The sequence below is a fragment of the Corylus avellana genome, chromosome 10, assembly GCF_965113065.1.
Source record: "Corylus avellana chromosome 10, dhCorAvel1.hap1.2, whole genome shotgun sequence".
In the NCBI taxonomy this organism is placed as follows: domain Eukaryota; kingdom Viridiplantae; phylum Streptophyta; class Magnoliopsida; order Fagales; family Betulaceae; genus Corylus; species Corylus avellana.
The window spans coordinates 10,230,533-10,359,712 of NC_142499.1; the positions used below are offsets into that span (position 1 = coordinate 10,230,533).

The following is a 129,180-nucleotide window of genomic DNA, read 5'->3' on the forward strand; positions in this document are numbered from 1 at the left end:
TTCTTCATCCTAAAAAATTTGGTAATTCACATAATATATACATCACAAAAAAAATCTATAAAAATTCTTAAATATGTGCTTAAATTGATATATTAGAAATGTAACATATCGGCACTATATCAAAAAGACAAAAATACAAAAAAAAAAAAAAAAAAAAGTCTAGAAATGGACTTTACAGTATCTTAGAAGTATAAAATCATCGAGCACCAAATTGAAATCGAAAAATTCATTTCAATTTAGATGCCTATGGGTTTTTTTATTTCTGATTAACCAGACTCTATAGATATACATATAGATTTACTAACTTTTATTCAATTTTCTAGGCAACCAATGTCCAAACAAAAGATAATTAAACGAAAACAACAAAAAAATTACAAATAGAAAAGATAAATATCTGAAAATTAATAATCAGAAAGATCATATCAAAACCTAACTTGGCAGCTGCATCATCGAGTTTAATCGTTCCCACCGAATGCCCAGTGCACCGCACAACCTCAAGAAACTGATAAAATAAATCGAAAAATTCAAAATTAAGGCTAGGTAAAAGAAATAAACTAGAACAAAAATCTAACACAAAAACGTCTAAGAATCAGAGAGGAGGAGTTACTTTGCTTGGTGATGATGATGGTGGTGTCTGGACACGATATGGGACAAAAGATCCTCAACCCCACTTTGCTTGACAACCATATTGAAGACAAGAAGGTAGAAATTGTGTTGAGAAGTAATGGTAGTATTAGTAATATTGGGAGTGCCGTGTGGCCCGTGTCTTGGATAGGTAAAAAGATTTATTTATTTATTATTATTATTTTTTTGCAGTGGGAAAAAAAAATTTAAAAATCTGGCACCCCCAAAGAGTGCTGTGGCTTCCCAGTTTTCATAAATAAATACTAGACATAATTTATTAGAAATGTCACTTTACGACCCCAGAGACAATTAGGATTTTTTATGAGCTAAAGTATGAATAAAAGGTTAAATCTAATTCTAAATGGGACTAGTCCTAATTAACGCCTCACGTCAGTGAGTGCGTATGCTCTTTCCTCATCCAATACATGTCTATGTTTTACAATGGGGATAGGATTCAAAATAATAATCTCTTTGTAAGGAGACTCGTAAAATAATAATTAAGTACGGAGTGAAGATGGAAAGTTTAGAAAGTCATAAAGAGGACCACATCTTATTCAATTAAAAATCTCTTTGGAACCTTCTATTTTTCTAACTATTTTTTCCACTAAAATCTCATTCAAAAATTGAATTCTTTTCCAGTTTTATAATTTTCTATTGCCTTGAATTTGATTCAGGTCCTTGAATCAGACATTTCATATTTATTACAGTTGCTTTATCATAAATAAGTTTTTCAATTTAAAATTGATAAAATCCTACAACAATTTTACAATAAAAATTAAGTCAATTAATCATATTATCAATTGAAAATGAGATGTTTAAAAAAATAGCATATAAAAACTTAATTAGTAATTTTGCATCTAAAATAGTGTGAAAAATTATTTTTAAGTAAAAAAAAAAATGTAATATAAAATTTAAATAAACATTTAGTGAATTAATATTTAAATATCATAAAAAGCACCACTTAAATTTATTGCCTTAATCCTCAAAATATACCGAGCCAGCCTTGCATCGGAGTATTACCTTGGCGGAACCTCCAACAAGTCGTTCTTATTTATTTTTCAGTTAAATGCAATTTTAGTACCTGCGGTTAGGGTCAAAATCAAATAGACTCATCGGTTTCAAAAAGTGTCACAAGTGGTACCTATCATTAACTAAAAAACCCACTTGATACTTCTGTCAAGCTTCCGTCCATTTTTTTATTTTTATGGAAATCCACGTCACCTCACTTAAAATCATGACACGTGTCATTTGTACCACATATTATTACCAAATCAGAATATCCTATGACGTGGGTGTGTATCACATGTAGTACCTATGTTTTTTTTGTGACACGTGAGATAAAAAAATAATAAAAAAAAATTAACAAAACTAAATTTTACACAAACTGAAACAAAAAACAAGATTAAACCACCCAAATCGATTGAACCATAATTTTCAAGTTCTTCCCAAATCACACAAACAAAACTTTCTCCGCTTATCTAAACATCATCCTTCACCTTCAATGGCACAAACACTCTGAAAAAGAAGAGAAAATTGATGTCCATTGCTTTCACTGCTTATCTAAACATCATCCTTCACCTTCAATGGCCCAAACACAACGAAAAAGAAGATAAAATAGAATCAGAAAGGCCCATCGCAACACAAGCACCAACGAGCTCTTCATCTGCTTCACCTTCCGCCTCTCCTCCAAATCCATCCTTAGCCTAGGCCGCACTAGCAGAGAACCATCCCAACTCTCTCTCTCCACTCCTTCACCGCCACTTCCTATCTCCACTCACCCTCCCAAAGCCGTCCGATATCTCCTGAAACCTCCGCATCAAACCAAAGAACCAAAACCCCCATTCCCACCCCTCAAACCCTAACTCTACTATTCTCATTTCCTTCAACCAGCCTGCCATGATGTTATCCTCATCGGGACCCAAACCCCATGTTCTCACCCACTACAAAAATTTAAGGATTTTGTGGCCGTCTAAAACGTCACTAATAGGTTAATGACGTATTTGTAATGATGTTTTTAAAACGGCAAAAGAATAGTTGACTCGAAACGGGGGTAATGACGTGTTTAATGTTCACACATTACCAATTGGTGATGTGTGATAGTAGCACGACACATCCCAAAGGTGATGTGCTACTCACTACAAAAAAATATGAGTTTTTTGACGTGGCAAACAGTAACTTATGTTTGCCACGTCAAAAACTTTTGACGTGTCTAAGTAAGCACGTCAAAAAATTTTTTGTTGACGTGTCCTTTTCTACACGTCAAAAGTTTTTTGACGCGTGAAATTCACACGTCAAAAGTTTTTGACGTGTGGAATGGACACGTCAAAAACTTTTGACGTGTCAACTTGACACGTCAAAAGTTTTTGACGTGTAAATTTCACACGTCAAAAAACTTTTGACGTGTCAATTCCACACGTCAAAAAATTTTTTTAATAAAAAAAAAATTAACAATAATTTTGATATAAACAAATATGCATAAAAAATTGGCATAAAAAATTATTGTTAATTGGCATCAAAAACTTTTTAATGTTAATTGGCATAAAAAATTAATATTTATTGTCATTAGTATAAATTATAGTTTATTATCATTAGTATATATGTATGCATGCGTAAATTGATCAGTCTATTAATATTAATATGATAGCTACACATATTATTTTTCTATAAATATATAAAACATACTCGATGCATTTATTTTATAAGACCTGCAAAACTCATATGAACTCGACAAACACAATATATGCGGCCGGTTAGTTGATACATTTAATTATATATCTATACATCTAGAATATATGGGGGTTTTTTTTTTATTCTCTAATTAATTTTAATTGGAGAGAATAAATATATATATATATATATATATATATATATATATATATATGATAGAGTAAATACTATTTCAATAACATTTAAATAAATAAAATTTTATGAAAATAGTTTAAATAAGATAATATATATATATATATATATATATATATATATATATATATATTATATATAAGTTTTTGACATGCCATGTTTGGCACGTCAAAAACTTTTGACGTGTCATGCATGGCACGTCAAAAACTATTGACGTGTCAAGCATGACACGTCAAAACATTATATTAATTGTATATATATATATACGTGTATATATATATATATATATATATATATATATATATATATCAAAAATAATTTTAATTATGATATAAAAAAATATGTAATAAACAACACTTAATGTTAATTGGCATAGAAAATTAATTTTGATTGTATAGGAAAATTATATATAGTTTATCATATTAGTATAAATGAAGTTGGTATATATATATATATATATATATATATATATATGCTGCATGCTTAAATTGATCAGTCTATTGATATTAATATGATAGGTACCCACATTATTTTTCTAAAAATATATGGGTCATACTCGATACATTTATTTTATAAGACATGCAAACCTCATACGAACTCGACAAACACAACATATGCGGCCGGTTAGTTGATACATTTAATTATATATCTATACATCTAGAATATTAATTTGTTTATTTATTTATTATCTAATTAATTCTAATTGGAGAGAATGAATAATATGTTATATAAGATGAAAAAATTATATAATAAAAGAAATAAAACTTTAGTAGAAATAAGTTTTTATTATATAATTATAATTAAATTTATTAAAAATTAAAAAAACGGATATATGGGCTTGACGTGCCAAGTGGCACGTCAAAAAGCTCCTCGGGAAGGCGCGCATTTTTTCTGCAGCGCCTTCCCCTGCACGTCGCCCCTACCGCCTAGACGTTTTTCATCTTTTTTTCCTTTCTTCTTTTTTTTCCCTCCTGCCACGTCATCTCCTGCATCTTCTTCTCTCCCATTTCTTTCTCTCACAGCGCCCAAGTCCTCCGCCTGAAACCCTCAACACCCATTTTCGTTTTTCTCCTTCAACCCAGCCAACCTCAACGCGCCTCTGCAGCATTTGTCCCAGGCCATTTCTCGCTTTTTCACGTGGTTTTCTCCCCCTCGGTGGCTCTCTCTCTCTCGCCGGCGCACGTCACCGCCGTTACTCCCTCCGGCGACCACGACCTCGAGTTCGGAAGGCTCTCTCACGCTCTCACTCGTTCTCCTACTCGAAAATCAGGTATATATATATATATATATATATATATATGGGTTTATATACATATATATATATATATACACAGAAAATTATATATGGGTTTATATATGTGATTATATATGTGATTATATATTTCGTAATATCTATATATATATATATATATATATACATATACATAATCTGCAAATATATATATACCGATTATATATTTATAGATTAATTATATATATATTAATTAAATTATTTAATAGATAATTAATTAATTTATATAAAAAAAATGTAATTTACAATGTAAATTAATTTTATAGGTTAAGTAAGTAATTTATTTGTTTAAGATATATGTTTTGTAATATATTTGAATACTTTGACATGTTTGGTTTGTATATGGTGAGAATACTGTTTAATGTATTTGCATGCATGCATGTACAATTACGTACCTTGGTAGTTTGAAATTATAAGATGAAAAAATTTTTGCATTTGGATGTAGACCCATATTTTGTGTAGGTTTTGATTAACAACGACATATCTATTTCTATCGATTCGTATGTGAATGGTTTAGTAAACGAAAAAAAAGAAAACCAACATTTAACCTAACTAGCTATATGTAGTTTATTTAGGGTGCCCATATGTAATTTACTTAGGTTTTGCATATTAAGATTATGTAGATGTTATAATTAAAAGTCAATTTATGTGTTTGTTTATTAAGAGTGAAAGTAAAAAAATTGAAACGATGTAGTTAAAGAACCACAAAAAATAAAAGAACATCTAAGTAACTAATTTAGATTTATTTTATTCAGTTGGGGTCCCATTATTTAAAGCTATGGACAAGAGTTGGATGACAAAGTCTAGGGGTACAAGGGAATACAGAGATGGGTGTAGATCATTCGTGGACTTTGCAGTTAGGAACTGTACAATCCCTGATGGAAAAATTCACTGCCCCTGTAAGGTGTGTCGTAATAAGCAGCGCCACCCGCCGGATTTGGTATTTGACCATTTGACAGGGGGTAAGGGAATAATGATTGCATACAGAACCTGGTATTATCACGGGGAGAGGCCTGTCCGGGATCCTGTTGCAGTCTCTTCGTCGTCTACCATGAACACGGATCAGGGTTTAGGCGCAGCACAGGGTGAAAACATGCGGTCAATGTTGCGTGATTTATTCGGCATGCACGATGTAATGGAAGACAATTGTGAGCCTGAAGTTGCGGTGCAGAGGAATGAAGAAACTGTGAATGAAGAAGCCGACGACAGTGACATAGTAAAGTACAGTAACTTGCTTAAGAAGGCAGAGAAGCCACTTCATGATGGGACGAAACATAGCAAGCTTAGCGCTACTGTACATCTGTACAACTTAAAGTGTGTTGGCGGACTTAGTAACACAATATTTTCATCTTTTCTTGAGTTCATCAATCAGTTGTTGCCTCCTAGTGATGAAGCTTTGCCGGTTAATACATATGAGGCAAAAAAGTTTCTAAGGGACATGGGCCTCGGGTATGAGAAGATCCCGGCGTGTCCTAATAATTGTATGATATTTTGGAAGAACAATAAGGATTTGGATACATGTGCTGTTTGTGGAGTATCTAAGTGGAAGGATGACATTCAGTTGGATGAGGATGGGCAACCCATATCATCGAGTAAGAAACGGCCGGTGAAGGTGTTGCGGTGGTTTCCACTTATACCACGACTACAGAGATTGTTTATGTCAGAGCATACTGCTCCTTACATGAGGTGGCATGCAGAAGGCCGGACTAAGGACGGTGTATTGAGGCATCCTGCCGATGGTGAAGCGTGGAGGGCATTTGATAATTTGCATCCAGACTTCTCGGCGGACAGCAGGAACGTCAGGCTTGGTCTAACCTCGGATGGATTTAATCCATTCGGAAACATGAGCACATCCCACAGCACTTGGCCTGTAATGCTTGTACCGTACAACTTGCCTCCTTGGACGTGCATGAAACAAACTTCATTCATACTATCGCTGATAATCCCGGGCCCAAAGTCACCTGGAATGGATCTAGATGTCTACCTACAACCCTTAATTGAGGAGTTACAAGAATTGTGGACTGTAGGTGTACGCACATTTGACGTGTCCAAAAAAAAGAATTTTGTGCTACGAGCCCAGTTGATGTGGACAATTAATGACTTCCCGGCATACGCAGATTTGTCTGGGTGGCCTAACAGGGGTGAGAAGGCATGTCCCTGCTGTATGTACTCGACGAGGTCCAGGCGGTTAAAACACGGCAGAAAATTTTGTTATATGGGGCACAGGCGATACTTGCCTATTGATCATCCGTGGAGGAGAAATAGAATAACATTTGACGGCAAACAAGAATTTGAATGTGCCCCAGATGTGCCAAGTGGAGATGAAATTCTTAGACAATTGCAAGATATGGCATATGGAGATGAGAATGCCGGTAAGGCAAGGGCGGATAAGAAGAAAAAAGACAAGAAACGGAAGAAGAGTGGGGCGACAGAAAGAGAAGGCGATACTGCCAACGTATTGTGGAAGAAGAAAAGTGTTTTCTTTAGATTGCCGTATTGGAAAGATAATCTATTGCGGCACAATCTTGATGTCATGCACATTGAGAAAAATGTGATGGACAACATTCTTGGTACAATACTGGACATTCCGAAGAAAACAAAGGACAACATCCAAGCCCGCACAGACTTGCAAGAAATGGGGTTGAGACATACACTTCATCCGTACATAGGCGAGGATGGTAAAACATATATGCCCGCAGCTTGTCACACGATGTCTAAGGAAGAGAAAACTCAGTTTTTGAAAGTGCTTCGAAATGTAAGGGTGCCGGACGGATATGCCTCTAATATTTCTCGATGTGTACGACTTAGTGATTGTACGATATTCGGGTTGAAGAGCCATGATAGTCACGTAATTATGCAACAACTTCTCCCTATTGCATTGCGTGGATCATTGCCAGGAAACGTGGTAAGACCACTTGTCGGGATTTCTGCATTCTTCAGGGGCATATGTTCAACGTCATTGACACGAGATGATATGGACCGATTAGAGGGTGACATTTATATTACTTTGTGCCAGATGGAAAGGGTCTTTCCCCCAAGCTTTTTTACTGTGATGGTTCACTTGGTCGTGCATCTTGTCCGTGAATGCCGACTTGGTGGACCGGTACAATATAGGTGGATGTATCCGGCTGAGAGGTAAAATAGCTTTACTAATATTCATATTTATGAATTTTTATTTTATATGAAATCGTCACTAACTATAATGAATGAATTATGATCATATGTAGAAGCCTTGGGGTGTTCAAATCTAATGTCCGCAATAAAGCGGCTCCTGAGGGATGCATTGCGGAGGGCTACATAGCAACGGAGTTGGTTGCGTTCTGCTCAAGGTATCTAGACCACGCACCAACATTTCACAATAGGACTGTAAGAAACCCAGATGGTTCAAAGGGGGCGGGAACACGAGTTATCCTCGACCGTGTCACATTGACACAAATTCACCGATACATTATTTTTAACTCGGATGAGTTCCTTCAACTACGGACATAAGTCGTGTTAGTAGTGTATACAAGTTCAATATCACCTTGAACCCTTAGTTGTGAATTATAATATAATTGAAACGTTGTATTGTAGGGTGCACATGGATACACTTAGGCGTTCATGCAGTAGGGGGCGAACGACGGAGGATCAGTTTGAAACCCAACATCATGCGCTATTCTCCGATTGGTACCGTGACTACGTAAGACTACCGTGACGTTTAACTGTTACTGATCCATTATATTTAGTTATTGATTCATAACAACTAAAGAAACTTTCTTATGGTCAATTTTTACGTATGTGCTTACAGGTCGATCGATTGGACGATCGACAAAGGAAGGAATTAGGTCACAAACTGGTAATGCATTGTAGAGGGCCGAAGGCCACAGCGACTAGATATAACAGATATGTGATTAATGGAAAGCTGTTTCGTACTATTGCATGCGATGTTGGAAAAAGGACCCAGAATAGCGGGGTGTGCGTGCCAACAGTTGATGGTGAAACGTACTATGGGAAGTTGACGGAAATAATTGAGGTGGAGTACTTCGACAGGACTAGGTATGTTTTGTTCAAGTGCGATTGGGCGGATAACACGAGGGACAGGAGGTACAAAGTTGACGAGTATGGCATACTGCTTGTCAGCTTCAAAAACCTTGTCCACCGGGGCCAGGAAATTACTGATGAGCCGTATGTGCTAACGTCACAAGTTGACCAAGTCTTTTACGTCCAAGATGAAAGGGACCCTGATTGGGCTTGTGTTGTAAGAACTAAACCTAGGAACGTATACGACGTTGGACAAGGTGAAGGTTCTGATGATGAAAGTGTCAGCTACCACGAGTGTGAGCCGCTCCTATTGACCAGCGGTAATGAAGTGGATCCCCAGGATGACATTGACTACATTCGACAAGACTTAGATCCGTATGTGATTTAAAAAAATTTAAAACTTTAATAATATATATCGTTCACATTTATTTTGACGTATTTAATGTTATTTCTTTCTACATTGATTGGTTATATTGGTAACTTTTTTATCTATTATATACATAATTAATTGAGTATAATATTATGTGTTTTGCAGGTTGACATGAGTACGCGGGGGAAGGGTAGACGACGACGGTCCCCACAGATAGACGACCAGGGGTATAGACCATTACTCCCTGAGCATGGGGAAGGGTCTCAGCCGGTTCCATATGATCTTGGTACTCCATATCCCACCATGAGCGAGCTGGGTGTATGTGCACATGGTGAGGTAGAGATGATGTTTCCCCATGAGTTGAACACGGGTATACCATACAGTGAGCCATCGCAGCCAGATGATAGCGAGACACAATACTATGGGGAGCATGCGGATGATGGCTCAGGTGACTTGGAGGCCGAAGATCCTCCAGAAGTGTTGAGCGTTCGACAACTCCGGACAATAAGTAAGTATATATGTTTAAAAAACTCAGTTTGAATATGTATAAAATTTATGTAGTAATTCATTAAATTTGAAATAAATAAATTTTGCAATTATTAATGTGTTAGGTACCAGGGGAGACGGGAGCACCCAATTTCAGGTGGTGGACATCCCACCATCGAACAAGAAGTGGGAGGTCCCCCTTGGCCAAAAAATTGTCTGCGAGTACAATATAGCATGGCAGCCCGTAGGATTTAGCGGGATGAAATTCAGAAGGGAGGCCGGGAACGTCATAAGGGCAGGGACTTATGTTAAGCTCCGGGATGAATGGGAGCATGTACATCCTCGTGCAAAGGAAGATATATGGGACACCCTTATGGTATGGTTACATTTTTCCTCATATTTTAGCAGATGTATTTCAATATTTTAAACATTAAAGTGTGCAATTATACGCCTAATTTGTTTGATTTATATATGCAGACTCAGTTCTACATGCCGCCTGAGTACAATATTGAGGCGATTAAAAGGGACGCCTTCAAAGATATGGGCACAAAGCTGAAGAGTTGGAGACACTCTGTAAAAAAATCATTAAAAATTCAAGCGGGTGATACTCCAGACTCAGTGAAGGCGAGAATGGGTGAAGATGCCGTTAGGAGATACGACCCAGTGGACTTGAATGTCTTGTTGGCGAGATGGTGCGACCCGAAAAATCAGGTACGTCAGGAGTGTTTTCAGCAATTACGAGCTTCAAAACATTTTATGAATGACATATGTAGAAGTTAATTTTTAAAGAAAAATTAAGAAGACAAAATGAGCAATTGGCTAGTGGAATTAATTGTAGTTTCATTAATTCTAATTGGGTTAGGCCTGACATTTTAAGACTTATATACATGTAGGAGTATGCTGCCAAGATGAAAGAATTGCGAGCAAAAAACAGGGAGCCTCACTGCACTGGGTCGATGAGCTATGCTAGAGTGACACATCAAGAGGTACTTATATATATATATATATAATCGGTTGTTTTAAGTAAAAAACACGTCTTAATTTTTTTTTGTATGCAGACCATAGACGCGGGGGGCACTCCTCCAACTCGAGCGGAAAGTTACATCAAGACTCACACATACAAGGAAGGTGGCTATCCGAATGACGTGGTCAGAGAAAGATGTGTAAGTACTCAAGCATAGATATTTTGATAAATTATTTATGATTAGCGTTCCTTATACGAGATACTAACATATTTTTTAATGTACAGGAGAGGATGATGGAATTGGCGCCTACTGACCCGGCAAATACTGATACCGTGACAGAAGGGACGGTACGGTGGACACCTAATGACGCGTATGCTCAAGCGCATGAAAATAAGTCGGAGTATGCTGGTAGGGTCCGCCAGCTGGGCCCGAATGTGCTGCCGGTGCGGGGCAGCATACATTCATACTATACACCGTCCCAGACACGGTCTCAAAATTCTTGGAGCTCCTCGTTCTCACAGATGACAGATAGAATCAGAGAACTTGAAGATGAGTGGGCAGCACAAAAAAGTGCAATGGATGAGATGGCGAGGCAGATTGAAGTACAAAAAGCCCAGATAGCAGAGAAAGATGAAATGTTTGAGGCTCGTTTTCGCCAGCTTGAGGCAATGTTCGGGTCGACGTCTGGGTCTGCGCCCCCGAGAGGTAATTCTATGTTTTAATTTGTTTTCTAACAATTGTTCACTGTTAGAATAACTGTTACAAACCCCTAGTTACAGTGGTCAATTTTAAAACTTACGTATATTTGCATCATATTATAGAATAATTTTTAATTTTTGTATTGATTATTATTGGTTCACAATTCATTCGCAGGTAATGCAAATTAGGAGTTGGAGGATGATTGTGTTGAGTAGAGCGCCATAGGGCTGGTCATCACTTTTTGTTAAGTTCTACATACATATTATTGTTGCCATGTTTTGTATATAGTTAGATCTCACTATATGCTTGTTGAGACTAATTGAAACTAATTTCTAGTAGATACTCCAGAAATGTTTTATTGTATATTTGTTTTGCCTTGTGTTAGAACGTTTTTTTGATTTATATATATGTTTTGTTATGTGTTGTGTTGAAATGTAGTATGTGTGTTGAAATTTTGTTTGTTGGATATTGGATACATATTATTAATGAAGTTGTGTTGTGTTGGATATATATATTGGATATAGAATTTTGTTTAATGAAATTGTGTTGTCTTGGATATATATATTGGATATTGAATTTTGTTTAATGAAGTTGTGTTGTGTTGGATATATATATTGGAAATAGAACTTTGTTTAATTAAGTTGTGTTGTATATATATATATTGGAAATAGAATTTGGTTTAATGAAGTTGTGTTGGATATATATATTGGAAATTGAATTTTGTCCAATGAAGTTGTGTTGTGTCGGATATATATATTGGATATATAATCTTGGATATATTATCTTGTTTAATGAAGTTGTGTTGGATATATATTTACTTGGAAATTGATTATGGATTGGATTATGGATAGTAGATTATATATGTAGATGGATTGTGGATTATGGATTATGTAGGTGGATTGTATTATGAATGTGTATTATGTATTGGATTGTGGATTATGTAGGTGGATGTGTATTATGGATGTGTATTATAGATTGGATTGTAGATTATGTAGGTGGATTGTATTATGTATGTGGATTGGATTGGATTGGATTGTGAATTATGGATTGGATATTGAATTTTGTTTAATGAAGTTGTGTTGGATATATATATTGGATTTAGTTTAATGATATATATGTTGGATATATATTGGATGTTGGATATTGGATATATATTGGATGTTTGATATATATTGGTTGTTGGATATTGGATGTAGGATGTTGGATATTGGATATATATTGGTTGTTGGATGTTGGATATATTTGGATATTGGATATTGGATATTGAATATATTTGGGGATATATATTATTGTTGGATTATGGATTATAGATTATGTGTATTATGGATTATAGATTGGGGAATATCATGAATATTTGAAATATCAGGAAAATCAGGAATATTTGAATATCAGGCATTTTTGTATTATGAATTATTAAAAAAAAAAAAAAAAACATTTTTGACGTGTCAAACTGTTTGGCACGTCAAAAATCACACGTGCAATTTTTTGACGTGTCAAAATGACACGTCAAAAATGTTTCTGACGTGTCACAATGACACGTCAAAAAGATTTTTGACGTGTCATATTGACACGTCAAAAAGGTTTTTGACGTGCCATTTTTGACACGTCAAAAAGGTTTTTGACGTGTAAAAATTTTTTGACGTGTCACAATGACACATCAGAAAAAAATTTTTTGACGTGCCATTTTCGACACGTCAAATTTTTTTTGACGTGTCACTGTAGCCACGTCAAAAACCCCAGTTTTTTGACACCTACCCTTTTAACGGTCGACAAACGTCAAAAACAACGCGTCAAAAGAGGTTTTTGACGTGTCAATACCATTGACACGTCAAAAACCCCTAGTAAAAAACAAAATCAATTCTTGTAGTGTACTGTTCACATGTCACCAATTGGTAACGTGTGTACAGTAAAAAGGTCTTTAATTTTTTTTTTTTGGGAAAATATATATATTTTTTCATTTATTTATTAATTTATTTGTTCATTTTTTCTCTCCAGATCTTCAATCTTCTCCTCCTCCTCCTCCTTCTTCTTTTCTCACCCGCGCTTGGCAGTGTTGGTAGACATGTTTACCATGTAATTCGGTCCTTCTTAATTTTCTCTTTATTTGTTTCCTTTCACTTATTTTCTCTGCCGACAGCCTTATTTCTCCTTTCTTTTCTCTATTCACGCCAACATGCTCCCCTAGCTCTTTCCTTTTCTCTTCCTTTTCCCATGCTCATCTGCACGCCTCTCCTTCTTTTTATTATTTCTCTCTTGTCTTCTACTCGTCTCTCAATCAGTCGTGAGAGTTAGAGAAACTAGAGAGGCAGAGAGTGAGTGCGAGGGGGTGAGAGGGCGAGAGGGAGAAGAGCAGAACCAGAGAGAGGGAGGGAGACGGACTGAGCGTGAGAAATAGAGAGAGAGAGAGGGAGAATAAGAGAGAGATAGGCCTGAGAGTGAATAAAATTGTTATGCGAGAAAAAGGTACTATTTTTAAATTCAAAAATCAAAATTAGTGATGTGTGAACAGTGTTTATTGTCCACATGTCATTAAAAATGGATAAAAATTTTTTGAAATCTGAAATTAATGGCGTATAAACTGTGTTTACTGTTCACACGCCATTAATTAGTGATGTGTGAACAATAAATACCAAATGGTGATGTGGTATACTATTTAAACGACATCCCTCATTTTACTGTTCATACGTCACCGTTTAATGATTTCAAAAATACCCTATTGTTTACATGTTACTAATTTTTTTTTTTTTTTTTTTAGTGACCCCCTCAATCTGCAAGCTCAACTCCTGGACATTACCTACACGTCCATCGCCTCAATCTGCAAGCTCTAGGGCGTGTCATGCTGGCACAATAAGGAGAACCGCCTCATCAGCCTTGAGCTCCAGTCGATGCAACTCACCGATGAGCGTCATTAGTGATTTCACATGCCATTAATTAGTGACGTGTGAACAATAAATACCAAATGGTGATGCGGTACTATTTAAACGATAGCCCTCGTTTTACTGTTCACACGTCACCGTTTTACGATTTCAAAAATACCCTATTGTTTACATGTCACTATTGTTTTTTTTTTTTTTTTTTTTTTTGTAGTGACCCCCTCAATCTGCAAGCTCAAGTCCTAGACATTACCTACATGTCCATCACCTCAATCTGCAAGCTCTAGGTCGTGTCGTGCTGGAACGGTAAGGAGAACCTCCTCATCAGCCTTGAGCTCCAGTCGATGCAGCTCGCCAACGAACTTTTGGAGTCCGTTAAGTACTACCAAAGCCTCCAAGATCTAGATCTGTCCTGATCGATGATATAACTCCATCAGTCTGGTCAAAAAAGAAATTGATCAAACAATGTTTGTCCACTCAATCCATTTCATTTCTTTTTTTCTTTTCTCACAAAATTATGAAAGAAAGTATAGAAGCAAAGCAATCCTTTGTGTAATAATGGCCTTGGATATTTCTCGTACTATAATTCGTCTTCCGTCTTGCACTTCAAAAACACAAGTTGTTGAGACAAATCTGATGGATTAGGAAAGATAAATTTAGTGATTTAATCTTGTTTTTTGTTTCAGTTTGTGTAAAATTTAGTTTTGTTAATTTATTATTATTTTTTTATCCCACGTGTCACAAAAAACATAGGTACCATACATGATACACGGTCACATCATAGGACATTCTGATTTGGCAATAATATGTAGCACAAATGACGTGTGTCATGATTTTAAGTGAGGTAACATGTATTTCCGTTAAAAAAATGGACAAAACCTTGACAAAAGTACCAAATAGGGTTTTTAGTTAATGACAGATATTACTAGCGACACTTTTTTGAAACCGAGGAGTCTGTTTGATTTTGGCCCTAACCACATGTATAGAAATTGCATTTAACCCTTTATTTTTTGTTCCTTGGATTGTGATCTATAACAATTATTTACTCGAATGGTAGCAATTTGAGTAGATAATATGAGAAACTTCATATCACACTCAGCTACTCGGATTGATGACCGAGCAGCCTAATATTTAATTGAGATATGATAGAATCTAATAAAAACTCCATATTTTGCCTATAAAAATTCATATGGCAAGATGCTACATCATCTTCTTTTTGTTTTGTTTTTACCCTCCACTAAAAATATGATGTGGCATCTTGCCATTTGGACTTCTATGGGCAAAATGTAGAGTTTTTATTAGATTCTAGCATTTCTCTATTTAATTTGGCAGATAAAGTCTACATATAATCGTTAAACATTCATGCAAATATTTATTATTTTGATTTCTCAGAGTATTTAGAATGGACTTTCACTACAAAAAAATGAGCTTTTAGTGACGTGACAACTGTTCACTAGTTATTGCCACGTCACCATATTATGACGTGTTAGTTGCCGACACGTTAGTACAATTCTTAATAACGTGTCATTTTTCACATGTCACCATTTGGTAACGTGCTAAAACTGCCACGTTACCATAAGATGACGTGTTAAATTGACACAACACCTTTTGGTAATGTGTGCAATTGACACGTTATTAAAAAGTAACGTGTCATCTTGACACGTTACCATATTGTGACGTGTCAAGTTGACACGTTATAATTTTTTCACATGTCAGGTTGACACATGAAAATTTTTATAATGTGTCAATTTAACACGTTACCAAAATTGTTAAAAAATTTTTAAAAATTTAAAAATAAATTGTTTCAGAAATTTGATGATGAAAAAATTGTTTCAGTAAATAAATTTGAGAATGCATGCAGCTATTTTAGCTATTTACAAAGATCAAAAAAATTAAAATTTAAAAATAAACAGAAAAGTTTACAGTTTGAAACATTACAAAATTAATATTTTCAAATCACCACCTAATGAGAAGCATTTTTTAAAAAGCTAGATTTTAAATATCAAATCACGATTTTACTAAATGCTTAACTGCGTTTTCACTAAGCAAACCATATATGTTGATTAGCAAGGAATTAAGTATAAATATAGAGCATTGGCAATTTTAATTAGTCAATCCTACAAATAGATATGTAACTTAACTTGGGGGTTAATTAACTAATTAACTCTACTTGGTTATAACTTAACTTGAGAGTTAATTATAACTCTAAAATTGGTTCTAGGAAAAGCTAACAATTACTTAGATATGAAGTCAGCTTAACTATTAGGTTTTACTAAGTGCATCTTATTTTTAACAAATACGCGAAGTCAGGATTTTGGTTCACATATGAGGCAAGACTAAAATATAAAGTGTGAAAAAAATTACTAAAGTTTATATAAACTAATGAAATAAATAAACAATTCAATACTATCATACTTTATAATTATAAAGTATATATGATAGTTTTTTTCTTACTATATTGTCATATTTTAAGTTCTTTACCATTTATGTTTTGCACATTGAACAATGTATCATCAATTTAATTTGAACAATGCATGTTTAAAACTAATTTTCACTCATCTTATAAAATTTATAATGAGCTATAATAAGAAAATTTCTCTTGTATAATTTTCTTATTTTTTAAAAGTCAAATTTAATTTTTAAAAGTCAAATTTAGTCATTTTCTTTTCTATTTTTGGCAAAGAAAGGTCTGAGAAAAATTAAGCATTATATTATTTTTTATATTAAGCATTAATTTAAATATGCATTATATATATGTCAATTTTCACCTATATAATATAGTAACATGCCACTATGGCACATTATTATATTAGTAACGTGCCATGTTACAAAAGCAGTAATGTGTCTTATGTGGCACGTTACTACTCGGCCTCGGGAAGGTGCACATCCTCGGCCCTTCTTCTTCCTCTCCTTACTCTTTTTTTCCCACTCTTTCTCTTTTCTTCTCCCGCGCGCGCGCAGTACACTCCGGTGCTCTCCAATCGAAATTTTTCTCTCTTGTTCTCACATATCCACCTTCTTCTCTCACCTTCGGCGAACTCAGCTCCAATCTTGTAGCTGATCCGACGAGACCCAGCTCATTTCTTCTTCCTTAGCCAGCCACCGTCTTCTCTTTCCATCGACGAACTTAGCTCCGGCTGGCAACTCACAATCTCTCTATCTCAGGCCTCTCACACATTTTTCGGCCCTCTCCTGCCTCATCATCGATCAGGTATATATATATGTTAGTGTATATATTGATTGGGCTTCTCTGTAGTGTATATATGATCAAATTTTTTTGTTAGCTAATTAACTTATTAATTTATTTGAAATATATGATTTTTAGGGTTCCATGTTTGTATGATAGGTACGTACATAGGAATGTAGGATTGTTCAATATGAGCATGCATGAAAAATATTTATATTTAGATTTTTAGGTAATTAGTTTGAAATTAGCTAGATTTATTTTTTATTTTTTATTTTGTGTAGGTTTTACAAACCTATTATATAAATGATTAAAAAAATAATAAAAAAATAGAGAATGCAAAAAAAAAAAAAAAAACAAAAAAAACAAAAAAAAAACAAAAACAAAAACAAACCTAGCTAGCTAGCTAGATGAATTTTATTTAGGGTCCCCATATAAAGTTCAAATTATGTAACTGTATTTTTTTAAAAAATTGCCACAAAAATATAACTTAGATTTATTTTATTTAGGGTCCTCGTAACAAATTATGTTTTTCAATTTGTTTTTATATAATTTGGTTTAGGGTACAACGAACATAGATTTTTTTTATGTACGGTACTCATGACAAATGCTTTTAATTTTGTATTATAATGTGGTTTAAGGTTTGGAAATTTAGATTTCGTAAATTACATAAAATAGATGAGGATAATGAAAAAATGTCTTGAAAAAAAAAAAACAATTAACCTAGAGTTATTTTATTTAGGATCCTCGTAACAAAGACGATATAAAATAGGAAAATATAAAATGTAGATTATGTTTAGGGTTATAATAAACCTATAGGACACAAACAAAAAACAAATGACTAACCTATATTTATTTTATTTAGGGTCCGAATATATACATAACAAATGCATTTACAAAAACTGACCACAACATACATAGATTTAACTTATTTAGGGTCCTCGTACCAAATGCATTTAAGTTTTGGGCTTCAAGTTTGTGCTTGGGTTACTTGCAAATTTACTTTATGTAAATATTAAGAAAAAAAAAAAAGAATAACAAAAAAAGTAATGAACCTAGTTTTACTTATTCATTTTTAGAGTCCCCATGGGCCATATTAATGCATTTATGTTTAAGTTTAGGGTAATTCTTATATATTTATGTTTCTAATGTACGTAGTAACAATATGGACAAGAGTTGGATAAATAAGTCTATGAGTACGAAGGAATACAGAGATGGATGTAGATCGTTTGTGGACTTCCCAGTTTGGAACTGTAACACTCCAAACAAACTTATTATGTGCCCCTGTAAGATGTGTCGCTGTAACAGGAGATACCCCCCAGGTTTGGTATATAACCACTTGATAGGAGGGAAATGAATGTAGCCCCAATACAAAGACTGGATTTATCATGGCGAGAGGCTTGTTCGAGCTCCCGTTGAAGGCTCGAATTCAGCACGTCCGGCCACAGCTGCAGGTGCAAGCACTGAACAGGGTGGAAATATGCACACCATGTTGCATGATGCATTTGGCATGCATGAAGTCGGAGATGACAACATTGGGCCACAGGTTGAGGTGCATGGAGAGGAAGAACACATTGTGCATGACAAAGGCGATGGAGGTGAAGTACGAAAGTACGAGGAATTGCTTAAAAAGGCAAACAAACCGCTTCATGATAAGACCAAACATAGCAAGTTGAGTGCTACTGTACATCTGTACAATTTGAAGTGTGTGGGTGGAGTTAGTAACACAATATTCTCGTGTTTCCTAGAATTTATCAATTAGTTGCTGCCTACAGATGATAGAGCTTTGCCAGTTAATACATATGAGGCCAAACGGTTTCTAAGGGGCATGGGCCTCAGGTATGAGAAGATTCCGGCTTGTTGCAATGATTGTATGTTGTTCTAGAAGAGCAATAAGGACTTAGATTCATGTGTTAAATGTGAAAAATCTAAGTGGAACGATGAAATTCATTTGGACGAGGATGGCCACCCTATATCGTCGAGTAAGAGACGTCCGGTCAAAGTTTTGCAGTGGTTTCCCATCATACCACGACTAGAGAGGCTTTTTATGTCAGAGCATACTATGCCCTATATGAGGTGTCATGCAGAAGGCTGCACTAATGACGGCGTGTTGAGGCATCTAGTTGACAGCGAAGTATAGAAGCCATTCGACAATTTATATCCGGAGTTTTTAGCGGACAGTAGAAACGTAAGACTTGGCCTAACCTCAGATGGATTTAATCCTTTTGGGAACATGAGCACATCCCACAATACTTGGCCTGTAATGCTTGTACCGTACAACCTACTACCTTGAATGTGCATGAAACAAGCGTATTTCATATTATCCTTAATTATTCCAGGTCCAAGTTCACCTGGAATTGATATAAATGTCTACATGCAACCCTTAATTGAGGAATTGCAGCAACTATGGAATGTTGGGGTACGAACATTTAATGTCTTCCTGAAAAAGAATTTCATGCTCCGAGCGCAGCTAATGTGGACAATTAATGACTTCCTGGCATACATGGACTTGTCTAGGTGGCCTACAAGGGGTGAAAAGACATGCCCTTGCTGTATGCATTCAACAAGGTTTAGATGGTTAAAACACAGAAATAAATTTTGCTTTATGGGGCATAGCCGATACTTGCCCATGGATCATCCGTGGAGGCGGAATAAAAGGACATTTGACGGTAACCAAGAACTAGAATGTGCCCCCGATGTGTCAGACGGAGATGAAATCCTAAAACAGTTAGAAGGGATGGTATTTAGGAATGAGAGCGTCGGTAAGTCAGTTAACATTGATAATTCACATGCAAAGAGGAAGAGGATTGATAATGTATTGTGGAAGAAGAAAAGTATTTTCTTTCGGTTGCCGTACTGGAAGGATAATTTATTGCAGTACAACCTTGATGTCATGCACATAAAGAAAAATGTGATGGACAATATAATTGGCACAATACTCGACATTAAAGGGAAAACGAAGGACAACCTTCAAACCCGTAAAGACTTGCAAGAAATGGGTTTGAAACATACACTTCATCCTTTCACTGGTGATGATGGGAGAATCTATATGCCTTATGATTGCCACACGATGTCAAAGGAGGATAAAACTAGTTTTCTAAAAGTGCTTCGAAATATAAGGGTGCCAGACGGATATGCCTCGAACATTTCCCGATGTGTAAAACTTAAAGACCAAATGATATCGGGTTTGTAGAGTCATGAAAATCACGTATTGATGCAACAACTTCTCCCAATTGCATTGCTTGGATCATTGCCCGGTAACATGGTTAGACCTCTGGTTGAGATGTCTGCATTCTTCAGGGGCATATGTTCAACGGCGTTGACACAAAAGGATATAACTCGACTTGAGGCTGACATCTATATCACACTGTGCAAGATAGAACATATATTCCCCCCCAGTTTTTGCACCATCATGGTTCACGTTGTCATGCATCTTGTCCGTGAATGCCGACTCGGTGGACTGGTACAGTATAGGTGGATGTATTCAGCAGAGAGGTAAAATTTCGCGTAAAAAATTAAAATTAAAATTTTGTTGCCCTTTATTTGTTTAAAAACAATTATTAAATGTAATGATTGACTAGTTTTGATATATAGGAGCCTCTGGGGGTTCAAATCTACTATGCGCAATAAAGCGGCTCCTGAGGGCTGCATTTGCAGAGGGCTACATAGCAACCGAGTTGGTGACATTCTGTTCAATGTATTTGGAAAATGCACCGACATTTCACAATAGGCCGCAACGAAACCCAGATGGATCTAAAGGGGCGGCAACCCAAATCGTCCTCGACTGACTCACGTTGACACAGATTCACCATTACGTTATGTTTAACTCAGATGAGTTCCTCCAATTGTGGACGTAAGTATTGTGTAATCAAGATATGCATGTTCATAGCATGCAACACCGTTAGTTGTGAATTATAATTAATTGATTTTATTTTAAAATGTAGGATGCACAAGGATTCGATAAGGCAAACTGCAAACAGGGGGTGAACGACGGATGATTAGTTAGAAACCAAACATTTTGAACAATTTTGTGATTGGTACTGTGACTACGTAAGACTAATGTCATGCACACCTTGTAAATTTCAAAATATTTTCTCACCGCACTAATTACACTTCATCATTGTATATGACTCGTAGGTCGATTGTTCGGACGATTGACACAGGAAGGATATGGGTGACAAACTAGTAATTCATTGTAGAGGGCTGATGGTCTCAGCAGTTCAATATAACAGATATATGGTTAATGGCAAGTTCTTTCGCACTGTCGCACATGATGTGGGAAAGAGGTCTTAGAATAGTGGCATGTGCGTACCAACTGTTGATGGCGAAACATACTATGAGAAGGTAACTCAAATACTTGAGGTGGAGTATTACGATAGGACGAAGTACGTCATGTTCGAGTGTGATTGGGCGGACAACACAAGGGACAGGGGATACAAGGTGGACGAGTATAGCCTAACGCTTGTCAACTTCAAAAACCTTGTCCATAGGGGAGAGCTGATTAGTGATGAGCGGTATGTACTAGTTTCCCAAGTGGAACAAATTTTTTACGTCAAAGATGAAAGGAATCTAGATTGGGTTTGTGCTGTGAGGACTAAACCTAGAAACGTATACGACATTGGTCAAGGTCAAGTGCCTCATAATGATCATGCCAACTATCACGAGAGTGAGCCACTCATTTTAAACAATACGTTTGACCCAATACGTCTGACCCGGCTTCACACCAATCGAAGCGTATGTCATTCTATATGAATTAAATATTGTACATTGATTGGTTTGTTGTTATATGATTTACAAATTTAATTGTACTCGCAAGTGTACGAGTCGTGTGCAGTACAACTTATGCAAGTGCGAGGTTGATCCATAGGGAATTGTGTTTGTGAAATTTAATTCTTATCGAAACTAATCATATTTTAACCTAGTTCCGAAGTTTGTCGTGCATTTGAAATTGAAAACAAAAACTGAAATAAAATGAAATAATTAGAAGATAAAAAGGGCACTAAGGTTTTCAGAATCCACCTTACCAAATTAAAGCATACATTCTCATGTGTTTGTTCATACATCTGACAAACAATTAAAACCTATGCATGTTCTATTGCTCCTATTGAAAGATTCAATGAATCCATCCATTTTACAAGTAACAATGCATATCCAATTTAGTTCAAAAGATCCAATGTATCCATGCTTTGGACAAAAGACAATGAATATCTAAAGTAAATCAAAAGATGCAGAGTATCTGTCGGATGAAACACAATGAATATCTAACTTCGGCACAATCAAACACAATTTTGTCACATAATTGAATTGAAACGAACATACATTACATTAAGGTCGGAATTGTACAAACAAAACATAAAAACATAAAACTAATCAATGGTGAGGCTTCATCTTCAACCTTAGTTGAAGAATTAGCCTCTCATGACAAATGGAATCATATAGAAACTAATTAACTTCATTAAAAATCAAATACTTACAAAAGAATTGGAGTTCAAAGCTCCAAAAAACCAGAAAACACGAAAAACGACCAAGAACGGCACCCCTGTCGCGTCTCCGTACGTTTACAATGAAAAAATTGATAATTATAAGCTAATTTTAGGGTTTTAGCGCTACTAGGTTGGCCGAGTGCGCTCGATCGCACTCGGGCAACATGTTTTCTGCTGCGCAGGGCGCGAGTGCGCTCGATCGCACTAAACGTGCGATCGAGCGCACTTCCAATCGGAATTAGCCTACTCTCGTGAAACATGATTTTGTAGATCTTTGAGTTAGCTTTCCAATGACATCAAGATCGCCTCAATCCGAGGTATACAACTTTAGATATGACCTTTTTAGTGGGACTTGTTGAGTATAAATCATCGCTTGATTCCAATTTACTGCCAATGCTTCATGAAGTGTCTTAAGCCCCAGAATTAATGGAATGAGTTGTAAATATCACCTTAAAGCCGTATTTTCCTCTTAACGACCTGCAAATCACTAAAATACCAAAACTAACCAAAACATCATAAAATAATAAAGCTAAAGGCTTAGCAAATGCAAATTAAGGGGTCCAAATATGCAATATCTGGCAGTCATCATTATATATTTGTACATTGATTATTAATTTTTCTTCATATAAGCTGTGAATATTTCTTACACTATACACATAACTAATTAGGTGTGTGCAGTATTTCACAGATTGATATGAGTACTCGGGGGAAGACAAAAGGGCGGAGGACACAATCTTCTGGGTCAAGATCGCATCATGCCCTTACTGACAGTGAGTCGTAGGAAGCTGCTATGCTTCTGAGGTAGCAATCAGGGTATCGACCGATACTTCCATAGTATGTGGAAGGGCATACACATGCGAGAGACGATTATGTTTTCGACATTCCCTGCTCTTCGATTGATCTAGGCCCGGATTTCCCAGACCCATCCCCTCCGATAGGCCTTATCCAACTAGGGTATCGATATGAGCCTACTCCTCGCGACTTGGACGAATCTCCTCATATGCCATCCCTGGGACCCACATTGACACAAATTGGTATAGTACCGCAAGGCTATTTTGATCCGCCGCCAAACAGCTGTTTTGTAAATTTATTTAACTCGCAAGTGTACGAATCGATTGTAGTTTAATGGATTGCAAGTGCGAGGTCGAACCCACATATAATTGTATTCTTGAAAGAACAATTTAAATGTAAACTAATTTTACCCTAACCTAGTTTCAAAAGGGTTTTAATTTTGGTTTTAAAAAATTAAAAGACAAACATAAACTAATTAAAGTAAACTAAGAAATAAAAGACTAAGGTTTGGAAATTCACACTCATCGAATCATAACAACATACTTACATGTTTATCAATATTAATCTGAAGTTCTCACAATTAAAATCTTAGATATGTTTTACTATGCTTCAACAGTTAATCAAAACCATCCCATGTATCCATTCATTGCACAAATCACAAAAGGAATCCAATATCAATTAAATCATCAGATGTATCTGTAAATCACAAAAGATATCCAATCTTAATTGAAAAACCAAATGTATCCGTAGAACAAATCACAAGGGAAATCCAATTAATTTTGCATTAGCTTTTCAATGCCGCTTGAATCACTTCAATCCGATATTTGAGCGGAAAGTTATGGTCAAAATACTGAGATATGTACATAATCTGAATTTGAATCCGATTCGAAATCTTATCCAATCTGATCTTTTATCAAATTTAATCTGATTTAACCTTTTTCTTAGATTTGGTTAAACTTAACCACATCATCTAGGTCTTCTCAAAGTATGCTTTCTTCCAGACTTTGCATTTTTTCCTTTAAAGCTGTAGTTTTTCTTTAATGACCTACAAAATACTAAAAACACAAAACTAACATAAAATATTAAATAACGACACAGCTAAAGGATTAACTAATGTAAATAAAGGGGTCCAAATATGCAACATTTGGCACTTATCAAACACCCCCAAACTTTCATTTTGCTAGTCCCTTAGCAAAACAAAACAAAAAATAAAATGAAAACAAGAAACATAAATCCTCTTTCGTGGGAGAGACGATTGCATTTAGTATATGCAATAAGCCTTTTAAACGCCTAGGCATCCCTAGTGGATGAGTGAAGTCTCGTGAGGGCTTAACAGAAATGATACCTACAAACATTGTGCACTATGTTTTTAACAAGAAAGAAATTTCACACAAACCATGATTCTTATTCATGAAGAAGCTTAAAAAGACAAACACCATTATTACAATCAAAAGGAAATCCAGAATCAAATCACTCATAAATGGACAATTAAGACCTGATATGTTCTAAAATGTGCAAAGTGTAATTATCATATAATCATGAAGCTTTCAGCTTAAACTCAAGACAAGTTCCATAAAATTTGTAAAAATCTCTATCAAATGAAACAACCAAGGCAAGATATGCATTTTTTTTTTTGTTTTTTTTCTTCTTTTATTTTTCATTTTATTTTTTATTTTTTAAACAGGCTCTACAATGTCTAAATCCCTTAAGCTTTCTAATTGACCCATCTAACAAGTGTTTAGGCCAATGACTCCCAAGCTAGGTGGCTTTATGGCACTAGATGTAGAACATTCCTAAGTGCTTATTAACTTAAGTCAAAAAGGCTACGAAGTCAGATTAGCCATATCATAAATCAACACTGAACTTCACACCTTTTGACGTGAACACTCAATGCTTAATGAGGCAAGAGGTTCGGTTACTCAGCGGAAAAATCAACACAATCTTTCTTTTTCTTTTTTTATATCTTGCAAGCCAATGGCAATTCATCAATAGGTCATTCAACAAATCTCAAAGAGAACAAGCTTAAGCTCAAACATCATACCTCACAGAAAACATTCTAATGTGCCATAAAAATTTATCTCAAAACAAGTGAAATCTCTTTTACCCAAAAATAAGTCAAAGGACTCAGACTTCAAATGACATAATGATGTGTTCAACGCTTTAAGCAAGCTAATGAAATGTAAATCACAGTTACAGTTTAACTCAAACTTGACAACAACATAGCACAATTTTTTTTGTTCAAAAAAAAAAAAATTAAATGTAAAAAGACAAATAAAAATAAACAAAAAAGAACAAAAATAATCAGACAAAGTGTTTTTCCATACCCCCAAACTTGAATTACACATTGCCCTCAATGTGTAGTATAGAAATACATTACCAGAAGTAAGGAAATGTGAGTGTGAACAAGGCCAGGGCGTCCCCCAAACTTAAACACCAAAACACCTGTCAACAAAAACTAACAGCAATATTTTTTTTTCATAGAAACAAACATCAAAAGATTAATTGCTGTTAGAAACAAAAACAAATAAAAATAACATGTAATGACAAAGGAAAGAAAGAATTTGTGGAGTGAAGTGAAAAAATTAAACTGGAGGAGAAAAGTTTACAGCGCTTCCCCTTATCATGCGGATGTCCAACCAATCTCTTCCACTCCTCCTTCAAAACTTCATACCCCTCTAGAAGGATATTTCACCATCTTATGTAAAATTGCTTGCTTCGAAGGATCTTCTTCGGAAAGTGGTTCCTAGATTTGTGTGCTTGTGTGCACAAGTCCTTGAGTATCTTGACATAAGATGGCTCTTTGAGACATTCAGGAGATGAAGCTTTGGGCTCTTGATGTGTCTCAAGAGGGACAGTGATGCAGGCATGAGCTTCAGTATTCACTTCCATGTCACTGGGCAGATCAGGATTTGTTGGGGGCTCACTGTTCTCATGGTGCTCAACTTGCTCAGGGTGCTCAACTTGCTCTTCTTTCTCTTCCTCCTCTTTGTTATCCACAATTTCCTCACTCTCAAGTGTGATGGTGACTTGGGCATGCTCATAATAAGAATTTTCGAAATCATCCTCATCAATCATGTAGTGCCTGATAAGTGCTAAAATATTCATATTTTCAGCCCTTAACTTGCATGTTTTAATCCTTTGGTTTTGGTTAATTAGGTCATTTTAATTCATTTTTTTTGTTTTTCATACTTTTGTAGGCTTTTGGAAGAAAAGAAAGTAAATCTAGATGATTTGGGCTCAAAAGAGAGAAGATGAGAAAAATGGGAGCTCTTTGACACTGCGATCGATCACAGGGTACCTACAATTGAGCGTAGTACCCGAGAAGATCAAACACAAATCAGGCCAGGAGCGATCGATTGTATGACAGAAGAAGGATCGATCGCAGACCTGCGATGGAGCACACACGGGTTGCGATCGATCGCACCCGTGCGCATGAGACACATCAAGTGGCGGCCAGAATGTCTTTCTTTCCATATTAGGGTTTTCTAACTCCCAATTGTAATAGGTTTTGAAACCCTACGAAATCCCTAGGTTTACTACTTTGTCAAGGAGTTCTAAAGCCTATAAATAGACCCTTAAGCCTCTAGAATAGATATACTTGGTAAGGAGAAGAATATGAGCTCTTCAAGTTCGAGTCTCGGGTTTATTCTTTCCCTTTCTTTTCTTTTCTTTATGATGATGTTTAACATCAATTTTATGTGTAGCTAATCTAATTAGTAGGGCTTGATTGAAGTCCTAGTTAAGTTTAGTTAATATTTCAATATTGGCACCCTTGTAATGATCTTGTTCTGCTATTTAACTTGATTAATGCCTAATTGCATGAATTCCTCATATGTATGTGCCTGATCAACATATGCATGTTGTATGGACTAGTTAGTTAAATCAATTTGGATGGCTGAGTCCTGGGTTTAATAGAAGTCACAGAAGAATCCACACCGCGATTCTTGGGTTAATCAACATGGGGAACCAGGAGTATATGCCATGCCCTAGGCCTCATGTGTTTGTCGATTTCCATAGAATATATGCTTTCCTAAGGAACAACTTAGTATACATCATGCTAAATCCCTTAAAAAAGAAAAGAGTTAGAGTATACGCCATGCTTAACTCGTTGGTTAGGGAAATCTATAGCCTAAGGAGTATACGCCATGCCCTTAGGTTGACAAACATTAGATATGCATAACATGATCAAAGCATTGGCATATTGTTATATTAGCTAAATATAATTAGTGGTGGATATCAAAGCCCTACCTTTTATTATCATCACTTAGACAATCAATCTTTGTTTTACTTAAGGAATTTATTTTTAAACAAAAATTCAGCAATCCTCGTAGGAATGATCCTGTACTTGCACCATATACTACTATGTTGACCTTGTGCACTTGCAGATAAAATGTACAATTATTTACCTACTAATTTAGGTAGATATTTGCACAACGGTGCCTTTCAGCCATCAGCTGACTTTGAAGCTCTTCTTCTATCTTGGTCATGGCCTGCTTAAGTTCTTGTATGTCTCTGTTGTTAGCCATGTTGGTTCTTCATCTCCTGTACGGCTTGATTGGTGAAACCTTGTAGCTCTTGTATATCTTGGGAATTTCTCATGGTAGTATTCTTCATATCTTGTATGTTCTTATCCATTGATTGCATGAATACTTTCATCATGCCTTCCAGGGATGACTGTGGTGTAGGCTGTGGCACTTGAGTGGTAGACTGATAAACAGGAGGTTGAGCTTGATGATCGAATTGCGGATATTTTGAATGGTGCAATTCATCAAATTGGTGAGCATAAGTTCCTATAGCCTGAGCTGATCCTGAGAAATCCGATTGATTGCTCCAGTCCGGGTTATAACAATTGAAATTTGAATCAAACCTCGGGCTAGAGAAACTAGTATTCATTTGTTCATATGAAAAGTTAGATCTAGCTGCTCTGATTTGGTTTAATTTGTCCCATAAGTCGTTGAGCTCAGCTCGCAGATCTGGACAATTGTTTTCTTCATGATAAGGATTGAAACAATATGAACATGGTTTGTGTGGGTAAGAATTTTGAGGGTAGCTAGTAAGAGCTGGTGTCCTATAACTATGAGAGACATTAAAATCATTAAAATGAAAATTCATGCTTTCCCCTCACTTTTTAGCATGCAAATATCCCACATAAAACATTAACCATTTTGATTTTTTGCTTTTAAATCAAAAAAGGACTAACTAACTAAAAAAATAAAACTGAAATTTAAAAACTCACAAAAATGACCAAAATAAATTTTTGGCAAAAATCTATGGAACTGCTACAGTTGCTGCCTTTGCTGTAGGGTTTCGATCGATCGCACTAGCAGGTTTGTGCAGAAGGTGCTACGACAGAACTGTAAAACAAGCCAAAACAAAACAAAAAACAACAAGAAAAATATTTTTTTCTTGTTTTATTAGTAACACGAATAAAACAAAACAAACTGCAGAAAAATAAAATCCTAATTATAAATAGTAGAAGAATAAAACTAATTTAAACATAAATTAGTTTAAAAAATTGAACAATTCCCCGGCAACGGCGCCAAAAACTTATTGTGCAAATTTATTTAACTCGCAAGTGCACGAATATATTGTAGTTTAATGGATTGCAAGTGTGAAGTCGAATGTTATGGGCAGTAGCCGTTTACTAAAACGAGTGGGAAACGATGATGCGAAGGAGGAAGACTTGAAGGGCAAAGTTGACCTTGAAGAGCCATAAAGAAGACTTAGGAGTCTTATTAGATAAGAGATGTTTAACTATCTCCGTAGGTTTAGGATTCTTTGCTCATAAAGCAAGATTCCTAGTAGGATTAGGATTCTTTGCTCATAAAGCAAGATTCCCAGTAGGATTAATAAAGGATTTATAATCCTAGTACGTCTAGGAATTGGGTTTACCAATTCAAGTCTAATTTCTTATGTAATTGCTTATATAAACACATATATGCTCAATAAGAAGTAAGCAAATATTATTATTATTCAACTCTTGAGTTGATTGGGAGGCTGGGGTACCTCGAATTCCTAATTATCATTCATCATAGGTAAGTTCAGCAGTGCACACCCTGCTGCCTTCCCTATCCATAAACCCATTACACGTTCCCAAAACGCGTCTTGCACAATCTCAAATACAAGCCCATAACAATTTGGTATCAGAGCCAGGTTGCGACATGACGGACCCAAGAATAGATCGCATAGAGAAGGATATTAGTGTGTTCAGCGGCATGGAGGAGCGCCTCATTAAATGCATGGAGGAGATGGTGGTAGCGGCTCTGCACATGCAAAGTCAGAATTCCAATTCGGGAGAAGGGAGTTCTAAAAATAAAGGGCTTAAGACTTATGGAAGTCGTACAGAATCAGGGTTTGTCGCCCGAAAGCTTGCCAAATTGAATTTCCTGCAGTATGACGGATCGGATGACGCCACTAGTTGGATACGTAGAGCGGAACAATTTTTCGATCTCCAAAATACGTCGGAGGATGAAAAATTACCACTGGCAGCCTATCATCTTGAGGGTGAAGCTCAATTATGGTATCAACTATTTAAGAATATTGAGGAAGAACCAACCTGGAATGCTATGAAAGAAGGCTTACACGCTCGTTATGGGCCAACACAGTTTGAAGATTTCTTTGGTGATCTAACCAAGCTACGGCAAACGGGGACTGTTCTTGAGTACCAAGGGCAATATGAAAAACTTCTTAGTAGGGCTGGACGGTTGACAATATCCCAGCAGATTGGAGGATTTATCAGCGGGTTGTGTGACGACATTAGATCTGAGGTTCAAGCTTCATGTCCCAACACCTTAACAGTAGCAGTGGGGTTAGCTAGACTTTTTGAGGCACGTCAAAATTCTCATAGGAGGACCACGGGTTTTTCAGAAATAAGAAGACCCACAACATCTGTGCAACAACTGCCACCCTTACCCTCCACCAATCTCTCTCGGAATCGGTCGCCATTCATCAAAAGGCTCAACCCAGCCGAGCTCAAGGAGAGAAGACAAAGGGGACTTTGCTTCAACTGTGACGAGAAGTTTTCTCCCAGGCACCGCTGTAAAAGTTGTTCCTCATTGAAGGTGTGTATGAGGAAGAGGAGATAGGAAGACTTGAAGATGGAGAGCCAAACTATGGGGAGGAAGAAGACGTACCAGAGATCTCACTTCAAGCAATTGCTGGAATACTGAAACCCCAAACTATGACAATTAAAGGCGTCATCCAAAAAAACCGAATCATCATGCTAGTAGACTCGGGCAGCACTCATAATTTCTTGAGTGAGGACGTGGCAAGTCAATTGGGGTTGCATCCGGACAAGAATACTGGTTTTGAAGTTTTGGTGGCTAATGGAGAGAAATTGATAAGCCAAGGTAGGTGTAGCAACGTCCAAGTTTGGCTCAATGGCACCCCCTTTTTACTGAAATTTTATCTTCTATCATTGGGTGGGTATGATTCAGTTTTAGGCGCCCAATGGTTAAGGACCCTCGGCCCAATTCTTTGGGACTTCTCTAAACTTATGATGAGTTTCCAATGGATGGGTAGCGAGTTAACGCTTACAGGACTGGCCGCACCTACCAATCAGTTAATAGAAGGGTTTGCAATGACCAAACACATAAAGAAACGCCAAGGTGGAATACTTCTCCAGATATTTGCTATCGAACTGAGGGTAGAACAGAAACATGGAAAGGTGCAAGATCCAGATTTACAATAGATCCTCCACAGTTTTCAGGAGTTATTTGACGAGCCTCATGGATTGCCTCCTACACGCCCACATGACCACTGCATCCCACTAACCAAGGGAGGGGGCCCGGTAAATGTTCGTCCATATTGTTACCTACACTATCAGAAGAATGAAATTGAAAAAATAGTGATGGATTTGCTGAGTAGTGGGGTCATCAGGAAAGTTGACCTTGAAGAGCCATAAAGAAGACTTAGGATTCTTATTAGATAAGAGATGTTTAAATATCTCCGTAGGATTAGGATTCTTTGCTTATAAAGCAAGATTCCTAGTAGGATTAGGATTCTTTGCTCATAAACCAAGATTCCCAATAGGATTAATAAAGGATTTATAATCCTAGTACGTCTAGGAATTGGGTTTCCCAATTCAAGTCTAATTTCTTATGTAATTGCTTATATAAACACATATATGCTCAATAAGAAGTAAGCAAATATTATTATTATTCAACTCTTGAGTTGATTGGGAGGCTGGGGTACCTCGAATACCCTAATTATCATTCATCATAGGTAAGTTCAGTAGTGCACACCCTGCTGCCTTCCCTATCCATAAACCCATTACACGTTCCCAAACTTGTCTTGCACAATCTCAAATACAAGCCCATTACATCGAACCCATAAAGAATTGTATTCTTGAAAGAGCAATTTAAATCTAAACTATTTTTACCCTAATCTAGTTCCAAAAGAGTTTTAATTTGGGTTTTAAAAAATTAAAAGACAAACATAAACTAATTAAAATAAACTAAAAAATAAAAGACTAAGGTTTGAGAATTGAAACTCACCGAATCATAACAACATACTTTCATGTTTATCAATATTAATCTGAAGTTCTCACAATTAAAATCTTAGATATGTTTTACTATGCTTCAACAGTTAATCAAAACCATCCCATGTGTCCATTCATTGCACAAATCACAAAAGGAATCCAATATGAATTAAATTATCAGATGTATCCGTAAATCACAAAAGATATACAATCTTAATTGAAACACTAAATGTATCCGTAGAACAAATCACAAGGAAAATCCAATTATTTAGGCAAATAAAATCAAGCAATCAATTATGTGAAATTATCTTAAATCATCAAGTGTATCCTTGAATCACAAAAGATATCCAAGAATCACTCCACACATTGAAAATAAGTAAAACAATTGAAATATTAAACCGAATAAAATCAGATAAATAAAGACTTACATGAAAGTATTGATGTTCTTCATCGGTGAGGCTTCATTCCCAACTTTAGTTGGGAATTTAGCTCCACATAAAAATAAAACCTAAATCTAAAGAAAACCTAAACTAAAAAGAGAAAAACTGTAGAATTTTGCTATCTGGAATTGTGCATATTTTCTTGAATGCAAAGAAGTCTATTTATAGGCTTAAGGAAGTCCTAGAAGCCCTATTAATCCTAGATAATTAGGAGGTCTGTCTCTCAGTCAAAATAGAAGTCTGAAATCGGAATAGGATTTGTCCAGATTTGTGTCTCTTAATTGTGGAGTGATTTTGGCATAGTAACCTTCCAAACTGGGAAAATCCTATTTCACAACAAATTGTATTATTTTGCATTAGTTTTCCAATGCCTCTTGAAGCACTTCAATCCGATATTTGAGTGGAAAGTTATGGTCAAAATACTGAGACATGTACATAATCTAAATTTGAATCCGATCTGAAATCTTATCCAATCTGATCTTTTTTTCAATTTAATCTGATTTAACCTTTTTCTTGGATCTGGTTAAACTTAACCACATCATCTAGGTCTTTTCAAAGTGTGATTTCTTCCAAACTTTGCATTTTTTCCTTTAAACCTGTAGTTTTTCTTTAATGACCTACAAAACACTAAAAACACAAAACTAAAACAAAATATTAAATAACAACACAGCTAAAGAATTAACTAATGTAAATAAAGGGGTCCAAATATACAACATTTGGTACTTATCAACAGCAGCGCACGTGTACATGATAGTGAGACAGAGGGCACAGATGACTTGGAGGATGGGACAGGTGAGACGCACGATCAACAGCAAGATGACCCTGCTTGGCCAGTATTGGCTATCGACCAGGTTCGGACGATATGTATGTATGTATGCTATTCAAAACCATAAATATATACATATTTACACATGATGGTACATGTAGTTAGTACATAAATTCAAATAATATATGTTTCACCATTTGTGTGTTAATTAAACATCATTGCAGATAGGCAAGATAACTTTGAAGTGTTGACCGTAAATGACTCGTAGAAGTTGTGGGACATTCCCGATGGAAAAAGGATCGTCATGGAGTATAATGGTGCATGGCAGCCTATAGGACTAAGCGCGAGAAAATTTAGATAGATGATGGGCAAGACTGTCAAGAGCGGGTCCCTTATCAGGGTATCCGACGATTGGAAGGACGTACCAGAAAATACAAAGGAGAATTTATTTGAGTCATTGATGGTAAGTGTAGATTAGATGTTCTTAATTTATGATATGTAGCATTTGTATATTAAATTTTGTAAAACAACTAGTGCTTTAATACCCCAGTTTTTAACTGATGCAGAATCACTTCTACATCATGCCTGGGTGGGATATGACGGAAATAAAAAAAGGACGCGTTCAGAGACATGGGTGAGAAGCTGAAGCTTTTTAGGCATAAGTTAAGGAAAAAGCTAATGATTCAGAGCGGCGATACTCCTACGATAGTGGCGGCGAGGATGGGCTAGATAATTGCAAAGTACAACCCCGCAAACGTGGAAAAATTGTTGGTGAAATAGTGTGATCTCACTTATCAAGTAGGTTACTTCAAACTATTTGTGTTTCGTTAATTGTAATTGTTCGATGGCTTAACTATTAATAACGTCTATATGTTGTGTTTGTAGGAATATGCTCAGCACATGAGAGACATACGAGCACGGAGTCAAACACCACACTACCCTAACTTGAAGAGCTACGCAAGGGTGGCACATGAGGACGTACTACTCTAATTTACCATAACTATATGTATATGTCATATATTGCGAAGTATATATACGAACGTTTCATTGATGGTTTGAACTTAGAGCAGGTAATTACTTCGAGCAAGGCTCCTATGCAAGCGAGGGCTTACATCAAGACCCATAGAAAGAAAGATGGTAGCTGCCCAAATTCGGTGGTCGCAGAGAGAATTGTAAGTGCCTTACACCTTGTAATCAATTTTTGTTTATGTATTAACTTATTGAGTCTTAACAATTATATATATATATAACAATGATCATGTACATGCATGAATGGAGGAATTATTGGAAACTGACCTTGCGGAACTGGTAGATGGGCCCCTAGGGACGATTACGTGGACACCGAACGACGGTTATGCCCAGGCGCATGGCAATAAGCCTGAGTATGTGGGCCGTGTTCGAGGGGTCAGTAAGAATATTCTGCCTACACGCGGCACCATCCACTCATACTATACACCGTCCCAAGCACGGTCGCAGAACCTTGGCGGCTCGATGGACTCCCGTGCTGAACTTGAAAGAGCCATTGAAGTTGAGAGGGAGAATCACAAGGAGCAAATGGATGCAATGTTGGCGCAGTAGAGGGAGGAGATTACTGCGGCGGCGACCGCGCAGGTGACTCAGCAGATGACTTCTCAGATGGCATCGCAACTTACTACGCAGATGGCGGTGTATGAGGCCCGGTTTCATAGCCTTGAGGGCTTGAGACGTATGAGCTCCGAGCCGGAAGTAACCACAATCAAGACTCCGGAAGATGCGGAGTTCCCAGCCCGAGTGATTGTGAGATCGTTAGCGGATATATTTATATAAATAGTTGAATTACTATATTTAGATTGATACTGGATTGATAAATTGATAGATTATTTATATATAGATTATTGGATTTTAGATTTTGGATTAGTTGGATTATATAATGTAACTCGTATATCAGGTAGCGGCTCCTAAATTCTAGTATAACAATTGGAGAAAATGAGAAAAAAAAAAGTTTTTCCTGCCACAAATGGTGACGTGTCAATAATGACACGTTACCAAATGGTAACGTGTCGTTATTCACACGTTACCATATTTTTGTAACGTGTGAATCATGACACGATGGTGTTAACATGTTACTAAAGGTTAGTAACATGTCGATGGTAATGTGTTTGACTAGGGGTGTCAACCCGGTCCGGTTTCCCGGTTTTTGGCCAAAACCGGAACCGGAACCGGGGTACCCCGGTTCTTGGTTTTGGGAAACCGGAACCGGAACCGGGACCCCGGTTAACCGGGGTCCCGGTTCCCGGCCGGTTCCGGTTTTACCCGGTCCGGTACCCGGTTTTTGAAAATAATTAGTGTTTGGGGCTTATTTTAGGTATTGGGCCTAAAATAAGCCCATTATTTTTTTCATAAGTTAGCTCATTTAAAAAAGAAACTATTAATCTTTTTGTCTAAATTAAAGAGGCTTTATTGTGATTGTTTCAAATAATTAAAAAATAAACCTAAAAAAGCATAAAAATCCTAAATAATCAATGTTTTTGCCTATATGAGCCTTAAAAATAAAAATTCAAATTTTTTAAAATACCCTAAACATAATTTTAAATTAGATACATAAATAAAACATTAAAACAATAAAAAGTATTGTTTTATATATATACTGAGTATTGCGTAATACTAAGAGTAAAAGAATTAAAATATATATATATATATATATATATATATATATATATATATATATTTTAATACCCGGTTCCGGTTTTCCCGGTTTTGACCGGGTGCCAAAAACCGGGACCGGAACCGGGGTCCCGGTTTTTTTTTTTTTTGAAACCGGAACCGGAACCGGGTCCCGGTTTTCCGGTTTCCGGTTTCCCGGTTTCCCGGTTTTCCGGTCCCGGTTCCGGTTTCCCGGTTATTTTTGACACCCCTATGTTTGACGGATTAAAAAATTGGTTGTAACTAGAAATTTAGCAACGTGTCATAGTCTGACACGTTACCATATAGTAACGTGTCATTATCCATACTTTACCATTTGGTAACGTGTGAATAATTGACACGTTATAAATAATCTGGTAACGTGTCAGTTACTATATGGTAACGTGTCAGAATATGACACGTTACTAAATTTCAAGTAGTTACGATCAATTTTTTAACCCGTCAAACACATTACCATCGACACGTTACTAACCTTTAGTAACGTGTTAACACCATCGACACGTTACTAAGGGTCCGTGACCAAAAAAATATATTCTTTTAGTGTTTCTATATTTAGTTTTTTCCTAAAAATTTAACAAAAGTTATGAAAATACTCATTTAACAAGCACTCCTCTTTATTTTATATTTAATTATTGTCATACATGGTTTATACAATCAAAGAGCCAAAAAACTAAAGTTAAATAATTTTTAAAGTTATTTTTTCCTCTCCTCTCCCCTAATAGTTTAAAACTAATAAAACATAATATTTAATTAAAGTACATAAAGGTATAAAGAGTTTGATGTTGATTATTTTTAGAAGTAACTCTCTAAATTTTAATAAAATAATTTTTTCTCCTTACATTTAATTTAATTTAATTAATTAATTATTTTTTTTTTCAAGATCCCATCGTAAATCCTCTTATCTACTAGATTACTAGACTACTAAACATAGACACGTGATATCGCCAGTATGTTGTCTCTCATACGTGCAAAGCCTAATGCGAACACGTATTCGATGACGAAAGAGCAAAGGAGATAAAACTAGTAAGGAGATAATTGTTTCACGTGTGGATTACTTTCATAATAAATCTGCATGGTGGCCTCGTTCCCTCATTTCTCTCTTACTCATGCACTTTAATTTTTTTTTTTTTTTCTCTATATTCTTTAATTTACAAAGGCTAATCAATAATTACTAGTATACATAACTCGTATTTTCAAAATTTATTTTTATTAAGTTATTTGTATTTTTATGCTTAAAAGTTAGGATTAATACTATTCAAAATTAGATTTGACCCTTTATTTACGGCTTAACTAATGAGAAATTGATGTAGATCGGCACGTATGATTAGTTGCAAGTTTTTAGGCTTTATGTGGGAAGCCGTCCGGACAGATTATCTAATTCTTTAGGTACAACCTGTCTTCCCTAGGTATAGATTATCTAATTCTTTAATAGAATACATACAATCAAGAGAGTAAGTATAATCTATCTTTGGTTGGCACAGATCGTCTACCTAACCACTAAGATATGGTACGACCCGTCTTCCCTAGGTATGGCCTATCTACCCCTTTTGATTATATGTCAGTTAAAATCGTTTTATAATCATCATCCCCATAATATATCATAGAAAATAAGAATGATTTAAGTTCAATAAAAGTAAAAGACTTTTTAAGACAACATAAGAATTTCACAAATCTTAATTTTGGAATTTAAGAACAATTGCATTTAAACATTAAGAACAAGAACAGATTGTAGCAATTCTCATAATTATACAATCAACATGATTAAATTGAAAATCAATAAATTAAGATACAACCAAACCATTGTACTTGGATAAGGTTACATCAATACCCCACTAAAGGATTTAGCAGCTCATGACTCCGCTAAGCCTCAAAGAAATATTTGCTGAATTTTTGCTCTAGGCAGTGGTGTCTTTCTACAATGTTTAAAGGCCTATTAATAGGTATTTATAAAACCCTAAAAACCCTAGAAAAATCGTAAGTAAGTCTCCGAGTTCAACTAGGAACTAGGAGACTAAAATCCTAATCCAAGCTGTAGAAGGACTCTTGCCACATTTTGGAAACCGTGTGCGCTTGAGCCCAAGGGACCTACGCTCGAGCTTAGGCTGATATGCGCTCGAGCACTGGTGCACTCGAGCCTAGGTGCTAGGTCGCTTGAGTGTAGGTGTGCTTGAGCCCAAATGCTGTGTGCTCAATCCTAGGCCTTCAAGATGCTCCCAAAATGTGCATTTGTCCCAATTTTCAACTGAATTCTTGTATCTTTCATTTAAAAGTCTTGAAACACACCAAAAAAAAAAAAACAAAAAACAAAAAACAAAAAACAAAACAAAATCAAACAAATAACAACGCTAAGGAATTAACATATGAGAGTTAAGGGGCTTGAATGTGCAACATTCGACGCTTATCAGTTACGGATGAACTTAAAACTTGTTTTTTATACATAAAATCACTAATGATAGCTTATATCGATTTGCTCATTTAGTGTCAAAATCTCTATTTTATATTTTAGGGATTATAGGTAACTCGTACTTAGGTATGTAGTTGATGAAGAAGTGGAAGAAACTATTTACAGAAGAAAAGTACAAACTTGGGCATTCGAACAAAAGGAAGAGCAATCTAGAGCGCACACTACAAAGGTCATTACAAAAAGTGCCTCTTACTAGAAGAGTCTAGATGGTTAAGCAAACAGGCGCTCTTCGGTTCAAGGGTACTCGGACGGACCGAAGACATATCCAAACAGATGGAATTCTAGAAACATTCTAATGGCAAGGTCCAAACAGCACAACGAACAACGCATATCTAAAAGAGGCGAGTCTGGATATCACAAATCGTAGTCAAACGGGATAATCGATTAGGGTTAGGGAACCCTAGTTGTGTCTAGATGCTCACTTATCGTGTCTAGACGACCGCTGCAGGATAACAATTTTCTATATGAAGGATTGTTTTCTTTCAATTAATGTCATTTCTCACCCACACAAAATTTTAGAAAAAGATCAGGGCCAAGGGCTTGGTGTCTTACTACACAAGTCACTTGAGAATATACATTAAGAAAGTCTAGAGCACTTAAAGGGTTGAAGAAGCCAACACGCTGTTGTGATTACACAACAACAAGACAACACAAAGTCTATCAGTGGGGATCGATAAGGATTCACTTCAAGAAGATCGGTCAGCATGAGACTTGTTGGAGGTGAGACTTCGTGAACAACGGGTTATCCTATGAACAGTGTAGTAAAACATTACTAGGACTGAAAGTTTACTTACTAGAAGAGGTTTTTCTTTTGTCATTATGGCCTGGCATGAAGTATCTTTCAATTTTGCTCTTGCAATCTTCTCAAAGCCTGGAGGAATGCCAAGTTGGCACTACAAAAATATTGGGATTTTGTGACATGTCAATAGTATGGGTTTTTGAAAACATCACCAAAAGGTGACTTTTTTGGATAAAACGACACCCCTCTAAGGGGTGTCATTTTAATAGTGTTTACACATCAGCCCTATAGGGCGACATGTGCACAGTGTCACACGTCTCCCCCAGGGCGATGTTCACGGTCACCCCCCTTCACTCTCTTCCTCTTGATTTCAAATTTTGACAACCACCTATTCTTTGTTTTTGAATAATGAGTGGTCACACATCACCCCCCTTCTCTCTCCCTCTTAATTTCAAATTTTGACAATCACCCATTGTTTGTTTTTGAATAATGAGTGGTTGTCAACCTATCCCTTCCTTTTTAAATAATTGACCAACTTCTTTTTCTCCCTCCTGCTTTGTTTCCTTTTTCTTATTCAATAATATGATGTGATTACACTGAGCTCTGTTTTTATACTAGACTATCAAGCTAACTGATCAGAAACTAATCTAACTGATTTCATTACATGTGATGCACACGTGCATGAAGAATAACTAACCAGCTGCTATCTAATCATCTTCCTAAACTGTAAAACTAACTAAATAGATTAGTTTAATACAGTTTAATACTTTTCTTTTCTCTTTTAATTTAGTTGCCTGTTTTCTTCTACACTACCAACTCCACCCGCTCCCACTCACCACTCTTTCCTATTCTTTTTCCCTTTCTTCTTTTTCTCCTCCCTTTCTACACGACACTACCAATGGGTCATAGATGCATCTTCAACCTGGTCCAAGGGGGAAGAAAAAAATACCAAGCTATCTTGATTGAGAGGGAGAGAGCTTGGGAGAGCAAAAAATAAATGGGTATTTTTTCTTTTGAGTCTCCTGGTCCAGGTCAGACAGAGAGAGAGAGCAAGTTTATGTGCCGAAGAGAGAGAGAGATCGAGCGACTGTGCTGGCATCGTCTGTTGATGCCAGAACAGAAACCTTCACCGGTGCCAACAGAAGACACCTGTGAGGCTAGTGGACGGCGTCCTTGTTGATGATGAAGAAGAAGAAGAATGAGGAGAAGAAGAAGATCTGAGATTTTCTTCTTCTCCTCATTTGTCTTCTAGAGATTGATTTGATCAAGAAAAAAAAGAAAATATATATATATATATATATATATATATATATATATATATATATATATATATATATATATATATTTTCGGAAAAAACCAATATGTAAGACAAAAAAAAAAAAAAAAACTTCAATGATGTTTTCACTATGAACAGTAGCACGTCACTTTTTACAAGGTGATGTTCCACTATTCACACATCACTAATTGGTGACGTGTGAATAGTAAACACGTCATTACCCTTGTTTCTAGTCTACCAAACTGTTGCCATTTTAAAAACGCCACTAGAGGCACGTCACTAGCTAACCTATCAGTGACTTTTATTTTTTATTTTTTCCAAAAACGTCATTAATAGGCAGTCACAAAACCTACAAACTTTTGTAATATGGGTATTCAAAATCAATGAAAAGAAATCTTTTGAAGAAAATATATGGTCAAAAGTTTTGGTTGTAGGACTCAAAATTTGTAGAAAAATATCGTATTTTACACAATCAAAACTCATAACATTAATCTTCAAAACCACAAAAAGCATCGCTAAATATTAAACTTCGAAAGATTCGGCCAAACAATTCCAATGCAGAAATTTCAAACCTCAAAAAAAAAAAAAAAAAAAAAAAAAAAAAAAAATCTCACAACAGAGAAATAGAATAGTCATGATTAGTTGATTACATCCACCGAAGACACAAATGTTCAAACACTCCACAAACAATCAACAAATAAAATACTAAACACCACGGCATAGAAGTAGGATATAATATTTTAGGAGAAAAGTAATGATCGAACATAAAAGAGAATCAAAGATTCACAAAGATGTGGGCCACTTTAAATCTCCTAATAGGAGATGTGTTCTAATTCTCTATTCATTTTATTCACTCAAAATGCTTTTCATTGGGGGGAAAAAAGAAGAAGAAATGATTGTGTTAAAGAGTAAATCACACTACAAAAATATAATTTTTTTGTAACGGCCCATTAGTGACGTGTTAAGCCTGTTGACACGTTACTAACGGTTAGTAACGTGTCATTAGTAACGTGGCTGGCAGGTTGCAAAATTGGAAGTTACTAATGGGAATTTAGTAACGTGTCAATTTCTGACACGTCACCCTTTAGTAACGTGTCAGAAATTGACACGTTACTAAAGTTTAGTAACGTGTCAAACTTAACACGTTACTAAGCTTTAGTAACGTGTCAATTTCTGACACGTTACTAAAGTTTAAAAAATTAATTAAAAAAAATATATTTCAAATTTATTTCTGGATTTTTTTTTTTTCAAATAATATCATGGAATTCCAAACCCAGATTTCAAATAAAATCATATTCGAATTTGATTTTCAAAATTCCAAACCCAGATTTCAAATAACATCATATTCGAATCTAATTTTCAAAAATTCAAACCCAGCAAATAAAAATTTATTTGACAAAAAAAGAATTAATTGAACTTGGAATAGATCAATAGATTCAAACTCAGCAGCAAAAATTAATTTAAGCAAAAAATTTCAAAAGTTTTGAACTTAGAATCTAATTTTACTACTCACTCACTGTGTGGAGTTGGAAACCTACAACACCAAAAATCAGAAACCTACAACACCAAAGAACCAGAAAAATCAGTAGGTTTAAAAGTTAAGACAAATGACAAAAAAATCAATAAGAAAAATTACTCATTAAAGTATATAATGTCTGATCCCTAAGTGGATTCAACCTGAAAAATCAAACCAAACCAACCAAAAAATTCAGACCCAGAAAAATTTCAAACCCAACAGCAAAAGAAATTTCAAAATCCCAAACCCAGCAGCCAAAACAAATTTCAACATCCCAAACCCAGCAGAAAAAAAAAAAAAAAATGTTAGATCTTCGGAACAATTCTCTTTTTCATCTTCTTCTTATCTTCTCTTTTTTTCTCTTCTCCTTTTCTTTTTCTTCTTCCCATATGAGAGAAGAGAGAGCTGCCATGGGCGTGAGAGCAAAAGAGAGAAAAAGAGAAGAAAGAAGAAGCACGGCCAGGATGAAGAAAAAAGAGGGAACAAATAAAAAAAAAAATTGACAACTTTAGTAACGTGTCAAATTTGACACGTTACCATTTGGTAACGTGTTAGCTTTGACACGTCACTAAATGGTAACGTGTTAAATTTGACACGTTATCAATGGGAAATTTGAAAAAATAAATATAAAAAATTTGAAAACTTTAGTAACGTGTCAAATTTGACACGTTACCATTTGGTAACGTGTCAAAGCTGACACGTCACTAAATGGTAACGTGTCAACTTTGACACGTTACTAAAGTTGTCAATTTTTTTTTTTAATTTTCGGAACAATGACGTGTCAAATTTGACACGTTACCATTTTGTAACGTGTCAGCTTTGACACATCACCAAATGGTAACGTGTTAACTTTAACACGTTACCAAATACTTTGGTAACGTGTGAAAAAGTGCCACGTCACCAAATAGTGACGTGTGAAAAAATCCTGCACAATAGGCACGTTACTAATAACACATTTTTTTGTAGTGTCAGGATACAATTAATTTTAGTCCATTTGAGCTTATAATTGTTCATGCTTGATTTGGTTATACCTTATTTATGTTCATGCTCGAGCTCAAGCTTGTTTCTATAAAATCTTTGAATTTATGTTTGTTGCCCTGCTCGGATATGTTTGACTTTATCAGATTTTATCTTCTAACACTCCCCTGCAAACTGATGGTAGGAACTTCCCACTACAAAAAAAAACAGATTCTCCCGGCGTTTTCAATTCCAGCTTTTCTATAAAATGCCATCTAAAACATCATATGCCGGCGTGTTGTGCGGCCGCCGGTAATGGGCCAGCAATGGCGGCATTTTTAGATGAAACACCGTCTAATGGGCCAGCAATGGCGGCGTTTTTAAATGAAATGCCGTCATTGGGTCCGCGTTTGCCTAAAAAAGGCCGTCCATTTTGGGGTAAGGCATTTCTTTGGTAGAGTTTAATCTGAGGAGTTACACCTAACTAGCTAAGAGATGGAACTAGGGTGAGAAGAAAGGAAGGAGGAGATCAACGTTTGGTTTGCGAAAAGAGAAAAGCAGGAAGGAAGTGAAAATAGGTCTGCAGCTTATTCAATCAAGTTGGACAAACAGAGCTAATTGCATGGTAGGTGAAATCAGCTGGCAAGCATTATTGGTATAATGCTTAACAACTGGCACCTAATACCCCCTGGGGTTTAGGAACTTTATTTTTACCCCCCTAGGGTTTCATTTTTATTACAGCACCCCCCTGGGGTTTTGATAAAGGACCAACTTAGTCCATCCGTTAGTTGACCATTAAGACTGACACGTGGACCAATCAGATGTTGACACGTGACACTTATTTAAAATTTTTTTAATTAAAAAAACATGTATTTAATAAAAAAAAAAAAAAAAAAAAAAAAGAAAAGGAAAACTAGGGGGTGGCTTGGCCACCCCCTTGGGCTGAAAGGGGGAGGCCGAAACCTCCCCCAGTACCCACTGGGGGTGGCTCGGCCACCCCCATCCGGCCAGATGGGGGTGGCCTGGCCACCCCCATGGCCAAAGGGGGTGGCTCGGCCACCCCCAAATGGCCAAGAGCCACCCCCAATTTTTTTCCTTTTCTTTTTATATTTTTTTTAAATACATTTTTTTTAATTAGAAAAAAAATTAAATAGATGCCACGCGTCAACATCTGATTGATCCACGTGTCAGTCTTAACGGTCAACTAACGGATGGACTAAGTTGGTCCTTTTTCAAAACCGCAGGGGGGATCCTGTGATAAAAATGAAACCCCAGGGGGGTATAAATAAAGTTCCTAAACCCCAGGCTATTAGGTATTTAACCCTTATTTTATTTTTATTTTTTGTAAGTAGCTGCAGACTATGAAAAGGCAAGGCTTAAACTACCGCACACGACCTCATTTTGGTTTATAAAAAAAATAACCTTTTACATTAATTATTAAAATAATCAATAATGCTTAAATAAAAATATTAACAAACTAAAACTCGCCCACTATCTCTAACTCTCCCATCTCTGTCTCTCTCTTTCTCGCCCTCCCTCAATTTCTATCTCACTGAACTCTAACTCTCCCATCTCTCTCTCTCTTTCTCGCCCTCTCCCTCAATTTCTGTCTCATATCAACCCTCTCCCTCTACTCGATCTCTCCGTGTTTATGAAATCTGCTAAGGAGAGGGGGATTAAATAGAGAAATTGGGGAAAGGAGAAAAGGAATTAGACGGTGGTCGGAGGCCCTTGGGGGTGGTTCGGCCACCCCCAAAACCAAACTTTTTTTTTTTTTTTTTTTTTTTTACCCTTTTGGCCCTTGGGGTGGCCGGACCACCCCCAGGCCTGGCCAAAATGGGGTGGTCTGGCCACCCTATTTTGGCCCAGGGCCACCCTTTGATTTTGATTTTAATTTTCCTTTTCTTTGTTTTAATTTTTTAATATTTTTATTTTTTAATTATTAATTATTTTAATATTTAATGTAAAAAATTATTTTTTTATTGACCAAAACACTATCGTTTTGAATGGCACCTTAGCCTTGCCCACAATGAAAGGGCTTAAACATGGTCTTTTTATTTATTTATTTTTTTCATTATATATATATATATATATATATATATATATATATATATATATACTAATGTTATGGGAAAATGATGCGAGAAGAATATATTGCACAGTTGTGTTTCAATTTCATAAATTAATTAAAGGTCGTGATTTTTTCCTTAAATTTTGATCAATTATCATATATGATTTAAATAATTATATGACTAACCTATTATATTTGTAAGTTCCTACAATCCTACAGTTGCATGTGATTAACAATTTAATATAATATTAATTCTCAATTAAGAAAAAAGAAAAGAAGAATTCAAAAAAATAAAAATAAAAGATAGTGGGTTCAACTAATATCTATCTATGCAAATCAACGTTCTGAAAATTAAGTTCAACTAAACGATCTAAATATTCAAAAATCTCTACGATTTAATTAATTACATGACTAACATATTATATTTGTAAATTCCTACTGTTGTCATTAACAATTTAACATAATATTAATTCTCACTGAGAGAAAAGAAAAAAGAATTCAAAAAATAAAATCAAAGAGAGTGGGTTCAACTAATATTTATCTTCTGTTTTTTTTTTAAAAAAATTTGTAACTTTCATAAATTAAACATGAGACAGAGTAATTTTATTCCTCTCAATAATATCACAGATACAGTCCGGGGTTTCCCCCTTCCATTCCCTATCCGTGACAAATTTTGTTGCCCCCTTGGCTAAACCATGAGCAGCATTATTCGCATTTCAGTTTACAAAAGCACAACGCCACCTTGGGAATGTTTTTAGAGTTTGGCGAATATCCTCCACAATGTGTCTAATTCTGCTTCCATGGTTGACATCAGAGTTTATCGCCTCCACTACCTGCTTTGCGTCCCCTTCTAAAATAATAGCTCGTCCCCCTAAAGCTTGGCACCAGCGTACTGCATAAAGGGATGCCAAAGCTTCCCCAACTATCGGATCTAGATTGCCTGTACGTGTGAGACACTTGGCTGCTAAAACCGTTCCAGTATGGTCCTTTACTACCTTCTCCATCCCTGATCGACACTGAGCCTTGTCAATGGCAAAGTCCCAATTTATTTTCCACCAACCTAGGGGCGGTTGCATCCAAGGTACTTCCGGGGAGGGAATGTTGTTAGCCATGCGTATTTGAGCAGTAGCAGAGAGATGTGTAAACTCCTCTGTAAGGTTTTCCACTTCCAAGATGATTCTGTTTGGATGGGCAAAGTCGTCTTCATGGACAACACTATTTCGTTTAAGCCAAATCTTCCTTACTGTCCGTATGAAGGTGGAGAGAAGATCCTGCCCATATTTTCTCAATATCTCCTCCACCACTTGTAGCAACTCTGGACCATCATGAGCAAATTTCTGCAGAAACCTTTGACTCCCCCCCTACACGTCTCTCGCAGAAGGGCAGTCCCACAGGATATGGTATACAGTCTCTGCTTCGTTTTTACAGATAAGACACATGGGTCCTGAACGACCTTTCGCCAAAGGAGATTATCTCTTGTAGGAAGAAGATTGTGGCTTGCCCGCCACATGAAATTTTTTTCTGCATTGTCAGGGGAAGCTTCCACAATATTCTCCATAAAACATTGTCCCCCACCTCTCTTGAGCTCTCTAGTTGTTTGTTTGTATCCAACTCCTTGGCTAAATGATAGGCGCTCTTGACAGTGAAAGTCCCTGTGTTTGTGCACCTCCATATTTGAGTGTCTTGTTGTGTGGTTGCACTGATTGGTATGGAGTTAATGGCCAACATCTCTTCTTGTGTAAAGAGTTCCCGAAGCAAGCTTTGTTTCCACCAGCCAGTGCTTGAATAGATTAGTTCCCTTACCGTAGCACTAGGATTAAGTTTCTTGGGTGGAGATTGGATCGTGTATGTAGTTGGGTTCAGAATCCACCTATCCCCCCAAATTCTGACGTGATGCCCGTTGCCGATTCTCCAAATCAAACCTTCATGGAGCAGATCCTGAGCTCCAAAAATGCTACGCCAAGCGAAAGATGGTTTTGAACCCAGACTTGCCTCCAGAAAATTTGACCTTGGGTAGTACTTAGCTTTAATGATTTGGGCTGTCAAGCTGTCCGGAGATTGCAGCAATCTTCAACCTTGCTTTGCTAGTAATGCTTTATTAAAGCTTAGTAACTCACGAAAACCCATACCACCTCTTTGTTTCAACACTCCCATGCAGGCCCAACTCATCCAATAGATCCTATTTTCACAACCCTTTTGGCAAAAGGAATACACTCACGCTATATGTGGGAATAGCCTGAATAACCGTCTTCAGTAGCTGAGACAGGAGCTTCAGTTTCCAATTCTGTAGTCTTTTCCAAACTCGATCCTTAATACTTTGAAAAGTTTTGTTCTAGATTTGCCCACCAAGGCTGGGAGCCCTAAATACTTATCATACCTCTGAATGGCTGGGATCCCCGCCTCTTTAATTATCTATTTTTTGGCCTCATTTGGGGTATTCTGGCTGAAAAAAATTGAAGTCTTCTCTTTGTTCAATTTCTGCCCAGATGCTGCCTCATATAAACTCAAAATCACAATCATTCGATGCCAATGTTGTATCGATGCCCTACAAAATAGTAGGCTATCATCTGCAAAGAAAATGTGGTTAATTCTAGGGCCCTTTTTGGAAGTGGGAACTCCAGTTAAGACTCATCCTTGTTCTGCTTGGCGAAGGAGAGTACTCAGAGCTTCGGCACAAATTAGGATCAGATACAGTGATATTGGGTCTTCTTGACGAATACCCCGTGAGGGGCGTATTCGACCGGTCGGATTACCATTAACTACGACCGAATAGGTAACCGTGGTCACACACATCATAATGAGCTTGATCCATCTATCATCAAAACCAAGTGCCCACATTACTGCCTTAAGGAACCCCCATTCCACCCTGTCGGAAGCTTTGCTCATGTCAAGCTTAATAGTCATAAATCCACTCTGCCCCCACATTCTCGACTGCATTGTGTGTAATGTTTCATATGTAGCAAGTACATTGTCAGTAATCAAGCGCCCTGGGATAAATGCACTCTGATTCATGGAAATAATCTCAAGTAAAACTTTCTTCAGTCTGTTTGCTAGAACCTTTAAGATAATTTTATAAACCATATTACATAGACTTAGAGGCCGAAATTCAGTCACACAAGTAGGATTGGTGGTTTTCGGGATAAGAACAATATACGAGGAATTCAACTCTTTCTTAATAATACCATTATTCAAAGAAAATAAAACAGCTTGGCTGACCTGTTCACCAACAGTTGCTCAATGTTTTTGAAAAAAACAAGTCGAGAAACCATCTGGTCCTGGAGCTTTCTAGGGGGCCATCTGGTTCAAAGCCTGACTTACTTCATCCATTGTGAATTCCTTCAATAACTCCTTGTTCATAGCTAGAGTAATTTGCCTTTCCAAAGCTGTAAGACAATGTGAAGCGTCTCTAGGAACAGATGCACTAAAAAGCTTAGTGAAATAACGAACAAAAGCATCACCTATTGCTTCCGGCTCTTCCAAAGTCTGCCCCTCCTCATCAGTAATTTTATGAATAAAATCGTTCCGGCATCGTTGGTTCGCACTAGCATGAAAAAATTTGGTGTTGCGGTCCCCAAGCCTCACCCAATCTGCTTTTGCTCGTTGCCTCCAGTGGACATCTTCCTTCTCCAACAGGGTATGTAGGTCCTGCTTTAATGTTCGGATAAGGGGCATATCCGTTATTGCTGGCTGTTCTTGTAGGACCTTTATTTGGTGGGCCTTTTGTTGAATTAAGGAACCATTTTGTCTCTTTGTAACCTTCTGCCAACACATCAATTCTTTCCTGCTTCATTAAGCGTGGTTTCAGCCGATTAAACTACTTCTTGGGGACATTTATATAATCATTATATGAGAGTCTAAGATGGTATGAAACTTGACCGTATGGTCTTTTAAAATAAATAATTTAGATGATTAGATCAAAATTTAAGTGTCCGATCATTTAAGCAAAAAAAAAAAAAAATGATGATCATATCAAAATCTGACTGTCATTTTTTTTTTTTTTTAAAAAAAATATATAAATAAGACAGTCATATCAAAATATGATTGTCTCATCTTTAATATATATATATAACTAAGTTAACTAATATAATAATAATTTTTTTTTGACATGTCCGCACAAAAAAAGAGAGAAATTACTAATATAATTATATTAAAAATTCATCAAACAATATTATGTGACACTCTTAACTAACTTTCTATTTAGCTTTTAGTCAAAGTAATTAATATATATACAAAGTAGTCTTTTAATGATCAAACAACATGTTTTTTTTTTTTCGTCTTTTAATTAAGTTTTCTCAGCATGCTTTTAATTAGTATTATCAGCATGATATTTTTTTAATAAAATATATATACCCCAGCATTGTGAGAAAACACTACGAGAACAACTGAATAGCTTCATCATTTCAATATATATTAGTAAATTAGTTAAAGGGTCGTGATTTTCTCCTTAAATTTCGATGAATTAAATCATATATGATTTAATTAATTATATGACTAACATATTACATATGTAAGTTCCTATTGTCATTGGCAACTTAACATAATATTAATTATCACTGAAGAGAAAAGAAAAAAGAATTAAAAATTCCTAAATATGATAATATGATTAATTCCTAAGTATGATAGTACGATCTAACAATTATCATATATATAATAATATGATTAATTCTTAAGTATGATAATATGATCTAACGATTGTAATATAATAATATGATAATTTTGAGTCATAATGATCATAATTCCTAAATATGATAGTATGATCTAACAATTATCATATATATAATAATATGATTAATTAATATGATTAATTCATAAGTATGATAATATGAACTAACGATTGTCATATAATAATATGATAATTTTGAGTCATAATGATCATAATTCCTAAGTATGTGATGACATGATCTAAGTATTATCATATGATCTCTAACAATTCGTACAATCTTCGATTTTATATAACATGATCTAATTATTATATGATTAAGCATTAATATTATTCACTTTTATTATTTAATATTCATATTTAATGATTATTGTGATGTTATTAAATTGCACATATTTATTCAATTACCCTTGAAATATAAGGATTTTATTATTTAATATTCATATTTAATGATTATTGTGATGTTATTAAATTGCACATATTATTCAATTACCCTTGAAATATAAGGATATTTTTATAATAACAAAGGTTAAAATAGACATTTAACTAAAATTTTGGCACTCGCCGCCAAAATGGGTGAAAATTTAATTCACCCGCCCTTCTCAAAATTCCCCCAATTTTCGCAAATCCACCCTCTCATCTCCTTCATTCACAGCAACGGTTCTCTCCAGACTCCTATACCCTGCAAAGTGCAGACTATTTGTAGTTTTTGTACTGACTCTTTTTTCTTTTCTTGGGTGAAATCAATAGCATATCCCTCCTACCCTCTCTTCCGCTCTCTCTCTCTCTCTCTCTCTCTCTCTGCGAAATCTCTACCCTAGTTGCATAGGAAAAAGTGGGGAACCTTGCAATTGGAAAAAATATGGAAAAAGTGGGGGGTTTGATCCTTTCCTTTCATTTCTTTTATTTATTTATTTATTTTTTATTTTTTTTCTGAATTATTCCAGTCTTTTTTTATTCTGATTTATTGGTTTTGTACTGTAGGGTTGCCGAACCAACAGATTGTTGATTACACGAGGATCAAGTCTGTGATTGTCGGAGATGGTGGAACCAATAAGTTTGCTTTGATCTACTAGTTTTTTCCTTCAAGATATGTTTGGTTAAAATATGGGATACGGGACAAAAATATATATATTTTTTTTTCCTGTTGATACCCCTTTTTTTTCACTTTCATATTCTGGGCTGCATCTCTTGCCACCCAACGGCGCAGTGGAAATTTGAGAACCATTGCACTCTGGATTGATTGGAATTTAGAGATTGCTTAAAAGAGTGAATGCATTTGAATGTTTTGGAATTTTAGACTGCTTCGAAGATACATGTAAGGTTTATTCCTTTTTTTTTTTTTTTTTTTTTTTTGTTGCAGAAAATAGTATAAACTTACTAATATTACTGCCATCCTTCGTTTTACTTTTTCTTACTTGACATTCTGGTCTTTGAATTTCCAGTTTATAGGAGCAACAATGGGCTCATCAGAACTACAACTACAAACTGAAAATGGTCAAATTGGCATGCCAAATAGTGTCTGTTGTGTTGTTGTGGAATATCTTCCTGGGGGTGCTCTGAAATCTTACCTCATAAAAAGCCGGAGAAGGAAGCTAGCTTTTAAGCTCGTCATCCAGCTTGAGAGGGTACCCACCATCTGTATGTTGATTAGTGTTTGTAATCCTTTTGTTCTTCATAATCTTTGTGGTTCCATTTCAAAAATACGTATGACTTGGAATTTTTCTATCTACCTCTTGGAATGCTAATATGTACTTATATCTTTTAGGTTGAGTTACCTTCACTCGCAGAAGATTGTTCACAGAGATGTAAAGACAGAAGATGCTATTGGACAAGAAAACTACAGTAAAAATCTCCGATTTTTGGGTTGCTCGTGTTGAGGCTTCAAATCCTAATGACATGACTGGGGAGACAGGGGCACTTGGTTATATGGCTCCTTAAGTATAGTCTATTTATTCACAGGATACTTTTCTGACTAAGACTTCAAAACCATACATAAAAACTTCTCATCCTCCCTCTGGGATTTTTATTTGTTTATTTGTTCTTAGGGAACAAATAGAGATCTTGCCTCGAGGCTGGATCATAAATATCCATACATTAATATGTTAAGGTGGATGTTTCTTTTAGTGCCAAGTCACTAATGCTCCCATCTATGTCAGTTTAATCTAATACAAAGAGAGGCAGTTTTGGCTTCACATCGTCTTTGTTAAATAGGAGTTCTCCCGTTAGCACAATGGGGGTATTGAAGTACTGGTCCTAATGTTTCAGCTATTAAGAGTTTACTCCGAATTACCTTAATTCACTTTTTAAACAGAAGCATCATAGAATCATTGCCTCCAATCAAATCCCTTAAGAATCTGAATCTCCGTTATAACTCCATTGAAGGATCATTTCCAATCAAAGGTACATATGTTGATCTTTAGTATTACTTTATAGAAATTGCAAGCAGTTCCAGTCATATTTGAAATTTTCTATGTTTTGTTTTACGTAGAATTATTAGCTTTTGAAAACTTGGAGAAGTTGGATTTAAGTGGTAATGGGCTCAATGGCTCCCTGACAATCCAAGGTAATGAGAGAGAGAGACTTAAGTTTGAAATTTTCAATAACTTCATAACCACTTTACACACATCATTCAAATTTCTATTAAACTACTTATTTAGTTTATGACACAAGTCACAATTTTCTCCATCTGCATTCAATTCTCTGTTTTGTTTTTGTTTTTTTAAAATTTTTCCTGCTCAAAGAATTTAGGAAATGTTATATAGATTTCTTCCCCACGCAACATAATGGATAATTATACCATATTTTTTTAAAAAAAATATGTCACTCACCCTCAAGGCAATAAAACGCAAGCATATATATATATATATATATATATATATATATATATATATATATATATAATCTTAATTACCAAAAACAGAAAACCACGACATAGGTTATACACTTTGTGATCCAGAGAATATCAATTTCAATTCCAACTACAAGTGTAGGGTTGGGTTGATGTTTATTGAATCTCAATCAATCACTAATATTCAATACATAAATCCTAAATTGTTATTGGTACTGCAGTTAGTCTACAGTACTCGATAACAAATGCAAAATAGAAGCTGCCAAAGTAGCTCATAGAAGATAATTACAACAATTGCTTCATCCCATTCTGTTGATTTTTGACTTGAATCGCAATAATTGTTCTTGAATGTCCATCATGTTGGACATATGCGAAGAAAGTTGTGTGAAACATAAAATGCATCAATGTGTTTCCCTACATTATAATCAACATTGCATATGAGGCTATACTTACCATTTAATTAATCACTTACAGTTTCTTGTTGACTATAACACTAGAGTGGACAGATTTGCTTAAGCTATAAAACGCTATTTTTTTTTTTTTTCCTGAACACTGCAAATTGCATAGTTTTGTTTTTAATAGATTTATTACAGGTTTGGAAAGCTTGTCAAGATTGAAAAACCTAGAAACCTTAGTGAAAATTCTATTTACGACTCCAAACGACACCTATTCAAATGTCTAGGTGTTTCACAAAGATTATGTGGAATAAGATCTAACCTAACAGTTAATATTCAACCAAATACAGATATGTACTGAACATTCAAGAACACAGATATTTGGTTACGAAGAGGAAACCATTTAGAGAACTCTCTAAATGTAAAACCTTTCCGGGGCAGCCAAACCCAGGAAATCAATCCACTATAAGAAGAATAAGGAATACAAGAAGGATTACAAAACCTTTGCAATTGACACTTCCTTGCACATGACAAGCGACTCACTTGACTTCTACCTCAGTAGCCATTTCCAGAACATCTGACACGATTCTTCTATATGATTTCCTTTTACTGGAACTCCGATAGATTTCTCAACCGTAGATTTATCAAAGGAATAACTAAAACTCTAAGAGATTCAATTTAACGCTCACCACATGTGATCTCTCTTAGCATAGCCTCCGACGAATTCTCTGGGGTGAAAAATGCGTACCTCTCTCTTCTATAATGATGTATATATACCCCCGACAAAACCCTAGACCTAACCCACTTAAAATCACATTTTTGGGTCTAAAACTTACGGGGTGTCCGGACAGGTTAATGGGCTGTCCGGACAAGGCTTTGCGGAGCAGAAGCAGAGTTTCTGGAAATGCGGTCCGGACCCGGGGAAGGCCTGTTCGGATAGGGCATGCAATGGGTGAAACAGCATTCTGGAAATGCTGTCCAGTCTTGATCAACAGCTGCGATGAATGGGCGCTTGTGGTTTGATTGAGTTGAAATTTTGCAGGGACGTTCATGACACATGAATCTACATTATGAACGGTGGAGATTTGATTCTGAGCATTCTATATCAGTGTTTGAGCTCATAAACAGTAACCTTTGCATTTTGGAATTGAATTAAGCCAACACAAGAACTAACAAACTCCCCCTTTGGCAATTCAGTGACAAAACCAAAATGCCGAGCCAATCCCATCATCTCCTCATATTTACTCACCCTTTTTGTCACAGAATGACAAAAGGTTTTCATGTTCCCTGAAACACTTCACAAAATACATCAAGGCATATGTGGAACAAGAAGACATAAATAAAACTTATGAAAAAAATGACGTAGAATGCATGATCATAAAGAAATATCAGCAAAACTCTTACTCAATGTATGACTGAATTAACAACAAGAAACTGGAAATGCAAAACATGTTTCTCCCCCTCAAAAGTCAAATGAACACACATGATATACATATCAATGACTCATGTATTGCACAATGAATATCACAAACATGCTCTAAATATGCAAAATATACATGAGACTAGAAATGACAAGAAATTCATATTGCTTAACCCAAGCAAAAAAAAATGTTCCATTCAACCCATGCTTGTGTGGTGTGTGTGTAAGCCATCCAAAGAGAAAAATTTTCAACTTACAAAAATGAGAAAAAAGTTTCACCACCATGAGGTTTTGACAAGTATATCAAATCCAAAGTCAAACCTTATTATACTAGGGCCTAGCCACTCTCATCCTATACATTTCTCTTTGTAAAACATTTTGCACAAGTTTGACACAGTGAAATAAATTCCTTTTGGAATATGATCTTTTGATTTTATTTATTTCACTATTTTGTTTATTTTTCTCTTTAAGAAAGTGTCCTTAAACTTTTGGTGCTTATCACAAAAGAGAGAGCGTGAATTTTGAAGCCCTAGGTTCAACTAGCATATGGTCAATTTGAAAAATATGACTAGTCAAAAACCTCATATGGTTACCAAACAGACCTCACAAATAAAGTGAAACAAAACCTCAATTTAAGCTTAAATGTGCACAAGCGATAAAGCATAGGCAAAATGTATCGCATAAGCTCAGGCTTTAGGTAACCACAAAAACAAGTCCATTGATACAAATTTTCATCTCATGCATATTAAGAACATTCCAAGACGCAAGGAATTAAATCCATAAGAGCGACATGAGAAATTAATAGACTATCTAGGTGCATAAGACAAAAGAAAGAAAAGAAAAACAATCAAAGTAACATATTTTTGTCTTTTTGAAATTTTTCACAAAAGAAATGCACACAAACAAAAAAAAAAAAAATGCAAAACAAACTAAAATGCAATACAAAAAGAAAAAACAACATGCTTAAATTGAGATTACAACATGCAATACACGAATGTCTTTTAGCATTAAACTTTCATCACATCTTATAGGTCCGACTATAAAATAATGATTTGGTTTAATAATTACTTCTAAGTCTTCACACGACACTACACATTCATGAACACTTAATTAACAAGTAGACAAAAATTTTGGTGGTCCGCACACAACATCTCATCTATAAATCTTTCAAAGATCATAACATATGAATTAAAAGTCCTTTATGAATATACCTCATAACAAGAATCTCCAAACAAACATGTATACACTATTCACACAAAAAGTGTAAAAACAAAAAAAATTGCAATGCATAAACTAGAATGCAAAAAAAAAAAAAAAAAAAAAAAAAAAATTGCAAAACAAAGAAAAACAACATGCTCTACGATTTTCAAAAATAAGCAAAACAACAAATCCTAGACATGTTATTTACTCACCTAAATTTAGGTGAGATCACTACCACTCCCCCTCAATGGGTGAATGGTATCAACCTTCTTAATCTAAACTTTCTTCATATTGGGGACAAATGTGCAACTCTTGTCAAAATCATTTAACTAGGTGATAACACCCCTTAGCATGTTAAATAATTCCTCATGACTATTCCTAGAACGAAAATAATCTCTTTTTGACTCATGATTATTCAACTGAAAACAATTAGGGCGAATATGCCCAATCTTACCACGGTGATGACATGTAGGAATGAACCTTTGAGAATGTTGGTTCCTTGCAAGGTAAACAAAGTTGGAGTTGCTTCTAGGTAAAAAGTGCTTAACACGAGAGTACTTACCTTTCTTACTTCTTGAGGTCGTAGTAGTTGTTTTATTCTTCTTCTTTAAGACTTCTTTTCCTCTTCTTCTTGAGGAGTGAACAACAACTAGTTTATCTTTATCCAATGGCTCTTCCAAGTTTTCTGTTTCAACAAAAACTTTCTTGGAAGAAGAAGCAAGGTTAGAGGAAGGAGCAATAATCTTGTCAAAATCAATCTCAGGTTTATCACAAGTAGATTTTTGGGTATGCAAAATTTTGTCAAGATTATCATTAGAGAATTTTTCCAATAGAGTTTTGGACTCCTTTAATTCATTCTCTAATGACTCAACTTTATTAGCAAGATCATGATTTTCAGATTTCAATGTTTTACACACATCAAGAGAATCACTCAATTCACCAATTAGCTCATCTTTATCATGTTCAGCCTCTTTGAGTTTCTTTAGATTCTTGGAATTAATAACTTGTAGCTCAAAGAATTTCACAAACAACAAATTATAAGTCTCCTGAAGATCAATTTCGTTATCAAAATCATAATCAGAATAATACTGTTTATCAGAAGATATAATTGTTTCACAAAAAGTATTATCAACAGTTTCGAAACAATCAAGAGTTTGGAACATCTAGAAAGTATATAGGATCACACTCAGGAATTTAATCCTTTGACAGAGTGAACCCGCTCTGATACCAATTGAAAATTCTATATACGACTCCAAACGACACCTATTCAAATGTCTAGGTGTTTCACAAAGATTATGCGGAATAAGATCTAACAGTTAATATTCAACCAAATACAGATATGTACTAAACATTCAAGAACACATATATTTGGTTACGAAGAGGAAACCATTTAGAGAACTCTCTAAATGTAAAACCTCTCTGGGGTAGCCAAACTCGGGAAATCAATCCACTATAAGAAGAATAAGGAATACAAGAAGGATTACAAGACCTTTGCAATTGACACTTCCTTGCACACGACAAGTGACCCACTTGACTTCTACCGGAGTAGTCCTTTCCAGAACATCTGGCATAATTCTTCTATATGATTTCCTTTTACCGGAACTCCGATAGACTTCTCAACCATAGATTTATCAAAGGAATAACTAAAACTCTAAGAGATTCAATTTAACGCTCACCACATATGATATCTCTTAGCACAGCCTCCGACGAACTCTCTGGGGGTAAAAAATTCGTACTTCTCTCTCCTATAATGATGTATATATACCCCTGACAAAACCCTAGCCCTAACCCATTTAAAATCACGTTTTCGGGCCTAAAAGTTATCGAGTGCCCGGAAAGGTTAATGGGCTGTTCGGACAGGGCTTTGCAGAGCAGAAACAGAGTTTCTGGAAATGCGGTCCGGACCCAGGGAAGGCTTGTCCGGACAGGGCATGCAATGGGTAAAACAGTATTCTGGAAATGCTGTTCAGTCTTGATCAACAGCTCCGATCAATGGGCGTTTGTGGTTCGATTGAGCTGAAATTTTTTAGGGACGTTCATGACACATGAATCTACATTATTAACGGTGGAGATTGGATTCTGACCATTTTATATCAGTGTTTGATCCTATGAACAGTATCCTATGCATTTTGGAACTGAATTAAGCCAACACAAGAACTAACACTTAGATCTTCGACCCAACAGATTTGACAAAAGCATCATTGAGTCGTTGAGTGCACTCAAATCCCTTAAGAATTTGAATCATGCTTGGAATTATATAGGAGGATCATTTCCTGGCAAAGATATGTTGATCTTCCGTATTACTTTATAGACACTTCTGCTCATGTATGAAATTTTCTATGCTCTGTTTTATGCATAATTATCGACTTTTGTCTTTGTGATTTCAAGTTTTAATAAATAGCTACCTTAGTTTTTAAAAAGTGATTAAACAATACTACTTAAGATAAGCACAAAAGACAAATTAGTATCTGTGTTTAGAAAAGTTGGATGGATCCATTAATGTGCTACATCAGTACCAATAAGAATGTTACATTTGTCACTTTCAATTAAAAAAAAAGTATTAAAAACAATGAAACTACGAAAGCCACTAAGAATATCTTGTTCCATCGGCGAATCATATGCCGTCAAGCTAGCTTGGATCTAATATCTTCTTCCCCTCTTTCTCATAGTGCCCAGAAAAGACTTTGGATAGTACTCAAGCTAGCTTTCAAGGATTTTCCAATCTTCTTGAGAAGCTCTTGTAACTACTTGTGTAGTTTCTATGACACAACTCACAATTTGCTCCATACAGATTCAAAGGTTTTAGGAAATAGACTCACAAAAAAAAAAAAAAAAAAAAAAAAAAAAGGTTTTAGGAAATATTATGTAGATTTCTTCCCCACTCGAAATATTGCAAAATTTTTCGTTGTTTCAATCGATACATTAATTTATTTTAATCACTCACCCTCCAAGCAATAAAAAGCAAATACTTGGAATTTTCTTAACATAGAACTATTTTTAGACCTTTAGATCTTCAGATTTTCAATTTTGTCTCCAAATTCCAATAGTTATTTCCTCCCTCTCCCTCCCATAGCAAGCAAAAGACCTTCGAAAATCTGCATTTAATTTCAATAAAATAAAAACAACAGAAATTTTCAAAATTAATTAAAGACGAATGGTTTTGTGAGAAAACAAATTGAAGTCATTTATAATTAATTTAAGCTCCCAACGGTGAATAATGGTTATTAGGGGTAAATATAAAATTGGTTTATGTGGTTTGGTGTTTTGTCAATTAGATCTCTAAGTTTTAAACGGCGATTAATTAAACACTCATTGAGTAAGCAATAAAAATAAAAACACAAAAACAAAAACAAATAGGTAGAGCGGTTGACAAATCTCTCTCTCTCTTGTGTACAAATTGGGTTTCTATCTCTGGCTATATGTACACAATAAAAGTCAACATTACCAAATTTGTCTGACGTCAAACTAAATTATTGAAGCGTCGGATTTTCCATTTCCATAGGGATTTTTTCAAATGGCCCAATTCATCATTCGAACGTGTATCGAACATTGTTTCAGAGGGAGTCGTTTGCTACTTGAGAAAAACAAAAAGTACATATTAAATTGTTGGAAAAAATATAAAAAAGCTCATCGAACTAACAACCATTTTTTAAATAGCTACATGAAATCAAAAAAAAAAAAAAAAATAGCTACATGAAGCTTATAATGTGCTAAACTGGTATATCAAACTACTAAAATGTGTCAAAAATGCCACTATTTTATTATATTCTTATAATACACTTATTCTCTTAAAAACTTAAATAAAAATTGAAAAAATAAAAAAATTAATTAAAAAACGTTAGGGGTATATTTTCTTAGTTTTTTTTCCAGAAAATTAATTAATTTTTTTTTGTATATATATATATATATGCAGTTTACCTCCTGAAGTTTCAGGAGTTTTTCAATTTTAACCCAAAAGTTCAAAAATTGGCAATCTACCCCCTAAAGTTTCAAAAATTGGCAATTTAAACCCTCTGTTTAATTTTTCCGTCTAAATGAACGGAAATCTATGAAATTACATCATTACCTTCAGGCTTTCTTTAAAAAATTTCCGTCCAATTTAACGGAAAAATTAAACGGAAGGTTTAAATTACCAATTTTTGAACTTTGAAGTCAAAATTTAAAAACTCTTGAAATTTCAAGGGGTAAACTGCATTTTTCCATATATATATATATAGTGACAGGTATTACAATTTATTAGCATTGATGTGACATCTAGCCAAAATCAGCAAATACTTTAATGGAATTTGGGGTTTTTTTTGTTAAAAGAAAAAAATAGTTTAGTTTAGTTTTTCATTTTAGTTTTTAAGAGAATAACAGTATTATAGAAATATAATAATAATAATAAGAAAATAATAAATAAATAAAAAAATGGCATTTTTCATTACGAAGATTCTGTTGACCTCATTGGGGTTAAGCTAGACCTTGCTTTCGAAGCTTCAACGAAAAAAAAAATATCACCATCGCTTTGCTGTCTTCGGCAATTGGAGGGGTGGTGTTTTCTTTTGGTCTTTTGGTTTCTTCAGCAATTAGCATTGAGGTTTGACTTGAATAACAACAATTGTTCTTGAATGTCCATCATGTCCGAAATACGTACGCGAAGAAAATTGTGTGAAACATGAAATGCATCATTGTGTTTCCCTAAATTATAATCAACATTGCATTTGAGGCTATACTTACTATTTAATTAACCACTTACTGTTTCTTGCTAACTATAACACTAGAGTAGCCCAATTTGTTTAAGCTATAAAACGCTATTTTTCCTCTAAACACTGCATATTGCATATATATATATATATATATTTTTAATACATCTATTACAGGTTTGGAAAGCTTGTCAAAATTGGAGAACTTTGGGACCTTGGATCTTAGCTATAACAATTTTGACAAAAGCATCATTGAATCATTGAATGCAATCAAATCCCTTAAGAATTTGAATCTTGCTAGGAATAATATAAGGGGATCCTTTCCTGGCAAAGGTATGTTGATCTTCCATATTACTTTATAGACACTTCTACTCATGTTTGAAATTTTCTATGTTCTGTTTTATGCATAATTATCGACTTTTGAAAACTTGGAGAAGTTGGATTTAAGTGGGAATTATTTCTATGGCCCCCTAACACTCCAAGGTAATGAGCAGGACTAAGGGATAAATGTATTTTTTGTACTTGTGATTTCAAGTTTTAAGAAATAGCTACCTTAGTTTTAAAAAAATGATTAAACACTCATTGAAATAAGCACAAAAGATAAATTAGTATTTACATTTAGAAAAAAAAAAAAAAAATGTACGTATTAAATTGTTCCATTTTATATAAAAGTCAACTAGTTTACTCTCAAGATAAGCCATTATAAATTACTCTACAATTATAACTCTCATTTCAACTTTGAAGATAATTTTCTTAAGCATACTTCTTCAATAATAATCTTAACATTACTTATTTGTTACAAAGAGAATTATTAATCAAATAGGACTCTTAAATCATCTAATTACCTGAAAATGACGGACTCTATTAACTCACTGGAATTCTAACTCAACTAATAATCGAAATCAAACTCCGTATTAAACTCTAACACAACTCTTCCAAGACCAAAGAAGTTATGTTTACATCATTTGTTTCCCCTAAAAATTTCCTCGTTCGAACTAAACTACTAGACAAGAAAACCAATTAACAACAATAAATACAGGAAAAAAAAAAGGTACAATAACGGAGGAATTGTCAGATGCCATTTGAAGATTTCGGTGGCCTTTTTTCATCTTTAACAAAACTCCTTGTCCTTCTCGTTCGACCATTTTTTTTTTCTTCTTTTGGATTTTATGAGCCAAATAAAACAAGAAGAAGAACAAACTCTATTTTTTCTTTTGTTGTTCGTCTATGCTCTTTCACCATCAGCTCCTACTTTGAACAAATCAAGATTTTTCCTAATGCCTTCATGTATGTACCTGTCATGGTAAATGGGCTTACCAGTTCTCTTTGATTCTTGGTACTTACGGACCAAACGCCTTGCCTTCATCTTCATTTCCTAGAATTGCCTCTAACATGATCTTCTTGTGTTTGCATATCTCCTTGTGTTTTTCTTCTTTGCTTTCTTCCGCAACTAGAGGTTTCGTGGTTTCGTTTGATTTCTGAATGGCAGTGAGTGCTAAGTACCTGACTAATTAGGACTAGGACTAGACTCTTAATTCACGCTAATAATCGACTTCATGAACGCCTACCAGTCACGAGTAAAAAATATGGTCATCTAATTTCGAAGCTAAAATAAGTAGCAATTGAAATAGAATTTCTATTTATTATCTGTCGGTATGCCATCTTAAAGATTTTATTGACACTTTCTCTCTCTTCACTTGTGGTAGGTTTGTCTAATTTCAGTAGGCTGGAGATTTTAGACTTGGGTAGAAATTCTTTTAATGGAAGTATTTCTCCATATATCGGAGCACTTTCTTCATTAAAGGCTATATCATTAGTTGAGAATCAGCTCAATGGCACTTTACCTAAAGGTATGAATTAACTATAGAATCAAGTGTATATAATTTGTTAGTCTTACCTATGTAATTAATTATCGATCTACAATTGATTAAGAATGTGAGAAAAGGTGAAGGACCATGGTTGATTTAACTTAACAATTGACCATTCACTCTTTGTTATTTTACTTTTTATGTTTTTTTGTTTTTAAAAATCCCATATTTCAAACCTGATTTTTCTTGTTGATTCTTAATAATTAGGATTGAAATTTCTAATGTTATTCCTTTTGACAGAGTCGTGCGAATTGAAGAAACTTGAAGAGTTAGAACTTTATGATAATTTGCTTGAAGGAATCCTTCCAACATGCCTAAACAATATGACATCTCTTAGATTATTAGATATATCTACCAATCGATTCGTTGGAAACTTCTCTTCAAATCTGATAGCTAGCCTCACATCACTTGAGTACATTGATCTCAGGTATAATCATTTTGAGGATCTACTCCAATTCAACATATTTGCTAATCACTCTAAGCTTAAGGTGATTCCATTAGGGAGTGAAAGCTACAAGCTTGAGATAGAAACAGAAAAATCTGCGAGTAAGGAGTTCTCGTTTCAGTTAAAGGTCCTTGTACTATCTAACTGTAATTTGAACAAGCTCACAGGAAACATTCCCGAGTTTCTCTTTGACCAACGTGAATTGGAAATAATTGATTTGTCTCACAATAAGTTGAAAGGAAACTTCCCCATTTGGTTGCTTGAAAACAATACAGGACTACGATTTCTAAATCTTAGGAATAATTCTTTCACAGGTAAATTTTATTTGCCACCAGATTGCTGCCAGAGTATTTTTTGGATGGATGTCTCTCACTATTACATAGATGGGCAACTTCAAGAAAATATTGGAAAGATTACTCCACACATACAATATCTAAATCTTTCCCGAAATCAGTTTGAAGGTTATCTTCCGTCTTCAATTGGTGAGATGAGTGAATTGCAGAATTGGACTTGTCCTTTAATTATTTTTTGGGAGAGTTACCAATGGACTTGGTAGCCAATTGCACCTCCTTGGATTATTTGAATTTAGGCAATAAACGGTTTAATGGTGAAGTTTTCTCAAACCACTTCAAGCTGGAATCTTTGAATACTTTGAAATTAAACGACAATCAGTTTACAGGCACTCTATCAATCGTATCCTTGTACGGGACTTCCCCAATATCTTTGGATATTAGCAACAACAACATGTCAAGAACCATTCTTGGAGGGACAGGAAATATGACGCATTTGTCGACTCTAATCGGAAGAAAAAATTCTTTCCAAGGTCATATTCCTTGTGATATAGGTTTACTTGAATTTGTAGACCTTTCTTATAACTCACTTTCAGGATCGTTACCTTCTTGTTTGAATCTACAACATGTTGAGCACCTATTTTTGCAAGGAAACAAGCTTACAGGACCAATACCAAAAGCTGTTTTCAATTCATCGTCTCTTTTGACATTGGACCTTAGAGGTAACAGCTTTTTTGGCAGGATTCCAAATGAAATCAGTGCACTTTCTAACTTAAGAATCCTTTCGTTGGAGGGCAACAATTTCAAGGGTATAATTCCGAATCAGATGTGTTGGTTAAAAAATATAGGCATAATGGATCTTTCCATGAACTCTCTTTCTGGGACAATACCAAATTGCTTTCACAACATGTCCTTTGGAAAGATACTTGATTATCCTGTCTATAACAATCAATATCAAAGAGGACAAATCATCCCATTACATTCCACATTGCAAAGTCTCTTAGAATTAGAAGATTATACCAATAACATGGATATAGAACATAGTGAACAAGTTGAGGTTGATCTTATAACAAAATACAGGTCTGACTCCTACCGTGGTGCAATCCTTGATTTGATGTCAGGATTGGATTTATCATGCAATAAGCTAACAGGTAGAATCCCACCAGAACTAGGAGAGCTATCTTCAATTCATGCATTGAACTTGTCTTACAATCAATTGATAGGTTCTATTCCACAAACTTTCTCAAATTTGGCCCAATTGGAGAGTTTAGACCTTTCTCACAACAATTTGAGTGGAGAAGTTCCTTCAGCATTGATTGATCTGAACTTTATAGAAGTGTTCACTGTTGCTTACAACAACTTATCAGGTAAAGTTCCAGATATGAAAGCACAGTTTGGAACATTTGGGAGGAGTAGTTACGAAGGAAATCCATTTCTTTGCGGACAACCACTAGAGAGTTGTATCAGAGAAGATGAGTCACATCAATCACCAACAAAATCTTCAAATGCAAGTGAAGGGAAATGGTATGAAGTAGATCCTCAAGTCTTCGTTGCAAGCTTTATCGGATCTTATATTATTTCCTTCCTGGGGGTAGCTTGTCTTCTTTATATTCATCCTTATTGGCGACAACAATGCCTCAATTTAATTGAAGATTTTAAGTACCAGTGTTATTATCCTGTTTTTGATACCTTAAAAAGATTGTCAAACTGTCTAAAATCTTAGATATATTGAGATTCCGAGGACATCTTTGGTGGTAGTGATCATAGCCGTACATTTGATTATGAATAATGGTTATTGTGGTCTAATATAAGACAAGGTGTTCAATTGCACTTGCTTTCTTCTGTATTATAATTCTTGTCATTTGATGATGGATTTTGTTCTTGTAGCTAGAAATATTATTAGTAGTATGAATAGACTTAATTTTTCCATACATGTGATTTGTGGATACATTTTTAATAGGAAAATGATTTGTTATATTTGTAATTATAACTTGTAGCTGTACAAAAAGCATCAATTTGTCTAATCCTTTGCATTAGAAGAAACAAAATTGGTACTTGAACCCAAATTTGATACTCCAACTTGTGAGTCAACTCTTGATCGATCCAGTACAAATAAATGGATGCATTGATAATTTGGTGTTTTATATACATTAAGGGAGAGAGTCTTAGTTTAAGTAGAAGGACATATTAGCAATCCATAGACTAAAATACATAATCATTAACAGTTAAACATCTTATTTGTAATAGCATAATCATATATCCCATTTCTGATTGATCATATCCATTTTCCAAAGCTTTAACCAATCCTTATTGTGTATCTTTAGACATTATTCCCACTAATTTCTCTATATCAAATCTTGCTTGACAAAGTTGCAAGTACTATCCTAAAATTTTAAGAAGCAAAATTTTGATGGAAACAAAACATTACTCTGATACTTTCTGCAAAATTTGAATTTGTCAAAACAGTTAGAACTTTTTTTTTATAGAATTTATTGGTAATCAAGTTGATATTGAATTTAAGTTTGCACAAAGATATTTCACTTCTTATAATCTTAATAAAAAAAAATAGGCAAAAAAGTGAAGTCCAAAATATGGAAAAGAAATCTAAAAACTGTGAATTCAATGATATATATTGTCATGATAATACTGGCGTGGCAACAAGCTATAAAATTTTTCGCTTTTAATTGGGTTGGACAGGCTATAAAATTGTGCATTTAATGAGTAATGTTACACACTCATACTTTCTCATGCCCATTTTCACACTCCCTTAGATGGCTTTTCAAACCATCATTGAGTTAAATGTCAATACAAATCCCTCCCAAATCCAATGGTTGTTTTAAAAGCCGTCTATAAGGAACAACAACGCGTAAGAAAGTTCCCTCCGAAATCCCACAATAGAGTCCTTTCACTCTAAACAATGATGTTTTCTTAAAAGCCCTCCCAAATCCCATATTAGAGTCCTTTCACTCTAAACATTGATGTTTCGTTGAAGTATTTTTGGAGTCAGAACAAGATACCTCACAGTCATGCTCTGAGTTGAGCTGAGATAGGAGGTCTCCGGTGTGAGAATAGTATGCTTGCAAATCAAAGAAGGCATCAAAGGCCCCTAGGCCAGAGCCAAAGGCTCTCCAATACTTATGTTAGCACATTTATTTTAAGAGTGAGGAGGAGATAGGAAGGCCTGAGAGACGTTTTTTAATCTCAAAGAGGAAGAATGAGGAGCAGGGTGCTGGCAATGAAGTTTGTGCTGCTAATCAAATTAGAGTTAGCTCTTGAATTGTTCCTCCTCTAGGCAGCTTCCAGTTGGATACACAGTCCCATGGGGCATCCCGAAGCTAGCAAGACACGTGGGAAACCCCAGTGATTCTAAAAGAAAATGATTTGAGTATTTTCATATTGAAAAGCTAAACCCAAACTTTGATGACATTAATCAAATTGATTATAATATGGATGCATTGATAATTTGGTGTTTTAAAAGTATAAATCAGCATTATTATAATTTTATTCACTTCAATACATTCTGGTCTCCATAATTCACATAAATGTAGCCAACATTTAACATTCCATAACTCAAGACAAAAGGACATTGGAAAATAAAACAGGAATAATGGAACAGGATTGACACGAGTATATCAAAGAGAAAGATCAGCCAAGTCAAAAGTTCTGGAAACAGCTTTGCACCAAGCTTCCACCTTCTTGTTCCTTAACTCTTTGTTCAATGTTGAACGGAAAATTGTTACAGTTTTCAACTTTTCTTCAGAAGCAAATATCTCAACTTCTGTCCAGAAACCAACTGCTAATCCAGCAGCATAGGCTGCTCCAAGAGCGGTTGTTTCTATGTCAGCTAGTCTCACGACAGGGCTTCGCAACAAATCTGCCTACAAAACATTAATAAACAAAATCTACAATTATTGGACCACAAAAAAGAGCTCTCACTTTGAAGAAAAATATTAGATCACACAGAATAATAAAAAATAAAAAATAAAAGATAAAAAATAAAACTTCACAAGATTAATATAAGATCACTAACCATATCTAATAAAACAATAATTATTCAAATGAACATTGCAATATGAAAATATCCACTAAAATGTCTTTTCTCTTCTTCTCCCAGGAAAATTAGATTCAGTCGATGACTCAAAGCAACTCAAACTAGCATCATGTTGCAAGAAAAAAGGTTGTAAGAAAAAAGGTTGCAAATGATTTCCACAATTTGAGGAAAGCATGCAGCATAAATGGTCCAAATTCAAATGTGATGGTGAGACATCATTCGGTTACCAACATCTAGGTAAAAAATTTGGTACACCTAGCATTTTTCTTTATAAAAAGGGTGTTGATAGAAAAATAGGTGTTAGTTCTTGTGTTGGCTTAATTCAGTTACAAAATACAGAGGTTACTATTCATGGGCTCAAACACTGATATAGAATGCTCAGAATCCAATCTCCACCGTTCATAATATAGATTCATGTGTTATGAACATCCCTGCAACATTTCAGATCAATTGGACGATAAACGCCCATCGATCGAAGCTATTGATCAAGGTTGGACAACATTTCCAGAATGCTGTTTCACCCATTGCATGCCCTGTCCGGACAGGCCTTCCCCAGGTTCGGACCACATTTTCAGAAACTCTATTTTTGCTCCGCAAGGCCCTGTCCGGACACCCCATTAACCTGTCCGGACACCCCGTAAGTTTTAGGCCCAAAAACGTGATTTTAAGTGGGTTAGGTCTAGGGTTTTGTCGGGGGTATATATACATCATTATAGAATAGAGAGGCACGAATTTTTCGCCCCCAGAGAGTTCGTCGGAGGCTGTGCTAAGAGAGATCATATGTGGTAAGTGTTAAATTGAATCTCTTAGAGTTTTAGTTATTCTTTTGATAAATTTATAGTTGAGAAGTCTACTGGAAGGGTCCGGTAAAGGAGAATCACGTTGAAGAAGATTGTGAGCAAGGAGACGAGTTGTAGGCTTATCGATCTTATAGAGCGAAGGTCTTGCAAAGGGTTGTAAGTGTTCCTAGTGTTTGTAATCTTTGGATAATCTTTTGATAGTGATTTCCTGGGTTTGGCTACCCTGGAGAGGTTTTACTTTTAGATCGGTTTCTAAAAGGGTTCGTCTTCATAACCAAAATATCTGTGTCTGCCTCTTTATTGCTTTATATATTTTGGGTAATTGAATTGTTTATTGCTTCATAGTATTAATTCCGCATAAATTGTGATAAACAAGGTTTTGGAGTCGGCATAGCGTTTTTCAATTGGTACCAGAGTAGGTTCACTCTGTTTGGATTAAATTCCTGAGTGAGATCTATTGACTCATGTTTGCTATGAATACTTCTCAAGGGGAATATGATCTTATAAATTCCTTCAACAATTTGTTGGAAAAATTCACTCTTTTGAGACATCAATACACAAATTGTTTGGAGGATTTTCAAGATCTTAAACATGTGAAACAATCTATTGTTACTAAATTGTTTGAATCACATGTTTTAATTGATTCTTTAAAATCTGAAAATCTTGTTTTAGGTTCTAAAGTTGATTTGTTAGAGAATAAATTAAAAGAGTCAAAAACTCAATTGGAAAAATTCTCTAGCAATTCCCTTGAGAATATGTTAAATACTTAGAATTCTGATTGTGATAAATCTGAGTTAAGTTTTGATTGTCATGTTGCTTTGTCTTCTAACAATGATTCTACTTCTGAGATAATATTTGTTAAATCAGAAAAAGTAGAAGATTCTTTGGTTAAAAGAAAAACAGCAGTTGCCTCGACCTCACAAGGGAAGAAAGTTAAGAAAATTCCTATTGAACCTTGTGTATCTTACCCCAAGTATAGATTTGTCCATCCTCCTAGGAATCTACCTCCTAAAAGGTTTATCCCTACTTGTCATCATTGTGGAAAAGTTGGTCACATTCGACCTAACTATTTTAAATTGAAACCTCATATACGTAAAAATAAAAATTCTGTTTCTAGGAAAGAACCTTTAGGGTTATGCACAATGATGATGGGAGGTTTGTCTAGATTAGACAAGATTGAAAATGTTCACTTCTCTACACCTTCTTTCAAGAAGGTTTGGGGTAGGAAGGATTATACCATTCACCCATTAAGGGGGAGTGGTAGTGATCTCACCTAAAGTTAGGTGAGTCAATAACATGCCTAGGATTGATTGTTTTGCTTATTTTTGAATATCCTAGAGCGTGTTATTTTTCTTTGCTTTGCATTTTTTTTTTGTTTTTGCTTTATTGTTTATGCATTGCATTGTTTTTGTTGTTACACTTTTTGTATGAAGAGTGTATACATGGTTGTTTTGAGATTCTTGTTTTGAGGCATATTCATAAAGGATTTTTCAAGAAATTCATATATCATGATTTTTGAAAAGCTTATAGATGAGATGTTGTGTGCGGACCACCAAGATTTTTGTCTACTTGCTAATCAAATGTTCAGGAATGTGTAATGTCTTGTGAAGACCTAGAAGTAGTTATTAAACCAAATCATTATTTTGTAGTGGGACCTATAAGATGTGATGAAAGTTTAATGCTAAAGGTCATTCATGTCTTGCCTGTTGTAATCTCAATTCAAGCATGTTGTTTTGTTTTTGCATTGCATTTTTGTTTGTTTTGCATTTGTTTTCGTTCGTGTGCATTTCTTTTGTAAAAAATTTCAAAAAAACAAAAATATGTTACTTTGATTGTTTTCTTTTCTTTCTTTTGTCTTATGCACCTAGATAGTCTATTAAGTTCTCATGTTGCCTTTTATGGATTTACTTCATTGTCTCTTAGAATGTTCTTAATATGCATGAGATGAAAATTTGTGTCAATGGACTTGTTTTTGTGGTTACCTAAAGCCTGAGCTTATGTGGTACATTTTGCCTATGCTTTATCTCTTGTACACATTTAAGCTTAAATTGAGGTTTTGTTTTACTTTATTTGTGAGGTCTGTTAGGTAACAATATGAGGTTTTTGACTAGTCATATTCTTCAAATTGACCATATGCTAGATAAACCCAGGGATTAAAAATTCCTGCTTTCTCTTTTGTGATAAGCACCAAAAGTTTAAGGACACTTTTTGAAAGAGAAAAGTAAACAAGATAGTGAAACAAATAAAATCAAAAGATCATATTCTAAAATGAATTTATTTCACAGTATCAAACTTGTGCAAAATGTTTTACAAAGAGAAATGTATAGGATGAGAGTGGCTAGGCCCTAGTATGATAATGTTTGACTTTTGATTTGATATACTTGTCAAAGCCTCATGGTGGTGAAACTTTCTCCTTATTTTGTAAGTTGAAATTTTTTCTCTTTTGATGGCTTACGCAGACACCAAACAAGCATGGGTTGAATGGAACCTTTTTCTTGGCTTGGGTTAAGCAATATGAGTTTCTTGCCATTTCTAGTCTCATGTATATTTTGCATATTTGGAGCATATTCGTGATATTCATTGTGTAATACATGAGTCATTGATGTGTATATCATGTGTGTTCATTTGACTTTTGAGGGGGAGAAACATGTTTTACATTTCCAGTTTCTTGTTGTTAATTGAGTCATACATTGATGGAGAGTTTTGCTGATATTTCTTTATGATCATGCATTCTACATCATTTTTTTTTTTTTTTTTTTTATCATGAGTTTTAATTATGTATTCTTGTTCCATATATGCCTTGATGTATTTTGTGAAGTGTTTCAGGAAACATAAAGACCTTTTGTCAATCTGTAACAAAAAAGGGGAGTAAATATGGAGAGATGATGGGATTGGCTCGACATTTTGGTTTTGTCATTGAATTGCCGAAGGGAGAATTTGTTAGTTCTTGTGTTGGCTTAATTCAGTTTCAAAATACAGAGGTTACTGTTCACGGGCTCAAATATTGATATAGGGTGCTCAGAATCCAATCTCCACCGTTCATAATGTAGATTCATGTATTATGAACGTCCCTGCAAAATTCAGCTCAATCAGACTACAAAATGCCCATCGATCGAAGCTGTTGATCAAGGCTGGACGGCATTTCCAGAATGCTGTTTCACCCATTGCATGTCTCAGAAAGGAGTCACATGCATATTATGTCCTGAAATGCTTATCAAATCTTCATTTCTGGAAAACAACAGGACTATTTGTTTCTCTTTTTCTATTCTTGACCTTACAAGACCCAAGGGAGAGAGATTATAATATGAGTGCTTTGGGACTTCCAGCTTGGAAACTTACCCATATCTTGCTTTGCTTGCTTATCAATTTCATCTCCAGAACGTAGCAAGGCACAACATGTATTAGTCAAGAATGGATGAGAATCTTACATTTCAATTGAGTTGGACTAATAATTACAAGTTTCTTTTGCTGAGTTATGGGTTATCAAGTAAAGATGTAGTACAGAGAGATTTTGCTGATATTATAACACCGACGCAAGATTTGGGATGAGAAAATAGAAACGATTGTGTATTTAGAATGAATCAAATTATGATGTCACTTCTAAGGTATATTCATGTAATGACGTTTTTGGGAGATATAAACTGTAGAATGTTGGTGCTATTTACTTTTACGGATTTATGATGGTGAGAAGTTAATAATTATTAGAGTATCATATTAATATTTCGTATACATGATTTGGGATACTGAGATACAGAGGAAAATATAGGTAGAGATGATTTTTATACCTTTCTGGTAAGATTGATTAAATTAGATTGAGGAAATTATTGCAGGCTTGCAAAGAGGACTATGATGTTTGAAGGTATGGACTAATGATCACATGACTTTTATTTAATTTGATGTTTAAACTTTGACTGTAGACTGTCTTATATAAGGAGATGAATAATTTCATTGTTGTCATTAAGGTTGAAAAAAAAAAATGGAAAAGATTTTGAGGTAAGGTTTTGCCGTGAACTGATGAACGATTGCAGAAATCGAGACTTTAGAACGTAAATAAAATTTACTCTTAGAAGAAGGAGATGAAATTTCAACATGATAAAAGTGAATATTGGAGAATAGGCTTTGATGAATGATTGCAAGGAATATTTTAAATCTGAATCGCTCAATTTGAAGATTTGACGATAATATTATAAGCTTTAATTTCGAGGACGAAATTTCAATAAGGAGGGAAGATTGTAGCGCCCCAGATCTTAAAAGTCTTATTTTAGATATTTATTTTGATAATGATTAAATAATGATATTTAATCTTGAGGAATTTATTAGATCATATGATATTGATTTTATCTGATTATTTTATTTGGTGATTTAAGAGATATGATAATTGAAGATTGATTAATATATTTTGGAGTATGATTATAATATATAGTGATTGATTAAGTGAGGACATTAGACAGATTATGATGGGTCAGATTTCGGAAAATCTGTACCCAAATTAGTCCACTTTTCTTCTTTGTTTTTTTTTTACATTACCAACACTCTTTTCCTTTTCTTTTCTCTCTCTTCCCTTCAATCACGCATGTTCTTTCTTCTTTACCATTTAAGTTATATTATATTTCTTTTCTTTATTTCCACCAACCCACTCTTGCCGACAACACACCTACCTTTCCTTTATTTAATTTTTCCTTTCTTCTTTCTTCATTCCATCTTACTTTATTTTTTGCCTATTTAATTCCTCTCCCCTGCGCAACATATTGCATAATCATAGAAAATACGTGAGAAAGAGAAAGAGAGCTAGATAGAGAGAGGGAGATTTACGGATGTAAGAAAGAGAAGACAGGGGAGAAAGAAAGAATGTTGCGATAGAGTGAGAAATGGACAGAGAAGCATGAGAAAGAGAAAGCGGGTGAGATGCTGAGGGGGAAGAAACAGAGATTTAGAGGATGGCCAAAAGAGAAATTTGCAGAATAATAAAATGGGTTCTTCAAAGGTAAGATTCTTCTTCCTCTAGGTATGGGTATTTGATTTTAAGTTGAGTAATGGGTCTAGATGAGAACCTTTTGATTTAATCAGGATGATATTGGGTAGTTTCACTCTTGAGAATTTTGAATTAGTGTTGGGAGTTGATTTTCTATTTTTGGGTTGAGTTATAAGATGTTTTGAATTGGATTTTAATGGGTTAACTTCCCTAAAGGAGTAGACTGGAGTTAATTGATTTTCGTGAATTGTTATTAATTTTGTTGTGAATAAACAGAGTGGAACAACAGGATATTTTTCAAGATGATTAATTAGCAGTTTAAAGACTGCTCATAGCTTCAGTCTAGAAGTAAGTAAATTCACTACCCTTCTAAAATTACTTCATGTCATGCTATTTATTCATTCTTGTATCAAACTATAAATGATTATTTTATTTACCTGTCATGGAGATATGTTGCATGCATGAAGGATTTCTAAAATAATTATTTAGAAAGTTTCTATTTCTTTAAACGCTTCCTAAGTACAACAAGTTTATATTTGGAAAAGTTTCCATTTTGAGAAAAGAAAGTTGAGAAATGATGATGATTATAAGAAAGAAGAATGATGATAAACCCTCCTACATGTTGCCCTAAGATGCATCAAAAGAAGTACAAAGAAAAGTACAAGAAATGAGTTAAATGTTTATGAAATAAGGGCACATGTATGGAGGAGAGTATTTTTGGCCTCAAGATAAGTAAGGATGAGAGGAGTTCGGTACCGATACTCGGATGGAGGCGAAACCACTGAAGGAGATTATGCAAGAAGGTGGTATTCCATCAACAGACTGTTGAGTGCACCAAGAAAAGAGTTAATTGACGGTCGGGCATGGCTGAGGCCACAGTTCAGTGCCATGGTCATAAGGACCCGCAACCCTCGTACATAGGGGTAATAGTATACATGGGCCCTAAGATGAGAAAATGATAAACTATGACGATTTACAATGATGATTTATAATGATGCATTATGATGATGATTTATAAAGATGATTTATGACGATAATCTATTATTAGATGTAATAGTACGTATATGCTACGAGAGATGCAACCGTACATACATGTATTATTATGGCAGGATGTATATTTATTTGTGAAAACAATTTTCAAAACTGAGAACAAGGAGTAAAACTATTTGTGGTTGTGGATTTTACTTGCTGGGCCCTTTGGGCTCATTCAGTTTTATTTCTTGTTTTCAGGTAGAAAGGGCGCAGGAATAGGAGGCCGGAATGGGGGCGGGAATAATTATTAACTTTCAAAGTCTTTTCATATAAGTTATTGTAATAATATGATATTCCGCAACTAAAGTTTAATGTTTCCTAATTTCGTTTGTAATAAAATCTTTTGAAGAATGTTTTATACATTGATTGTATCCTTTAAAATCAAGTACTCTGATGGACCTTATAGATCTTTGCAAAAGCTTTTGTTGTAAAAGAAGAAAAGTGGCAAACTCAGCCTTAACGAGCTGGGGATGTTACAGTAAGTGTTCCTAGTGTCTGTAATCTCTGGATAATCTTTTGATAGTGATTTCCTAGGTTTGGCTGCCCCGGAGAGGTTTTACTTTTAGATCGGTTTTTAAAAGGTTTCCTCTTCGTAACCAAAATATCTGTGTCTGTCTCTTTATTGTTTTATATATTTTGGGTGATTGAATTGTTTATTGCTTCATAGTATTAATTCCGCACAAAACCGGAGAGGTTTTACTTTTAGATCGGTTTCTAAAAGGTTTCCTCTTCGTAATCAAAATATTTGTGTCTGCCTCTTTATCGCTTTATATATTTTGGGTGATTGAATTGTTTATTGCTTCATAGTATTAATTCCGCACAAATTGTGATAAACAAGTTTTTGGAGTCGGCATAGCGTTTTTCAATAGGGAAAAATGATCTATTGGTAATGTTGAACTATAAACTAAAATGAAAAAAATATGACAAAAGAAACACAGAAAGCCCAAACCTGAATCTGCATCAAAAGACTGTTAACAGTAGCACCACCATCTACCCTAAGCAAGAATTCCCCCTTCTCATTCTTAACCTCACTCCCCTCCCTGCATCTTTGTGCATGGAATCCAACACATCTTTGACTTGGAAACACATGCACTCGAGCACAGCTCGAGCAATGTGAGCCTTGCTTGTAAACCTTGCGATCCCAATACAAACTCCACGAGCATCATCACGCCACCAAGGAGCTAACAACCCATTAAAAGCAGGCACAAAGTAAACCCCACTGCAGGATTCAACCTTTAATGTCAATTCCTCAATCTCACTCGCACTACTAATTATCCCAAGACTGTCTCTGAGCCACTGAACTGCAGCTCCAGCAATAGCAATCGATCCCTCCAGAGCATAATTTGTTGGTGCTTTGGGGCCAAGCTTGAATGCTGAAGTGGATAGGAGCCCATGCTTTGACTGGATTATCTCTTCACCTGTATTGACAAGTATGAAAGCACCAGTTCCATAAGTGCTTTTAGCTTCACCTTTCCGGCAAGATTGCCCAACATTGCTGCATGTTGGTCACCTTTGGAAATTTGTCTAATAAGCTCAGAATTACTGACAATTTTGGGCAGAATTTCAGCTGGATTTTTAAAGTGGGTTTATCCCAATCAAGTATTTTGAGATTCATTGCTCTTGATGCATTCGAAACATCGGTAGCATGAATTCCTCCATTTATGCCACCTGTTAAGTTCCAGATTAACCAAGTGTCTATCGTACCAAAAAGAGAATCCCCTGCTTTCACACCCTCCTTAACAGCATCCACATTTTCCATCAACCAGAGCAGCTTCACTGCACTGAAATAGGTGCTTATGGGCAGACCACATACCTCCACAAAATGAGTCCTTCTCCAATTTTCTGTAAAATTCAAACCAGAAAAACCCAAATAAGGTACACTAATTCATCCAGAAAAAGAACATGTACTCTTATATTGTATATTAATCGTTCAGTGAGAGGTTTAGGATATGTGAGAGTCTTAACAAATTAGGCTGGGATATTTTGTCCCATTCTTTGGCAATCTGTTCATAGATGGTGGCATGGCTTGCAAGCTTATTATAGTTATTAAGATAAGAGTTGTAATATGTGGCTTTTTTAACTCCAAATTTATGAATACTCTCAATATCGTTTTTTCCCTCCAATTATGTCTCTCTGTATGAATGTGATGCTACTAAATCGACACCATGTTTATTTACTCTTTTTTATAAAATATTACTATCTATGCCTACTATGGGCTTTTGACATTTCACTATTAATTGCATTGTGTATATATATACCATGAAATTCTTGAGTGGTCTTAAACCGCACAATTAAGATTAGCTTTATATAATTCATACTTGACAAATTAATTTATTTGAAAATGAGGGAAAGGAATCAGGACGGTAACTTTTTTATTTTTATTTTATTTTTTTACATGTTCACACAAGAGGGGGATTCGAACTAATGACCCCCAATTAATTAAGCATGGTTCCGACCGATTGAGCCACCTCTTAAAAACAAGACTGTACTGTTAGATACATGTATTTGCTTACATAGCCATCATGCTTTTTACACTCACAAGTTTATAGTGTACCCATTTGTTTTTGACTCAATACTTAGTTCATACATTACAGATATATGTTGCTCTCTACCTTAAGTTTATATATGTTTATTGTAAAATTACTTTTACTTTGTTGAATATTTATGCACTATTCCTTTGTGAGAAGCAAGGATATCGGTGGGTAACTTGTTTGTAAGAGTTTGTGACTTGATTTATTTAGAGACTTATGTGCAAGAGTGTACTAGTAGACTATTTATGTTGGGTTGATTTTGTGCCTTCCTAGTACTCAAAAAAATGGTATAATTTAACAATGAGATATGCTATATATTTTCCCTGGATCCTTTTCCCATCCTTCAACTTTTTAAAATTATAATTTTTAGCGTTTTCAATAACTCACATGCCTTTTCTTTCTTATTCACTGGGGAGCAGCAAAGGTCATTTTTCCATGTAAGGTGACAAAGATTTGGAAAAAAGGTCTCAAAGATGCTTCCTTGCTAACATGATATCCATGAGATTATTTATCAATTTCCTTTTATTTATCGTTTCTATCTTATGAATTTCTAGATATTTTGTAATTGCATAAAACATATTACAAGTACTAAAATGGTTTTGAGAGTAGGAATCAAAGCATTCTCAGCTACATATTGTAAGAAAAGTGTGTTTTGAATTGTAGCCAAACAATGTTTCATTTATTTTCTGTAATACAAAAATTTATGCTTTATCTACACTAATCACATCTATAGCATTTAATTTTATTTTTTTCATATTTGTCTTTGCACAAGTGATTAGTCTCCAATTAATCTTAAGAAAAAAATGGTTTTGAAGCTTGGCATGGAAGCATGTGATGTGATCACCTTTACTCTGGCAAAATCATTACAACACCATTTCGGATGAATACAATTATTACCGCATGTTAGGAGTAAAATATATGAACCCTAGTTCCTTCGAAAATAATTACATCTTTCGCACGTGAAATCAACCATGAAAATAATTACAAACATGTTACAGAAAGAGGAAGCAGAGGTTTGTTAGATCCTACAAGTAATTAGATTTGGACCATAGCACTAAGGATCTGTTAATATATGCGTTTAAGGGGCCTAAAAGTGTATTTAACACTCAAAAAGTCCGTTTGAAAAAAAAAAAAAAAAAAAAAAAAAAAAAAAAAAAAAAAGGTATGCGTTTGGTAAAAAACATTGAAAGGGCTTTTAAGGGTCTAAAAAACCTAAAAATTTGTCGGAATGCAATTTTGGTAAAAGCTTAAAATTGAAGTTTTTGCCAAAAAAACGTTTTGTGACTTAAAAACTCTATTTAACAGATACAATTTTTTTTTTTTTTTTTGAAAGGTTTAACAGATACAATTTCAAACATACTCTAAGTCGATAAAGAAACATTAGAAAAAAAAAAAAAAAAAATTATGGTTGTTGTATATAGAAACTGTTATTTAAATTTTAGCCCTCTGGGTACGGTCATGAGGGGACAGTTTACCTTGATTTCTCTAGTAAGATTAAAAAAAGGTCTCAATGGAAGCACATCGGTAACGTGGAAATTGAGGGTATTGAATATTGATGTTTTAATGCATTAATTATATATTTTCAATGACTTTGGGAAAAAGTGTATGTCTAATTTAATCGGTCCCTGAAATTCCATGCATTGAACTTGGAAAGTCCAGTTATTCATTTTTCTAAATCTTCACGCTCATGCATTCTCCCATTATTCAAGTATTTTCTAAGATTTTATTTATTTTTAATTAAGATCTTCCGACACATTTTCTGTTGTACGAGCGACAAAGTTTCGTTCAAGAAGGAAAGCTTGAGTTGGTAAGATATCTTTAATGAATTATTCATGAGATGAGAAATATTCCTCATATATATATCGATGGTTGAACTTTATATGTTTGGTCGGCAACCTTTTAGCTTTCAAAGAAACTTTCCCGTTTCCACACGTTTCTTTTGGTCTTTCTTTCTAAACTTACACATGTTTTCTAATAATGTAAGTCTTTTTCTCAAAAAAAAATAATAATAATAATAATGTAAGTCTTCGTTAGAGGGGAAAAATAATAATTTATAACTTTAATAGGCATTTAAATACACTCTCCAGTATGCCCTATTATGTCTCGAAGGCAACAGTCATACGAAGGAAGCCCTGTTGTGATTTATATTTTTCTGAAACTCAAAAATAATTCATGCTAATGTGATCAATAATAAATAATAACAAGGAAATAGGGAAGTTTATCGAGCTGGTTCAAAAAAATTGACAATAATAAAAAATAAATAAATAAAGAAAGCTAGAATTAAGATTGATTTTTATTGTCACATTAAAATACATTTTCAGATAAAAAAATAAAAAGCACCCTCGAAAAGCCTCTCTTGCATGCTATAAAATCTCACAAAAAAAAAAAAAAAAAAAACTAAACTAAACTAAAAGAGCAACGTACAAGTAAACAGAAATAGGAAAGGAAATGCAATGAGGCTCAAAATAACACACGACTGCATTCAAATGTAGCTAGGATTGCATTAGAGCCTTAATTAAGGAATAAGTGTAAAATTAGTCTATGTGGTTAGCCTAAATTACAAATAATTTCTAGTTGTATAAAAAATAATTTATAGGTACTCTATGAAGTTTTTTTTTTTTTGGCATGTCCACACAATGGAATGAGGAGGGGGATTTGAACTAGTAACCTACGCTTCATGAGGCGTAGTTCACAGTCGATTGAGTTACCCCTTGGAGACTATACGTCTATGTAGTTAGAGTAAATTACATATCACTTTCTATAGTATAAAAAATAATTTAGAGGTTCTCAGAGTAGGCCGAAATAAGAGTTTGCTCCCTGAAATCAATTTCCATTGAGTAACTTAACAGAATTTATTACTTTGTCACGTTATACCTAATAAAAATGCGACATGTGTTATTATTAATTTCTGACTTTAAAAAATGACAACTAGGATTTTTCACACCATTTTAGGACACCGGTTAAGATTACACATCGGCTCTCACTCTACGTCATACTGCTACAGTAAATTAATCTAATCTCTTTTACCCTCAAAATTTTACTCAATGTGTAACCCTCCCTCATTTTCATCTTCCTCGCCATGATTTCGAAGCATTTTGCGAGAATTTGATGGTCACATTTTACGACAATTTGACGTGGAGTGAGGGCTGATGTGTAATCTATATAAGTTGGCGTCCTAAAATGATGTGAAAAATTATAGTTGTCTATTTTGAAAGTCATAAATTAATAATAATAAGTGTCACGTTTTTATTGGGTATGACGTGCTAAAGTAATGGATTTTGTTAAGTTATTTAATGAAAAATTGAGTTCAGTGAGTAAACTGTTATTTTGGCCTACTCTAATGACCTATAAATTATTTTTTATACCACAGAGAGTGATTTGTAATTTAGGCCAATTACAGGGACCTATAAATTATTTTTTATACCACAGAGAGTGAATTGTAATTTAGGCCAACCACAAAGACCAATTTTATATTTATCCCCTTAATTAATTAAGTTATCCTGTAGTAATCTAATGTTGTATTTTTGAAACATGTCATTTCGGCATTGCTTTCTTCTGTGTTCGTGCTTGGCTCCTAAATTATAATCTGCTCCTTACTATTGTGAATTGTCTCTTATTTTGATCTACTAATGATCAGATGAACAGTTTGTAAAACCATTTGTTTTGCTGCTATTGAAATGATCACTTGCATAAGCCAATAAAAAATGAGGCAGATGTTCCTCCCTGCAATGGTTGAATTGTTTATATGTTTTACAAAATAATTAATTTTTATTGAATTATTTATTTATTTCATTAGTTATATTCTTTAGTATTTTTAATCAACTTTTGTTTAATTTTATTTTTTAATCTTGACCCATCTTAACCAAAACCCTTCTCCACCCCTGCTTAATTTAAATATTAAAAAAGAAGTGATTCTGTAACACCCTCAAAACTGGCATTGACCAGTCTAGTAGAGTTATTGGCAATTACAACAGTTTAATCAACTAGTAGCTAAATGGGTAACCGCCCCTCTAAGCATAATCAGAATTAATGCATAGGGATGTGAAATAAATCTGAGAAGTCTATTAATTATTAAATGGACAAGTATAATCGTCAATACAAAAACACGGAACAACTAACAATAACTTAAGCAAACTTGATACCAATGTGAACATCTCTCTTAAGCAAAGTGTGACGTCCCACATCGCCTGGGTATGGAGATGAAGATGTGCTTAAATGTATACTACACCCTTAATGACAACAACGCGTTTTAAAGCCGTGATGGTCATGATCCCATCATAACTCCGCAGTTAAGCGTGCTTCTGTTGGAGTAGTACCAGGATGGGTGACCTCTTGGGAAGTCTAGTTTGGGGAAGCCAAAAGCTGACAATATTACCTGTCATTGAGGTGGGGTGTTACAAAATGGTATCAGAGCTATTGCCCAGCCTGAGATAGGGAGAGCTTGCACAAACCCATGAAGATCGCTAACAGGCATTCGCTGGGACTGACTCCAAGAATGGCCTAATCCCATGAGGGTCGCCAGCGGGGACGCTGGGTCCTAAGAGGAGGTGATTGTGACATCCCACATCGCCTGGGTATGGAGATGAGGATGTGCTTAAATGTATACTACACTCTAATGACAACAACGCGTTTTAAAGACGTGATGGTCATGATTCCATCAGAATTCCGTAGTTAAGCGTGCTTTTGCTGGAGTAGTACCAGGATGGGTGATCTCCTGGAAAGTCTGGTTTAGGGGAGCCAAAAGCGGACAATATTGTCTGTTATTGAGATGGGGTGTTACACAAAGTCCGTAGTGGCAACTGTGCCACTCTTTGGTTCTAGAAATAGGTTTCTTACAACAGTAATAACCGCGTAAATCTAACGACTTAGTAAGTAAACCTCACAATTAGGTATGACATGAGCTAGTTATCATTAAGTAGAAATAAACGTGCAATGTTGGTAAACAATTGAAAGAGGTGTTGTCTCCGTTAATACATCGTAAAAGTATTGTTTGGTTAATAGAAGGTGGTGTACTTCCGGGGACAATCGTCTAGGTGTTTTAATGCAGAAAACTAATGTTTTATAGATCATAACCATCATATATGGTTTACCCGAGATATTACTCATTCACAGTAGGGTTGGTGCTGTCCTGATGGACCTGTAATACAATTACAGTGCCTCGACCATTGTATGTTACCATCCATAACACTAGCAGCCCGACCGAGTCCGACCTCGAGTGACCCACACTACTAATGATGTATGTCTTATAGTGACCTACTCGTTAATACTGTGCCGGTCATGAAATAACCATTGGATCTAAGGCCTATATAACACATCCACATACAGTTTGACCATAGAATCAAATTTATATAGTAAGCCTATGACCATTATACCACACGTACCGGTGTACCATGTCAAACAATACATCTTATCAACCAGCTATTAAAGCATTTTCCAAGTTGTGTAAAATATAGGCATACTCATATCATACGTGTGCTCAATTAGCTGACATATCGTACGGTTTTAAGGAAAGCGGTCGTAAGTGTTTACTTACCTCGTGTGCTCGCTTGAGTCCTCCAACATCACGAATTCCTACTATAACGAAATGCGACTCGTTGTTATAAGCAGTACCAGAGAGTTCTGTGATTTCATCTAACGAAATGGGTTGCTAAAAACCCGAGTATCACATATTTATGCTAAGGGGCGTTTGCCTTGCTCTCTGGGCAAGCGTTCGGCCAGAGAGTGAAGACTCAACCAGAAATTCCCAAAATGTGTTTAGCCTTCTATTTAGAACTATGGGTTGGTACATCTCTTGCTAGGCTCTAAATAGACATGTCTAGGTACAAAACATACTATCATGCAACTTTAAAGAAAACAAGGGCGGGTTGAAATCTTTTCAAAATCATTCTTGGTTTTGTAAGAAAATGGGGTAAGAGTTGGCCAAGGTATACTTAAAAATGTGTAACACTAAGAAAGCAATAATAGCAGCATGAAGAACTAGAAATCACCTTGAGGATGGCAAGACTCCACCAAGGCTTCCCCCTTCTCTCTCAAAGATCACTCCTCACTCTAGGGTTAAGATTTCTTGATGTAAGATGTAACGCCTCGATATTTGAACTAGCAAATATCGAAGTCGTGACGCTGCAACTTTAGAAAATACAATCTTACAGCGGAGTATGTATATTTTTTTCTTTTTCTATGACCTAGGAATAACTTACACAATACATTTGAGCTGATTGAAATACCTCGAGGTGATATATTTTTAAATAAAATAGAAACATAGTTTTCATTACAACATATGTACACACTAGGTGTACCAAATATATGCCACAGACGGCACCTAAATTAACATAGTAATATCTATTAAGTTTACACACATCACCATACATAATAAAAGCGATTAACATAAATGAGACTTGCTCCATAGAGTAAGCATAAATCCTGCAGCAGATGGTTTATCAACCATCAAAGCCAGTAAAAGGACCATCGTCCTCACTTTCTATTTCTGCATCAAGATCTATGTAAAGATGACGTTATCATATTTACATAGGCAAACAAGTGAGTAATCTATTTTCCTAGATATAAAGACTAAAAAGACTAGTTTGAACAAATAAGATTAAAGATTAAAATATATAATAATGAATGAGTTGTGAATGCAGCGTAATGACAGATTAGTTTGTGTTTTATGATAATCTTTCTTCAAACCTCTTCTCATGAGCTCTCAGCCCGCTTACGTCCGTTATGTCCCTCACACTTTAGAGGTTTACCTGTTTGGTGCTGGCAACTACACCGCCCCAGCTTAGTTATATATTAGGCCTTTTGGACGGTTATATACCCCCATCCACTGAGATACCGACAGTTCGTCGCGGCAATCCACCCATTTTATTAGACACATTATGCAGCAGTTGTATTGCAAAATTATATCAATAAGACAAAATAAGAATTCCTATAACAATAAAACAAAGCTAGTACTCAGTAAGTATATCCATACTTACTCTCCTTAGTGTAGTATTCTGCTCCACTTCTGCATATAATACATACATACAAACAATACTTAGTTCATTCTCCAATAATATCATTGTTTAAAGACCCTCATCTTTTATATTTATTTATTATCCGTCACTTCATCTTTACTTACTCATTTTATTATATTAATCTAAGATAGTTACTTATAACTAGCTTTATGCCTGAATTCATTTTTGGTGACGAGGCTAATGGCCAGTATCACTAAATACAAACAAGTATTATAAATAATATATATAAAACATGATGCATATTTTGGAGATGAGACCAATGGTCCGTACTTACCAAAGTATGAATCAAAATTTAAATGACAATAAAAGAAATGACTGAATGTAAATACTGAATTCATATTCTCGGGATAACCGCCAAAAATATGAATTAAAATTTAAATGACATAAAAGAAATAACTGAATGTAAATAATGCATATTTTGGGGATGAGATCAAATGGTCCTTATCGCCAGAAATATGAACAGAAATTTAAATGACATAAAAGAAATAACTGAAGGTAAATAATGCATATTTCGGGGATGAGATCAAATGGTCCTTACCTCCAAAAATATGAACAGAAATTTAAATGACATAAAAGAAATAACTGAATGTAAATAATACATATTTCGGGGATGAGATCAAATGGTCCTTACCGCCAGAAATATGAACAGAAATTTAAATGACATAAAAGAAATGACTGAATGTAAATACTGTAAAGTAAATAATATATAGATAATATTATAAGTCCTTAATTGATTTTGTCCACTAACTCTTTATTATTAATTCACTTGTATCCATTACTTTATTTTACATTATACGCTTATTGGGTCTTTAAACAATTAAATGAGGACAAGTAATAAAAGCAATAAATCATGATATTTATACAAGAAACACTTACCCAATAATCCTTTAGAAGTAAAACTCCACCAAATCTTCTCTAGGTAGCTAGTTTTAGAAAAACGCTTGAACACTACAAGAAAGATCTAGGCTATATGGTATTTGACTAGAACTAAGAAGTAAAATAAAAGGAGGAGCAAACAATTTTACTTGTTCTAAGATTGTAAAAACTTAAGTGAAAGTGAAAGTGATTATAGCTTAGGCTCTATTTATAAGAGAATGAATGCTTAGGATTTATTTTTAAACCTTTGATCTAAGGGTTGAGATGGATTTAACCAAAACAATGAACCTAGTCCATATTTCATGCTCTATACCAAATAGTATTTTCGTCTAAAATGAGGGCAGTGTATTCCGATCCATTTTTCAATATCCAAACCTACTCCGATTGACGTGAAATTTTGAGAGTGGATAGAGGACTCCGAGACAAACATTCGTTCGACTTCATCTGAGTTCGTTTGAGTCTATTTTTGGCCTATACAAAGTTTCCAATTCAACTTAGGCTTTAACTATTTGCATTCCCACTTGGCCACTTGTCTTATTAAATCATTATAATCATGATATTTACTATAACCATCATTACTAGAAGACTTTAAGCTTTCAACAAAGGTGGCTAGCCTTGGTATCTTTCTTTAGCAGTTTTAATCTCATTTAGACAGTATGAAAATTAAGACACTGCTTTTTAGGCTAAAAAACTGAAAAGCTTCAAATTAATTTATGACTTAGCTAAAAACCAATATAAATAATTTATTCACTAGATTGGGTTTGATTATTCCCATAAACGTATTAGTAAAGCTAAATTTTTAGAATTGAAGTAATATACATAAGAGGTAAAAAATCAATGTAATATACCTTTAACACTAAATAGTTATTTAATATCATTAATCCACATATCATTGTTCTAATTTATCGATTATATTTTTAATCTATTTAATATTATTTAAATAAGAGTTTTAAAATCTAGGTCGTTACATAAGAAGAGGCTGAAGGTGAAGAGTATGGCCTATATAGGTGCTTGGGGCATGTTTTGGTATGAAAATGTGGAGAATGGGTTAAATTGCTTTTCAGAAATGTCAACGAGAGCTCGAGTATTGTTGAGCGAGCATTCAGGTACTATTACACAATGAGTGAAAAAGTTCAGATGTACATTTGGGTTTTGCCCAATGGTTTTGAAGATTGGTCAACAAGCGCTCGTGTGGTCCCATGGCATGCGCTCGCACCTAGGCCAAGAGCGTGTGCTTGGTGGTCCCTTAGCACGCGCTCAACCAGTGAGGGGTGCTCTTGGGGGTTTTTGCTTCCAAAAGTCTCAAGGGGTTGGGTTATTTGGAAAAGGTTTAGGTCTTTTGGTTTAAGGCATTGTCTTATGGAAACATTAAACTTTTTAGTAAGAAATCGTTAACCTTTAAAAACGGGTGTTTTGTTGGGGTATTACAGATTCTCATTTTTTAAATTGCGTGCCATGTTCGATGGGTTGATTGGAATAGTAAACAAGTAGGAAGTTAGACTAGTGTTGGAATTGCTAGCGATTTGGGCAGGTAATATGAAAGAGTGAGGTGGGATTCACTTATTCAAATAAATTTTGGACTGTCGAATTACCTATTTCGGATAGATGAATTTCATATGGACTCTTTCACATTACCCACTTAAATTACTAGCGATTGAAACCGATAATTACAGTGATCCTTGTTCCATTCAAAGGCGTGTTTCTTCCAAAGAAGACTTGACTTAAAAGTTTTATAGGTAGCCAAATTTAAGTGGATCGGTGTTTTTGAGCTAACATGATTGAACAATCACTTTCCAAGTCATTAATCAAAAAGCAAAGAAAAAGAAACAATAAAAAAAAAATAAAAAACCCACAAAATAGTGACTCTTGGAAAGACGACGTTCTAAGCCCCCAAAAAAGTCACTATTGACGTAGTGATGTTTGCATAGTGACATTTGTCAAAAGACTCTAAACATAGTTAATGGATTCAAATTTGGAGACATTTGCATAGTAAAAAGTCATTACAATGTGATATTTAGAATCATGCGTCACCTTTTCAAAGTTGACACTTGCACTATTCAAGCATCACCTTCTTTAAGGTGACGTTTGAATAGTGTGAGCATCACCTTTTTGGACCGTGACGCCTGCACGACACCTGTACTATTCAAGCTTCACTACTCTATTAAAAAAAAATTTAAAAAAAATTAATTAAAGAAAAAAATTAAATTAATTTTAAGAAATAAAAATAAAATCAATTTTTTTAAAAAAATAAAAAAATAAATTAAAGGGGTGGCTGCTGGGGGTGGCCTTCGAGCCACCTCCTAGGGGATACTTGGGGTGGCCCGAAGGACCCCCACCTTAGGGCGGCAGCCACCCCTTTATTTTTTCTTAAAAAAAAAAAAATTATTATTTTTTGTGTGTGTGGGTGAGAGGGGGAAAATTTTTTAAGTTGTTGGGCGTGTGTGGTTATTATAAACGTAAATTTTGAACGCCAATTTTTTTTTTTAAAAAAAAATTACTTAGTGTAGTTTGAAGAGTAACACACTGTTCAAACTACACATATCAAACATGAATAGTAATGCATGAATAGTAACACTATTTAAACGTCGCATTTCATGTGTGACTAGTATCACTATTGAAACGTCACCTTTCAAAGCCTGAATAGTTATGCATGAATAGTAATACTATTCAAATGTCGAGCTTCACACATAAATAAAAATACTATTGAAACGTCGCCTTTCAATGCGTGAATAGCAAAGCATGAATAGTAACATTATTCAAAATGTCCCTACTATATAAATAGTAATGTTTGAACAGTAAAACGCCGCATTTTAATGACTTTTTGAAAAAACAAAAAACAAAAAAGTCACTAATTAGGCTTTTTTTTTGGCGGGGGGGGGAGGGGTGATAAAAAGATCCACTAACATTGAATAACTCCTATTGATAGAATTGTAAACCCTAGCCGTCTCTTTTCTCTCTAGCCGCCAGAGAGAAAAGCGAAACCCTTCAGCCACATAGGGGAGGAGGGTTGGCTGTTTAGCTGCCTCCCTCCTCCCCTCATCCTCCTCGCTCCGGTGCTAGTTATTTACCTGATACCCTAACCCGGGTGCATCCTCTCTTCCCCTTCCTTGCCGCTCATTTTTCCCTTTGTTTTTCTCCGTTTTTACCCCTTCCCTGCCGCTTTTCTTTCCCCGTCTTCATTTTCTACAGCGGGCTCTTTGGCCTTGTTTTGGCTCTTTGTGGGTTCGGAAATTTGTTTGTGGTTGCCGCCGACTTGTGTCGCTGCTTTGCTGCCCGCTATTAGGGTTTTCTTTCATGCGTCCCCACCGCGTCGAGCTCCCATGCCCCTTACGTGGCAGTTTTCGGCCTGCACGGGTCCAGCTCCCTTCCGGCTACCATCTTCCCACTTTGTGCTCATTTTCCCTGTTTTGGTGGTTTCTTGTTGTTTTTTTCCCTTTTTTTTTTTTCTTGTTTGTGGTTGTTTTCAAGTCCTGCTTTGCCGGTCTTCTTTGCGCCTGTTTGCCGCCCACCATCCACTGTTGGGCCTTTCAACGAGTCCCCGCTGCGATGAGCTTCCAACGCCCCTTCGGTTTTCGGTTCTCGGCGTGTGCGTCATCGGAGTGTGCTGTTTCTTTTCTTGTTTTATTTCCCTGTTATGTTGCTTCTTTAAGATGTATTTGTGTTTTGGCGTGTGTTTTTTCCCTGTATTGTTTAATTTTCTTGTTTTGTTCGGCTTGTAATAAGGCTCTTTCCTCTCTCACTCGATCTATGTCGCCTTCGGGTTAATTAGTTTTGGTCCAGACCTTTGGGTTGTGGATGTGATCATTATCTTGGCCTTCGGGTCGAGGAGGAAGAGTTTCGACATGAGAGTCTTTCCGCTCTTAGGGTCGAGGAATAATTGCTATCCATGCATTTGGTTGAGTCTGTCTGTCACAGATCTAGTATTAAATCTGATTTTAGTCAAGGGTTAGCGGATTGGTCTCGAATCTTGTACTAAACCTGGTAATCTTGTAGCTTTATGCTATGGTTGCTTCAGAACTTTGCTCTGAGATGTAAGAGCTTTATGCTCGTGGTATTATTGAATGAAATGTTATGTTTTTCTCAAAAAAAAAAAACATTGAATAACTCCAATATTATGCTTTTATTTTAATTAGGAAAAACCCACAAAGGGTGAAAGTTGCAGCTTTATATCAGATTTCAAAATCATTTTCTTTGAGCCGATGGACCGGAGAAACATTTTGTGTTATAAGCATTAAGCACTAAGCAGTACTGCCCATTGTTTGAGTAATATCATTTTGCTCTTACTTCACTTTATAATTTTAAAATACAAATGGTCCATATTTATAGAGACGTGAAGAGAATACAAAATGATATGGTTGATATAATCAAATTAGAATTGAATATATGTGAGTTGATTTTATCAATTACAATCAATGCTAATATATTCTCAAAATACACAATATATTATAACATGATTTACCAAGTCAGCCTTAGATAGAATAGCCTAATAAATGGTGAATTCAGTTGCCATTTACACCGTAAACTACAAAAGTAAGTCATCAAACAAAATAAAGAAATTTGTTTTCTCTTTTGAGTTTAGTCGTTGAGTTACCAAGTGATACCTATGAATTTCTCTCATGTGCGAAGAACTCATCTCATGTAATGCAAGTCTTTTGTTAGAAAAAAGAAAAAAGAAAAAAATAAATAATTTATAATTTGGCTTTTAAATTTACCAAGGCTTTACTATCTACGCCTATCTTGGTTTCCACATTAAACATTCAAAATTAAATATTTAAATTCGGATAATTAAATTCTCCTTATCAACCATGTTATCTTAATACATTGTAATGTAAAATAACTAATAGGATACACACGCCCCTGGCCTACACATGAGAAAAGACCTTTATGGACACAACTTCTGCAGTGAAACCGTCAAAACTTCTCTATATAAGAGAGCCCTTTCCCGTGAGTGTGCACTACAATTACAAAGGAAACAATATTTGAGAATGGAGTGGCCTAGTACTTTTGTGAAAGCCTTGTTGTGGGGTTTATTTGTGTTTCTTCAATTTCATGATCACACAGCCTGCTTCCATGAAGAGAGGATTGCTCTGCTTGAATTGAAGGCGTTTCTGAAATCCAAAATTATTCATGCAGATGTTCTTCCCTCATGGATCGACGACACAAAGAGTGATTGTTGTGGTTGGGAGGGAATCACGTGCAACACCACCACCGCTCACGTGATTGAAGTTTCCTTCTTCAACCTAAACCAAGATCCTGATTACAATATGGATAACACGTACCATTGGTTGCTAAACGTGTCCCAGTTAGTGCCTTTCAAGGAGCTGAGAAGCCTTAATCTGAGCAGCAATGCAATTGGTGGTTGCCTACCCAATGAAGGTATGTTCTCACCCGCCTCTGCTTTTCCTTTCTCGTACATACCAACCCCCTCCCTACCAAAAAGGGAAACAAAAAAACAGAATTAAATGATGGTACGTTGGAAAGATGCCATTTCAACGTCTTCAGACTTTCGTCTTTTCCTCCACCCAAAAGAAACAAAAACGAAAAGATTTCCTTGAGCGTGATTCTGAATTATATATCATTGGTTTATTAAGTTTTGCCTAGGCCTCTTTAACACTGATAATATAATTATAAATATTTATTTATTAAGTTTTATAATTGGTTTTAACTGTTTAGGTCTGTAATCGAGCTGGGCGAGCAGGGCTTTAGCATGTCCGAATTCGACTCGTTTAGGAGATATATTAAATAAGACGAGTCGAGTTCGAGCCGGGCCTTAAGACCCTTGCCCGAACTCGACTCGTGAGCCAACACCCCTCACTTGACTCGAGCTCGCGAGCCTAGCAGGCTCAAGCCAGAGCTCGAATAAAAGCTTGTCGAGCCTTAATTGAGCAGCTCGGCTCGCTTAAGGCTCATTTATTTGGCTTTTTCGTCTTGTAAATCCAGCTTCAATACAACCTTATGCAACCACAAATCAATCAATATACACCAACAGATCTGGTTTAGATTCTTAACCAAAAAAATTTCCTCCACTTTCTCGGCAACCAAACAGCAAGAAAAAGATAAGAAAATCAGATTAAACGATTAAACACACAACTTGAACCAAAAAAGGCACAGAAACTCGAAGCAAATCACTGTCTCATGCTTAGCAAGAAAATACCTCTTTTCCTCCACTTTCTCGGCAACCAAACAACTATAAAAATAAAAACAAAATCAGATAAAAAAACACACAGAGGTGGAGTCATGAGTGATAGAGAGAGGCATAGATTCTTAACCAAAAAAATTTCCTCCACTTTCTCGGCAACCAAACAGCAAGAAAAAGATAAGAAAATCAGATTAAACGATTAAACACAACTTGAACCAAAAAAGACACAGAAACTCGAAGCAAATCACTGTCTAAAACATGCTTAGCAAGAAAATACCTCTTTTCCTCCACTTTCTCGGCAACCAAACAATAAGAAAAAAAAAAAACAAAATCAGAAAAAAAAAAAAAAAAAACACACACACACACACACAGGTGGATTCATGAGTGAAAGTGAGAGTGAGAAGAGGCGGAAATGAGAGGAGAGTGATAGAGAGAGACAGAGCGGCAGAGATGAGAGGAGAGTGATAGAGAGAGCAAGGTAAGAGTGACGGCTAGGGTTAATGGAAATGGGGGATTGCTTCTAAACAAGGTATATATATATATAGGAGATTAAAATGGCGCCGTTTTGATCATAATTTTTTTTTTTTCCTGATAAGTAAAAGAAACCCTTAGGTGCCCAGCAAGAGACTCAAAACGAGAACCACAAGGCAAAGAACTTGGCGCTCAACCAACTGAGCTAGCACGCGTCTAATTTTATGTTTGTTAATAGAAATATAATGAAAGTCGTTTTGAAAGTCGGTAGAAGTCGGTTCGGTGTTAGTTGAAAACCAACATCCAAAAATCTGTTTTGTCTACCGACCGACAGAATGTTGGGATAAGAAAAACCATTCCGCCTACCGTCTATCTTAAAGAACGGTTTCAGTCGGCACTCAGTCAAATCATATGATTAAGTATTGGTCTTATGATTAGAAAAATAATAAATAAATAGAAAAAAAGTATTGATCTTATTCATTTGTATTATTCAATATGCATATATGCATAATTATAATTTATAACAAACATTGACTTATATATGTATAATTTGTTATTATATAATCATATGATTTAATGATCATGTAAATATAATCATGTACATTATAATGATAATACAATAATACTTTCATTGTGGTTATAAGTAAGACATTATTGAATCTAATGTCAATTACTTAATTCGATATTATATAAATCACATTATTATTGTACACAAATATTATGATTAAGTATTTGAATTGCCATTGGATCATATGATTAAGTGTTGATCTTATAAACTTACAAAACAAACAAAAATATTGATCTTATACATTTGGATTATTCAATATGCATATATGTATAATTATAATTTATAACGTACATGGACTTATAACATACATTGGAACTAAGTCTCTAGGTATTTAATTATTGTATAATTTTTATTAGTATGAATTTATATACTTATGTCATATTATAAATGCATAATTTGTTATTACTTAATTTGATATTATATGAATCACATTATCGTTGTCATTGTACATGAATAATTGATTAAGTATTAGAATTGTAATTGAATCATATGGTTAAGTATTTATCATATACATTTATATTATTTAATATGCATATAATATAACTATAACCAATTATATATATAATCTAACGAGTCTGACGAGCCCCTACTGAGTTTTGTCGAGCAAGTCGGATATGTATCACTTATTAATCGAGCGGGTTTCAACAGTAACGAGCGGGTTACTACAATATCGAGGTCGGGTTCGGGCCGAGCTTAGCCGAGCAGGTCTCGGGTGGGTTGTCGGACGGATTGGTTTATTTACAGCCCTATTCCTGATGATTTTGATTAGTAATTAAGTCCAGCGTGATTCTGAATTATATATCATGCTAAAACTAATTATCAAAATTAAATTGTCAATGTATTAGCAGAGAAAAGATAAAAAATTGGATTTTATATATATATATATATATATATATATATATATATATTAAGCAATTGATATAAACGATAAAATCATATTTAAATGAGCCTTATTTTGAATAGCTCATTTTATATCGTCTTAAATATGGAACAAAATTTTCTTTCAAACTGGGTACATGTCATTTTTATAGGCTGGGTTGAAGGAAGTTCCTCCGACCTAGTTTGGAAGAACTTTACACCTATCTTTCACATTTGTATATAATTGCTTGTTTCGTTTCTATGATACAACGCAAAATTTGCCTGATGCACATTCAATTCTCTGAGTTTTTTTTTTTTTTTTTTTTTTTTCAAATTTATTTACTACTCAAAGGTTTTAGTCGAGTTATAGAAGCCATTGCGATTAGCAATTATTGCCTCTAATTGCTAACTGCAACTGCCTTAGACAGTTATTGACCACATCGTATAACCGTGTTTGGAAATGACCATTTTGGACATATTTTTGTGTTTTGAGCCTTCCTTAAGCCTCATTTTAGGACCTATTTTAGATGGTTTTGGGAATTCTTTTAAATAATTAGAAGGCTTCAAAATGTAAAAAAGCTCATTATTATTATTGTTATTATTATTGTTGTTGTTATTGTTGCTGTTGTTTTTGTCGTTGTTGTTGTTGTTTTTTTTTTTTTTTTTGTCGTTGTTGTTGTTATTATTTTGATGAATAAAGATCAATTTCATTAAACTCAAAATGAAAACCCCATAGCAAATGCACCAAAACGATGTCGTATTGTATATTATTATTTTCGTTATATAGATATAAAATATATAGGGGTAGGTAGTTAGCGATTTAACCACCTTTGCTTACCCCTAAAACCGCAACTGCCCCAGCTTAGACAGTTAATGATTTTTTCCAGCCGCCTACAAAAGCGGTTATGCACATAGCGGTTAATAACCTCCCCCTTGTATACCATTAGGTTTTAAAGAATATTATATGGGTAATGTAATATAGCACGTGGCGTGCATGTAAAAATTTTTTTTTAACAAAAAAAAAAAAAAAAAAATATTTTGCACTGTCGTACGTGGGCGTGCCACGCACGACGCGTGCTCCCAATCAGTACTCATATTATATAGATTTCTTCCCCACACGAAATATTAAGAAATTATACTATATTCTTCTTTGTTTCAATTTAGACATTAATATAATTAAAAAAATATATTATATCTCACTCACGCTCAAGGCAATAAAAAGCAAGATTTTTAAATTATTTACTTATTTAGAAAAAGTCTGAATTTTTTTTAAAATAAACTATTATTAGACCCTTGATATTCCGTTATTCAATTTTGCCTCCCAATTTCAAAACATATGTCCTCCTATAAGGAGGCAAAAGACCTTTGAAAATTTGAATTTAATTTCAATAAAATAAAAATAATGGAAAATTTAAAAATTAGTTAAGGGGGAATTGTTTTTTGAGAAAACAAATTGAAGTTTGGAACAAAATCCTTTAAATATATAAATTAAGCACCCAGATAATGGTTATTAGACCTAAATAAAATTGGTCTATGTGTTATCTGTTAGAAAAGTTAACAAACTCCTCTCTCTCTATCTGCAAATTGGATAGTTTTTTTTTTTGTTTTGTTTTTTGTTTTGTTTTTAATAGATCTACTGCAGGTTTTGAAGACTTGTCAAGATTGAAGAACCTAGAGACTTTAGATCTTAGTACCAACAATTTCAAGAGAAGCATCATAGAAATATCATTGAGTGGAGTCAAATCCCTTAAGGTTTGAAATCTTAATTGGAATGCACTGGAAGGGTCATTTCCTGGCCAAGGTATCTTGATCTTTCATATTACTTGATAAAAACTGTTACCAGTTCGATTTATGTTAGAAATTTTCTATGTTATGTTTTATGCAAAATTATCAGCTTAGAGTTGGATTTAAGTTGGAATAGTCTCAATGGCTCCCTAACAATCCAAGGTAATGAGAGAGACACTTAAGTTTGACTGTTTGAGGGATAAATGTGCTTTTGCTCCATGTGAAAAGCCAAAAAAAAAAAAAAAAAAAAAAAAAAAAAAAAAATAGTGGGTTAGAAAAGTTGACATAATCTATTAATGTGCCATGTCAATGCAATCAAAATATAACATGTGTACAATAAATTTTTTTAAAAAAGACTAAAAAATATTAAAAATACGAGTAGAAAATGCAACATAAGGCGTACGAAACAAAATTTAAATTTGAATCATGTAAAAAAACATCCGCCAGTACTGTAAGATTGTAAGGATTACTTCAAGGTGTACAGCAATAGCAATGCACACTTCATTCCGAACATGTTCGGAATATCTCTTTTCCATCGGCGAATGCCATGTCATCTAATATCTAATATCTTCTTCCCTCTTTTACATAGTTCTCATAAGACTCTAGATAGTAGAATATATATATTTGACGCAGGATAAGGGCACAATTTTTTTGGCATAACTTTGACATAACTTTTCTCTTATTTTTTATTTTTTAAAAAACATTAAAAAAAAAAAAAAAAGTCTGAAGCAATAACATCCTATGTAGTCCTTTTTTTATTTGATATTTTTTTAAAAAAATAATAATATTTTCTTCATATTATGAAGAAAAAGACCATTTTTTTATTAAAAAAAAAAAATTTTGCCAAATAAAAAAAAGACCACATAGGATGTTGCTTCAGAAATTTTTTTATTTATTTTTATTCTTTTAAAAAAAAAAATTGACTACATAAGAGAAAAATTGGGCCAAAATTGTGTCAAAAAGTTGTACCTTTATCATTTCTCTATATGCTTAAGCCCCTGCACTAAGTCATTTTTAAAAAAAGTCGCACAAATTGACAAGGGTTACACTTAGATATATCAAACCACAATTGTGTTGCAATTAAGCCACTTTTTTGTCATTCTTCCAAATATACCCCAAAAAAATTAATTTTGATTAAATACTAAAATATATTGAGTAAGGTTGGATTAGTATAGAAAGAACTTGCACGAAATTTTGATTTTTTATTATAGTTTTTTTTCAATTAAAATTTTATTTTCTTTTAAGAAAATAGGGGTATTTCTCAATTTTTAGATTTTGTCTATTCGTAGACCCTTAGATTTTCCATTTTTCAATTTTGTCTCCCAATTTCAAAAATTATAACCCCCCTCCCATAAGGAGCAAAAGACCTTCCAAAATTTGCATTTAATTTCAATTAAATAATAATAACATAAAATTTCAAAATTAATTAAGGATGAATGATTTTGTGAGAAAATAAATTGAAGTTGAGAAACAGATCCCTTAAATATATAATCTAAGCTCCAATGGTGGATAATGGTTATTAGAGATAAATGTAAAATTGGTTCATGTGGTTTGGAGTTTTAACAAATAACTTTCTAAGTTTTAAACAATGATTTTAATTCATCATCCGAAAACATTCTTTCAGACGAAGTCATTTTCTACTTGAGAAAAACAAAAAGTACCATTATAGCTCTCATTTTAGCTTTTGTGGGTACCAAATAGTGGTATTTTAATTATTTCATTAAAAAAAATAGACTTTTAGATCTTTTAAGATAATTTTCTCAAGCATACTTATTCACTAATAGTCTCAGCGATGTTGATAGGTTACAAGGAGAATTACTAATCCAAATAAGACTATTAAATAATCTAATTACCAGACTAGGACTAATTCTATTAACTCACTAGAACTCTTAACTCTACTAATAATCGGAATCAAACTCCGTCAACTCTAGCTTGCAAGACCAAAGATTTATGATTACATCATTTTCTTTCCCTAACAATTTTCTAGTCCCTAAGAAAAATTTTGAAACTAAATTACTAGACAATGAAAACCCATTAGCTACAATAAAAACTGATAAAAAAAAATCAGCCTTTGCCCTATTCTTGTCCCCGCTCATGCCATGTTTATCAACATTAGGCTTGCTTTGTCAGATGCCATTTGAAGACTAACGTTGCCTTTTTCCCTCTTTTACAAAACTCCTTGTCCTTCTCGTTATTGGACCTTCTTTTTTTTTTTTTTTTTTTTTTTGCATTCTCCGGTAGCAAAACAAAACAAGAACAAGAGCAAACTCTATTTTTTTCATTTTTTCGTCTATGGTGTTTGACCATTATGAGTTCTCTTTGATTCTCAGTACTGACGGAGAAAATGCCTTGCCTTCATGTACACGCATTCTTTCCTGATGTTCTGCCTAGAATTGCCTATAAAAAGGCAAGCCAACCCTTGCCTCGGTCGCACTTGAGCACACTCGCGGCAATTAGCTTATAGAGTTTCTAGGTCACCATCGCTTTGCTTTCTTCCGCAAGTGGAGGGTTCGTGGTTTCTTTTGATTTTTGAATGTTAATGATTGCTATAAAAAACAATCAACCTAGCTCACTTTGATACCACTTGATGTGAACCCACTACTAAAAGAGTAGATTTGTAAGGAAACTTAGACCTTTGGACAAACACAAGGAGATAATTTTCTCAAGCATACTTCTTCATTAATATATAGTCTCCTCTTTTAATAGATGAGCAATACTGATAGGTTCCAAAGAGAATTATTGATGAAAGTAGGTGACGCCGGGCAGAACTAGGATTGTTCTGACAGCGTATAAAAGTAGCAGAAACTAAGATTTGAAGATAGAAAAGGGAATTCAGGAAGAGAGAAAATAACAAGTAGGGAAGAGAAAATCCCTAAGTGCCCCAAATAAGCAAACAGAGAAATAACTCTGAAAGACTTAAATTTAATTGATAGTATAAACTGGATTGATAAACAACAAAGACTAGATGCCTTTATATAGGCTAGGCACCTCCAAAACCAACAAGGAAAAGAAAAAGCAAACTTAATTGGAAAAGGAAAACAAATCCTAATAGGAAAAGGAAAAGCAAATCCTAATAGGAAAGGAAAAACCCAATCCTTATTGAAAAAGGAAAACTAAAACATAAATAATAAATCTACTTTATTATTATTATTCTCCTGCATCAGTCTCCCCGGGTTGGAAAGAACTCGCCCTCGAGTTCAAGTTGTCTTGGTCTGCATCAACAAAACATGGAGTCAAATGCTTCACATTAAACACATCATAGGTCTTTAAATGACTTGGAAGACGTAGTCGGTATGCATTGTCATTTATCTTTTGCAAAATCTCACAAGGCCCAATCTTCCTCTCTCGTAGCTTGTTATACTCACCAACAGGGAAACGATCACGTGTGAGTACAGCCCAAACTAAATCACCAACCTCAAAAGTTACCTTGCGTCTATGGCTGTCGGATTGTGCTTTGTACTTAACATTGCTATCTTCTATCGCTTTCTTGACCTGGTCATGAACTCCTCGGAGATAATTTGTCATTTCATCAGCCTTAATACTCAATCGACCAATACGGGGAATAGGTGCTAGGTCAAGCACTCCCGATGGGTTTTGCCCATACACAATCTCGAAAGGGCTCAACTGAGTCGTTCTATTCTTGGACCGGTTGTAAGCAAACTCTGCTTGTGACAAAGCCAGGTCCCACTGCTTTGGTTTATTTCCAGCTAAACTCCTTCAAAGATTCCCCAAGCTTCGATTTACCACCTCAGTTTGACCATTTGTTTGGGGGTGGTAGGCACTACTAAAATTAAGCTTGGTCCCCCATCTTTTCCCACAGGCTCTTCCAAAAATGGCTCATGAATTTTGTATCTCAGTCCGATGTAATAGATCTTGGAACCCCATGCAAGCGAACAATCTCCCGAAAATACAAGTGAGCAATTCGGGCGGCATCCATCGTCTTCCGACAAGCAACAAAATGGGCCATCTTGGAAAAACGATCAACCACCACAAGAATAGAATCCATGCTCCTTTGAGTGCGAGGTAACCCCAAAACAAAATCCATGCTGACGTCAAGCCATGGGCCGTCAGACACAGGTAATGGGGTGTATAGACCTGCATTTGTGAGGGTCCCCTTAGACCTTTGACAAATAAAACACCGTTCCACGTAACGGGTCACATCACTAGTTAACTTGGGCCAATAATAGTCTGATGAGACCAAGGCCAAGGTTTTGTCTCGCCCAAAGTGACCTTCTCCATGCAACTCTCGTATTATTTGCTCCCTCAATGAACTATCCGGAATGCATAGCTGTAAACCTCGAAATAGATAACCATTAAGAGTAACATAATCACTGGGCTTACCTGCAGATAACTCAGCAAATATCTTCCCGAATGAAGGATCTTCCGTATACAACTCTTGGAAAGTGTCAAAACCCACAACTTTGGTATGCATGGTAGTAAGGAGTGCAACTCTCCTACTCAAAGCATCAGCAACTCGATTCAAATTTCCTGATTGGTGCCGTAAAGAAAAAGTGAACTCCTGAAGGTAAGCGACCCATTTGACATGTCGGCGACTAAGCTTCTGTTGGCCATTGATATACTTGAGGGCCTCATGGTCAGTGATAAGGATGAACTCCTTCTGCACCAGGTAATGACGCCAATGTTTCAAAGATTGTACAATGGCATAAAACCCCAAGTCATAAGTGGAATAGTTCTTCTTGGACCCAGACAACTTTTCACTGACAAATGCAATCGGACGTCCCTCTTGGCTTAGGACACCTCCAATGCCAACGCCAGATGCATCACAATTAACTTCGAAAATCTTCTCGAAGTCTGGAAGAGCTAGAACAGGTGCTTCCGTCATTTTCTTCTTCACCAATTGAAAGCTTGCATTGGCTTCTTCAGTCCATTGGAAAGTCCGACCCTTTAAGCACTCCGTGATTGGTGCAATCAATGTACTGAAATTTCGGATGAATCGTCGATAGAATGATGCCAATCCGTGAAAACTTCGAACATCATGTAGACTCTTGGGTGTTGGCCATTCTAGAATTGCTGTCACCTTAGACTGATCTGCATGAACACCATCAATAGACACAACATATCCAAGGAAAGTGACAGTAGTAGTAAGAAAGGAACACTTCTTCCGATTGATATATAGACACTCTTTTCGTAGCGTGTTAAGAACCTCCCTGAGGTGTTTTAGGTGTGTCTCTTGTGAGGAGCTATAGATGAGAATATCGTCAAAGTACACAACAGCGAACTTCCCCATGTAAGGCCGCAACACTTGATGCATGAACCTCATGAATGTACTGGGAGCATTGGATAGCCCAAAAGGCATGACCATCCACTCGTATAACCTATGATGCGTTTTGAACGCTGTTTTCCACTCATCTCCAGGCCTGATTCTGATTTGGTGATACCCGCTTTTAAGGTCAATTTTGGAGAAAACCTTAGAACCCGCTAACTGATCTAGCATGTCATCTAAGCGAGGAATCGGGAATCTATACTTCACTGTGATTCGATTGATGGCTCGGCTATCAACACACATACGCCACGACCCATCCTTCTTCGGAACTAAGAGAGCAGGAACTGCACATGGACTCATGCTCTCTCGGATGTAACCTCTTTCTAGCAACTCTGTCACTTGGCGTTGCAATTCTTCAGATTCCTTCGGGCTAAGGCGATAAGCTGGACGATTGGGCAAGCTTGACCCCGGCATGAGGTCAATGTGGTGCTGTATATCTCTCATGGGTGGTAAACCAGGGGGTGGATTCTCTGGCATCAAATCAGCAAACTCCGTAAGCACCTCTTGTAACTCTATGGAAACTTCATCATCTACGTTGTCACCTTCTTCACATGGCATCAAGGCGTATACAACTCCCTCTTCTTCTGCTTCCTCTAGGAATTGAGATATTGATAGGAGATTAGTGCCCCTTTCAATCACTGGTCCATGAATGACTCTTTCTCGTTGAAGTGCTAATACCACCTTCTTTCCCTTGATGCTCAAGGTATAGGTATTTCGTCGTCCATCATAAATAACACTTCGATCATACTGCCAAGGTCTGCCTAATAATAAATGACATGCATCCATAGACACTACATCGCACCATGTATTATCAAAATATTTTCTACCAATTGAAAAAGAGACCAAACACCTCTTATCTACTGTTACCTCACTCCCTTTTTTTAACCATGACAATTTGTATGGTTTTGGATGGCGATCAATCTTCAGCTGAAGCTTCTTAATTGCTTCCTCTGACACCACATTCTCGCAACTACCATTGTCGATAATAAGCTTGCAAACCTGCTCTGCAATTGTGCATGTGGTATGAAAGATATTGGTTCTTAACCATTCTTCTTCAGAATCATCTTTTGGAATAAGCAAGCTTTTTCTGACAACAAGAGTTTCGTTCCCATCTCCATACAAAATATCTCCATCATTACCTTCATCAAAAATAGGATCTCCGATGTTGACTTGCTCTTCTACTTTCTCATCCTCAATCAAGAGATTCTTACCCGTTCTGCTAGAAGATTTTCGGCAATCTGTCGATCAATGATCGGGCTCCCCACATCTAAAACAACGAATGTTGGAATTGGAACTCTGACCTTGCGTAGATTGAGGATTAGGACGAGGCTCTTGAGGACGAGTTCCTCGTGTATTTTGATCTCCTCTCGGTGTAGATCTGGTATTATTCCTGGCCTGCTGCTTTTCTACAGTCAAGGCACGTTGGTAGGCTTCAAAAACCGTCCAAATGGAGTGGAGACTAAGGACGTTTTGTAGGGACTGCCGCAAACCGCCTAGGTACCGCGCCACCAACTACTCCTCAGTCTCTGACAAGTCGTTCCGAGCAACCAACTGGTAGAACACTTCAGTGTAATCATCAACAGATCTCGCACCTTGTCTCAGCATATGAAGTCGCTGAAATAATGTCTGTGTGTATCCGAAGGGTAAAAAGTTTCCCTTCATCTTCTTCTTCATCTTCTCCCAATCACAAATCTTTGGCTTGCCTTGTCTATCTCACGATCGCTTTAGCTGCTCCCACCAAGCAGATGCGCGACCTTTTAGTTTGATGGCGACAAGCTTCACCTTCATACGATCTGGAACCTCCTTATAATCAAAGATCCTCTCTACCTCATGCAGCCAATCAATGAAGCCTTCGGCTTGTAAAGTGCCTGAAAATTCTGGAAGCTCAACTTTGAAGCCTAAGTCTCCATGCCGCCAATCCTGAACACCCTGTTCCCGACCCAGAACAGGATTGTGATACGGGTTCTCAAAATTGGATTCTGAATCACGATCATCCATCTCGCGATCCCTCTCCAAGTTTTGCGCCACTAGACGCTGGGTTAACTCCGCAACCTGACTCTCCAAATCTTAAGTCCTCACATCTCGTACATGGTGTTCAGGGTAGGAGACTTCCTCATTCGGAACCTACCCACGCCGACCACGACCACGACCTCCAGCCATAAAAACTGATGAAAAATTCACCCCAAGAAGACGCTAAGCTCTGATACCAACTGACGCCAGGCAGAACTAGGATTGTTCTGACAGCGTATAAAAGCAGCAGAAACTAAGATTTGAAGATAGAAAAGGGAATTCAGGAAGAGAGAAAATAACAAGTAGGGAAGAGAAAATCCCTAAGTGCCCCAAATAAGCAAACAGAGAAATAACTCTGAAAGACTTAAATTTAATTGATAGTATAAACTGGATTGATAAACAACAAAGACTAGATGCCTTTATATAGGCTAGGCACCTCCTAAACCAACAAGGAAAAGAAAAAGCAAACTTAATTGGAAAAGGAAAACAAATCCTAATAGGAAAAGGAAAAGCAAATCCTAATAGCAAAGGAAAAACCCAATCCTTATTGAAAAAGGAAAACTAAAACATAAATAATAAATCTACTTTATTATTATTATTCTCCTGCATCAGTAGGACTCTTAAATTATCCAAGTACATGACTGATTAATTAGGACTAGGACTCCTAATTCATGCTCATAATATACTTGATGAACGCCAACCAGTCACGAGTAAAAAATTTGGTCATCTATTTTCAAAGCTAAAATAAGTTGCAATTGAAATATAATTTCTATTTATTATCAGTCAGCATGACATTTTGAAGATTTTATTGACACTTTATCTCTCTTCACTTATGGCAGGTTTGTCTAATTTTAGTAGGTTGGAGATTTTAGATTTGAGGTACAATTCTTTCGGTTGAAGTATTTCTCCATATATCGGAGCACTTTCTTCTTTGAAGGCTATATCATTAGCTAACAATAAGCTCAATGGCACTTTACCTAAAGGTAAGAATCGATTATAAAATCAAGTGTTTATAATTTGTTAGTCTTACCTATGTAATTAGTTATCTACAATTGATTAAAAATGTGATAAAAGGTGAAGGACCATGGCTGATTTAGCTCAACAATTAACCATTCATTTTTTGTTTTAAAAAATCTAGTATTTAAAACCTGATTTTTCTTGTTGATTCTTAGAGTGGAACATAATTAGGATAGTCATTTCTAATATTATTCCTTTTGACAGAGCTGTGCGCACTAAAGAAGCTTGAAGAGTTAGAACTTAATGATAATTTCTTTGAAGGGATCCTTCCAACATGCCTAAACAATATGACATCTCTTAGATTGTTAGATATATCTACCAATCTATTCGTTGGAAACATCTCTTCATATCTGACAGCCAGCCCCACATCACTTGAGTACATTGTTCTTGGTTATAATCATTTTGATGGTCTACTCCATTTTGCCATATTTGCTAATCACTCTAAGCTTAAGGCCATTCAATTAGCGAGTGAAAACAAGTAGTTTGAGATAGAAGCTGAAAAATCTGGGGGCTGGGACCTCCCGTTTCAGTTAACAACCCTTGTACTATCTAACTGTAATCTGAACAAGCTCACAGGAAATATTCCCGAGTTTCTCTTTAACCAGCGTGAATTGGAAATAATTGACTTGTCTCACAATAAGTTGAGAGGAAGCTTCCCCATTTGGTTGGTTGAAAACAATATAGGATTACAAGTGTTAAATCTTCAGAATAATTCTTTCATGGGTACATTTCATTTGCCATCAGATCGCTACACAAGTATTTGGTCTATAGATGTCTCTGACAATTACTTAGGTGGGCAACTTCAAGTAGATATTGGAAAGATAACTCCAAACTTAGAATCTCTAAATCTTTCCCGAATTCATTTTGAAGGTTATCCTTTGTCCTCCATTGGTGACATGAGTCATTTGGGGTATTTGGACTTGTCATTTAATAATTTCTCGGGAGAGGTACAAATAGAATTGATTGCCAATTGCACCTCCTTGACATTTTTGAAGTTAAGCAATAATCGCTTTAGTGGCGAACTTTTCTCAAACCACTTCAAGCTGGAATCTTTATATAGTCTGAAATCAAACAACGATCAGTATACGAGTACTCTACCAGTTGTATCCTTGCAATGGACTAATCTAGTGTCATTTGATATTAGCAACAACAACATGTCAGGAACAATTCCTGAAGGGATTGGAAATATGACAAATTTGAGGACTCTAATCATGAGAAAAAATTCTTTTCGAGGTCGTATTCCTTGTGAACTAGGTTCATTTGAATTTGTAGACCTTTCTCACAACTCACTTTCAGGATCGTTACCTTCTTGTTTGAATCTACAACATGTTGAGCACCTACTTTTGCAAGGAAACAAACTTACAGGACCAATACCAAAAGTTGTTTTCAATTCATCGTCTCTTTTGACATTGGACCTTAGAGGTAACAATTTTTTTTGGCAGCATCCCAATTGAAATCGGTGCACTTTCTAACTTAAGAATCCTTTTGTTGAAGGGCAACAATTTTGGGGGTATAATTCCGAAGCAGCTGTGTTGGTTAAAAAAGATAGGCATAATGGATCTTTCCATGAACTCTCTTTCTGGGACAATACCACATTGCTTTCAGAATATATCATTTGGAAAGGTACTTGTTACTGATCTTGTATATAACATAGGTCTTCTTCAATTCCGGATGATCCATATAGGTTCCACACTCCAACGGCTCTTAGAATGGGAAGGTGAATTCTATGACATAGATCAGGAATATAGTCAACAAGTTGAGGTTGATCTTATAACAAAATACAGCTCTAACTCCTACAGTGGTGATATCCTAAATTACATGTCTGGATTGCATTTGTCATGCAACAAGCTAACAGGTAGAATCCCACAGGAACTAGGAGAGCTATCTTCAATTCATGCATTGAACTTGTCTTACAATCAGTTGACAGGTTCCATTTCACAAACATTCTCAAATTTGGCCCAGTTGGAGAGTTTAGACCTTTCTCACAACAATTTGAGTGGAGAAATTCCTCCGGCACTGATTGCTCTAAACTTTCTAGAAGTGTTCAATGTGGCTTGCAACAACTTGTCGGGTAAAGTTCCAAACATAAAAGCACAGTTTGGAACATTTGAGAAAAGTTGTTACGAAGGAAATCCGATTCTTTGTGGAGAACCATTAGATAATAGCTGCACTAGAGAGGACGAGTCACATCCATCACCAAAAAAATATCCAAATGCAAGTGAAGGGAAATGGCATGAAGTAGATCCTCATGACTTCTTTGCAAGCTTTGTCGGATCTTATATTATTTTATTCTTGGGTGTAGCTTGTCTTCTTTATATTCATCTTTATTGGCAACAACAGTGCTTCAATTTAATTGAGGATTTGAAGTACCGGTGTTATTATCCTGTTTTTGATACCTCGAAAAGATTGTCAAACAGTCTATAACTTTAGATATATTCAGATTCCAAGGACATATTTGGTGGTGGTGATTAGAGCTAGCCATACACTTGATTATGAATAATGGTTATTGTGCTCTAATATGAGACAAGGTGTTCACTTACATTTGCTTTCTTCTGTATTATAATTCTTCTCATTTCATATATATATATATATATATATATATATAAAAACATTATACTAAAAGTATGAATAGACTTATAGACTTATAGGAACCTTTTTTTGCTAAACGTGTGATTGTTGGATTTCCTTGAGCCTTTTTGTTTCCTTTGGTCATAAAATTAAGAATTACATGGGGTATGATTTTTGGTGTTACTTGTCCTGATCTACCCTTCAACGGAAAAGGTATGGAGAGACGGATGGTAATTGGGTTCCGACAAAAGATTCTAAACCTAAATTATAGTCCGGTCAAATTCAGATTTTTATGTATATATATCTAATTTTGTATGAACTTATTATAATTTCAGGCTGGGTATATTTAATAAGGTATTAATTATCAGAGATTCAAATAAGCCCTCCCTTATTTTGAGTTTTTTTCTTTTTCTTTTTCTTGGTGTTCACTTATTTTGAGTTTTTTAGAATACTATGTCAAAGCATATGCATGCTTACACCTCTTTAACAATGATAGGATAATTATAAATATTAATTTATAAGCAATTATTTATAAATTTTTATACTTGGTTTTTTCTATTGCATTTGATTAATATGGAAGTGTGTCCCGAGGGAGTCTGAATTATATATCATGCTAAAATTGTTTTATCAAATTTTAATTGTCAAGGTATAATAGAAAAGACAATAAATAGGAATATGAATAGCGTCTTATATAAATTGAGTTTTATGGGTTTTGTAGTAAAAATATTGAACTTTTTTTTTTTCTTCTTCTCTCTCTCATGTAATCCAATTACCCAAATTCCAGCTTTATTTGCACCAAATTCAACGAAACTCTTTTAATTTTGCAATTCCTCTACCATTTCCAGGGACAGTCCTCAGAGCGAAGTTGACTTTCAACTCTTCCCTGATGTTTCTGCCCTAGTCCTTTCACGATATAACATTGATCTTTCACCCTCCACCTAAAGAGAAAAGTAGAAAACCCATGTTGCTTCTTTTTTCCTTTTTTTTTCCCTCTTTTTTTTTTTTTTTTTGATGAAAGAAAGTGGGAATGCATTTTAATGCTTCCCCATTTGTTCCCAATAAATATCGCATTTTTTTTTTTTAACATATTCGCATAAGAGAGAATAAACATCACATTTGCTTTAGCGTCATATACAACTATACAAGTTCACCTTTAGACTTTTCAAAAAAAATAATTTATGTTGTTCACTTGGGACAACAATAAGGCCTTGGGTCATACTTAAAGACCAATTTTTCCTGTATCCAGTCTTTAATTTGTGGGCCGGGTCAAAGGGATATTCTTCTAAAGAATTTATCCACATTTGGGGTAAGAAAGGAACCCTTCTGTTGTAGCCACTCAAGGTGTTGACTCACGCAACCATCCTAAACCATAATGGGCTAGTTGTTGATCCAATGGACCAGCCGAAGCGCATCTCATTGGCGAACGTTTTCCAAGATTTCAACTTTGATGATAGGTTTCGTTGTCAAAGTGGAAATTGAAGTCACCAATCATTTCAAATTGGAAAATATGGAATTCAATAACGTGGGAAATTAAACTATTATTTAATTATAACCATAAATTTTAGTAACCACTTATACTCAACTGTTCGATCAAAGCTGTCTTCAAAGGGTAGCTCAATTGGCTTGGAACTACGCCCCATGAAACGGAGGTTATTAATTCTAATCACTCTTTCCCCCTCGCTTTGTATGGACACTTCAAAAAAAAAACACTGTCTGATTGCTTCAAACTTCTAACAAGGGGTCACTAGACACTAGCACTCTACAACCCAATGCATTAGAGTATACACACAAGTGCATATATACACCCAAGCATTGTTTTAAAAAAATAAAATGTTTGATGTGTGTTGGACATTACAGATTGAGATCTCCTTAGATTTTCTAAAATATGAGATTCTCATAATTTAAAATCTCAGCCCTCCATTTCATATAACGGTCTTAAACAAATGTAGAAGTTTGTGTGTTACCGAGGTAAATAATTTTAGTTTTCAACATGTCAAATCTACTTGCCTCGGTAATACAAACTTCTACATTTATTTAGACCGTTAGATTAAATGGATGACTCAGATTTTAGAATATGAGAATCTTATATTTTAAAAATTCCGAAGAGATCCAAATCCCTTACTTATAAATCCAAACTTGATTTTCTCTTTTTTCCATGTGAGATTCTTTCTTTCAACACTCTTTAATACTTTCCATTTAAAACATTCTCAAACCACGAAACGTACGTGGTTTTAAGGGTTTGTTACTCTAAGTTCTTGGATCTTCTCTTTGAAATTTATTCGGAAAAAGTACACTTTACCTCCCCAAAGTTTGAGCCGATTTTTAATTCGACCCTCAATATTTCAATTTTTGCAATACACCCCCCAAAGTTTGATTCGATTTTCAATTCGACCCATAATGGTTCAATTTTTGCAATGCACCTTCCAAAGTTTGAGCCGATTTTTAATTCGGTCCCTAATATTTCAATTTTTGCAATGCACCCCCCAAAGTTTAAAATTTTTTCAATTTCGCCTCTCCGTTAGTTGATGTCATTTTATTAGACAGAACTGTGATCATGTGACCCATACGTGATCACTTAAGCCCATACTTTTTCCAAAATGCCCCCACCCACACGATTAATCATTTATCCTCACCCAAGCTCACGTGCGCCTACCCAAGTTAGCTCACCTCACCATCACCAACACACATCTTACCTCACTTAGAGCAACTAGGGTTCTTGCGCTGAAGAGAGAAAGCATGCTGGTTCAAGGGCAGACGCAGACATGAGTGAGAGTGGATCTAGGTTGCACTGAAAGAAAAACGATGGAGTCTACCTCAAGTCCTGGTACATTGCTTGGTTCCACTCAAAGCGGAGCTTCATCTTCACCGCAACGGCTTCGCTATTGTGAGCAGCCAATGATTGTGAAAACAGCTCAAAGAGAGAAAAATTTTGGGAGAAGGTTTGTGGGTTGCGAAAATTACAGACACCTCATTGTGTTCTCCAAATTACACAATCACAAAAACCTTGTGTAATGTGGTTTTTGGGAGGACAATGTGCTTTTTGGGGGAAAGAATGCAATTAAGTGATCACATGCGGGTCATGTGATCACAGTTCCGTCAGATAAGATGGCATTAACTAACGGAGAGGCAAAATTGAAAAAAGGGGAAAATCCACTTTACCCTCCTAAAGTTTCGGGGGTTTTTCAATTTAAATCCCAAAGTTTAAAAATTGGCAATGTACCCCCCTAATGTTTCAAAATTTTTCAATTTAAACATTCCGTTACTAATTTCCATTAAATTGGACGAAAATTTTATTAAAAAAAAAGAGCCTGAGGCTAATTACGTAATTTCATAGATTTCCGTCCAATTTGACGGAAATTAGTAACAGAAGATTTAAATTGAAAATTTTTTAAACATTAAGAAGGTACATTGCCAATTTTTAAACTTTGGGGTTTAAATTGAAAAACACTTAAAACTTCAGGGGGGGTAAAGTGGATTTTTCCCATAAAAAAATTGGGGAAAATCCACTTTACCCTCTGAAGTTTTAGGAGTTTTTTCAATTTGAACCCCAAAGTTTAAAAATTGGCAATGTACCCCCCTAATGTTTCAAAAATTTTCAATTTAAACCTTCCGTTACAAATTTCCGTTAAATTGGACGGAAATTAAAAAAAAAAAAAAAAAAAAAAAAGCATGAGGGTAATTACGCAATTTTATAGATTTCCTTCCAATTTGATGGAAATTAGTAACGAGAGGTTTAAATTGAAATTTTTTGAAACATTAGGGTGTACATTGCCAATTTTTAAACTTTGGGGTTCAAATTGAAAAACACCTGAAACTTCATGGGGGTAAAATGGATTTTTTCCGAAAAAAATTTTAAACTTTGAGGGGTGCATTGGAAAAATTGAAATATTGGGGGTCGAATTGAAAATAGGCTCAAACTTTGGGAGGTGCATTGCAAAAATTGAAACATTGGGAGTCGAATTGAAAAATTGGCTCAACCTTTGGGAGGGTGCATTGCAAACATTGAAATATTGGTGGTCGAATCAAAAATCGACTCAAACTTTTGGGGGTAAAGTGTACTTTTCCCTTATTTCTTTATTATTTCTTACAAGTGGACTTACATCCCCTAAGGCAATGAGTCTTGGTGGTGATTATATGGAAAATTCATACCAGCTGAAGTTATATTATCCATTTAAATTTTGTCACTAAATACTTATGATTATGAATTGATGTTGTCCAAAAGTTTGAATTGTGCATATCTAGTTAATAAATTATAAAATACTATTTTTCTTCTAAACATATGACTTGCATACTTGTTTTTTTTTTTTTTTTTTTTTTAATAGATTTACTACAGGTTTTGAAAGCTTGTCAAGATTGGAGAACCTGGAGACATTAGATCTTAGTAAAAACAATTTCAACATAAGAATCATAGAATCATCAAGTGCAGTCAAATCCCTTAAGAATCTGAATCTTGCTGCAAATAAGATAGAAGGATCCTTTTTCTGCCTAAGATATGTTGATCTTTTGTATTACTTTATAGACTATAAAGTACTATTTTCCTTCTACATACTACAAAGTGCATAGTTTTTATTTATTTTATTTTATTTTATTTCATTTTTTAATAGATCTACTATAGGTTCTGAAAGCTTGTCAAGATTGGAGAACCTAGAGACCTTAGATCTTAGTCAAAACAATTTTAACATAAGAATCTTGGAATCATTGAGTGCAGTCAAATCCCTTAATAATCTGAATCTTCTTGGTAATCAGATAGAATGATCATTTCTCCCCAAGGTATGTCGATCTTTCGTATTACTTTATAGACTTTAAAGTACTATTTTTCTTCTATATACAACAAAGTGCATAGGTTTTTTTTTTTATTTATTTTTATTTTTATTTTATTTTAATAGATCTACTATAAGTTATGAAAGCTTGGCAACATTGGTGAACCTGGAGACCTTAGACCTTAGTCAAAACAATCTCAACTTAAGTGTTAGTTTTTATTTGTCAGCTAATATTTGATGATCAAAATGATGTTCAAAGTGCCAAATCTACATGGGTGTCCGGACAGGATTCATAGCTGTCCGGACGAACATCAGTGCAGAAAAATAATTGTTCTACCCGAGAGCTTCGTTTGCAAGCCCATCTGCATTGTGTTCGGACAAGATATATGAACATGAAAACCCAAGAGCCTCATCTGTTATCTCGTCTCCAAGTCGTCCAGACACACGGCACCAAGAGACGCTACGAAGCGATGTTGCCCTAAGCCCCGTCCGGACGAACATACTCCCCGTCCGGATGGCCTTCTACGAGAATTTAGTTTTCGGTGTTTTACAAGCCCCATCCGGACGAGCCCACCTACCGTCTGGACGGCCTGTAGCTTCTACGTCTATTTTACAATGTAATTGAGTTCTAACAAGACTAGGAGTCTTTAGACTTTATATATAGATCTCTACAGATATGTATAAGTACGAATTTTCATGAGAAAGTTCGAGAGAGGCTGTGCTAAGAGAGAGTTTATGATGTGAGATAAATCATCCCTCTTAGAGTATTTGTTAGTTAGATTTGTGTGCTTCATCGAGAAGTCTATCGGAAGGGTCCGATAAAGGAGAATCACGTGTAAAAAAGATTGTGAGTAAGGAGACGAGTTGGAGGCTTGTCGATCTTACAAAGCCAATGACTTGCAAAAGGTTGTAGTGTTCCCCATGTCTGTAATCTCGGAATATTTTCTTATTGTGATTTCTTGGGTTTGGCTGTCGCTGAGAGATTTTACTTTTAGAACAATTTCTAAAAGTTTTCTTCTTCATCACCAAAATCATTGTGTCTGATTGATTTACTGTTTTGATTATTTTGGTGATTGATTGTTTATAGATTGCTATTTATTAATTCCACACATTGTGTGATATACACCTGCTTAGTGTTTTTCAATTGGTATCAGAGCGAGTTCACTCCGTGAATGATCAAATTCTTGAGTGTGATCCTTGTTTCGTGTCTAAGATGTCTTAAACCCTTAACACTGTGCCTAATTTTGATAGATCTAATTATGGCTATTGAAAATCATGTATAAGATTTTTCTTTAAAATTCATAGATGTTTGGTCTATCATTGAATTTGGATTTAAAGCTTCAGCTAAGCTGACAGCCGAATGGTCTAATGTTGAAAAACAAACTCGTATGGCTAATGACAAAGCTGTGAATGCCCTATGCTTGGCAATTTCACGAACTTAGTTCTCTAGAATTTCAAATTGTTATCGTGCCAAAGATGCATGGGAGATCCTAGAAACTACTTATGAAGGAACTAATCTTGTTAAAATTTCAAAACTTCAGATGTTAGTTTCTTAGTTTGAGGGTATTAAAATGTTAGAGGATGAGACATTCAATGAGTTTTTTAGTAAACTTAGTGAAATTATAAATTCCATGATAAATGTAGGAAAGAAAGTTTCTGACACTAAACTGATTAGAAAGGTTATTAGATCACTCCCTGAAAGATTCAAAATGAAGGTAACTACTGTTAAGTCATGCACTGATCTTGAAACCATGAGGATAGAAGAGTTAGTTAGTGCCCTTCAGACTTATCAGTTTTATTTGCCTCAACCAAGGAAAAATAAAGATCTTGCCCTTAGAACTCTTAGAAAGAACTCTGACGAGTTATCTGATGAGGAATCACCAGATGATGAAGAACTTGCCTTTATAGCTAAAATGTTTTATATGAATGAACATAGAATTTCCAAGAGATTTGGAAAACAAAAAGAAAACACTTAGGAGAAAAATGAAAGAGACCCACGTGGTCCAAAATGTTATGAGTGTTCTGGCTATGGTTATGTGCGCAAGGATTATGCTAATCTCAAGAGTAATAAGCCAAGAGATCAAAAAGCTTTCAATATTACCTTGAGTGACACCGATGAGGAAGTCCTAGATCAAAATGCTAATTATTTAGTGTTTGATGTGTCTTATGATTTTGATGATTCTAAACAATCAGATGTACAGTGTGCATCTGATAATGAATCAAAAATGGTAAGTGATCTACAAAACTCCTTTGGCAATTTGATGGAAAAAATTTCTATGCTTAGAAATACAAATTTGAAAATTGTTAAGGATCTTTAAAATCTTGAGCTTGAAAGGGATAATTTATTGAAATCGTTGAGTGATTCACATGCTGTTTGCAACACTCTTAAATCTAAAAACCATGTTTTAATTGTTAAGAATAAATCCCTTCAAAATGATCTGGCTAAATCTAGAAATCACTTGAGTAAATTCTCTAGTAAAAAGTTTAATAAAATGCTGCTTTATCAAAAGCTTTCTAGTGACAGATCTAGTTTAGGATTTGATAAAATTGCTCATATGTCTTCGAATCTTGTTTTAACTTCAAAGACAGTGTTTGTTAAACCTGTGAAAGTAGAAGAAGTTGTTGTTAATGGACTTCAAGCACCTGCTCAGACTCTACAAGGAAAGAAAGGTAAAAAAATTCTAGTTGATCCTCATGCAACTTACTTTAAGCCTAGAGTCATGCATCCTCTTAGGAAAATACCTTCTCAAAGGTTTGTCCCTACATGTCATCATTGGGGAAAAGTTGGTCACATTCGACCCAATTGTTTTAATTTGAAACCTTATGTGCATAAAAATGAAAATTGATTTGTCTATGACCAGAGAGAGTTGGAAACAATTGATTTCTCTCACAATAAGTTGAAAGGAAGCTTTCCCATTTGGTTGCCTGGAAATAATTCAAGACAACAAGTGCTGAATCTTCAGAGTAATTCTTTTGTGGGTAAGTTTCATTTGCCACCAAATCGCTACAAAAATATTTGGTTTATAGATGTATCTGACAATTACTTAAATGGGCAATTTCATGAAAATATTGGAAAGATAACCCCATACTTGCGATATCTAAATCTTTCGTGAAATCATTTTGAAGGATATCTTGCATCCTCAATTGGTGAGATGAGTAGTTTGGAGAATTTGGACTTCTCCTTTAATAATTTCTCTAGAGAGTTACCAACGGAATTTGCTGCCAATTGCACCTCCTTGCTTGTTTTGAAGTTATGCAATAATCGCTTTGATGATGAATTATTCTAAAAGCACTTCAAGTTGCAATGATTATTAGTAATGAAATTAAACAACAATCAGTTCAGAGGTACTCTACTAAACTAATGTATTTGGATATTAGCAACAACAACATGTCAGGAACAATTACCGAATGGATTGGAAACATGACAATTTACAATCTTCCTCATAACTCTCTTTCAGGACTATTACCTTCTTCTTGAGTCTAAAGCTTGTTGAGCACCTACATTTGCAAGGAAACAAACTTAAAGGACCAATACTGAAAGCTTTTTTTCAATTCATCGTCTCTTTTGACATTGGACGTTAAAGATAACAACTTTTTTGGCATCATCCCTGATGAAATCGATGCACTTTCTAACTTAAGAATACTTTTGTTGAGTGGCAACAATTTCAGTGGTATAATTCCAAATCAACTGTTTTAGTTAAATAAGTTAGGCATAATGGATTTTTCCAAGAACTCTCTTTTGGGGACAATAGCGCATTGCTTTCACAACATGTCATTTGGAAAGATACTTGTTACTGATCTTGTCTATAAAGAATATTATTTTATGTCGTGGTTCATGCCAATAGGTTCCACATTCCAAAGGCTCTTGAAATGGAATAGTTAAGGGTGTCAAGGCGGTTACGGTTAGCGGTTATTGCCAATAACCGCTAACTGCCTAGCGGTTAATCACCGGTTAGCGGTTAATGAAATATATAACCGCCCGCTAACCGCTTTTTCAAAATTGTGCTTTTTTTTTTTTTTTGCTTTTTGGGCATTTTTGGGCTTTCTTTAGGGCTTTTTGGGTGTTTTGGAGCTTTCTTTAGGGCTTTTTGGGCCTTTTTGGGCTTCTTTTTTTTTTTTCCTTTTTTTTTTGTATTTTTAGTCTAATAATGCTTTAATTAAATTGTAGTTATAAGTAATATATTGTTTAATTCAATTGAATCAATTGTGATTATCATTGTACATGAATCATATGATTAACTTGTAGACTTATGACTTATGACTTATGAGTTATATCATATTATATATGTATTATTTATTATTATATAATCATATGATTTAATGATCAATTCATCAAGTGATATAAACATATCAATTATAGTGATAATATATAAATTACTAAAACTATAATGATAATACTTTAATACTTAAATTATGTTTATAAGTAACACATTGGTCATTGTTTAATCCAATGTTAATTACTTAATTTGATATTATATGAATCATATCATCATTGTACATTAATAATATGATTCACTTGAAGTCTTGAATAAAGTATTTGAATTATCATTAAATCATATGATTAAGTATTGATATTATACATTTATATTATTCATATGCATATGTAGACTTATATAGACTTATAACATACATTGGAAATAAGTATCTAGATATTTAATTGTTGTATTAGTATGAATTGATATACTTATGAGTTATGTTATATATATATATATATATATATATATATATAATCAAATGATTTAATGATCAATTGATCATGTGATATAATCATATAAATTATAGTGATAATATATTAATACTCAAATTGTGATTTAATTATTTTTAAAAAAAAATTGTGATTTAAAGATCAATTGATTTTATGATATAATCATATAAATTATAGTGATAATATATTAATACTCAAATTGTGATTTAATTATTATTTTTTAAAAAAATTGTGATTTAATGATCAAGTGATTATGTTATATGTATAAATAATTTTATAATTATAATTATAAAAATATATTATATAAAAAGGCGGTTAGCGGTTACGATTAGTAAATCCAATAACCGCTAACCGCTAAGCGGTTAGCGGTTAATACAGTTAAGCAGTTAAGCGGTTAGCGGTTAGGGTTAGGCGGTTAGCGGTTAGCGGTTAGGCGGTTAGCGGTTAGCGGTTAGCAGTTATAGTGGTTAAGCGGTTAGCGGTTATAGCGGTTAGCGGTTATAGCGGTTATAGTGGTTAGCAGTTACCTTTAACCGCCCGCATTGACACCCCATAGGAATAGTGGAAGCTATAACATGGAGATAAATTATGGTTTAGGGTTTTAAGTACGGTTGGTTTAATTGAGGATTTTAAGTACGGTTATTATTAGGGGTGTCAAGGCAATTACGGTTAACGGTTATTGCCAATAACTGCTAACCGTAACCGTCTTAGCGGTTAGTAGATCTCACTAACCGCTAGTGAAATAGATAATCGTCCGCTAACCACTTTTTCAAAATTGGGCTTTTTTTGGGCCTTTTTGGGCTTTCTTTAGGGCTTTTTGGGCATTTTTTTGCTTCTTTTTTTCTTGGCCTTTTTGGGCTTTTTTTTTACCCCTTTTTTTTCAGGTATTTTTAGTGTCTTCTTGGGCCAAATTGCTATAAAAAGAGCCCATATTGAAAAATCAAAAGTATTTGACCCAAAATTTACATTTACTTGTACTTTAAAAAAATTTCCTTAAATATTAAATCATAATTGGTTAACTTTTTTTTAAAAAAAAAAAAAAAAAAAAAAAAATTCAACACAACATATAAAAAAAAGTTCAGAATTCAGACAACTGTCACAACATATTAGGGGTGCAAAGGCGGGCGGTTTTGCTAACCGCTCTAACCACTAACCGTTAACCGCTCTAACCGCTTAACCGTATTAACCGCTAACTGCCTAACCACTATAACCGCCTAGCGGTTAGCGGTTATTGGGTTTACTAACTGTAACCGCTAACCGCATTTTTATATAATATATTTTTATAATTATAATTATAAAAATATTTATACATATAACATAATCACTTGATCATTAAATCATTTGATTATATAATAACAAATTATACATATATAATATGACATAACTCATAAGTATACCAATTCATACTAATACAACAATTAAATATCTAGAGACTTATTTTCAATGTATGTTATAAACTTATAAGTCTATATATGTTATAAGTCTATATATGCATATAAATAATATAAATGTATAATATCAATACTTAATCATATGATTCAATGACAATTCAAATATTTTATTCAAAACTTCAAGTGAATCATATTATTAATGTACAACAATGATATGATTCGTATAATATCAAATTAAGTAATTGACATTGGATTAAACAATGACCAATGTGTTACTTATAAACACAATACGAACGTCAACTACTTAGGCCTTGTTTGGCTGGTCACTTTTTTGTTTTTGTTTTGAAATTCGTATTTTTTGATTTTGTAAAAAATTTTGGTTCAGATTTCTGAAATGTAAAAATTTTCATGTTGAAGATAAAGTACAATTCTAGTTTGAAAACCACACTTTTTTTGGGTATTCACAAATTGTTGGTTGCCTTAAATGCAAATGATTAGTCATTGATGACAAATAATTTGCATGAGATGTTGTCAAACATGTCACATTAGTTAAGTGCCAGAAGTTAAAGCAAATATAAAAAAGGTGCCAGTGGCACTAATATTACAAGCCAATTGTTCTTGGAAATAAGCAAATATAAAAAAGCAAATATAAAGGTGCCAGTGGCACTAATATTACATGCCAATTGTTCTTCGAAATAAGCAAATATAAAAAAGTGCCAGTGGCACTAATATTACATGCCAATTGTTCTTGGAAAATAACATAATTAAACAAGCCGACAAACCCATAGAAACATGCTGAAAAAACAAACAATGCCATAAGTAGCATTAGAAACGGTCCAACACTGGACTATGCAGTCAGCATGCATACAAACTTAAACCACAAGCCCAACAACATAATTACAGCTTCTCAATCCAAGCCTTCTTCCTTTCTGGAGGTAGTGCAATAAAACCATTACGGACATTCTCATCCCTAAAGAGCTCAAATGCCCTAAAATACCTATCATCATATAGGTTGGGGGCAATCTCATCCAACATGCCAATGGCCCTACTCATGCCATTGGAAAAAGATGCGCCACTACCCCCAGCACCTGCACTACCTTCCCCACTACTCATTCGCAGTTGATCTTGTAACAAGATTTCTTTCTTCAAACGGCTAACCTCGGTAAACTCTTTTAATGCATCACTTCGAAGAGAATCTATATGAGATTTACCCTTACCTTTCCTCTTGTTTTCTGTGCTAGGCCCAGAAGTATCAACTGGACGCTTACCACGTCTGTTACCCCCAATGACTATACCCCTATTTTGAGGAGGAGGTTGGCCACTCCCCTGACTCGAACCACCCACAGAACCAAGAAAATCCCCACTCACATTGTTATCAACAACCGCATTGGTTGCTTGACTAACATGCATTCCAAACCGCAAGAGTTGCTCATTCAACTCGTCCTTTTCGTCACTACTCGGTGGTGTCCTAGCGGATGAATGGCGGAGGACCCCAGTGGCTGTTGAGCCATTGAAGAGTAGACCCAACATTTCGTAGTTTGGACAGCCCTTCCTTCGAAAACGACTAGCCTTCGGCTTGATCTAGGACAGACGAAAAAATAAAAAATAAGAACGCTTCTGTGTGACCTAAAATTAGAGTGTGGGAACTGATATATTAGGCAAGGGTTACCGAACTTTACCCTAAGATACTACTGCCACTGGGTCTTCGTCCCCTGGACTGTGTTTGATACTGGGTCCCAACCAAATCCAGTTCTGTGCTGGAGGAGGTCAGAGAAGTCACGGTGGTTCATCCTAAGTCTGGAAAATTTAGTCCGACACTGGACGGTAGTGTAGGTCCGACCGGTCATTGTAGAAAGCTGGGAAGCTATAGGCGACCACAAGTTCATATTAACTGACCCATTCACTATTCTCCCCGTATTGGACAATTCGACCAGCATTTGCACAAACATATGTTCAAACTCAGGAGACCAAAGTGATGGGTCCTCGCCTTCAGCGAGTTCCATCTATGCATAAATATACCAACGTAAAAAAAAAAAAAAAATTCGCTTTCATGTTTACATCTTATGAAGAATTGCATTTCACTGCCAAACAAAACAAAAAAACCCGAATAGCTCGTGTGAGGCATACCTTACACCTTTTGTAGGAGATGGGTGTCTCTGGATCCCGAGATCGCTTGCTACTCCTTGTCCAATACGCCTGCACAAATATAGGTCACAGTGTGTGTAAATGATATAGAAACTAAACAAATTGAACGAAAAAGAGCATAGAAATTGAGAGGGAGCGCAATTATAACCTTCCAAGACCGTGTCTTAGAAGGGGTGCCTGTGTCCGTAGATGCTGAAATGATACAGGGTCGCCGTTGCTTACAAGGTGACTGCGGAATAGTTGTAACGGAGTAGCTATCAGAGGATTTCACAGACCCCTCTGAAGAAAGGTCTATGAAGATGGGCTTCTGCATGTCGTTGTGGAGGAGGATTATATGGACGGGTGATTACTATTCACATATCAGCTCAGCTCCGGGGAAAGTGTACTAGGTATTGATGAGGACTCCATTAGCGCGCGGCTCGGGGTGGAAGAAGTTGAGGGCATACGTACTGCAGAGGACGCTGGAGAAGACGGGTGTAATTGCCCATTGAAAAAATGCATCGCAGCTCTCGTTTGCGGAGATAAGCCAAAATGGTTCAGACAATAAACAGATCAACGATGATTGAAAGGGCACGTTGTGCTCACATATCTGGTATGGACGGCCCACATTTGTTCAAAAAAAAATGGACGGTCTGATGAGCATGCACAAATCAAGATGCCACTAGACATACGCGGTTCGCAATTCACGCAATGGGTGTGATTCGGTGTGGTGTAGGTGCATGGCAAAAGTCTGCGCGAGTAGATCACATACGTTTGTTAGGCACAGGTTACATGATGGGTGAGGTGGCGTCCATGCACGAGTCGATGGTCAAGAATTTCATCCCTTTACCGTGAGTGCAAGTCCATCCTAAAATTCTCTAACTCTGAAAACGGACGGTCAGATGAGGTTTGAAAGAAATCGGACGATGCTCAGCTAATGTTGGAATTCCCGCACATCAGTTTTGCTTTTTGTTGGATTCGCCAGCTTTCACGGCAACCAACGCATGGAGAACGTGCGTTGGTTGCCGTTGTAAATCTTGTAGTGGATTTTGTTCCTTCTTATTAACTTTTGACAGCAGTGGCGCATGATTCCATGGGTCGCGGATTTGAATGGAATTACAGGGACTTGCAACATGTCATCCTTAGCATTACCGAATACCGACTGACGGTTAGGATTAAAGCACCTTATTTCTTACAGATGCATCTCGTCTCCCAAGCCGAGTTCAGCGTGACATTGGGTACAGGTGGTTTTAATTTATTGTTGCAGAGCCGCCTGACTTCAGTTGATCTTCACGCCAAGTAGTAAATCCGCTGCAGTGGGTTGGTGTGTCGGTGCGTGTGAGTCGGTGGGCAGTAATTATTGGGCCTTGTTTCTGAACCCCTGTAGGTACTATAGAACACTGGCCTTAAAATCAAGGCTGGTCGTGCTTGGGGTTCGAGTGTGCGAACGGGCCGGTTTTGGAATTTGGACCTGGATCACATTTTGGAATTAAATTCCAGTTGGGTTTTGTGACGAACGAGCCAAACACCAAATCTGCATGGGTTTTTTAAAATATCCAAAACAAAAACAAAATCTGGCCCATCCAAACAAGGCCTTAATGTTTGTTGCTTTTGTTCTTGACCCACGTTCCAAGATAAGGGTGTTAATGTATTAGTTGATAAAATGCCTTGGGCCTAAGCAGGCGGAAGGCATAGTGAAAATAGTGAAATCCCACATAAAACGTTTGATGGACCAATACAATAAGTTTAATGCTAGTGAGTCGTCTACCATTCAGGCAAATGTAGGAAGTTCAAGTGGTAATTTGAATGTTGGTTGTGATGTCTTGGAAGATAGCGACTACCAATTTAGGAAGATGTTTTCCCAACACGTTGAGGAAGAGGATGATTTGGCATGTAAGTCGGAGTTTGATCGGTATTCATTGGATGAGTGTGAAAAAACAATAAAAGATTTTGATATTTTAGGTTAGTGGAATGTTAATGCGTCCAAATACCCTATCTTCGCATAGATAGCTCGTGATGTATTTGCCATTCCTATTTCCACTATTGCTTCTGAACCCGCATTTAGCACCGGTGGACGTGTATTAGATTGCTTTAGGAGTTCATTGTCTCCACTTACCGCTGAAGCCTTGATTTGCACACACGACTGGATAAAGAACCGTCTAAGCGATGTCGAGTTAGAGGAGTTTTTGGCAGAATTTGATGAGCTAGGTAAATGTTTATAAATTAGTTATTTGCAACTTCATTTAGTTTTCATTATTTATTAATTTATTCTAATTATTTATTCATAGATGTGATTCAACCTTCAAGTTCAAATGCTGCTTCATCTTTTGCCTAGAGGTTTGTTAGTAACGAAGATTATTATTTTTTGAATTGTTATAGTATTTTAATTACAATACAATTATATTAAGCACGTTTTAATATGTGTACATGCTTGTGCCTTAATATTATTATGTTTAATATTATAACTTTTCTTCTTTTGATGTCCACAGAATTTGCTAGAGGACCAAATGAGAGGATTGATGAAGTTTTAATGTTTTATTTGTATCATTTAATGTTTTATTTGAACTTATTTTATATGCTTTGTGTTGAATTTTTTATATATATATATTTTTTTTATATGTTGTGACAGTTGTCTGAATTTTGAACTTTTTTTTGTATGTTGTGTTGAATTTTTTTTTTTTTAGAAAAAAAAAAGTTAACCGCTTATGATTTAATATTTAAGGAAATTTTTTTAAAGTACAAGTAAATGTAAATTTTGGGTCAAATATTTTTTATTTTTCAATATGGGCGCTTTTTACAGCAATTGGGCCCAAGAAGATATTAAAAATACAAGAAAAAAATGAGGGTAAAAAAAGCCCAAAAAAAAGCTCAATTTTAAAAAAGCAGTTAGTGGGCGGTTATCTATTTCGCTAACCGGCGATTAACCACTAACCGCTAACCGCCTAGCGGTTAGCGGTTGCGGTTAGTGAAATCTACTAACCGCCTTTGCACCCCTACAACATATAAAAAAATATATATAAAAAAAAGTTCAACACTAAACATATAAAATAAGTTCAAATAAAACATTAAATGATACAAATAAAACATTAAAACTTCATCAATCCTTTCATTTCGTGAGATTTAGGGTTGGGAAAAAAGAGATGAATATATAGAAGTACAAAACGACGTAGTTTTGCCTTCTATATAATATTTTTTTTTAAAAAAAAAAAGGTTCAAGGGTAAAACTATTAACTATCAATGATTCAATTTAAAAAAAATTGTTACAAATGGTTCAAAAAATTCAAAATTGTTCAAAAAATGGTTAATTTTTTTTTTTTTTTCAAAAAATGGTAAAATTTCTTTTTCTAAAAAATGTTCAAAAAATACATTAATACTTCAATTGTGATTATAAGTAACACATTGTTGAATCTAATGTCAATTACTTAATTTGATATTATATAATCATATAATCTCATTAAATTATATCATATGATTAATTATTTAAATTATTATCATATTTACTTATAATCTTTTTTCTTTGAATTGAACTTAATATCTAATGGTAAATGGTAATGTTCAAACTCCTAAGTCTTAAATTCCTAAAGTATCTAATAATGCTTTAATTAAATTGTAGTTATAAGTAATATTGTTTAATTTAATTGAATCAATTGTGATTATCATTGTACATGTGAGTTATGTCATATTATATATGTATTATTTATTATTATATAATCACGTGATTTAATGATCAATTCATCATGTGATATAATCATATTAATTATAGTGATAATATATAAATTACTAAAATTATAATGATAATACAGTAACACTTAAATTGTGTTTATAAGTAACACATTGGTCATTATTTAATCCAATGTCAATTACTTAATTTGATATTATATCATCATTGTACATTAATAATATGATTCATTTGAAGTCTTGAATAAAGTATTTGAATTGTCATTGACTCGTATGATTAAGTATTGATATTATATAGACTTATAACATATATAGACATATAAGTTTATAACATACATTGGTAATAAATCTCTAGATATTTAATTGTTGTATTAGTATGAATTGGTATACTTATAAGTTATGTTATATTATATATGTATAATTTGTTATTATATAATCAAATGATTTAATGATCAATTGATCATATGATATAATCATATAAATTATAGTGATAATATATTAATACTCAAATTGTGATTTAATTATTTTAAAAAAAAAAAATTGTGATTTAATTATCATGTGATTATATGATATAATCATATAAATTATAGTAATAATATATTAATATTCAAATTGTGATTTAATTATTTTTTTTTTTTAAATTGTGATTTGATGATCAAGTGATTATGTTATATGTATAAATATTTTTATAATTATAATTATAAAATATATTATATAAAAAGGCGGTTAGCGGTTAGCAGTTAGCGAATACGGTTAGTAAACCCAATAACCGCTAACCGCCAGGCGGTTATAGTGATTAGGCGGTTAGCGGCTAATACGGTTAAGCGGTTAGCAATTATAGCGGTTAGCGGACGGTTTTTAACCGCCCGCATTGACATCCCTAGTTATTATTATCCTATTTTTAATACCTTAAAAAGATTGTCATGCCATCTGTATCTTTAGATATATTTGTTTCCATGGAAACATTTGATGGCAATGATGATAGCTAGTCCTACATTTGATTATGAATAATGGTTATAGTGTTGTAATATGAGACAGGGTGCACTAGCTTTATTTTGTATTGCAGTTCTTGTCATTTAATTATGGATATTGTCCTTGTAGCTGAAAATATTATTAATTGTAAGAATAAACTTACTTTCTCCATACGCATACTCAAAAACGCAATTGAAGCTGTATGAGCCTCTATTGTTAACCTTGTGAACCCAATTCAAAAGTTATGGGCATCATAATTCATAACACCGCCAAGCGAGAAACTTATTACATTGTGACTGATAGTTCCCGAAAATGACCTTAATACGGAAGACACAAGACCCGATCAAATATAGGACCACTTCTACTGAGGCCCAAGACAACCGAAAATAAGGCCTGCACTCTAGCTATGGCCCAAGAGACCCAAGATAACCTAATAGAAGGCCTGCTACTACTAAGTCCTAGCAAGAGGCCCAACATGGCTTATAAGGTCTCATCTTCTTCTCACTTAAACGGTATGCCTTTCTACCCGCACTTTTCTTCTCCCTTCAAGGAGAAGCTCTCTCTCTATTTCTTGACAAATTAGTTTCATTGAGAATGAGGAGACACAGGAATCTGGACTTTAACTATTAAAAACATCTATTTGATTTGTTTAGTATATCAGATAAAAAGAAAAGTATATTAGGTAAAATGCACGTATCCATTTACGTATCTAATGCTTTGGGCATATCACATATGATACTTCATTTGGCCAGCTTAGAGAGCCATCATGCGTTGTACTCGGCCACTCTTACAAGTTGACAGTGTAGCCATTTTGTTTTTTTTACCGGATTCATTTTACTTCATACATTGTAGGCTTGGAATCGCTTTAGATCCTCTAAGAGCCTATTTGGGTGTGTGTTTGAGGACATGTTTAATATTCAAAAAGTTTATTTGAAGAAAAAAATACTAGTTTGGTAAAAGAGATTGAAAGTGCTTTTAATGGTTCAAGAAATCTAAAAACAGCCAAAACGCATTTTTGACTTAAAAAATATATTTCTCAAACACAATTCCAACTATGCTATGAGGCAAGCTGAACAGATACTGAACACAGTCCCAAAAAGTTTTTGACGGACTTTCAAGATTGTAAGAATTGTTTTGGTTAGCACACCAAAACAGAGTAACTTGTATTTCATATATATATATATATATATATATATAGTGTTTGTTACAATCAGTGGCACATTAAGGTTGGTTCATAGGTGGCAAGATAAAACAATAGTTAAAAAAAAAAATTAATTAAAAATACTAAAAAATATAACTAACGAAATAAATCTTTCAATTCAACGACGAGTTTCATATTTTGAAATATTTGCAATTTAAATATAAAATTTTATATAGGCAAGTCTATTAATTGATAGTAAATTTAAAAATAAATCCGTATTAAAATGTGATTACATATCTCAATTTTTTTTAAAAAAAATAAATAAATAAAAACTATTTGCAGTAATGTAACCTTGTGATTAGAGATTGTGTGAAACTATGAAATTGAGAGCAAAAAATACTATTTGGTATGTGACAGTAGATGGGAAATTTTTTTTTTTAAAAAAAAAAACACTATGTGCTAAAAGGAAAAAATAAAAAATTAATTAATTAATTAAATTATTATTATTATTATTATTATTTAAAAAAAAAAAAGAAAAAAAAAAGCGGTATATGGACAATTGGGAGATGCAATGGAATTTGACAAATCCTCACATTTCTCACTGCAGCGGCCTTTTGTACAACTATTCATTTTGATACTTGGCCCAATCAAACAATTGATTTCATTGAGAATGAGGAAACAAAGGAATCAAGACTGTAACCGTTAAAAGCATGTATTAATCTACAGTGTACCCATTTGCTTTTTACCCTAACTTTTTACTTAATTCATATATTTCGGATAAATGTTGTATATATGTTTGTAAAATATTATTATGACATATATATGTTTATTGTAAAATTACTCATACTTTGTTGTATATTCCTTTCCAAGAAGCATTTTACCGGTGGATAAACTGTTTGTAAGAGTTTGTGACTTAATTTATTTAGAGATTTATGTGCAAGTATGTATTGATAGACTATTTATGTTGGGTTGATCTTGTGTCCTCTTAGTACTCAATCCGCTAATTAAACCACTTTCTTACATAAAATGAATAGCCCGGCCAATTAAAATGCTCTAAGCGCATGTTTGAGATTGCGTTTGAAGGACTTAAAAGTGTTTTTCATACTCAAAAAGTCCGTTTGAAGAAAAAAGTACTCGTTTGATAAAAGAATTAAAAGCGCTTTTTAGAGTCCACAAAGCCTAAAAATAATCAAAACGTAATTTTGGCGAAAGCTTAAAAATGAAGTTTTTGTTCAAAAACTTTTTTTATTTTTTTTACTTAAAAGTTCTATTTTTCAAACGCAATCATAAACAAGCTTTAACTGTTATTTAGCCCTCAGTCACCGTAAGGGACAATTTACCTTGACTTCGAGACCGGTAAAAGTCATTTTTTCCATATAAGGTGACAAATATTTAGAAAACATAGTCTGGAGATCCTTGTCCCATACGCTGGAATGGTAACATAATAATATCCATCATATTATTCTCAATTTCTTTTTATTTATCTTACGATTTTGTAGGTAATTTAACTACCAAAATGAAGGCACATCACTGTAACGTAGAAATTGAGGCTGCCAATCCATGTCCGAGTGGAAATTAAGGGGTATTGAACATGTTGGCCAATGACTTAATTTGCAGAAAAATTGTATGTCTAATCTAATCTGTCCATGTCCACGTGGAATTCCTAACACAAAATTCCAACTTTCAAAGTCCAGTTTTTCATTTTTCTAAATCTATCGCGCGTTCTCCCATTATTCAAGTATTTTCTAAGAAGTTTTTATATTTTTAATTAAGAAGTACGTTTTTTTTTTTTTTTTTTTAAATTGAGACTTTGTTTTGTCATAATAGTCTTGAAGGTAACACTCATATGAAGGAAGGCCCTTTGTGACTTCTCTTTTTCTCTAACCCAAAAATGGTATATGCTAATATGATTAACACTCATACATGTTTATGGCCAAATAAGTTGTAGCTCAAATTCTTCTTCTTTCATTATAAGAATAGGATAGACCCATGACCTTGAATGTTGCTATATATTGAGTGCATTTGTATACACTTAAAATAAAAATAAAAATTCCGATGTCGGTGAAAGAGAACTTTCATTTATTATTATTTTTTTTTTGAAGGATAACCATGAATTTGACAATTGTTGTTCTTAATTGACATATGGAATAAAAAAAATATTGTGTTATGTCTTACAAGATTATGGGAAAAAATTGTCTGGAAAAGCCATAACACCATTTCTCCTTTTATTTTATTTTTTATAATTCCAATTAACTATTGATGACAATGGGCTGACATTTTGAGTTCATTAGTATCATAAGTTAAGCAAAAAGGATTGCTCATAGAGCTAAGTCTCAATTACTTCTTTCTACAATGATTTATAGGGGTTTCCGGGTGTCTTGCTACCACTATTGTTGTTGGTGTTTGTTAATCTTATTGGAGATTAAGATTCTCATTATTATTTTTAAATTAAGGCTCTATTTATTTCAACATAAAATATTTTCTGTTCAAAGCATTTTTCAGCGTATAGCAAGTATAAAAAATCAACAAATATTTCTTATATTTTTATGCAATCATATTAACGTATAAATATCAATTATTACTACAAACATAAGAAAATTAATGCAAAAAAAAAAAAAAACCTTAAAAATTATGTTTAGTTAAAATATCAATTTTTGGTCATATACCCTTGCACTTACAAACTGGTAAAGTTTTGATCTGATCAATCTTGTGCATTCATTCTTCATGGGTTTGTCATTGAAAAAACCACTTCTCAAATCTTAGACAACATAACAAAGGGGAAAAAAGAAAATCCAAGGGTATTGATTTTGAACTTATGTATGAGTATGAGGTGAGATCATATATTTACATTTTAGTTAATATATATATATATATATATATATATATATATAGAAACGGTTAGTTAGCCCTCTTCTGGGCATTGTCACCAGAAGGGAACAATTTACCTTGACTTCGTTGGAGACGTAGAAATCATTTTTCCATATAAGATGACAAAGATTTGAAAAAAAAACACTAGAAATAGTACTTTGGCAGTGCTTGTCCCATCCATGTACTGGAATATAATGCCTATTCCTCCTCAATTTCACTTGCATTTCAGAAGACTATCTCTATGTACCCATTGACCTCAACCTTCTAACACGGCAATCTATTCCAACTTCCCGTAATTATTGGACCAAATAAGGATCAGAAAAAATATCTCTCGGTTTGAAGATAAGAAAAATAAAATAATTAAAATATTATATTTCTCCAACTTATGAAATAGACTACCAAGAACACACAATGGTATAGATAGCTAATAATAATTGTGAAATTTCTGGTATACATGAATATATACGTCGAAGATTTAGTAGTATATATTGATTGTATTTAGTGTATTACACCAGTTGAAAACATTTGCCGCTACTTCTTCCAAGGCAGGCAACTCTTATATATATACACGTGTACTTTTATCCAAATAAATTTTTTTTTTTTTTTTTTTTTTGAAGAAAAAATAAATTGATGTTGGATTGATCGTGTGCTTTCTTATTACTCAATCTGCTAATATACCATACATTTTCTTTGTAAAAAAAAAAGTAGCCCAATGAAAATCATTTTTAATACCATTTTCTAATGAGCTCTAGAGTCTGATATTGCATGGAGCTTCCTGTCAATATCAAATCTGCAACATCTAGTCTTGCATGATTGAAGGCTTGCTAGTGGCACTTGAGATATTGTCATTTGTCAAATATACTTGCGATATTGCTAGAAAAAAATTAGAAAGAAAAAATAGAAAAACTGTTAGTTAGCCTTATGGGCACGGTCACCGGTAGAGGACAATTTACCTTGACTTTGGTGGGGACCAGTAGAAGTCATTTTTCCATATGAGATACAATGATTTGGAAAAAAAAAAAAAAAACACTAAAAATAGTCTGGAGGTGCATGTCCCATCACCCATGTGCTGGAATATAATGCGTATTCCTCCTCAATTTCATTTGCATTTCAGAAGACTATCTCCATCTACCCATTGACCTCAACCTCCAAACACGGCTATCAATCCCTCCTTCCCATAATTATTGGACCAAATAAGGATCACAAAAAATATCTTTCAATTTGAAGATAAGAAAAATATTATATTTCAACCACTTATGAGAAAGAATATATTGATTGTATTTAGCATGTTACACGAGTTGAAAACATTTGCTGACATATTTTGAGAGCTTCTCAAATTATGCTGACATATTTTGTGAGAGCTTCTCAAATTATCCAAGACAGGCATATGTGAGAGCTTCTCAAATTATGCTGACATATTTTGTCACATTCTTTCGGTAGTTATTTTGGTTATTCTTGTTGGAAATGCTCATACAAGCTTACTATATAGTCATTAAGATAAGAGTTGTGATGTGGACCGGAAAAGCTAAAGATTCCATAAAGAAGAGCGACGATGTAACGCCCCCAAAATTAGCCTCGGCTAACCTAGAAGGGTTATTAGCAATTACCCCAATTTAATCAACTTATGGCCAAATGAGGAATCGTCCATCTACGCATTATCAGAGTTAATGGATAGGAAGGTAAAATAAATCTGAGAACTATTAAATCATGAAATGGACACGTATATTTATCGAAATTAAAGACATGGAGCAACTAATAATAATGTAAAATAAACCTGAAAGCAGCATGAAGATTCTAAAGCAATATCCGTAGTGGCAACCGTGCTACTCTTGGGTTCTAGTGACAAACTTCCTAAAAGGGTAATAATAGTGTAAATCTAACGACTTAGTAAGTAAACCTCACAATTAGGCATAATTGAGCCAATTTAAGCAGAAATAAATGTGCAGTTTTAGTAAACATTTAAAAGAGGTGTCGTCTCCGTTAAAATACCATAAAAGTATTGTTTGGTTAATAAAAGAGTGGTGTACTACCGGCGGCAATCGGCTAAGTATTTTAATGCATGAAAAACTAATATTTTATAGGTCATAACTCTCATGTATGGTCTATCCGAGATATTACCCCTTCTCAGCAGGGTTGGCGCTATTCCGAGGGACCTGTAATACAATGCTGGTGCCCTAGCCATTGTACGCTACCGTACATCCCATTAGTGGCAAGACCGAGTCCGACCTCGGGTGGCCCACACCACTAAAGATGTTCGTCCTATAGTAACCAACCATTAGGGAATTGTTGCGCCTAGTCACGAAACCATTAGATCCAAAGCACACATAACAATACACACATTTGACCATAAAATGAAGTATATATAGTAAGCCCATGGCCATTATACCGTACGTACCAGTGTACCATGTCATACAATACATCTTATTAATCAGTTGATAAAGCAATTACCAAGTTATTACGAAAAGTAGACATGATCATATCATACTCGTGATCAGTCAATTGACATATATATCTCACGTTTTTAAGGAAAGAGTTCGTAAGTGTTTACTTACCTCGTATGCTCGCGTGAATCCTCCAACATTGCTAAATCCTGTTATAACGAAATATAACACACCCTTATACATAGTACTAGAGGATCCTTACAAGTAAGATACTAAGTTAACTTAATGTAAAGGGTTGCTGGGGCCTAAATTGCACAAATCGGGCTAAGGCGGA

General features: G+C 34.8%; 6 pseudogenes across 1 annotated transcript; 4 read left to right on the forward strand and 2 right to left on the reverse strand.

Annotated features, from left to right (window-relative positions):
- Positions 1-2,951: 2,951 nt before the first annotated feature.
- Positions 2,952-3,054, reverse strand: LOC148583337 (small nucleolar RNA SNORD90; annotated as a pseudogene).
- Positions 3,055-5,909: 2,855 nt separating this feature from the next.
- LOC148583338 (uncharacterized) lies at positions 5,910-10,150 on the forward strand (annotated as a pseudogene).
- A 41,007-nt stretch (positions 10,151-51,157) lies between these two features.
- Positions 51,158-103,990, forward strand: LOC148583339 (uncharacterized; annotated as a pseudogene).
- LOC132162292 (glycerol kinase pseudogene) lies at positions 66,484-76,264 on the reverse strand (annotated as a pseudogene).
- On the forward strand, positions 102,027-103,743 carry LOC148583340 (uncharacterized; annotated as a pseudogene). Its single transcript, XR_015909325.1, has 2 exons — positions 102,027-102,224; positions 102,463-103,743. The product of XR_015909325.1 is annotated as an uncharacterized LOC148583340 (transcript).
- Positions 103,930-104,682, forward strand: LOC148583341 (cuscuta receptor 1 pseudogene; annotated as a pseudogene).
- The last annotated feature ends 24,498 nt before the right edge of the window (positions 104,683-129,180 follow it).